Below are 144,179 nucleotides of genomic sequence, written 5' to 3'. Positions count from 1 at the left end.
CCGGACTCACACGTCTGAGTAGATCTTACCTGTGACACGACATATATAAATCCGGTATTTTCCCATTTGGTTTACACGCCTTTAAATTTATTTCGAATGGTTAATTTTTATTATTTATTTACGAGCTCGAATTTATTAAACTTCTATATTCTTGTTTTTGTCAATATTCAATAAAGTTTCTTATAAATTGTTGTCTGTCAGTGCCTTATATAAATAAGAGTTTTGATTGTTTCATATGATGTATTTCTGCTGTAATAGTAGCACTTACCCGCAACTTTGCAAGTGATTTAATATTGAATAACAGGTACATAACAACCATGTCCTTTGTAAAAGGTATCATAAACATGATTAAAAATAGTTAATGATGATGTAATATGATGAAGTCCTATGATATGAATGATATGTTATGAATCGGATTTATACACAATTAGTTGTTGTACAAAATCTTGCGGCTTTGCAAACTTTTTGTAAGCTTTTTCCTTATATGAGCACTTCTGGATAAAGAGAATTATATTTCCAATAACGATGTAGAGTTTATCTTGTTGCCACGATTAAGAAAATCTGTAAAAAGTGTATGTTTATGGTCATTGTCAACGTAAATGTATTTTAATATAAAGTGGTCTAACACTCAAGATTTAAATACAACCAGAAATGAATTTTAGAGAAAAACATACATCAGAAGATAGCTCCTTTAATAAGGGTTTGGCTATTTAATATATATATATAACTGTCTCGTAATTGCAGTTTACATTGTTCAGGCGCTTTTTACGTTTTGTAGCACCACCTTCAATCCTTTAAACGTAGTGGTATACTTTTTAACATATAACTATGGAAGTAAACAGAATAATATTATCTCTACACACTTCCATCGTTAATTATAAATTTTAAATAAAACATATATCATAAACTTCTCTTCAATCTTAGTTAGTTATGAAAGTTTATACTCATGAGTAGACAACATAATATGTTGCAATATCATTTTGATTAACAATTTTATTATTCTGTAGTATAAAATACATAGTTACAATATACATACATATACATAAAGAGTCTTAATGAATGAGTAAATAAATAACAGCGTGAGATAAGTTTTCATTTTACATTGTTCCTTGGTCACGCACTTTTCATTTACCATGTTTTCATTCTTAAAAGGCCTGAGGAGGGTCATACTTAGTGCTAATTAAATACTATTTATCTCTGTATAAACTGGTAAGGAAATAAATTAATAATAAATAACTAATAAATGGTAAATTTTTTATATTTTTAATTCCATTAAATAATTTTATTATAATATGTTAAAATATTAGTTTAAAAATCAGTTAAGCTAAATCATATAAACAATACTAATAGAATAGAAAACATATAATAAATCTCAGTTTCAGCGCGACTTACCATTTATGAGTTGTTGGTGTTATGATGGATGGATATTATTATACCAATATTTATATTATAAACCAAAGTTATTAAATTGTAGAGTATAACATAACGAACTAACAGACAGTAAAATGTATTTCACTAAAGAAAAATTTGACAGGCTTTACGGTTACTAAAAGTTGTCTTGTTACCAAGTTAAACGATCCTTTTTATGTCTTGAAATGTTTCTTAAGGAGAATAGTTAAAAACAAAAAAAGGAATTGATATTGCAATGGTTAAATTGCCCTACATATTTATAAAACAGCCAAAGTAATTAATATTTTTAGAGTCTTATACCAGGTTAAACTAAAAAAATTGCTAAATATAGTGAAGAATATTTAAAAAATTCGTAGTTTACTTCGTTGAAAGGTAGGTATGTTTTATTAAACACAATTAAGTGCACACTTAAACAATTACACCATCAATATTATTTATTGTCCTCGACGTATTTTTATCTGCATAGGAATTTCATGCAATTTAAAATAGTTTATAGATATTTATTTAGTTGTATTTTTTGCAATAACATATAATTCTCATGTATCATTCCTAAATCTGGCAGCACAATTATTACAGTACTTTTACCTGTTTTTATTAACAATGCAAAAGCCGACAATTTCCCCTACACAACTTACTCTGCTATATAAATACCAAATACATTCCTTATCATGGTTTTATGTACGAAGTTTCATCGTTATGGGATTATTCTTTTTCTTCCTTCAAAGAATAAATAAATACTTAATAATATTTTTAATATTTTAGTCTTAATATTTTTCTTTTTAATCTGCAGATTTACCGTGTCCAAAAAACTATTAAAGTATATTATTGCAAAAAAGCCTGAAATTATTGATCCATGCTAATCCCATTTTAAAATCTCCTTTTCTCTTAAATGATGTTATTTCTTAGCAAAAAATATTTATTTAAAATTAAAATTTCCTTATAGTTCTCTTCTTTATTTACAAATATTCTTGATAATTTAAACCTGATTACCTTATTTTTTTAACTTTATTTAATGTATACCTGTGCAACTTCCTATGTGGCACGAGTACACAATTTGATTATGTGATGTTGTTACGATAATGCATTCGTAATAATATTATATTTCTGATATCAAAATGCAAAAACAACAATGCAATTCAGATAATGGAGTACAATGGAATAATTTGTTAAATACGAAACCAATAATAATTTTATTCTACATCAATCTCTTTGTTGTTTGATGATACAGTTTCATTTGATTGTTGACATATTGAAAATAATTATTTATTAGACTTTTATTTCAACATATTTTTATAAAAAAAGTAACGAATTATTTTCACGTTTGCCTTAAAAGTTCTCATTATTAGTGTAATAAGAATTTTTTTCTTACACTATACTATTATATCCATATTTTTGGGACGAAAATATGATAATATGATATAGCTCAAGTATTATTTATGTAGTGTTTTTTACCTAATTTGTTGAAAAACAAGCTCGTTTTTTTAAAGATGAATTTAAAGAATGATATAATAGATGTTATAAACAATTTTTTAAAGTGAGAATTTTATCCATTAGCTGTATAATTAGCTGAGTATGATAACAATTGGAAAAAAAATATGTTTTATAATCTATCGAAGTTATTCAAACACAACTCCAATATTATAACCATACTGTTGAAGTATAAAGTACTGGCTATAAGCCTACAGTGGCCATAACCTAAAGTCCAATATTGATCACCGCGACAAATCATCTTTTCTTTCGTAACTTTTAGTCGCGAACAATTCTCCTATGAAAACTGTAATAAAGTCCTATTCTACTCACTGAAAGATTTGTATAAGATGTAACGACTACTTCTGTTATCTATTGTAGAATTTAGTGATTATTAATCTAATGGAGATTTATATTTTAATAATTGAAAACGAAAATAATATAAAGCTTAATGCATAATATACCTATATTTATTTTAAATTATCTTGTATCAGTGTTAGTATCATAGTGAAGGCAACAATAATTATTTATGCCGAGATGTCATACCATTCAACTAATAATCAACACATAAGCTCTTATTTTCATCTGGTTACTTTAATCAATTCCTTTTGGCATTGAAGTATCTATTCTGGAAAGATAATGCTTATACAGTATTTATTTACTGTATACAATTTAATATAAGTAAATATACTTATGATATACTACGATTAATAATAATATTTATTTATTAAATAAAAGCTTAATGGTGAATAATAAAATGTAGCACCCAGCGTAACTTAATAGTAAAGTAAAGTAATTGAAATATTAAGGCTTTTAGATTTTTAATATTTTGCTTGTTGCATAATTTACCAAATAAAAATTACAACTTTTTTTAATGTAACCATTTACATGAATCTTAATATTCTATTACATATTTCAAATATGCGATATATTAAAAGTACATAAAGCACACGATCATAAAATTTCGTTATGATCGTTTTCTTCTTTATTATTGTGTATGCGTAACAGATTTGTTAAAATAAAGCTACCAAAAACATTTTATGGTGTACACGACACATTAAAATTTTTAGTATGGTCGATTCAAGGATAGTATACCTAGTAGTGATATGAGTGATCTTCACAGCTACATTTCCAATAATAATCATAGCTCAAGTATTTTATAATTGTTTGAACAATCCCCACCAATTCATGCGTTGAAAAAAAAACACGGATATTTCTTACACTGATGTCGGATATAAGCTCATGGTGTTAGTGAGAGGTTTATCATCGGTACTACATTGAACAAAGGTTTATTAAAGTTAGTTATTATTTGGCTTTGACAGTTTTACTACACATGTAGTTAAATTTATTACAGGTGTTAACTTTCATCATTATAAAGATGCCATTAGAAGAAAATTCTTATGTTATATTACTTATAAACAGGAATTAATAACACATTATTAATTTAATTCAGGGCTCCTTGGCAAAATTCCATGGTTGAAGTTGTACAATAATAAAAATTATTCTTTTCTGTGTAGAAATGAGTTTAATTAAAAATTTAAAACCTAAAAATGTAACTATGTTACTATATAATACATTTATATTTTTGTTCTTTAAATAAGGCATGAAAAAGGAATTCCACGCATAAAATCAATGAAAACTAATGATGACGTAGTAAGGCCTTAAGCAAACAAATTTATGTATTTTGCTAACCACAAACTTTCAGTTACATCCCTTAAATTTATGTTTTCGAGATAACGAGATATAATACAGACAGTTAGATATAAATAATCTCCAGCCACTCAAGTGATAGATTTAGATTATTTACATTCATAATTGGAGATGGTACTCGGTAAGGCTTTTATATATCTGACGGATTAAAGAGAGCTGAACGCTTTTGGTACAAATACTTTTTATAGATTAAATTTCTTCTTTTTCATCTCTCCCCCATTAAGCACTAAGTCTAGATTATCTATCATTACTCTCCGAACCACACCTGCTCCTAGATTTTATTGCTGTTCTCCAATGAAAATGGAATGAGTTGTTATATCTGAGAGAGTACCAATAAAATTAAATAGTTCTTGTTATGCGTACAACGATCTTAGATCAATTACGTATTCACGTTTTATTGATCAGTGTAAATTGTAATAGAAAGAAAATAATATAAGTATAAAGATTACCTTCATTTTCACGTATTTCTTAAATGAACCCTTACTTACGTACGTTGGCTTATTGAGATATTAGATATGAAAGCTGAATGTACAATTTTACGTTTCTTGATTTAATCATAATTATTTTTTACATTTAAAAGCAAATACACAGTTAAAACAATTTTCACGTTAATATATTTGTTTCTTGTATTATTTCATTAACATGTAAGAATTTAGAAACGAATAAGAAAAAACGCACATCTGGAAATTATATTCTAATTTAATTTCGTAAAAGCACCTTTTACATTCTGTCAATACTTTCAATATATATATATATATATATATATATATTGAAAAAGTCTACTGAAAAATTTTGAAACAGATCTTTTGTGATAATTTTGTATACATAATCATTATACAATTAAAAGATTATACATAAAAGTGCAAAAGTTTTTACCTATTAACTTATATGTTTGATAAATAATAAATAAATAAAAGGGAGTGACGTAGTAACTTTAAAAAGGACAGATTGCATTACTTTTCTAAGCACGCAGAAAATTGGTTAAGAAGTTAGATTGAAGCCCCAGACTCTCTGACTTTACCTATTCTCGTCTCCACTGAATAGATTACTTCTTTGAAGATTTGACTTCAAGGCATAAATATACCGTAATTATCCTTAACATTCTTGCAGTGTTCTCAATCATAGAACTTCAAGTTTCCTTTCTGTCTCTCCTAAACATTATTTTCAGTTCTCTTCACAAATAAAGCTTCATCGATATACAATCGAAGAAGATCATTAATAAATTAAAAAACAATAAAAACTAACAATAATGGTTATTAACAACTAGTTCATTGTATTTTTGAGATGTTTGATAGTAGGAAATCAAGAATGGTTTAGAGTTTATTGTTCAATACATAACCCAGCAAGTAAAATGATTATCTCGTGCATATATTGCACAGAAACAGTGTTTAAATTATACATAACTAAAAAAATTATATCTTTTACCTGTATTATTTTATAAAAATTTTTAAGTACTGCAATGTTAGTAAATTAATATACGTGAGCTGAGAGAATTTCGATAGTTTAAGAATATTCTGTATTTTAAACCTCTAACAATCTTTATTGCCTGGATTTCCATACACTGTGAGCAAGATAATTTACAGTATAAGCTACAAATAAATTTAATTCAGGCACCCAACAGGTATACCTATAAGTTAACTATACAATTAAATGCACAGTTTTACATGTAACAAATTTAACATGCAGTTATTTTTTGTAATTTTGTATTAAAAGTGATGACTGGAAGAAAATCAGAGTCCTCACATGGCCATTGGACACAAGATACGCCTATAGTTTTATAAAAGCTATATATATATATATATATATATATATATATATATATATATATATATATAAAGAATTTAGATATTGGATGAAATATATAGTTCTGTATTGGAGAGAATAAAAATAATTCCGTTTTAAAGTAAGAATAAAGAATATAACAATCCTTGAATTCTTCAATCAGGAAAACTTAAAGTGGAGAGAATGGTTAAAATAATAACAGAATGTCAAGAGGTACTAGGTTATGCAATGTATTTCCAGTTGTGCAAATGAATATGTCTCCCACGGTAGTTCGCTGGCCTTCCACTAACTTTAGTTTCTTCATCTCTAACCATATTTACGTCTTTATGCACTGTCCTTACCTAGTTCCCAACTAAAAATTTAATATTCTATTTAACTAAATAACATTGTGTTTTAAAGCACTATACCTATATTATAGCGCGTTGAATTAATAAGTTAAGCCCTATTAAGTGTGAACAATATTTTAGCTTTAATTCCAGAAATTAAAATGTAATTTTGTATTTCAATACAACAAAAAACAAAATAAGTTAATTTTAATTTGCAAGCTAAAGTTACCTTCTTACGATGTAAATATCTGTATGCCACGATATACAGATTTTACTAGATTTCGTAATGCAACTCAGTAAGAGTTCATATATTTATTTGGTACACTTATGGATTTTACATTATTATTATTATATCAAAATAGTTTTCAGTAATAAAATATTTACTGAAATCAAATGTACTGTCAGTTTATATATTTACTGTCAGTTTATAAAATAACGATTTTTGAGAGTAATTATTCTATTGAGAAAACTATTGTAAGAAAGACATTTGTTCCAAGAAAAGGCAATTTCCATGTTGGATGATCTCACTATATTGCCCTGTTTTCCTAGGTGTATTGCAATACTAGACATACGGATTAGTGTGCTATATCAGAAAACTATTATATCTAGTGGACTCTAAGCAACGAGGACTTAATAATGCTGTCTGTCCGCTGCTCATCATTGTTAAGCTTAACTTTAACAATACTTTGGCTATCATTTGCAGTATTTCTCACAATTTAATCATGTTTTAAACATTCATTATTATTTTTATGTATTGCCAAAAACGTCCAATTTTTAAATCATTTTCACTCAATAACATAAGTTTGACCGATATAGGCCTAATTAGTTATAACTAAAACTTTTCATGGATGATCTAATTATATGTTATGAAATTAAAATACTTCCTTATAGTATATGTGTAAAGTAACACTAGATTTTAAAAAATTTACAAACGGACACAGGCTTTTTGAAAGAGAAAATTGACAGTGTCGACGATTGCAACAACAAGGATAGTAAAATTTTCTTGTTAAGTTACAGGCCCGTTCTATCTTAATGTTACCTGAGGATACTTGGAGAAAATGAATGGCTAAAAAATTTACACAAAAGAAACAGAAACTGTGAGGGTTGAACTGAGATACATCTTTAATTTGGAAGCCAATTAATTAATTCTGTTTCCATCACAAACCTCCAGTAAAACTTGAGGGACAGAACACCCACATTGTAAATAAACCAATTATTGTTTTTATTGATTATTTAATAAAACACGCTTAATATTTTTTCATATGTGGAGTTAATAAAATATGTAAATAAGTTTCTTTCTTTCACCATATATGTTGTGCTTTTTAAAACTATATATGTTTAAATAGGTAACGTATCATTTAAAAATATGTAATCAGTTTTTTTTTATGTTAATTAGAACTTTGGTAATTCCGTAAATATAATTAAATATTTAAACTCATCCTGAGTTTAAAATAAATAGTTACATTTTACAGAAGGTTAACAAACAGCGCCACACCGCGTATTAGGTTTCGTGAAGTCTGGGAGCAGAATGTCAAGTACCTCTTCATCTGATATTTTACACAATAATATGTCATATTACTCCACTGTTTCAAACTTATTTATTCTAAGATTTACTCGTTGCCATGATACCAAACTAATCGGACCTAAATAAAATATATCTAGCCCCTCAAGTGAAAGTCTTTTATAATGCAGAGGCAATAAATGTCAATATAAAATAATGTGCTCGTATACAGTTGTCATTATCACAATTAAAGTCATATAAAACCTTTTAATACGCAGTCCAAAGAAGCCGACGTAATGTAACTAAAGGATTATTGGATAAAAGACGGATGTTCCTCCGTTTCCTACCTTTGGAGCCCCAAAGTAAATAGCACTCTTCTCTAGACCAAAAGTATTATACGTACTATGATTCAAATCTCTAGTATATTTCTATCAAATGTTATTGGCACGTTTGTAGACCAAAGCTGGAATATCATAAACTGGTAGTGGACGCAAACAAGTTTGGAAAATGGTTGTATTGAAAATCCTTACGTGATCATTGTGAGAATTACCAAATTAACTTTTTTTGTTGGGTAAAGTTTATACATATAATGCAGTCTCCCTATAATTATACGTTTTATGTATTTCAGATATATATAATATTTTGGTAAAGCTTTTCAAGAAGCCATTTCATGACTGGGCTACTAATAATAGCTTGTTTTAACACTACAAACCATACTATAAATAAGAAACGTATTTCTAGTAAATTATTACAGTCATTCAAAGGCAGATATTAGATTTTTCCTAAATAACAAGATATATATATATATATACACACACACACATTTAATGAATGTTAATAATAGTCGTTTCACAGGTATTTGGTCTTCCGATCATATTTTCTGTTTGGTTATTTAAACACATATGTGACAGATACGACCAAATACTAAATAATTGAGTCGTGAAAAGTAAGGGATCTGTGGTGTAATAGTAGCACATTCACACGGCAAGTGAGAAATCCGGGTTCAATTCCCGGCGGAGCAAGTACTTTTTGTGATTCAACGTTTATTAAACTTATTATTACTATATACATATATATATATATATATATATATATATATATATATATCAGTTTAATATACACCAGAACAATACTTTCTTATAATCAATAAGGTGGTGGAGAACACAGTGTTCATAGAAGTTTAGAGGATTTTTAAAGAGCAATCACCATTTTTGTCCCATGAGATATTATGTAACAGTAATTAAATTATGTATTGCCTCTGCTTTTAATGTGTTATACCGTTGTTGATAAGAAATCCTGCATTGTGAGGAGTTTTACCATGTTTGAGCTCAACATGTTTAATCAGTTTAAAACTCAAGTTAGGCTTTTAAGGAAAAATAAGGTTCTTGTAGACAACTATGAAATATTTTTGGCAGAACAAGATCTTATCTTAGGATCGGTGATTAGGACCTGGCGAGTCAATATCTGTGAACTGACCTGCTACTAGGGTTAGCTGCAAGCCTAAATCACAAACCGCACATTTAACAGATTAATATCCAACTGTCATTACACATACAACTATCAAAGTCATACAACTTTTTTTAAATTTTCTAAACAGTACTTGGGTCCCTGTTTATGCAACCAATTCCTCTCCATAATGATAAATATTAATCGAAGTTAACAATTAGTCATGAAGTTTAACATGATTGATAACTTGAGCTCACTACGGACAACAGGCCGCCTTGATTACAATGCCGGCTACCTCGAGGTTGTTGTTATCCAGCATAACTAAGTTCTGATTGATTGTCACTGGTTCTAGTAACTTGATTACATATTTACCTCAGATTGTTTGACAATCAATTTCTAGAGAGTAATTAAAATTAATTATTGCAAGTAATTGTTACCCAATTTTATATCATTATTCATCAACAAAGTACATTGATATTAAAAGAAACTGGATTTAGTAAATAAAGAAAAATGTGCACAAAATGACCTAATACAACCAAATCTGAGCATACTGTAGCTTGTAACAGTTATACCCACTTTTCAAATTTTAACAATAAAAACAAATTCTTTGTAGTAATACAAAAGTTTTACTTCAAATCCAACGTGACACAATCTATAAAGACGTACATTAAGTTACAACAGTTCCAATGGATACATGTTAGTATAATTGTGGTCATTTTGATGTGACGTGTTGGAATTCTGTTTTTCACACGGTTTTATTTACATATAGGTAAAAAGTACATAGTTAAACATGACACATTAGTTAATATTTTTTGTAAAACATCTTTTATAATCTATAATAAATTTTTAATCAAAGCCCATCGTATGAAATAAGTACTATCTACTAGAACTATACCTTGTACATAAGTGCGTATTGTAACTTAAAACATTTCGTCATGATTTCAATTTTATTTAATAAAATTGATTTTATCTACTTTATCTATATAAGTGGTAAAATAGATATAATTTTAAAGATGCATGAAGAATGGTATTGAAGTTAAATAAAAATATAACGAAGCACAATCTGCAAGTTAGAAGACATTAGCTGGTAAATTTAGGTACGTTAAATATTATATCGATTTTTTTGGGTGAGTAAAAGTTAGAATATTTTCGTTTACGATTAAAGCATTCCATTCTACCACTAAGTATCAAAGTGGCGGCCAGCAGCGGTAGGTATCGTAGCGTGGGTTTCTAGCTTATAATTTAGGGTCTACTGTAAGGGATGTTAAGGGCAATTCTCTGTCTCAATCTGGGATATCTTTCCGGTAAAAATCTACGAGGATAAACCAACTAATCTATATACAATACTGTCATAGAAGAGGGAAATTGTGGTGAGATTATATTTTTCATTTCATTTTCTATAGTTAGATTCTTACGAGAACTAAATATATTCACTGTAATAATTAGAATTAAGAGAGTTAATTGTTTTTTTGTTTGTTTTTTTTGCTTGTTTTTCTACAATGAGCAGCAATAGCTGCTCAACGAATCCAGTTTCGTAGATATTATGAGGAAGACTTAAATTTAAAAATGAAAGTTACATTCAAATTGTATATTCTACTATATATACTCGCCATCGAGATATTTAAACATTTTTTACCGTTTATTATTCTATCCCAAAGAATCCGAATTACAGGTACTCAATTTAAAGAGATTCGTTACACAACGTAATTTGCGTATTCCATAGCTTAAATATAATTGTCTTCCTTAAAAGTCCTGTGTGTAAAAGCCATAAAGTGCAATATTAAATAGCGAGTTGGTAAGTAGGCAAAGTACCCAGAATGGCTTATTTATTACCATCGTAATAAATGTTTTCCGAACATACATATTTTTCCCACCACATAGAAACCTATAATAAATTGAATGATGGTTTACAGTTTGTATCTACTGACCGAAGCTGAAATTCCTTAAGTTTTAACAGACATTATAGAATAGACGATATGGGTTTAAGGGTAAATACGTGTACAAAATATAATTACTATGTGAACCCTTAATATCTATTATATTATATTAGTTATTTAGTTTAACAAAAATAATAACGCTACGGATATTTCCTAATAAATATTAAGGATACACATTGTACAAAACACAATAACTAATATACTATATTTATTAAAGTATATTATAATGTCACTGTCACAATCCTACGAGTGGCAGATCAGTACAATCATTCTTATGCGAGTAAAATGTCTATGTCGTCTAAAAACGTGATGATACTAATTGTAATTTATAACTTTAAGCAATTCAATAATAATATAAACGGAATTTCAGTACACTCTTATTTTTCAATTCGTAAATCGCATATCATTGTAAATTTTAAACATCAGACAATAAATATTAAGATAAAGATGTTTGTTAAATTTATAAAGTGTAAAAGAAATATCTTGGTTTATCTTCTTCCTGAAAATTCTTCAAGTACTGAATGAGACTCGTACATTTTAATAAATTTCGGTGAATCAAAATTATTTACTTTGTACATGTAGATTTGATAATCTAGGTCAATCGGTGAAAATTCGTAAAAATAAATGGGAATGGGTAGCGGTTTATTTTAGTTACGGACTAATCCATTTTGTTATATCACAAAATGTGGAGAAACACTTTTCGTCAAAAACTCTACAAACGAAGTATAGAATAAGAGTACTTCCTTTATAGCGCAACCTTATAAAAGAGCACGTTGATGGATCAGGAAGCACCCAAACGAAATAATCCCCAATCAAAATGAATAAATCTGATTAAAATTAATTTTAGGACTCTCTTTTACTTATTGACAGTTATAGTAGTATAAATTTGTGCTTTTTAGTACAACGCAAAGCAGTACCTAGGCTGCCTAAACCATTACGTTTTTAAGTGGACAAGAGCCTCGATAGTGAATGCTGACGCTGCATTAGTAATTTTTTTCTTCGGCCATTTCTGAAAGTATAGAAAAACTTAGACTTACAATTGAATAGTTTTTATAGTTAACATAGTTTTATTTTCTGATAATGTGTCAAGAATACAAATGTTACAACTGTGCTTTAACATAATGAGTGCTGTATACTTTGGCCGATATTAAGGAGAGAGGATTGTAGCTTACTATAACAAGTTTAACTTAGTGTCTTAAAAGGAATTCAGACTAAAGACTAATTAATCCAGTTATGACTAGTCAGAAACTAAAAATGAACTCAAGGTGTAAACTTCAAATATTGTATGTAGCATGTATTTTAGGTTTGACCAATTATACTGATTATACTGTAATAAAATAAAAATAATGTGTTTGGCATAGTAAATCATACTATACGCGTAGGGGTTACATTGTGAACAGTAATATAACCTAAGTCAAATATACTATCCTAAAACTCTAGGAAATGCATTATTATGAGAATAAATGACAGATAAGGATGTGATGTATACCACATAAGTTTATACCACTTTCACATCCATTGTTTAGTTTTTAAGTTATTAAAATCAAAGATATTATGAAGAACAAATGGTTACAACAGTTTTAGAGGATTAATATGATTAATTCTTCACCCTGTAGAACTAAAATATAATACATGTTAATAAAATATAATCGGGTAAAGTAGAGGATAGAACTCCATTTCACTATCTATTGAATTTAATCTTAAACGTAAACAAGAAGAGGATCTTATCAGTTATAACCTTCTATAAGAATATCCATTTTTTCCTTAATCATAAACATTATAAATATGTTGTTACTTATATCTTGATATATTTACTCTATACTTAATTGGTAAACTGTTAATAATTTCAACTGGGAGATTCAATGAGATGTGACAACCTGTTTACCCTATCTGTGAAGGTATGTTGACTGCAAGTGATTAGCCACAACGATATCCTCATGGGTTGATTACAATCAATCAATAAAATTCGAATCTGACATCCATGCATTGTAATACAGTATTTGAGTTACTCAAACGACATTCCCATGCTATATACACTAGTAACGAAATAAAACTAATGAAACGTCTGCTATAAACGCCAACGTTTTCCAAAAGAACAATGTGTTACGTATTCAGTTGTATAATACAAAAATTAATATACTCATAATAATTCATTTGTATAAAAAACAACAACATTTATATAGAATCAAATTTATTCCATATATCAAAACTTGTAATAAAAATCTTTGTTCAAACTTACAGTTTCTTTTCAGATATTGTGTTTCTTTCTAAAACTTTTATTCAAACTCTGAATATTTTACTCACATTTTTAAATTCAAGATATTCAAAGCATAAAGTTGTTCAATAATCTCGAGATTTAGATAATTAGTGATAAATAAATTAGAAATAAATAAAAATAAACTCTAAATTAATCTTCTCAAGTAATGTATTTTTATTTTCTTGTTAGACTATACACTGCGACAAATATACCACATTATTTAATATACTTGAACATTTAAAATGGTTATTTTGTATATGGAATGCTTTTAGCTCGTAGTGTTAAGTATATTCATGATCTTTAATTGTGCTCATACAAGAACTATGAAACTTTCACCAAAATGTACTGTTTAAAATTTTAGTCTGATAGTTTTGACAGTTTATTAAAAATTTAGTATAAATGTAGCATTTTGCAGTTGAAAAGTAGTGTTTTACACATCAGAAATATAAAAAGACCTTAAATTAATCTATCCTTAAATAAATATAGGATTATATTGCAATTGTAATTAGTTGAACATATATAGGCCTAAATATGAAAAAAATTTATTTTCATTTAAACACTGTTCCATCTATTTCTTAAAGGTATTTATAAAAAATAATATATTAAGGTTAGCATAGTATATTCCTGTGTCGAATACGTAGTTATATATAAAATCTATATTTTGAAGCTTTTAAAATACTTTAAAATGTATACAACACTACAATGATAACGAAAACAAACAAACTCTGCCTGTAAAAGATAACACCAAGGAAATTTATTGTGATAACTGAAAGAACAGCAAAGTTCATCCGCAGTATACAAGCAGATATTAGAGTTGTTCCAGCAACTGCCGTTAGTGGAACCTGGCTGTTGTCATACCGTGCTTCCTTCTACGCTACCATAGTTCTGACAATCTAATTACTTACCTCTTAATGAAACTCGCACATTTTTCAATTATTGGTTCGTCATATGGACACTATCCTCTTCAATTGTAAAAGCATGGAAGTCGCCACAGTAGTATTTTAATTGTAGTTTAAAAAAATAATAAATGAGCATAAATAAAACATTCTGAGATAGAAAAATTTAAGGTATATTAATAAAAATGCATTTTAACGCAGATTTTTCAAATATCAAAGTTAAAAGCGTTTTTATTGACTAAACATGACGTTACCCAGTTTCATTATATATTTTGTATTTTATGGATGCAGTTTAAACATTTTTGTATCTTCTAACTCAATTAGTAAAATTGTTATCTTGTTAAATTTTAAAATCATCCAAGAAGCTTCTATAGAACATCTTTAGTAAACTAAATCGGCTCACTTAACTGTTTACAGTGTACAATATTCACGTTTATGATACATATCACTTTATGATTATTGTTCAGAGATTCAAAAATAAAAAAAATATTATTCAAAATTTAGCACCTGTACCAGCATGTCTAGTTTAAATACAGTATATTTCTCATGTAAATTGTAATAGAACTAACTTAGTTGACGTGAAGAAAATAATACAATCATATTTAGCCTGAGAATCTGATTTCCATAAAAGAGTAACTTTTTTGGTCTTTTAATCTTCTTCTTAACTAAGCTATTCCCTGGTAACAGCGGATTTTTACATAACTCTCAAATTACAGTAAGTTATTCTTAAGATATTTAAGTTAAAAACACGCATATAAAAATGTCATCTTTATAGTAATGCGAGTAGCCAAACATATGTAGCTCGTATAATTTTATAATAAATTTTAATTTCTATAGATAATTTACTGTCGTCAAACATGTTAAATATTCCTATGTTAAATTGTTAACACACCTGTAACCCAAATTCACTTGTAATTGACGTTGATTCGACATTTGGCAGTTGTAAAGAATAATATAAAATTCTTTTCGAATTGCAATCTCATTTCAACTTCAATGGGCATTTAAACTTCATAAAATCCCTGTGTTTGTCTATATAAGTCAAAAGGCATGTGAATGTAAGTTGTCTTATTTTTAGAAAATTAATAAGATGGAAAAATGGAAGTTTGGTAATTCTATGTTCCATCTTCTATTTGTACATATTTTCAGTATTTGATCAAAAACTACATTTTCGATTCATCATCTTCATTTAAGTGTAAGAAACATTCAAATGATTGATTGTCTCTTACTAGAATTAACGAGGCTAAATCAATTATCACGGCTGAAGAGAGATGGGACTAACTTCTAACATTGGCTCTCCCCTTCCTTACCTATACTGTCATTCCACTACCAACAATTATAAATAGTTTATTTAGCTCTCAGTATAATCAATATTTTTACTTTACCCCATTCACTTTAATCCTCTGCAAGCAATCACTGAATATAAGATTTTACTCTGTTGGTTCCTTTTTCTTGTTGCTGGAAATATACTACTCTAGGTTTTATAACTTTTAATTATTCGGTTAGTGTGTCATTTGTATATAAATTAATTTACTTTGTGTGTGTGTGTGTGTGTGTGTGTGTGTGTGTGTGTGTGTGTGTGTGTGTGTGTGTGTGTGTGTGTGTGTGTGTGTGTGTGTGTGTGTGTGAGAGGGGAGCGTTTCGCAATATTTTATATGTAATAATGGGTGTAAGACTGATACTCACGAGTCAAGGCATCGCATTAAAGGTTGTTACCTGGGGCTTAATGAATTACATGTTATCTTAGCTGAATCTAATAAAATAATTGACGCTATCTATGCGTGATATTGGGTTATAATGTGAAGTAAAATTTTGCTTTTAGTATTTAAATTTTCTGTAAATTAAACTGTTACGTAGTCTTGGTGACATACCCTATATAAACAACACAGAATTATAATACCATTATTTGAAGCCTAATATTTCTATGTACATTGAATAGTGGCAAGTTTTGCAATTATTCTATTACCAAACAATGTTATAAATTACAAAAGCTATCTTCTTAGCTTAAAATAATTATAACCATTAATCGCAAATTATTAAAAAAGTCTTATTGAGTTAAAACAGCCTTTATTATGTTGGAGTACTTATTCTATTTTCCTAGCAATGAAATATACAAACAAGATATTTTATGTGCAGCATAAAACTATACTGAATCAAAATCCAACGCTGCAAATAAAACATTTTATAACGTAGCATTTTATGTAGCTATTTCATTTCGACATTTGAAATTTCAAATGTGATATATTTTGTGAAAATTCAAATACAGATTCAGAATTTCTCTGTCTATTTATAATTGTTCTAAAATATCTAAGAAAGGCTATTTTTTCATAGCTTAAATAAAAGTTTCTTTTAAATCTTCTATTAAAATTAAATCACAGTAAATTAGAAGTGAATGACTCTAAAACACCATAAACCCATGATTCATTACGTACTGTAATTCAATTACACATATTTGGAGCATAAAAACTCAAATTATTCTTTATACTTCAGTTCAGTCATGGAATAATAGGTCATTTAAGGTGAAAGTGTCCGAATGAAGTAGTCAATAGTTAATCAAAACACTACTATTTGATAATTTCATGTCAGATCTAGAATAATGAGCATATGCTAGTAATGTGGAGTATAATTCATAATATATGAGTCTTATAATTTATCTTAAAGATTAATGCTACATTCTTCTTATTAAAAGTGTACAAAATAACAAACCATGATATTTTAAATTTACAAATTTGTTTCCTAGTTTTTGGAAGAAAACAAATGAACGATTTGATTTTTAAATAAAAAAATTATATTGACTTATATACCCAATCTGTACTATCGCGTACTGAATTATCTGTCCATCCTAAATTGATGAGTTTATGTGATTGTCATAAAGAGGAAAGAAAGCTAACCCAACAAATGTTATTCAATTAACTTGATACGTTATCAGGAATTATGTATATAATTTTCCATGTTTAAAGTTTGTTTTTGACGATGGAAGGATTGTGAAGGAAATGCGATTTTTCCCGACGTTTGCAGTTGTTCGTTGATAAAAAACATTAGTAACACTACGTTTAGACTTCTGCAATGTAATCACTTCTTCAGGTAATGTCAGGAAACATCCTGTTTTCTTCACTATTTTATAATTCATTAATAAAGTAAAACTTACTTTTGTGGTTTTATAATGTATGCAGTATCTTCCAATTTGTGCCCAAAAAAAACTTATCCATGCTAAACCAATATGACACGTACTGGAGGGATCAAAAATTATAATAAGGGCATTTGGACGTATCTTCAATACAGCGGAAGCATTTAAATGTGGTACGTTATCAATGACATACATATAAATGTAAATTTTATGCAAATACATTATTCCAACTAAGAATATAATAGTCGTCCTGAATGGACTAAACAAATGTAATTAAACATACACATAATTGAATAATAAATTAACTATAAGTAGTTTACGATATTAGAAGAGTAAGGTATATCCTAAAAATAATTCCCCAATAAATCATAAGATGAGTTACAATTTAGAGATTAGTGTGTTTTACACATTTTTCCAATACACAGGACGCCTTACAAACTATTGTCACTTGGTGATAGATTTAAATAATTAAAAAAAGAGAGAAATGCCTCGTAATAAATTTAAACCACCCATAAGTAATATAGAAACCCTAGGAACACAGAGTTTACAAATTAACCACGTAGAATATTCTCCTAAAATGCTGAACTAATCACAAACCATTGCTTGACCAAACGGCGTGACTTGTGAGGCCAGAGGAGTCGTTTAATTTAAGCCTTACAGCTGAATTTAACTGTCATATTTATTAAATATAAATAAATGTATAGGATACGTAATATTGACGGGGAGAGGCTACGTATTAAAACGTGGTATTGTAATTATAGTTCACATTAGGGTATCACTATAATTTTCCTGATCAAAAATGAAAAATTAAGCCAATAGCTCCGTTTGAAAACAAGATAAATTGACCGTCATATTGAAAAGTGTCCTTATAACTCAAGTATTGTAACTTTATAAAACTCATTTCTTAAATATTTCAGACGAGTGTGAAACAAAAATTTATTATTTATCATAGAACTACTCGTATGCTTATCAAAATAATTGTTAACGCTTTTGGTGATTAAAAAGACTTTAGCTGCATTTAACTAGCTGCTGCTGACATACTACTAACAGTGTTACACCCCTTCCTTCACCTCGAGCGCTACATTCTTAATCAATGCTAAATTTAGCTCCTACTGTTCAACCTCCTTCAACACCTCTTACAATCTTGAAAACCAAGGATAACTTTCCAAATAGTTCTCCATTAGCATTTCTAATAAATGATAACACGTTTATGTTTATTTTAATAGAGAATACAATTGTTTTATCATGAATGAAAAAATCATTGCCGTATGAGGTATATTATAAAACAAATAGCTTGAATTTCAAACGTGAATTACTTTATAGATATTTAAATAATCAGCCAATACTTCTCATTTCTAGGTAAAAAATTTTACTTTATTAATGTTGAAAATAATGCACATAACCAGTACAAAAGTGCTGATGACATTTTTAATATCCACTAGATCATTTTTAATTGAAACTAAACCCCGTATACCGTTTCACCTGTTACCGACTGTAATAAACTCGATCATGTTATCAACAGGAAAACATGAATCATTAATCAATAAAACTGACTAATGGTAGATTGCTTATGGTTTTTGTATATATATTTCTTTCTATAATAACAATTGTTACGGTATGAAAATAATTTCATCTGTGCTTCAGAGATTAACACTCAGTTCTTGTCTGATATATTACAGCGACAATAAATGAAGTATACAATTCTTTATATGTGTTTTGAATTTTATGTCACACGTCTAGGTTCAAATAATAAGTAATTTATTATTGTTTAACATATTCTATGATAAAGGATGAAATATATCTTTCTCATATACTTTTTAATACAATTTTTAAAGTTATGTTCGAACCCTAAGTGGAATATTAATTCAACTATCATTCAGTTCCATGACACAATGTTTCTTTGTGATCATATTTGACTTATAAGTCTTGTGCTGAAAAAACTGGCGTAATAAAGCATTAAACTTTTTTTATTGCTACAGTTATTAATATTTTTATTATTATTGACACTTATTCACCTTGAATGAAGTTTTGTAGGTTACATCGTTGGAACAATTAATACTTTACAAGTACATTTATTTATATTTATAAAATACTTCAAGATATTCTCAGTAATGCTTAATCGCAAATTTATAAATAACCTGTTTCTATTCTTGAATTCAGTGTAAGGGTTCTACAACGTAGTATAAACATAAAATACTGTACTCATGCGAGTGTTTAGCTCCGTTTTACCTTCCACTTATTGCAAAGTTTGAAATATGAACATTTTATATACTTAACTTCTGGAATCTGAAGACCCGTCCGCCTAAAAATAATTAAAACAGCTAGGGTAAAAGTTATTCAAAACATACTTTCTGAATCGTCTCGACAATAGAAGCCAAACTAGACTATTAAGACGTATGTCTGGCTTACTCAACATTCATTTAGTGTAATTGAGAAGAGGAGGTGTTGTAATTTTCTCACCGGGTGCACAATAGAGTGCACGAAAATGCTTTATACACGAAGATAAGGACGGTGGAGCAACCTAATTCTCTACACATAACGAACAATTGTGGGGAGGGAACGTAACTTCAATGGGAATGTTGAGTTAAGCTTTAATTCACCTTTCACTCATTGCAGTGTATGGAATATGCCTCGGTCACAGATGAAATACAATCCAAAAAGTTTACGGCCTACTGCGTACACTTCAGTATTACCATTAGTTCTATAGGCTACCTTTCCGTTGAAAGCTATTTTAAACAGATTTCAATGTAGTTTAGAGTTAAAATTCTTTGTGATCATTGTGTACTATAACTAACAGAGAATATTTATTATGAATTTCGTATTAATAATTTTTATGATATTCTAAACTAAAACGTTTACGGCATATTAGGTATGTATAAAATTAAATTCTTATAAAATATGTTTGTTATGTTGGTGTGCTTCTATAGCTGCAATAAATTGTTTCTATACTCTAAAAAAATAATTCCATGAATATAAAAAAACTGGCCCAAAACACGATACCTACTTATATTCCAATTTCCTATGCGTATAGCATAGGTTTTCATTAAAATGGTTATTTCAACCAACTTCATGTGGCACAAGAGGGTGGTTTAGAATTCCTTGAAGAGTATACATATATCATATTGCCCTCTGATAGATACAACCCTTTAAAGTCTGATCACTCCGCGAACCACTTAGTGGTAAGATAAGAGAGAAAATTTTGAATCTCCGGAAAGACTAAAAATATAAAACCTATACCTCATATTTTTCGGTACACTGACGACGTTCCGCCAGATTGACCACACAAAGGGAAGCCTTTAATATATCCCGGTCTCTCACTGTATCAAAAAGTTAAAAGCGATGTCCGAGGACACGTACAGTATAAAGGAAATGGAAAAAGGGCGCTTAAGTGCATAAACAGTATATATATATATATATATATATATATATATATATATATATATATATATATATATATATATAATATATATATAATATATATATAATAATATAATAATATATAATATTTATAATTTCAATAAACATTGAATCGCAAAACGTACTTGCTCCGCCGGGAGTCGAACCCGGATCTCTCACTTGCCGGGTGAATGTGCTACCGGGTTGGTGGCATTCCGGTTTATAAGTTTATAACTTATAAACTATCTCGGAATTTATAGTTTAAGTTTTTTTAAGTTTCTTATTGACAATGGAAGGTTTGAAAGGATAACAGGGTTCTGAACATTTGCAAACGTTATAGGTTATAAAAAGTATAACATAACGTTTCGAGGTTTGGAATTTATCCTCTTTATCAGGTGGGGGATATATTATTACATACAAAAATAAAGAACAGAAGAAGCTTTTCTTTTACTTCTTTACATATTTTTGCTTAGGATGATAGTGTCAGAAAAAGCTGCATTATATACATCAATATATTTAAAAACTTAATTTACAAATTTTGTTGGCATCTCCCATCTGGTTATCCGCTTACAGAGGAAATGAAAAAAATTAGATTAGTGAAACAGGATTTTTCCAGACATTTGAATTCGTTAAGTAATACAAAAAAATCAATAACTCTAAAGTTTCAAGTTATTCTATCTAATCTCTTCATCAGGTAAATAACTAACATTACGCATAAATACAAACTAGGTTAAAATAAACAAATCATACCAGGCCGTAGTGACACGCATACATCAGGGATACAAACTACCATGTTAAGTGTTAACTTCAATACCTCTAAATCATAGGCGTAATAAGAAACAAAACATAACATTAATAATTAAAACTAAACTACATAATACAGGTCACAATGGGTCTGCATCCTCCCACAAATTATATACGATTGGCCAATAGCAAGATCTAGTTTATTTGCCACTTGTTAGTGGAATTTTATCAACTTAAAGAAGTAAAATCAGTTGAATTGAACTCTCAAATATCTCTTTTAAATTATCTGACAATTCATTATCTTTTACCAAAGCGTTATTATTGCTTCAATCTGAAAGTAATAATTCTTAACATTAAACTTTACTTCTGACAGCATAGGGCACCGTCTAAAACTGATCTCCTGTAACGCCCGTATCGAAAGATGATGCAATTTGGAGCACAATCATAACAAAGAGTATTGTATTGTAAAATTACCCTATGCACTCAAAAATTATAATTGTCATTATTTTACTTTGAAATAATTATTTAAAACTCCGTTAATATCAGAGTTCAATAGCTATAACGAATCCAAATAATAATAATCTTACTTCATGCGTATTTTTCTTTAAAAAGAAGAACTTTTGCCATGTTATATCAGAGTAAGTGCGAAATTAGTTATAAACCTCAGAATTTATGGAGTAATTATCACACATGAATGTCACAAAAACAATTTAAAAATTATTTGATACGTCAGTCCCAAATTATATATTATAAACTATTTAGAATACGATGTTGTTTTGATTAATATTTCACCACTACAAAAACTAACAGAAAAGCTAAAAATACGATAACTGCCAGTTACGTACATGAAACTCTATATTTTCAACAACATTTATATTATTCTTTGTGGTAGATATTTATGCTTGACTTAAATATCTTTATTTTTATGTGAAATTCGCATTACATGAACATTTTAGAATTATGTGATATACCCACGTGTAAAGCCATGAGGCGTTGCAAAGTTTCACTACACCGCTAATAATCTCTACTTCATATATCGGACCTGTGATTCTTCTAGGTTTAGGACATTATTTGTATTACTGTATATTTAATCAGTGATTTTATATAACTAGTACTATATTCATGTGTTAAGCCATGCGGCGTTGTAATGTTTTACTGTACCGCTGATAGTCTGTACTTAATGTATCGCACCTGTGATCCTGCCATATATTAGTCTACATGTTTTGGAGAAGATTTATTCCTCCTCCTAATATTCATTAGTTATTTATTTATTTCAAATGCTCTCACATGATTTCGATACATTCGTTCATTTAGTACGCAATACTATTAATAGAGTATAATACCTAACCACATCCCATGCATTCACTTGAGGGTGGATTACAGGATCCATCAATTAAATTTGGAGTATTAGCGTTGCAGTAAACCTTTACGACGTCCCATGCTCTCAGGCGTAGGTTTATTAGTGGATCGATACTCTTAGTACATAGTAATAGCGGTGCAGTAAACCTTTTTTGCCTTTTAAGTTAATACTCCTAGGTTGATCGAAGCAAACTATCAGATATATAGCAGCTGTATTGTTAGATCATACATGCAGTTAGATTTTATTATCGTAATACTTTATAATCTCAAACAAAGTTAGGTTTAATAAATAATTGTATATATTATAGGTATTCAATAAAGTTTGTTATCTATTGTGTTCTGTCAGTGCCTTATCTAAATGGGAGTTTATATAATTTGACACGATATACTTGGAATTTATATTTGGAATAAAGTAAGAAATAAACCTCAGACAAACATATCAGCACTTTAAAACACCAAGTGAATTGTAGTTGGGAAGTTGCATTGTAATAAAAAAAAACATTAAGTAAGCAAAATTCAGAAAACTGCAGGCCACTGTAAATTATCCTTCTTTTTCTAAAGTGTTAAAAAAATTGGAAGATGAAATATTATCTAATTTTAAACACAAAAATATATTTCAAATTGAGAAATATTGGCTTAGAGCTATTGCAGATCTTGTTTATAAATAGATGGAGGATCTAGGTAGGTCACCGGGCACAGCTGCTGTATTCTGCAACTTTTCCATGACCTTTGACTGTGTGATAAATGAAATTAATTAAGTACTTCAAGCATTCAGCAAGCCAAAAAAACTTTTGGTTATTGTATCTTCATCAATCAATGGAATGACTGGTAATCGGCGATTATCAGGAATTCAATGTAATGTCAGAATCTTTTTATCCGCTCACACCAAAGCTTAACATTAAGATACAATTATTTATTGTAATTTGTATTCTCTGATTGGCTCTTGAAACATCCGTACCTTTTCTCTCCATTCTGAAGTTGTATCATAAAAGGTATCCCTCAAGAATCAATTCTGGGTCCAGCACGATTTTAAATATAAGCTAATACAAATTATAGTTTATAATATCATATGCTTATGACAACAGTGGTTCTCAAATCCACTTTTGGTAATGGCCTTCATATATTGAAACACTCTCTTTGAGTTATCAATATAGTTTACAAAGAACTACATATTGATGCAATGATAATACTGTGGTAAAAGATATTAAACCGTCATATAATTTAAGAGAAATACTTGAGAGTTCGATTAAACTGGTTATATTCTTTAAGTTGATCCGATTCCACTGGCATATAATAAACTACTTGTTATTTCATAATCGTGCATAAATTGAGGTAACGATCGTTTTTTAATCAACATCGTATTTGCTTCTTTTGCAAATGTCATTCATAAAAAAAAATTTTGACTCAGAAACAAAAATTGTGATTTATCATGCTATGTTTGCTTCAATCATGCAATATGTGCATACAATAGATTCTAGTAGGCCGGTATACATTTTAAAAAGCCAATATAATTATATTAATTTTTATGTATATATTGTATGTATGGATTATAACATCTTGTAAAAGAATTACTACGTGCACAGGAATACATAAAGATTTAAATCTGTTAACTTGTCCATTGATTTATGTGCTGGGATATTTATTGTTTGTAAGGCAGAATTTCTAGCTGTTTTTGCAAATCACTGTAACCATAACTATAATACTAGAAATAACGATATGTTGCACTTTCCAATTCAAAGACTTTGTTTGTTTACTACATATCTTGAAAGATAATTATACAATAAGTTGCCTGCTAGAATTAAATCAATCCAAAAAAATACAATATATTCGAAATAATAGTGTCAAGTAAGGTCAAAGAAAAATATTAATACTTTTTTGAAGAATATATTCATGGTAGAATAATTTAATCATATTATGAATATAAACACATAATGTTATTAACATTATGTGGTTTTTATGAATGGATATTATTTTACTAATATTTACTTAATAATTACAAAAGTTATTGAACATATAGCAAAATTTCGAACAAACCGATACTAAAAATGATTTAACTAAAGAGAAATTTGACATGATCGATGGTCACTAAGAGTTATCTTGTTCCCAATTTTGATGAGGCTTGTTCTGTCTTGAAAGTCTTCTTTAAGGTGAAAGTTAAGAAATTTAACCAAAAACATTTATACAAAATAGTTAAATTGACCTACTTTTTTATATAACAACCAAGTAAATTATAATTTCAGAGCCTAATTTCAGGTAAAATCTAAAAACCAATAAATACTACAGCAAAAATTACAACATAAAAACTACAAAAATCTATTAATAAATAAAATTATGCCACTTTGTGTGTGATGCCAATCCCCCCTTTAACTTGTCCTTTTTTTAAAGAGTATGTTTCTGAGCAATATATATATATATATATATATATATATATATATATATATATATATATATATATATATATATATATTTTAAACTAAAATTATCTTCTGCTTCACTTATTAATTTACGAATATACAAATTGTTCTATACCTTATTAATTTAACTTTATTTAATGTATACCTCTTCATTAAGTTTTGTTTCCAATGTAACATTTGTGCACAATATGATTATTGTAATGTTATTATTATAATGTATTCATTAAAATATTGTATTTCAGATAAAAAACCAAAAAACAATGAAATTTAGATAATTGAGTTTAATGTAATCATGTGGTATTGACGAACCCAATAATAATTTGATTGTATGTCATACATTTTGTTGAATAATTACGTTTCGGTGTTATTTGCTTTTTGACTTACTAAAAGTAATGTATATATTAGAATTTTATTTAGAAATGTTTAAAAATCATTTTTCATACCACGTTCACGTACGTTTTAAAAATTATCTGTTGTAGATGATAAGTACATTTATATTAATTGTATACTATATTTCTATATCCATATTTCAGGTACTTGAAAGCATAGATAATATTTTACACCGCAATTTTATGTATCTAGTGGTTTTAAAAATAATATTGTAAAATAAGATATATTTTTCACCGTCACACTGTTGGTAATTAGCTTTATAGTTAGCTGCACCTGTTACAAAATCTTAATAACAAATCATATTTTGTAATCTATCAAAGTTATTCTACCACAACTGCAATGGTCTAATCAGACTCAAGAAGTATAAAGTATTGGCTATCAGCCAACAGTGGCCATAACGAAAAGTCCAAGATTAATCACCACGATGAACCATCTTTTGTATCTTTTAGTTGGGACTAATATCCTATGAAAGTTACATTAAAGTCATGAACACCTTGCAGATTGATTTGTAGGAGATGTAAACCTAGTTCTAGTATTAATGTAGAATTTAGTCATTATCAATCCAATGGACATAATTTATATTTCAATAATTGAAAATGAAGTAATTAATTTCTGTTTGTGTTAAACTGTCATGAACAGTAGACCTTTCCTAATTGCAAAATATGTTTTATCAGTCGAATTATCAACGTGAAGATGAGAATTTTGTAATTTTATCATTTTATCATGAAATAAACACTTCACCATAGATAAACTATTTTGGCACTCTGCTTAACATAATAGTAACTTATAGCAGTTGAATAATTAATGCTTTTAATCCATTAGAAGATTTAGTTTGTAGATATAATGCAATAAGCAATAATTACAACTGTTTAGTTAATAATCATCTGTTTGAATCTAAATATCATATTTCATTTCAAATATGTGATATCATACATGTCTTTAAGTCGTACTATCTTTCAATTTAGCGAACCGTAGTTACCGTCCCCCATTTTTTGTTGCGTCGTGTACAGTGCACATTTGACGTAATAAAACTTTCTAAAATACATTAGGCTATGTTATACATGATAAATTTAAATTTCTAGTATGGTAACCTAGAGGAGAAGTATGTGATCTTTTCCAGCTACATTTCCCGATAGTGTCAAAGCACAAGTGGTTTATCTATTTTGCACGTACTTAAAAACTTGCTGTTCTATCAAAAGATATATTAAACTGCTGTCAGATATAAGCCCATAATGTTATTGAGAGATTTATCGTCAGTATTACCTTATTCAAAGACTTATAAAAGCCAGCTATTATTAATCACTCAAAATAAGAGTACATATATAGTATAATTTATTAAAATATTAACTTTAACATTATGAGATGGTTTTAGAAGAAAATCCAGTTGTAGAAATACATATTCACTGGAAGTAATAAATAATTATTTTTATTACTATTCCGTGATGCTCAAGTAAATTTAATACTTGGTCGTGCCCTAATATATAAATTATTCTTGTCTATTTAGAAATTAGGTTCATGTAAAATTTTAATTTTTACACACGTGAACATATTACCACACTAAACATTTAAATTTGTTTTAAAAAAATTGGGTTTTATAAGCGTGTTTGCAAGGTTAATGTCTACACAGTAAGTCTGCAAACATAATTATGATGAAGTCAGGCTTCATTATGTTAATATGTCACATGTTGAAATCTCATATAGTAGTAATCAGTATGTTTAGGATATTCTGATATTCGCTCATTATCGGGCAAATCCCATGGAGTTATCGATTGTCGAAAACGTTGGGCGATAAAGACATATAGAAATAAAAGTTTTCTAGCCACTCAAGTTATAGGTTTTGCTATATACATCCAGAATTGGAGGTGATTCTTGGTAAATACTTGTGTACCTCTGGTGCATTTAAAAGACCTGAACGTTTTTAGTAGGAATACCAATCTTATATTTAAACTATTCTTCTTCATTTCTCCTAAATTAAAGACTATATCTATATGATCGTCACAATACGTCTATATGATCTATTATTGCGCACGGAAATACGCCTCGATTTTATAGCTAATCTCCAATGTAATGAGTTATTATGTTTGAGAAAGTACGAAGAGAATTAAATAACTGTTTTGCGTACAGACATCTTAGATTACATTTCCTTTTACGTTTTTTAATATTAGTTTGTACTGTGTTGAAAAAGTAAATAATCGTTTACATTTCTTATTCAATTAACTCCTAATATGATTGTAAAAACTTTACTAATTTGTCAAGTTATACATTAGAAGAATATACGTTGGCTTATTGATGCACGTTAGTTATGAATTCTGAAAGTTTAATTTTAGGTATATTGATTGTTCAGTAAAAGTGTTCTAATACTTTGGAATGTAAAATTGTTTTCCACATAACATTTGGAAAAAATTTCACATTATGGTATTTCCTAAAACTTTTAGTTTCCGTTATCCGTTATCCATTTTCCATATCTGTCGGTTTGTGTTTTTATAAAGAAATATATCTTTGTTAGCATTTTATTTGAAAAATGACTGACAAAGGTTAAAACCAACAATTACTAGCAAATATTCCAGTTTTCACTACTTTTACATATAATCAGTATCTAATCAGAAAACGAAGGTATTTTCCAAAGTATGTTTTTATTCTAAGAAAAAATAGAGAATTACGCAATGTATACCAAGATCCTGATATTGTGGCTTTGGTGAAGGCAAAGAGAATTAGCTGGCTAGGACATGTACATCGGAGACAGGAGGGCACAAGGTTAAAAGAGGTCTACCAGGCGGTAGGTACCGACAGGAAGGCGCCCTTTGGGGTAGGCCAAAGATAAGATGGTGTGATCAAGTGGTCGAAGATGTGACCCGGTGTGGAGGGTCTGTGGATCTGGCGGAAGACAGGGTGGCGTGGAAGAGGATCATAGACGAGGCAAAGAATCGACTGAGATTTGTTACGCCCCGGCAGTAAAGTAAAGTAAAGTAACGTTTTTTATTCACGTAAGCCATCCGGGATAAAATCGAATTTTCTGCCCCCGAAAGTGGGACAGTGTCTCACGCTGGCATTTCTTTAACCTTAAAATTTCTACTATTATATTGGCGTATGTGAAAAAATGTTTGTTTTTTGCAAGGTGATCAAATATATTAGGCACGATATCTTTACACTGTGATAAATATATTCTAACTCATAATTACTTATAAAACTAAATGATCTTCAGCTATTCTTTTAGAGGAGTGTTCTCAATGTAAACCAGACCTACTAGGTCTACTAATTTTAGAAAACAGTGTCTCATTTTATAATAAGAATTTATAATATCTGTATTGAGAATAAATTAAAACGAAAATAGCCTATTATACAAAAATACTAGTCCAAACTAGACCTTTACTCGGCTTTATTTTAGCAGTTCACAATCTCAAGCTAAAATGTTACATACTAATTTCTCGTTTCTTAACACCTCAAAGCATCACTACCGGAGTAAAAGGACTTCAGGGACTAAAATACCGTCGCATTGATCTGGGTTTGAAGTTTTAGGAAGTTTAAATGGTCAATTAAACAACTCCGTGTTTTAAAGGTTTATCTTGAAGGCTTTTTTGTGATTTTAGTAGATCACCCCTGCTATTAGACAAAAGCATTGAGACCACAGGGGGAAAGTATGATATACAATGAAAATGAAGTATATTGCTTAACAGATAATTCTCTCGGATTATCAGCCCTAATAAATAGTAGGAGATCTAATGTTATATATAACAAGCACCAACATTTGTCTAACAGAGTATAATTTTTTTCTGTTGTAAAATATTTTCAAAGATGGTGATATAATTATATGGTGGAAGATCTGACGAAGATAGTGTTGCTACTGAAAATCCTCACAAAACTAAAAGTGTTAGATATTGGTTTATGTGTTTGAATGTAAATATGTATTATTTCTTGCATTTCTTTGTAGGGGAAAACTAGAAAAACGAAAAAACTAAATAAATATATTTAAAATAAACTTACTAAAACCAAATAAGATTTTAAAACATTTCGCTTTATTCTAGATTATATGCAAAACCGGGGGATAAGTCTACCGAGACAGTAGCGGCAAGTTTTTGACATACAAACAGCTGTATAGTAGTTGTGTCACGCGCGTCAGGCCAGTAACACTACTCACCTGTCAGGTCCGCTTATACCATGAAAGTACTAGACACAATCTTTAAAAAACGCTGAAATATGCGTTCTTTCACAACATGGGCTAACTGTTTAACCAAAATGCATTTATGAGTTTATATAAATGAGGAAGCTTTTTATTTTCTTAATAATGTATCTGTACAGTTAGCATAGAGGACTCAGGAAGTACTTTATATAAACAACTTTTCGAAAGTTGTCCTGGGATACTTCATAAGTAGAAACAAGGTAATATTTAACATTCATAATCCAAATGTAACTGAGAGTAAACGGCTGTTGGTTCAGCTGAGGTTTTCCATAGATGCAATAAATATTCCATGATATTGATATTTTAGAAAGCATTAAAATAAAGTCCTAAATCATTACTTTCGTGCAGGTTTTAAAGAAGATGTTGTTATTTACTGATCACTTCATATTTTATCGTGACAAATACAAACAATTAAAGCATTGGCAATAATATTGCAATATATGCTAATAATAAGGTGTCAGTTAAAACACTATTCAAACTATCACATGAAATGGAGAACAATCAGGTTTAGTTGCTTAGTATCAGTTACAGAAATGATCGTGCAACAATCCGGAAAATTGATAGCTTCACTCCAAACTGAGTTGATGGCATACCGCAGGACTGCCCAGGTGGTGTATTTATTGAGCTTTTTATAAATGTGTTTTCCAATAAAGAAACCTGAGCACCTTAAACCGGTCTTAAATAAATAGAATATCTGTTTTTGTTTAGCGTCAAATGGAACTGCATCTATGAAAAATTAAATTATATGCTGGTGATTTATATCTAACAATATTTTAAGTGATGTTTGATCTTTAGGCAAGACGACTTTATCTGACTGTACAACATTAGAGAGCTTTATTTGTCCCTGAAGTGTAAACGCATTAAACATATGCTGCATGCTTTAACTAATACTAGGCCGGTTTTTCTGTAACAGAGACATACACACATACCCAATAGTATAATAATAACGCCATGCTAAAACCGATGGACGTACAGAAAAGTTTATCCCCTAAGATAAAATATCAAATTGACATCCAATTACTGTGTAATATTAATATTCATAGTCAAATTAAGAAATGTATTAGAAGTGGTTGGTGTAATAGCTTTCTCTTTTCCCTGAGATACACTTATTATCAAAATACAATAAATTAACTACTATAACTAATATCTTAATAGGTTTTGTTTTATTATAATAAGTAATTAAAATGGTAGCCTACCTAGTCTTTTTCAAATAATCGTTATACGGAAATAAAACAAGTATTTGTCAGTTTATCATTCTATTGTCAAGAGTGAAGACACACACTTTACAAAGTACACAGTTCTGAGAAGCTCAATAGATTAAACTGGGATTTACTTTAAATGGATTTAGGCACTCGACCACAACATTTCCCAAGTCGAAGTAACCATTTCTAACGTCTGATGTAATCTTGTATTTCATATTGGATTTTGTTACAGATGTTCCAGCAATATAAAAATTAATTTCAGTTGAATCTATGCATTCAAAATGGAAGAATTTAATTTTATGAAGCAAAAATTGAGAAAAGGTATGTAATTGACTAAAACCACGCTTGCTTTTGCAATGATAAATTAATAAAAATTAGAATACAATATATTAGCAAAATGGTAATTGCATTTTAAAACTTACTGTAGGCTACCATTTTACTGCAACAACTGTAAATGTTTACGCATGCGTATGATTATGAAATTTAGACTTTTTCAGATTTTCAACACTATGTTACTTCTAAAAATCTCTGCAGGTTTGGTAATATCATATTACATGACTATTATTTTTGTATAAAATTATTTGGATCTTATGTTATAATAAACTTTGGCTACATAGTATCCAGAGACGCAACTGAATCTAACTTAAATTACACCGCCCAGATTGATAGACATAGGGAAAGACTGTCCTTTCATTTTAGACGTCACAATCAAAGTAGTGCTCACTTAACAAAGAGAAACCTATTACCATACTATTCAATCTACTACGTCTGACATTTTACTAAAATGTATATTTTAAGGGTATTTTTATCGTCTATTTAACTTGAAAACTTAATTCAATATATGGTGTGTAAGTCCGTTTGTACATAGTTTAAATCTCTTTATGTATATTTAACAATTAATGGATCCCATTGGGATGCGTCTATAAAAGATATAGTGACCGTTTAAAGAGAGGTTGGCTCACCTCAAAATCTGGGCATTAGTTTGTCCTCCGCATGTCACATTTTGTGATTAGAATCATATGTTATTAAAAATCATGATTTATAGTTATATTATGTACGCGCATTTATGATAATTAGTTAGATAGAAATTTTTAAAACGATTCATACAATTTAAAGTCAACACGCTTCATTGAAACGAAAGATAGTTAGGATAGAGGAGACACAGACTAAAAGTATAAACTATGAATTTTGCTTTGATAATCGCAATTGCCCCAAAAATTATAGGTTATACTTAAAAATTTGAAATATATTTTCCAAAATTTACCTTAGATAGTATATCAATTATATATAATGGCATATTTTAATGAATTAAAAATATATAAAATGACAAATAACTTACTAAAATTATTAATTACATATTTGTTATATTTTACTGTAATCAACCAATAAAATGCAAAAAGACCACTACAGAATTTTGGTTCATGTTACAATAACTCAAAAATTACAACTACAACTTAAAAAAATATAAAATTGCGTTTAAAAATAAGGCATGTTTAAATTTCATTAATTTCAACCTTACAAAAACCTAGGAAATATGCAGGTAATACTTTCATTAACATTTTTTAGAATCTATAAAAAGAAGAATTAACCGGTAAGTAAAAAGAGCAAGGCACTTAGTATGTAATATTCGTTGATAACACAAAATTGCCTAGCGAGCAGATGTGTAAATTAATACCAGAGTAGCCATCTATCTCACTGTGGAGGAAATATATCGGGTTACTTCTAGTATTTTATGACAATTCACAAAGTACATACATATAAATTTTATCCTGAATATAGAAATGTATTTGTCCTTTACAAAACTATTGGGATATTTATTATTTAAAGTTATTTTATAATGTAATGGAATAAACTGGGGAAAAATCTTAGTGAAGTCGAATATCCGAGACTGAACACGTAGTATTCAACAAAAATATTCTAAATCGTCATCATTTTTATAAGAATTACGTAAACACATGATGGTTTTTTCGATATATGACCTCTAAAGCCAGATATATGGCTCAATATGACGTGAGTAAGTTCGTAAAATGAAGAATTTGATGCTCTATTGTGAGTTTTATTGAGGTACCTAACGGTAGATTCAGTACTAGTTTGATCGATACATAATCTATTTTTTTTATTTAACTTTATATTTAGGCAATACAAATTTTGATACCAATAAATCAAAACAAAATTGAACAAGTTACATGCACCGCGTAAAAAACGATTATAGAATAAATTGAATGTTTAAGTATATAAAAACAACAACCACAGATAATACAAACATACATCAAAAATTTCAATACATCTATATTGACCGCATTGAAATTAATTATTAATTCAGTAATCGTTGCGGGGCGTAAAGGCTACAGTAAAATTTAAGATCAACAAAAACTCATTACCATAATAAGGTTGAACATTGACTAGACCCAGTGTATTTTGATATATTTACATAATTTCCAGAAGTACGCGATATTTGTAATACATAACCTATAAACGGTATAAGTACAAAAGGTATAGTTTTTCTTAAAATATCTGTGTGCTCTTTGTAGTTCGTAGGTAACTAAAAGTTGCAGTTTAGATTAAGGATACTGAAAACCATGCAGAACCTATGAGTGACGTTTACCTAATTTTTCATTATTTTTTCCTACACGATTGTATTCATCCGATACTATGAAAACATATATTTGTGAAATACAATATAAATTTGAAATTTGTTTCTACAGCCAATATGAGGGGAGTTAATTTTTTTACATTTATTATCTACATAAGCAATCTACAAATATGTTAAATATTTATAATATTATTATTAAATATTATACAAAAATATTTAAATTTATATTAGTCTTCCATCAAAATCTCCTTTCTTTGTTTTCATGGGCATAATAGGACTGTAGTAAAACATTGCTAAATTTCTCTTCACAACGTCTAAAATAAGATTCATTTACGTTGTAAGAAAGCCAAAATATTAACTTAAAAGCATGGATAAAGCAACTTTAAAACATCTAATTCCATTAGTTTTCCAAGCACACAGAAAACTGGCTAAGAAGTTAGTTTGGAGCCTAAGGCTCTTTCCTTTAGCTATCCTCGCCTCCACTGAATAGGTTACTTCTTTGCAGACTTGGCTTTAAGGCATAATTATACAGTAATTATCCTTAGCTTTCTTGCTGTGTTCTCAGACATAGAACTTCAAGTTTCCAATCCGGCTCTCCTAAACATTACTTTCGATTCTCTCCGCTTGTAAAGATTCACTGATATACCAACACATTTTTTTTATGTATACTCCAACTACGTAAGGAAATACAGTTGTAAATTTTAATGTCCATAAAAAATTAAAAAAATTAATATATGGAAAGCGATGTTTGATAAATATTGCTATATAACCATATAAACCTTTACTGGTCCATATTGGGCGAATGGAAACAAATTGCAGTAGGTATTTATGCAATAAAATAATTGCTATACACATAGCTTCGTTATAAATTGATCACAGCTACATATTTACAGACTTAGTGGTTAACCCGTTACTAATTAATTATAATACTTTTTAGAGTTGTATCTTATGCAATTCCAAAACTTTAAAGAAGCAAGTACATACCACAATAAAAGTTTACGACAGTTAAAAAATATGACAAAAGTGATAGTAATAACTTCATTTGAAATAGATTTGAGCTCAATAACCGGTTATCATTTCTATATTTTATGACTAAAATAACTAAATAGGCAGGACATATATATTCTTTGCATTAATACTTAGCCTTATATAGCATAATCAGAAACATGACATAGTTATACTAGTATATAGTTTATCAAATGTATAAATGTTACTAAATGTTAATATAAACACTACTTTCTCAAAATTGTTTATTTTTTGGACGAGGCCTTTCGAAACCAAAGGTTTCATCATTAACACTACAATATAAATTATATTTTATTTTTATTTCAAATTTTTTGAATTAGAAATAAATTTCCTTGGGTTGTTTGTAAAATTTCAGTTCAACAGTAAATACTATAACTCATTTTATTTTCTGTTCAAATCATTAAGGTAAATAGGAGTTCATTATAGCTTTGAAAGGAGACTTATTCACGACCTAAAGTTTTGAGGAAGGATGGCTCGTCGTGGTGATCAATCATAGGTTTTGCGTTATGGCCACTTTAGGCTTATACCCAGTACTTTATACTTCGTCAGTAAAAATAGTCCACTCCAGCTTTGTTCTGTAATCAATTAACACTTAAGTTTTTTGATGTGTTAGCACTAATTTTAGCGTATAAACAAGAACAACAAATACCATAATTATTCTATTCTTAGTTACAGAATTATATTATTACTTATTATATCTACTAAATGCAATATTCGTTAGCATAGTGAAAATCAGGAATTAGTTCATCGTCGTAGTTTTAAGCACAACCAATAAAGCAAAATTTAAACTGATATTAGACTTTAGAACATGATTTAACAAACAGTCTTTAAACGATTTATTTCAAAAAATTACTCATTCTTCTATGATTTGACTTGGATGTCTTACCTTCTGCATATATATATATATATATATATATATATATATATATATATATATATATATATATATATATAGTATTCTCTAAAATGATTAAAAAAAGTTTAAATCTTCTTTGAAAGAGAAACTTTTAGGAAATTAATATTGTTTAGCCTTGTTGTTTTAGTAATTTTGGGATCTCTATTACCTTTTCCTCTACTTATTACTTCCTCGCCTTTTGGCCATAGTGGTCGGAAATGGCTGTGTTGACCATATAGACTGCGAAACTTTTTGAAGTTTAATAATTATGTTATCAATTTGCTGTCTGTGATGTTGCCGTCACGCGCATTGGTGAAAAAACTTCATTTCCGCTGGTTTACCCGTTAGTCCAATAGGACTGTTCACAAACCTTCACACAACAGTCTAATGTGTAAGTAGTGAATTGCGCATTTTTTTGAACCAGTCGCAATGAATTTTCATTGATAAATTTTGAGGTTTTATTTTTTTGTTGAGTTATGAAATTGAATTGCCTTTTTCTGGTAAGTGGGGTCCCTAAAACAGACTTATTTTGGTGATGGTCAGTTTTTCGTGAATTGATTTGTATTAGCCTAGCCCTTGGCTTACAAATACCTTGGCTTACACTTATTCTCGTTTTAACCACTTACCCTCGATGTTGAACCAAGTTGAACAACTCAGCGAGGAGTCAAACGTGGCTATCCCTCACGATGTCAATCACTTTGAATTACAGTTGGCGAGTGTAACTGTGTCAAGTTTGTCGGCCGAGGGAGTTGCTGAGGATGTTTCATTCATTTTTGTGGTAGGACATGGATTTTTTGTATTATTATTTTATTTGTGGGCATTTTTTAATGATTTCGATATAGGTGTTGAATTGAGGAAATTTAATTTGTTGGAACAGTGTTTTTGTTTAGTTATTTTTTCCTTCATTATCTTCCATATCCTCCTTACTCGTATCCCTATCACTAACCCCCTTTGGCTTTCTCTCCACATTCCTGAAACTTTTCAGTTCAGCTCCAAGAACAGGTGTCAACAGGTAGTGCATGGAGACAGAAGTGGGTCACATTAAGGTCATGGGAGCAGTAGGTTGCACCGGCAGAACACACTGGACAGAAACGTCAGCAATGGTGGAAGCAGAATTATATGGTGGGCAGAGGGTCAACTATATACCACAGGGGATCCGTTTGTCACAAGATGGTATATTCATGCCGAATATCTCGTATGTGTACTGGAGCAAGAGAGTATCTGACTCAATTGTGTGGTTCAGCAGCTTTTCCTACTCAATAGGTGTTGCATTTTTCTGCTTTAGTCGTTTAATAATCGTTACTAAGTCTACCGATGCTATTGACAGGGTTGATGGAAAAGCGTCGGCCAGGGAAGGATTCATGATTGGCGTGGAGCTGGCGCAGGATGTGTTGGGTGCAAGTGATGCATGCGTTGCAGGCGCTGTTCGATGTTTAGGCGCCGCGAGTGAGGAGGCTCTCCCAGGTATAACCAGCGGTGATTAGCCGCAGAGTCCTGAATACCATCACCGTAGCTGTAGAGAGGAAGCACCACTCCACTTCGGTCCTGATAGACGTGAGCAAAGCCTTCGACAAGGTGAGGCACGAAGGACTGCTCTTCAAACCCACTGAGTCCTCGTTGCCTGGCAAGTTCTTCAAGCTGCTCCGCAGCTACCTCCACCGCCGGACCTTCTCCGTAAGCGTTGCCCGATCCGTCTCATCGACCCGTCCAGTGTCATCTGGTGTGCCACAGGGGTCGGTCCTTGGCCCGATCCTGTACCTGTGGTACACTGACGACTGCCCAGTCACTCCGAGAGTGTAGCTGTCCCTGTACGTGGACGATATACTCCTGACGGCTACGTTTGCCAACCTGAGGATGGCCGAATTCTACAGCCAGCGGTAGCTGCATCTACTGGAGCCCTGGTTGACCAAGTGGCGGATCAAGGTTAACGTTTACAAATGTGAGGCGATCAACTTTACAATGACAAGGAGGTAAGCTGATGGCCGACACCTATCACTCAACGGGGACAACATCCCTTGGAAGACGAACGTCAAGTAGCTGGGGATACTCGTGGACACCCGACTGATCATAGGCTCCCCATGTGAAGAGGATTTTCGGTCTAGCGAGGAAGGGCTTCCCCAGCATCGGCCCCCTGCACAACTTGACGAAGCTACCGACCAGGACAAAGGTCCTGCTCTACACGGCTTTGATACGGCAAGTGTTAACCTACGCGGCCCCAGCATGGTGCCATCTCACCTGCCAGTCCGCCCGGAGAGAACTGCTCGCAGTCCAGAGCGTGTGTCGCAACTGGGTCGCCCTGGTTCGTGAGGAACACTATCGTCAGGAGCTTCGTAGATGGACTGCCATCAACTCTTGAAGAGTTCGCAGAGTCCTCGCCGTGGGAACATATATTACAACTTCGTGCCCAGGAGGTCCCCCAACTTCGTCTTCCAATGGAAGACTAGATTACTTCAACACTACCACTAAACTACACTACACCACTGACAGGTATCAAAAGCACACTTGTCACAGACACTTACAGACACAAGGCAAAAGCCTAATCGGCAGAGGCCTTGAAATATGTGGGGGTACCCCCCCACCCCACAGTAACAGACTGACTGACTGACGGTGACTTGAACAAGCGCATTGCAACCAGGTGCTGCTCTCCATTGCTTTTCGTTGCACACTGTCACAGTTGTTATGTTTAAATCAGTTTTGATTGACGCATCGCAGTTTCTTCCCAGGCCACTTTTCCATTTAAAAGCCTTTTTTTATTTTAAATTATTAAACATTATAAAGGATTGTTTTCTGTACAGCGAACATGATAAAAAATACACAATAAGTTATGTTCATAACATTTTAACTAACACTGTAGTGATGTACAATCTCAACAACAAATAGCATTCAATAAACTACGAAGGATAAAATATACTATAAGATTTCAATTGATAATTTTATTATGAGGGTAAAGTGGACGTGAAACGACCTGATGACCTCGTGTTATTGGTCATCATCATATACAGCGATTACTTACAAAGTAATAAATAAGTTGAGTGTAACGTGTCTATAGTAAGGTTATCGTCTATAAACCAATTACAACTAATTTTGTTTTAGTATAAGAGCGATCAATTGTGTTCTGAACTAATAACCCTTTATTTTAAAAATGCACAAGTTCCAATGGAATTCAATAATTATACTCAGTATAAAATAATAGTAATTTTAATAAAATTTAAAATCAATAATACAGCAACGCCAAGCTATCTTTCTTACTTTGAATTTATTCTCAATTATTTCATATTTTTAACCCATCAAAAGTTCACAAGTCCAGTCTTAAAATTAACAATCAATCAATCATTCAATAATTGTGTCCTTCAAGTTCTCAGTGCTAATGTTTTCAACACAAACTCAAAATAAAAATCTTCATTAAACTTCAAAATAAAATAATCTTCTTCAAATATAAAATGAAACAAATAATAAAATAAGACTTCTTCTCAAAATAAAAATCAAAAAAATTAAGGTAACATTAATATTTAATATATGAACAAAGACAATGTCCAACCAGTTAAACTCAAAATTGTATCAATTTCAAACTACTTATTTTTGTAAATTTCCAATTTACAAATTATTGAATTATGCAGAATTATCCGCTTGGCTTTGAATGTTAAATTTAGGAACTTGTTAAAATATATATATATATATATATATATATATATATATATATATATATAGAATCTAAGAACATAAAATAAATTTTCTTTTTCAGTAGGCTATTCCTGATTTAACCAAATTGTACAGGAAAATATCATCAAGTAATTTTCTATTTAAATGTTAAATTCTAACCTTCACAGTACCTCACACATCTGCTGAAGACTTCACCAACTAACAAAAATAACTATTATACATTAATCAATTAAAAAAACAAACTTTAAATTTTGAAAAGAATTTTAATCTTAATACTCAACCTTCCTACCGAAAAATCAATACGGCAAGAGTAGGCTATCACTTTACACGAACTTCTCTCTCTGAGCACACAGCAAAGAATCTCCCTGAAAACGTAGTTGAATCCACCGGAAGGATCTAGAAGTCCCTCCCACCATCTAATCAACCTAACATTGGCCAATCAAATTTAAGCAAACACAACGTCTGAATTGGATGGTACCTATCCAACCCAGACCTGTAACCTATGCTCAATACCTAGATACAAAAGGAAGCTTCTAGGCATTCCTCGAACCCGACTCAACAAGAAATTCAGCACTGCTCAAAGGATAACAATTCTTACAATTTAATTATTATATAAGTTTACAATTCTCTTAATTAAAAAATAAAGATTCCTATAAATAAATAAATAATATAGGAAGCATCCTATATCGAGCTAGTCAATTTTAAATTTGCACTAATTTAAAATCACTTAGTATTTCCTATAGCGAAAGAGTTCGTATTGTTCCAATAGTAATTAAATTAAAAACCTGGAGCATCGAAGATATCCTGCTTAAAGTGTAGGAGCAGGGCTACCAACCATCAGAAATAGTCGAACAGTGCATTATTTCACCACGAAGTGCTCACTGTTATGAATTTATATAAGAAGCTTTTATGATCTTAATAATAATTTGTTATGTTGGAATAGGATATCCACGCTCTCACTTTCGTAACTTTGCAGCGTTAATCATGGTTTTGTCTTATTACTTTGTTACTTATAATCGATAAAACTTTATATTAAAAACAAGGCTTCAATAAAAATAAGTATTGTAAGTTATTATTTTTAAATGTGCAATAAACATATTTTTCATATAATATAATCTAGTAATTGTGTTCATCTGCTACATTGCTTCAACTGAGAACTGTAGTGATAACTTAAGTTTACTGTCTATTTGTACTTCATGAGACGAAACAACGTCAAAAGAATATGTTCTAGCGGAAGAGGTTTTTTGACATTTTTTATCTTTACATGTGGATATACTTTTACAGTTGGGGCATTAGGAGACATTAGGAGACATAACTGACTTCAGAAATGTAATTAGTTCGAAAAATAAATGTATATTGCTACCCGAGCAAACATAAACAGATAAAAAATATTATTTGACTGTTGAATCTCCTCGAAATTGTGTGATACATTTTGGGGAAATTATACTTTATTAATAATTAGGTGTCAAGGAAAACATTATTATATCAGATAATACTTAAAAACAAATTATCGGTATCACATTAAGTTGAGAAGAAACAGGTTAGATTGATAGGATAAATTGTACAAATGATCATGCAATAAATTGGGATAAGTAATATATTCACTCCAAATGGTTATTTAATAGTTACTATTTAACTAATTTTATGGCATAATGAAGGATTTAATGGTCTTATCCCACATTTCAATAATTATTTTTTTACGATCTCTTCCTACTATAAAACACGAACACATACACACATATGTATATCGAAATAAGTACATAAAAATATTAAATTTTATAATTAAATATTTATATATTTTGTGTTACAATACTATTAATTTACAGACAAGACTCGAAGGATGGAAGAAGTTTTCTATGGAACATATTTTTCTTCTCTCTGAGAAAGATTAGTTGGAAGTAACACCTAATGTACTGTTTTATGAAATCGAATCAAGTCCCTCATTAGCATTTCATTATAACGAACACAGTGCAAATAAAATAAAATAACAGATATTTAAAAGACATCAGGACCACTTAAAAAGTTACAAGCAAAAAAATATTACTATACGGATATGAGAAACTCAACAGTATAGGCATAAAATAGATGATAACGAAATATACTCCAATACTGATAATAATAGGTAGTCTATTGTGAGGAGTGGAGCCAGTCAAGTTAGCCCCAGTCAGGCAAGGTCGGAATCTCAGGATCATTCTTAAAATGGAACTGCTAATCAGTGATCCTAATCTTATACATTGAAATCAATGGGGAAATTTGATGAAGAATTAAAGGAAATAGAACGGAGATTAGTATAGAGAGCATAAAAATATAAAACAGTAGTTGATAATATTGTTAGTTAAAAAGCGGCAGGAAATATATATAATTATTACATAAATAGTCTTATTATTAGTACGTTTGATATCTTTTAATAGTCTAAATGATATCTAGCATTATATCCAATTTTCGCTATTAGGAAAATAAAACACGTATTGCACAACCACAGCTATTTTGCAGTTTATCATCCCATTGTCACGAGCGAAGACACACACTTTACAAAGTACACAGCTCTGGGAAGCTCAACAGATTAAACTGGGAATAACTTTAAGTAGATTTAGCTCTCGACCATGACATTTCCCATGTCGAGCTGTTTATTCCTAACATCTGATGTAATCTTGTATTCCGTTTTTTGATTTTGTTATAGAAGTTGAAGCAACCTTTTGCCCCCAAACATACTTCTCCTTGTGTAAACAATTGTTTACTAAGGACAATCTTGTCTGAAAAATTTAAATGGAACCCATTTGGAACAATTACCATAATCTAAGCAGTTGATCGCAACACCAAATGAGTTATAAACTATTGCACGTTAATTTATGGAAGAATAATTACTACAGTAGACTATGAAATGTCAAATAATCTTAATTAATATCTTTGCTGATTTCTACCATGTTAAAAGTGTACTGAAATATACGTCTCGAAATATTTATTTCGCGGCTCGGTAGCATTTTCCACCCCAGCCTTCGCCTCGAATGGGAATGCAATTTCACCTCGCAATAGCTCACTTAGGGGACTAGTAATGGACCTTAGTAAATCCGACACAAAATGTGTAGGTTTGGAAGAATGTAGGCAAGAATATTTCGAGCATGACACATTATCCTCAAAACTGTGCAAGACTACGATAAATTCAACACATCTTTCTTTATGACAAAATCAAAGAGTAATTGAAACGTTTTACAAAAAAATCGGAGAGTTATAATAATCACACACAAACACAAACAAACACACTTAAATCACGACAAACAACACACATTATTGAGCAAGATTTTGAAGAAGAATTATCCTTAATTATAAATTCTTGTCACATTACCTTTTAGAAATAAATAACTGATTGTATTAATCAAAATAAAATATAGCTTTTTTAATGCAATTTTGAAAATAGTTTTAAATGTTTAGATTAATTTTTTAGTAATACAATAATCGCTATTCACCATTCAAAGGTAATTCCAAACCAATAAAATAGTAAATTTAGCGTGATAATACAGGGTTATCATAAAAGAATGGTGCGGTTTCGATCATGGTTTAAAAAAAGCTGAATTACTGTTATTGTTAATGTTATTTATTCATCTAATTTGTCATCTCAAACAGTTTTTTTTCACACAATTAATAAATTTCAAAACGTGCGCCCTTAGTCACTCGACAAATGTCCAAACGATACTAAATTTTGTTAAGATACAACCTTCGATTATGGTTGTTATTACATCATCAATCCTGTGTTTTAAGTGGTTCAGGTCACGAATTTTTTGTTAATAAACAATGCTTTTGATGTACCCCCACAAGACAAAATCACAAGTTGTCAGGTCTGGACTCCTTGGAGGCCATAGCATAGGTCCTTGCCAGCCTATCCATCAATCTCAACATTTTTCAAAGTGTCCATGACCAATAAACTGAATTGTGGGGAGCACCATTTTGTTGGAAATTAAGTTGATGAATGTATTCGAGTCCATTTAGCTGAGGAAAGCAATAATTTGTTAACATGTCAAGATACACAACTCCATTAATTTTTTTCAGCAGAGAAGGAAGGCCCGATTACACGATTTTTCGTCACACCAGACCAAACGTTAACCTTAAGGGAATCATTGTTTCCCAACAATTACGTGTAGGTTTTTCAGGGCCTCATATTCATGAATTGTGTCTGTTAACACAACCAATCACATGGAAAGTAGCTTCATCTGTAAAAATTATATCATATAAAAATGATTTGTTTTCACTTATTCTGTCCAACATTTTAACAGCGAAATTGTAACGGTTTACACAACCATTGGTTTTCAATTCCTGCAGTATCTAAATTTTATAAGCGTTTAATTTGAGTTTTTTATGTAAAACTTAGTGAACTGTTGTTTTTGGAATACTTAATTCAAACTTCGATGAGGGATGGACTTCCCAGGACTTCTAATTGCCAATTGTTTAATTAGTTCAACCGTTTCGTCTGGTACACCTGGTCTGCCGCTTAATTTGTTTCTTAACTGATTCAGTTTATTTAAATTGTTTAAACCAACGTGTTATGTTATTTGTGTGTGATGGATCTCTACCAAATTTACGTCGGAACGCAGGTTGAACTAAAAATGCGGATTTTGATTCAGCCAATAATAAAACACACTTTGCTTTATCTTTATCTGAGAACATTATAACTCACTAAACCTACCACAATAACAGTACAAGAACTGATTTTGAGGTTAGAACAGCTTATAAACAAACTTTTGGGTTGGAAGCTTTGAGAGATAACAATTTAACATCTAGAAATTTCCCTACTATCTTCCTACGAATCACTGAAACCGCAACATTCTTTTATGATAACCCTGTATTGTTATTATAAACTTTATTATAGTTATTATATAAAGTCCTATAAGTTTACAGTTTAGCTAATGTTGAAATAATTTTAAAATGACTAAAACTAATTGAACGAAACCAAATTATATATAAAGCTAATATATAGTATTTATATATAGTTATAAACTCCAGAAAGTGTACACTTACTACTTTCTTTATAAATTTATTAATACTTAAAAAAGAGAAGAAGTAAGAGAGAAGTAAAAAAGCGCTAAGGACTTCAGTTATAAATATTTTTGTAAAGAAAGAGGACATACATGGCTTAGTGGGCAGAGGAATGCCGTAATACCAGAGTATCCAGCTATATTAACATGATAAACAAATTTGAAAAAATTTACATTTTGTTTAGTATTTTCATTTAGTTCTTCTAAGTACGAGAATATTTATACAAATCAACTTTTGTATGTAGAGATATTGGATATGTTTTTTTTTCCAAAATTAAGAAAAGTGTTGTTTGAAAATTGTGATGAAATTAAATAGTAGAAACAAACTGAACTGAAGTAGGGTGTTTGAGACTAACACGTGTGATTTGGTAAACAAAATGCGAAAATGTATAACTACGTGTTTTATATATGTGTACAGCGTTAGTAATGTACTGAGTATATAACTGTAAAAAGAATAGAACAATGCTATTTTTGTCGTATCTACTAGCTCCGCATTTCTTTATTTTATAGAATCTACAACATTACATGCAAATCCAAATGCTCAGTAAAAAAAGTTATAATTGTTCATATTTCTTATATACAGAATGAGTTATTTCCATAAATAACAATTCTCTTTGTACATAATAAATATTTTATAGAATAACATAAACATAAACAGAATACTTGTTTAATGTTTAATGTTATATGTATATAGTTGAGGTATATTCAAGATAGTTTCATCATCATATTATGAAAATAGCTTGATTAAAACTAAACTATCAGTCTTTTTTAATTCTAAATTTAGGTTTTAATATAAATTTTACCGATCATTCTACGTTAATATAGGGTTATAGTAATACTAAAATCTATAAAATCTAGTAGTCTTATATTGATTTTATGTTAAAACATAGGCAACTGTAAGGATTAGATTATATAGACAAAAAAGCAAAAACTACCTTGGGGAAAGACTTCTTTTAGTAAACCTATTTCTCACATTTAGAAGAGGCTTCAGAGAAAAACCTCAGTAGCTGTATTGGTATATGTTTCGTCTATTTATTCAATCATTAACCAAACCTATTACTTCAGTAATGTTAATACTATCTGTCTGTCTTTCTATTTGTTTGTATAGCGACAAGATATTATAAATAAATAAATAAAAATGCCTTTATTGCAAGCGTTTCTCAGTATAACAACTGCTTTACAGAACAACTATTGTCATATCTTACACTATTTATAATACTGGGAAATAAAAATAAAAACTAAAACCTATAGACTAAAGAAAACACCCAAACAAGACAAATAAATTACTGTACAATCATTTTTCTTCATTTACTTTTAAAAACAGTAACAGAGGTCTGTTTAAGTTCTGGGGGAGGTCATTGTACAACTTTGGGCCAAAGTAAGAAAAGCCCCTCCTCCCAAACTCATGCTTGACTCTGGGAAAGTTGAGCAGGTCACCATCGCGGACACTGCGTTGAGAGACCTCCTCCCGAAATTGGAGCTTCTCGCTCAGGTACCGCGGCTCACCCAGCGGAAGCACCTTGTGGATCATGCCACATGTCAGGATCCTGCATAAATTTTCCATTGGGGGACAAACTGACAGCATCTCGGAAGGGTGACACATGATCAAAGCGCCTCAAATTAAAAATGAATCGAACTGCAGAGTTTTGCAGTCTTTGAATCCGATCTATGTCTCCCCTAGAGATACTGTTGCCGTATGCAGGATAGCAGTAATAAAATACAGATAGAACAAGAGAACTCATAAGCCGGAGCTTAGCGGATTCTGGCAGCAGACTTCTAAATCTGTACAGACCCCTCAGCCTACCAAGGGCTGGATAGCATGAGTGACATGATCAGAAAAGGTGAGCTCACTGTCAAGTACAACTCCGAGAGTCTTGACTGACTCACAGACAGACAGGCTCTCCCCACTGAGCCTTACTCTCACTCCTCTCTGACCAAGGGCCTGCGCCAGATTGTGTGGGGCAAGATGAAGGACAATGCACTTACCTATATTGAGTTTAAGGCCATTGTTAACCGACCAAGTGTTAATGTTCACTAGGTCAGAATTTATTTTCTCTCAATAGCCTCATCAATGGAGCCAGGCTCGTATGACAAGCGCAACTGACAATTATCTGCGTACAGGTGAGCTGCACAGCTTTGAACACAACTGGGGAAGTCAGATGTATATACTGTAAGTTGAACAATATAGGTCCAAGACAACTTCCTTGAGGAACACCTCGCCTTTTGACAAGTGAAGTTGACGTCCCACTTCCCATCTTTGTAACCTGACATCTGTCTCCTAGGTATGATTTTACCCACTCGATTGAATTTTTGCAAAAGCTATAAAAATGCATCTTAGCGTACAAAAGTTCATGGTTAAGGGAATCAAATGCTTGTGAGTAGTCCAGTATCACTAGTGAACTACACATCCCTTTATCTTTCGCATCAATTAAGTCACTGAACAGACTTACCAGGGCAGTGCATGTGCTATGATTTTTTCTAAATCCAGATTGTGTTTTTGGCAATATGTTTACTTCGTTCATATACTGTGCTATTTGACGTGTTACTATCTTTTCCATAATCTTTGATATTGCTGGTAAAATCGAGATGGGTCTCAGTTGTTGGACACTTTTAGGGGACGTTACTTTTGGCAATGGATGAACAATACTCATTTTCCATCTCTGCGGGAACACACTGCTCATCAATGATTTGTTAATGAGATGAGTAATTGCACCCAAAGCATACGGACTCACGGCCTTAATCATTTGGATGGATATTTCATCACTACCAACAGCTCTAGATTTGATTTCATTTATTGCTTTTTTTACATCATCTTCAGTGACAGCAGAAAAGCTAAAATCATTCATCGATTCAGTTCTCTTACTAGTTCTGAAGAAATCAATTTCTTTAACTCTGGCTTCATTTCCATTCCCCATATTGACAAAATACTGATTGATGTCATCAAGCTTCAGTTGGTGTGGAATGTTTTCATTTCTGTTTTTCATACTATATTACACTGTTTCAAACAAGTCCAAAAATCTTTGGGATCCTTGTTAGTGGATAATTTCTCAGTGAAAAATCTCTCTTTGCTCTCCACACCATCCCATTCAATTCATTGCGTGTTCTTTTATACATCTCCCAATCTTTACTGTCTCTGGTTTTCAAATATATTTTACGGAGTTTGTTTTTTAGTTTAGTCTGCTTGTTTATGACATCGTTCCTCCACGGGGCTTTCTTTTTGTTACTCTCTTGCATACAATTGGAGCATGTGAATCAAATACACTTGCAATATGGGTAGTGATGAAGTGCTCAATATTGTCAATGTGCATTGCTCTCTCCCAGTCAATCTCCGCGACTGCTTTGACAGCACTTTCTGGGTTGAATTTTGAAAAATCTCTGTAGGTTATCATTTTTGGCCCTTTTGTCACTTTCTTAACTTTTACGCTACAATATATCAACTTGTGGTCCGTTCTCTTCACCCCTCTATGGTCCCTAATGCCTGCTGCATCGATGACGCCGCGCCGGTCCTCTCGACCTCGACCGACCTGTCCACTATTATGTGGTCTAACAAGGTGGAAGAGGTTGCTGTCACTCTTGTTGGCTTATTTACAAATTGTACTGCATTGTATTCTTTCAAGAGTCGGCGTAAGTACTTGGCTTCATTACAACTATTTGACAATAAATCTATGTTGTTGTCGCCCAAGTACATAATGGAGTTCGATCAGATAGCCAAGTTAACAAAGATATTGCAGATATTGGTTTATGTGGGCCTGTATACCACACATAAACCAAGCCTTACTCCCCTTATCCTCAGGACAACACAAAGAGACTCGATACCAGGGCCCACATCCTCAGTAAGTGTGCGCTGCTCGAAGGAGATTCCCTCCTTAATATACAAGGCAACGCCACCACATGTCACCGCGCCGGCAATGCAGTGTAAGTCAGCACGCCGATCACATCGCAGAAGTGTGTACCCAGTCATCTGATAATTGTCTGATGGGGTGCCGGGGTGAAGCCAGGCCCAATTGCATCAAAGTCAAAGTCACGCACAAATGAGCACAATTCCTCAAACCCTGTATTGAGGGATCTAATGTTGAGGTGCGCGACTTTGAGACGCCCCGTGCCCCCCATCCGATAGTTTCCCGGGACCCGAGAAACATCGCAGCTCCCAGAGGGGTCATGGTCACCGCTGATGGTATTCCCAGGCCCGGGACTCAAGCCGAGACTAGACATGTCCTCACCCAGGTCATTGGCTGGTGCTGCATCCAGATACCGCAAACCCGCAGTAATAGCGTTCACAAATAGAGATCCCAAGCGACTAACACCTCTTCTGGGGAAGTGCACACCATCCCGGGTGAGGTCCCGCCTGCTAACACAAGTGTTAGCTTCGACGAATTCAACGTCGAATTAGTACACTGTCCAAGAAAATTTTAGAATTTGGAAAATTGGTTTTGACAGTGAACAGCAGATCCGCCATGCTGTGGAGGGCCTCCCACTTACCATGCCCTCCGTTGTACCCAGGACCCCTCCGATACCCTTTCCTCAAGTTGTTGGCACCAACATGAATATAAATTACAGATAAACTTAAACCTACATAATTTAACAATCTATTCTTAATATCTACTATTTTCCCCCAGGACAGCACTCAAGATAGGTCCCTTTAAAAACGCACTTACTACTAGCGTGTCTCAAGTGTGAGTCACCTATCAACAAAACATTTTTAAAACTGCAGTCCTGGCGGTCTGCTGAGGGTGTGGGGGTGACAGCATGAGGCACCGGAAGACTAGAGAGGCTGGTATGTTGGTCGATGCTGTTGCGGGCTGATGTGGGGCTCTGATGAGCCGCCGTCAATGTAGCAGGGGGAGGAGGGCAGCTAGCCTCAATCAAGGTCATCTCGGCCAGCAGGCTGTCGTCTGCTGAGGTCCGCCGCTGTCTCGCCCGTGACTCCGCCTGTCTCAACTCCGCCCGAAGAGCCCTCACGTCGGCCTCCAGTACCTCAATACTTGTCACCAGACACTGGCGCTCCGCTGTCAGTACGGCAATTTTTTCGCGGCTCTCTACAAGCAGCATGTCATTGTCTATGTTAACCCGCCGGTTCACTGCCTCTTGTAATAGAGCGTTGTCTTCTCTGCACTTGACTAGCTGAGCATTAAGTTTGTTTATGTCAGCGTCATATTGTCCCTCTAGCTCACCACACGCCATAGACTTATCCTTATAACTATTATTTAAGTCCATGCAACGATGTTCCATAGACGCTAGATTGCTAGTTATGGATTCAACCTCATGTTCACTATTCTCCTTTGATAAGTCATTTAATTTGCTCATCAGGGAGCTAATATGAGGAAGTAGTTGTTTAATTGCACCTTCACCAAACGTAGCCATAACAGATTTTAGTTCGTTATATAAGATAGATGCAAGAACAATAACATCTTGGTCAATAAAAAATAGACCGTCAATAACATTCAGCAGTTCGCTTGATCTCGTTACTGGAGGCATTTTAGTCAAACAATTAAGAACTATTAAAATAATAAATAACAATAATAAGTTAATGAAGGATAAAATACTACGACTACGAACTAATAACTAAATATAAAAACGAGTCAACAATTACGAGCCATACAACAACAATAACAACAAAGGATAACAACAGTTTATTAAAACTCTGAAGTAAATAAATAAGTAGGTTTCTGCTATACAACAGAGCTATATTGTCATTTTGTTGCGCCGTATCTCCGATTTCCGGAGTTGGCAGTACATCACTGTGTTGCAGTAGTGTAGTTAAAATTGAAGGCGCTGCGCTGTGCCGGTCGTAACGAAGTGTCTGCAAGCCGAGTGTCGGGGCGGGGCGGGGCGGTGATTAGTGGGACAGTTGTCGCTGCACAGTTGGTAGCGCCGGTGAATCAGTGCCGGTGCGCACTGGTTTGCGAATGCTGTTCCCCCGTTATCAATGTCCGCTTACAATCAGCTCGCCTTGTTGGTTAGTCACGTTATCTCCAACATATACTACTTACAGTTAATTAATGTCTGTAATGGCTTCGTAAAATGTTCCGTCATACTGTGAACGTTGTACTAAGAGTCAGTAGACCCGCACAAAATGACTATGTTGGGCCAATTTAAATATTAAATTGAGATCGAAATAAACTTCAACCTAATTCTGCAGATCAGGCCTGCCAACCTGACATCTTTGTGGTTATAAGGATCAACTAACCTGTAGTCGTTGCATGAAGTTACATTTATATGTAGCAACACTGAGATTTATGATCGTACATGTTTGCATTTGTCTTTAGCAGCATAAATGTGGTCCACTAACTAAAATTAGAGAACATATTTACATTTAACGTAGTAAGCTATGTATTCTAACTTTTGAAACAAAAATGTTAGGGAATACAATTTAAGGAAACACTTTTTAATGTATCACATGGAAATATACAAAAATAAATATTTTGTTTATACTGATATATTATATTTCGATTTCTAACAAACTGATATATATATATATATATATATATATATATATATATATATATACTTAGTCAAAAATTAGCTTTTTGATAGTTTATGTTTACATGAGAAATGACTGATCACTATATTTAATGTAATGCTGTTATTTAATCATTCATTAACCTACTACAATTTATATTTTTTTAATAGGATGGTGTAGAAATTTAAAATTTATTTTCCTAAAGATTTCTTGTCTTTTTTCAGTCTATATGCTAATAAATAAATCTGAACAGTTGCAACTTCACCGATGTCTGTTAGTATAGAGTAATTTATTAATTGTGTTTTTGGGGCCCATATTAATATGGTCTTGCCTGAGATGTGCTGATTTCATGGATTATAATAATATTTTTAACACCATTTACATTATACTAACTATTAATTGAATAATAGAAAAGTTTTAATTAAAGACAAAGAAAATGAATGGTAGATTTATAACATTAATAATGACAGTATTCCTTGAAAGCCAACACTCCAAAATCAATGGAACAACGTAAGTCAATAAACCCCTCAGATAATAATACTTCAAACTTTGATTAACCCGTCTTTTCCTTTGAAATGCGTAACCAAGTGGTCCCTAAAACAATTTTCAAACATGCGTTGGGTGCAATTACGTTGTATTGAATATTAATGGTCTCACACTTGATACAGAATAATATCCATGCCTTTTAATTCTAATTACCATATTATTTATCAGATTTAATAGGAGTGAGCAAATATATTAAAATTAAGATATATTCACTACATTTACATCGAAATTATACATTTTTCCAACTAAAGTAAATATCGATGCAAATGATTTTTCGGAAAGACGAGGAATAATTGTAATAAACAATTATACATAACAAATAATGAAAAATATTAAAGTTACCTGTTAAGAGTAATGTTTCTATAAAATTAATTGTCATATGACATTGAACTATTTAAAAACAAAATATAGTATCTCAAAGGATTGTTTGACACCATACTGACCAATATGAATGTTTATGATCAATATAATAATTTCTTAATTTTTATATTTAATTCTTGAGATATAAGTGTGCCCAATTCTAACTTTGTTATATATTGGAAGTTGGAAAATTAGTAACAGGGAATGAGTGAGGGAGGGCTGTGTCTTTTATACGAGTATATTAATATCACACACAAACAATCACATGTTTTATGTTATACGTTTCATTTCGTTCCAAATACACAAATGTATTCATAGATTTTTGAAAATATTTAATATGACATATAATTAATGAAGATTTTAAATAAAAATACGAGTGATAATCAATTACTACTCGTATATTAGTGATAATCAATTACTACGCCAATTGGTATTACGTACACTAAAACACAAGAATCTAATTTATTGGTATTGCAGCTGTATTTAATTAACTGGATGAAATAGGTATATAAATAAATGAAAGAGACAGTTATTGGCTTGACTTGGGGCAATCAAGACGATGAACGCGACAAAGTTAGACTAAAGCCGGAGAAATTAACGGCCCTCCTAATCATTATATGAACCATTTAGCTTGGTTCATCACTTCGTTTAACTAACCAACTATATATTATTTTATTCGTACTATTTTACTACTTATTTTATAAATTACCTAAATAGTAGATTAACTTTGTCGTGTTTTCAGCAGTCTCGACCACGACAGCTAATCAACACTTTATACTTTATACTGTTGTTAAATACTGTATAATTGTACACAATGTATACATAAAGGAGTAAAAGGTAGTGTTTTTGTTACGATGTAAAGTGAAGTTTATCTCAATCCTAATAAGACCTACCAAACATAACATTGCAGCCAACGTTAAGGCTATATAAATGAACGATTAGATCGGATTAAAACAATTGCACAAAGCCTTATCTAGTTCTCAAAGCATCAGCACAAATTATTGATTAGTATTTATTCGGTCTTCTAGGATAAAACATAGCATTTGTCCATCTATAAATACTTCGATCAACTTTTCAACCCTTTAACAATGTCCTTATATGGAAGAGTATCAAATGCCGTTTCAGTATCAAGTAATGAGCATAATGGAATCTATTTAGCAGCCAACCTTTTCTGAATGTACTCAGTAGCTGATGCGGTGATAAGTGATGTGAAAGGACTTGCCAGGCTGGTAAGCATATCAACTTCGATGTGCAAGAATATCTGAGAGCAATATTATTCGTAATCATGTCTCCTTCAACGTTTTCTCTAGAATATATAAGAGAAACTGTCCACACAACCCCCTCCCCTCTGTCTCTCTTCAAAAACAAAAGCTGTTTAACTGAGACAGATTTAATGCAATTCAGTATGATCCATGCTGCACGCGGTTTCTCATTTCAACAGGTTGGTAAAGGAATATCATCATTTTATACTCAAAAAGTAAAAGTAAATAGTATTATTTCACTTCTAATCTAAAATAATTATAAGCGCAAAGCTAATTTTTACACATATATGGTATTTTAGGGATTTATGACTACATAGGACAGAAGAAAATCGTAAATTCTGTTAACCGCAATCGATCCTCTTTAATCTCAATGTTAACCCAGCAGGGATCACTTCTGGCTATTTTATACCTTCCGGTTGAACCTACAATTGGGAACAGCAAAAATCGATGAGTCACTTAAATCTTGGAAACCCCACGTATGTCCAGGAGCGGCACATCACTAACCGCAAATGTCGAGATTCTGGGGTGCAAGGACATTTCGATAGGTCAAGTCTACTGCGGGTGATGACTGTTGGAGTTTTGGTGGGATTCTTTCTGCCAGAGGATCTTGCTAGCCTCAACAAGAGTGTGCCACTCCATGCCTGCTTTGACTGAAGTGGCTAGTTTAGAGCTGGCCTCCCCTGGTTCCAAGGAACATGCCTTTGAGATTAGTGCCCTAATTCTTCCTCAAAGAAAAAATCAATGTTCATGGAATCCAGCATAAGCTATTACTGTATACTATGACTATATGTTTATTCTTTCCAATACTATCTCTAAGACATAGTTAGGCATTCTGTCAAAATTCCATTCGTGCCTATTAAATACTTCAGATTATAAGCTATATATGCCTTATTATCTGTCTAGGAAAGTTTCGGTCTTTTACATTTTATTAAATTTAACTTAAAAATAATTGCTATTTTTTAACTCGCTGAACTATATACATGCACCTTCTTAAATTTAGAGCACAACATTTGATTGTATTTTCTACAAAAAAGTCCACCAATATTTATGGTCCAATAAAATCCACCTTTATCCCATCAGAATGTTATTACAGTTGTTAATGCTCCTATAACGAGTACAGCAGTGTGGCGAGGTGAGAGGGATGAGGTGAGATATTGTTTTTGCTACCCGGTATTCCTATTCCCTTTGTGTGATAATACGTTTACTGGTGTAATCCCATTCTGAATATGTTATAATTCCGTTATATTTATAATTTGTATGTTCTGCGGGCTTTAGATAAAACTTTAGATACTAGAGGGCCTGGGAAAATTACATTTTCGTCTGTCTACGTGCAATTTTGCGAATAAAGTGGCTTATAACTATAAATTTATAAAAATCTTTATTTTTATTCAGACAGTATTGTAATGTAGCGTTCTATCTTAAAATTTAGTGTTGAACAGCTATCCTCTTTTACGCAGGTTGATGTTTCCGAATGTTTTGCAAGATGACCAGATGTGGCAACATTGCAATTAATATATATATATGGATGAGCCTTGGAAACAAAATTCTATATGGATGAGCCTGGTAGTTTTGAAATTAGCATACATAGAATTTGTATAATTAGCATTTAAGAACTTTGAATAAAGATGTACAAAAATGTAAAATTCTTTTATTTCAATAAATATATTATTGATAATAATGTATTTATGATATATTGTATGATACAATATATAATATGAACAATTATTTCTAATTACTTTGGGAAGTATGGGCTCTATTAATATATTGTTATTAATGGTAGAATTTTATCCGTACAATTATAATTTATTGCATTAAGTAAAATAACTGTATAAAGTCACTTCTTTTAATAACACAGTTAAAGGTCAAAAATTTAAATTAAACACAATTAAAATGTCAACACTGAAATGAAGCTAATCACGAAAGGTTTTCAAATGTTATTAGGACATAACTTTTCTCCTTAGCACCGAAATAAAATGACCTTTTCTGAAGAAACAATATTATTATTTAACAGTAATAATGGACAATATATTAAAATAAAATGTACAGGTTAATAGATAACAGTAGTTTATAATCCTACTATTTGAAACATAGGCACACGCTTTGCAAAGTACACAGACACAGCTTAGAGAGGCGCTACAGATTAAACTGTGGTTAAATTTAAGTAGATTTAGTAGTTGACCATAGCATTGACGTTTTTTAATTGACTAAATGTTTACCGTAATATTCTACTTTACTCACAATATTGAACGATGAGTTTTACACTATGTTCAATTTACTGTTTTCCTTTCAATATATAATTAGACCTTTTACAAAAACTGCGGCTGTAAGCAACACAAACTTCACACTCTAGTATCAATTAAATACGTAAACCCAACAGGCAGGTGAAATAACTCCCTTTCATTTTTGCCAGAGACATTACGGTAATTATTTTCCACTCTTTTGACAAAAGAATCTGCTTTATTTTCGTTCAACACACATACGTTAAAATGAAATATTCTCATGGTCATATTTTTGCTTTTAATTTTGAGGAATTTACACCTGTGGAAATTACAAATTCTAATGTAAAATTCATACAGTTTTTATCGATGAACCTAACTAATTCTTATCATTATATAAGTTTTGACTAGTAATAAACATTACATACATTACAAAACTAATCTCTTATATATATCCAAGTAATAGTTTATAAATCATAACCAATCTTATAAACCACACCTTATATTTCTTACCGGCTTTTATGTGTATTCTGCGGCTATTTGTTGTTACAATTCAGGAGTGCCTTTGAGGTTCCCATGTCGGAGTTCTACCCCATCTGTTGCTAACCAACAACATATGATCCATTCTCAAGTGTGATTTATTTTAACAGAACTTATCTGTTTATCACAAAAGCTAAAGACAATCTAGCTCTGCAGTCAGTGATTCTTCGGCCAGGTTGGCTAAAAACTATCACAAGTGTTAGTAAAACAGTTTAAAAAGTTTTGTAAAACTTGTCCCTCTATCTTTTATAAGGGATTATGTTCTTCAGATCAAGAGAAATTTTGTAGTGTACGAAAAAATTTTTTTATATTGATTCGAAAGAGGTAATGAATGTAAATTTTCATTTTATTGTTAAAACTGGGTTATTTTATCACTCCTAATAAACAAATAATATCTTAAGTATTTTAATTTACACACAAGAAGGGCAATAAAAACTCTCCTACCGCTTCAGCTTAAACCGCTTGCCTCCAAAACTCATTGAATATTTAAAATGGGTTACAATTTATTAAAAAGAACGTCCATATTTATTATTCAAGACAATGTGCAGAAACTGCGGAAGCTCATACTACGTGCAAAAATAAAAACAAAGTACATGAAACAAACAGAGAAAGATTTCGATATTACATGTATATCGACGTCTTTCTTAAATTATTTTCAGGTAACTCAAGGGATGAATTCAATAGTTTCTTATCGCTTTTGTTCTTAAAATATTAATAAAATTGGTCCTAGAACTGTAAGTTGAGGAGTTGTGAGAAAATCTGTGAAAATAAAAAATGAAGAGGAAAAACACATTTCTTCATTTTAGGCTAATAATAGCTTTTTTATATAAATAAGAAACAGTTCTGAATTCTAACTAAAACATGTATCATATTTCATGTAAAAATAAATTTCACAGAAAGTAAATATATGTCGGATTTGTAAAGTGTTATTAATAACTGCGTGAAGTAAAATTAACCGGAAATATGAATAAAATATTTAACTTATTTAAGCTAATTACAGCAATTTTAATAATTTTCTCCGTCAACCCTATACATTTGTCTGCTTGTTGATTAAATGACACACACACACACACACACACACACACACACACAAACACACAATTTAATTTTCCATACTAAAAGTAACTATTTAAATATTTGTAGCCAATTATCAAAGAGCATCCTTACCTTCTTTCAACATAAGCTCCAACGTGAAAATTTAATAAAAACGGAATACGATATTGTTGCCTGGCTTACAGTTTTTATCACGCAAAATATTTAAAACAAGCCAATAACAAATTTCCAATTTTGAGTTAAGCATGCTAATACATCTAATAGAATTTTGTTACTAATTTAATTCCTATGAAATTACCCATTGAAAACTACATGTATAGAACTAGTATGTCTTTGCACTACGCACTTATTTGCAGTTACATAAAATTGTAATGAATACATCGAACCACCATTGCCTACAACTCTTGAACCACATTTATATTTTGCAATTGTAGTGTCACACAGATTTCCCGTAATCTGCTAGAACAAGAAATTAGTCCATTCAGCAGTTAATTAAACCCACTTCTTAACCGAGTAGATAGCGCTGAACAAGATTTATTGCGAGTCTTTTGTTGTCATTTTGATTCAGCCTTTTTGTATGAAGTTAATTATCCAATAAAGAAAGTTGATCAATCTGAAAACTCGCTGAATGAATTAAAAGTCGTGTTGTGTCAAGCGCTCAAATGATCCTTCTCCTTAAGAGTTGAGTTTGTTGTAATTACAACATCTGACAGTTAATGGCCTGTACCATTCAATATTTATCATCGTCAAGTAAATATTGTGCATATTGTTTCAAAATCTTATAAAGCTAGTACAGGTATATATATATATATATATATATATATATATATATATATATATATATATATATATATATATATATATATATATATATACCTGTACTAGCTTTATAAAATGTTGAAACAATATGCACAATATTTACTTGACGATGATAAATATATATTATATATATATATATATATATATATATATACGTGTGGAAATGGCGAAAGTTATGATTTCGCAAGATGTAAGATTACACTGACCTTAAAAATACAATGAACATTTAAAAAAGTGGAATTTTACAGAAAATCCTATAGATTTCCTAAACCACCTAAATTTATGCCATAAAATTATTAGTTTTGCTTTCTTTCTTTCATGTCCTTTCTCTGAAAAAATTTGCCGACCATGTTTTGCTAGTCGTAGTTCACAGTCAAAGCGTTACGGATACATGTTTATATGATATACATTTATTTAGTTTTGATGGGAGTTGACGTCAAATTGTCTGAACGTAATTCCGTATTTCATGTACTATATAAGAGTTCATGAACGTTTAAACAAGACACCCAAGAGGAAGAAAAGGTTTAAATAGGAACAAAATGTCAAGGGATGTAGGGTGAAGCCATGTATTTCCAGTTGTGGAGATGAATGTGTCACCCACAGTAGTTCGCTGGCCTGACACTAACTTTAGTGTCTTTTATTCTAGCCAGTTTTACGTCTTAATTGTGTTTCCTTACGTTATTCCTAACATAAAATTAACAATCTCGTTCATTAAATTGTGATTTAATGTATAAAAACTATGGTATAGTATATTGAGTTGATAATTATAGCCCAATGTAACGCAAATAATATTTTAGTTTTGTTTTTTCAACAAGAGTCAAGTTTTATTTACTATACAAAAAATAATTATTAATTAATGTAACTACCGCAATTTTTATATTATTTCTATATTGAAACTTACAAAACATTTGAATTGTTCCTCAGTATATTTATAATATTTCAAGTTATTGTTACGTTAATATGGTGTATTAGATGTATTAGATTAGTGTAAAGATTAAAATAAAACCTTTATTCTGTTGAAGTTTAGTCAAAGTATCCATGATCAAAAAATATCCGACACGCAATAATTATATTTTCTTTACATAAATAAGATTTGACAATGTATACTAAAAAGATAACAAATTATGTTGTGAAAATGTTTCCAAAATATGTTTTGATAAAAAACTTAACGGTAATAGACTAATTTTAACATGAAAAAGGCAGAATTAAATTATAATTAAATAACAGATAAATGTAAAATATTACCTTATTTTTAAAGAATATTAAATGATTATGTAACTATACAAGATTTACAAAAATGAAAATAATTTTTTAGAAACTACTAATAAGTTGAATAAGCATATACAAGGTTTTGCAAATCTTAGTAATGAACAAAACCAGACAGTTTAAAATGTTTGTAGTAAACGTACTATACACACTTATGGACTGAACACAGTGTACAGTGTAGGTATACAAGTGTATTTAGTTAGTTAGTACTCTTGGATGTAAGGGCAATAGCCTCTAGCATTACGATCAAAGTTCACAGAACAGAAACTATTTGTGAGAGAGACATTTTCCAAATAAAAGCTAAATGGATATGAGATTAGGTAAACGGTTTATCGGAAAACACTTTTGCGTGTAATAATAAACTCAGGTTTGAATCTAATTCATGTTTCAAATCGCCTGGCTACGCGATATCATTCACTCCAAGGTTCAGGATTTATTTGATTATATATCAAGAACGATTTCTGTGTAATTGCTGTCAGTTTCATAATGGGCTTAGAGCAAATAATGAAGTGTTATGTTACATACAAAAATAATTTCCAGAATCATCACAATATCATTAAAGTTAAAGAATCAGAATAATAGTTTGGTAATTACTATTATTTAATATTATAATAGTTATTATAATATTATTATATACTATTACTATATTTATTATTATATAACAGTTATTATATTATTTTATTATTATAAAAGTTTTTTTCTATTGACTAACAATTTCTTGCACAGATTCAAAACACTATACTTCCCTTTTTTTCTTTAACTTTTAATAGTCTTAGTTCCTTGTAGAATCTAGTTACATGGTCATCTAATCGCAAATTATTACATATACCTAATACACGCATTTTGTGCTCTTTGTAGCTTAGTTGTTAAGGTTTCATTTAAGTCACAATAGGCTATATTAGCGTAATCAAAATAAGGAAAAATTAAAGTAGTAACTAACATTTTTTTAATCATAAAAGTTGGTTTAAAATTCAATCGTCTTAACTGGTACAAACATTGATAAACTTTCCTATGTATGTAATCCACTTGTTCCGACCACGATAAATTTTGAGTAATTCTTATCCCTAAGTTAACATCAGATTTTTCAAATTCTAAAACTGTACTATTTATTTTTATAGGTAAACACAGTATGATGCTCTATGCCAGAAAGTAAGCGAGAAGTGCCCACAATCATAGGTTTGCATTTCAATACATTTAAGCCTAATCCATGGTTTGTGCACCACTTAACAAGGTTTTCCAAGTCAGCATTTAAATTAGTGATATAGCTATGTTAATATTCCATTATACTAGTCTGCAAATATAACTGTACATACATCATCAGCATATATATGGATTTCACTAAATGTACTTGATTCTATTATTCTGTTAATATACAATGAAAACAACAACGCAGACAGAGTGGGGGGGTGGGGGGGGGGGGGGGTGGGGGGGGGGGGGGGTGGGGGGGGGGGGGGGTGGGGGGGGGGGGGGGTGGGGGGGGGGGGGGGTGGGGGGGGGGGGCCTCAAGGCTATACTGAATACCCCATTTATGCCAGCATTTGTGAGGAATATATCTAGCCAAATACATAATTCTACAGATTTAGGTACATTTATAATATTACGTGTTTGCATTATGTAACTGAAAAGTGCTAACAATTCTTTTTTCTAGTTATCATTAAGATTAAAGCTTTAGCTCTTAACGCATGACTTCAGATGCGTTCTAAAAATTTATGTATGGCAATTTCAAGTTCAATGCTGAGTTCAAAGGAACCGTAGGGTGCGGAGGTCGAGTTTTCAAAAACTTTTGCTACTTTGTATGAACAAAAAAGATAGACCTCCTTATAGTTGGTTGGTTTTCAACTAAGAGATATTAATGTTTACCAAAACATATAATTATCCAAGATTAGCTTTTAACCGGACTAGGGGCTGAGGAATATGGAGCACCAGAGTCCATGTGTAATGTCCGTGAGTAGTCCACCAGTAGCCGGTAACTACAACAATCCGGGGACCCGCAAAGATTGGGTGCTGGTAGGGGCAAGCGGAGTTGCCAGAATGCCGAGAGCTCTCAAAGTCTAGAAATTGACACGCCTGCGAGAGGCCAAAATCTATAAAAGTCCGAGGGCTGCCAACAAACTGTGACTTAACTGAGGCTGGAACTACCAACAGTAGGGGATTTGCAAGAGGCCAGGAACTCATGAACGCTGGAACCTAGTAAAGGTGGGGAGTTCCTTTGGGATAGGAAACGCCACAGACCATAAGCTGCGAGAAGCTGAGATTGGCCAAAAGCTAACAGATCCTACAGGCAGGAATATCAAAACAGCAAAGGCAGAGAATCCTTAGAGGCCAATTATGAAGCTTTCCGGAAGCCAGGAGCTGCCAGAGAGCAAGAACATCAAGACAGGATGTTGATCAATACAGCGAGTTCTTAAACTGAAAACTTATTATATTATTGTGGCTTTAAGGAATTAAATGTAATAACCAGATTTCTAGTAATCTACAACGCAGTATAACTTTAAACATTTGGTCGGTGAGCCATGAGATTCTTAGTAATTGAACACATTGTTTTTAAACTGGGTTTCTTATACTCTTTGGTCCGATTGTCTCTAAAACCAGTAGACCGCCAATGCAAGATTTTCTATACTAAGTTTCGAGTTATGTTATAACCATGATAATATATAGATGCATATAATAATATAATCTTGATTCAACCACATTGAAATACGTAGAATCATAATTCATTAATAATAATACATCAACATACAAACTAAAGAAGGCTATTTTCATGTAAACTATAATCATGTTTCATTAGTGATTAAACATTACGTTTATTAATTATCGTTATAAATTAATATGCACCATTTTTGCATTGATTAGTGGTATTCTTTAAAGTAATATGTTTGAAATGGTTACCTTATTCCCAGAGCTAACATTATCTGGTACGTCGTCTGTTGGATGTTAGTCCTTTTCAGCCCAATAGGAGTGCACTGCACGTCTTAGTAGTTATCGGTAGACGTGAACTTCATATTAGATTTTTCTTCTTTATTGACAGTGCTTCCTTTATCTTGACCTTTAAAGACGTAGTTGGATTATTACTGAACACTTGCAGTATTCTAAACAGTTTGAAATAATAAAATTATTGACTAAACCAATGTTTGTCCTGATATCCCCTTTTATATATATATTTATATATTCTAACATAAAGATAACCTATACAGGGTGTTTGAAAAGTATGGTACGGCTAATATTTTAAAAAACCATAGGAGATAACATCTATAAACTTTGCACAGTGTCATATGGCTATGTAAAATATTTTTCCTTGCTATTACCATTACATGCCAACCATGGGGGGACGGCCCACAGAGGAAAACATGGAAATCTTAAATTGAAGCATTTGTCGAGTGATACTTTCATTTGAAAGGGCTCACTTAGTAGAGTTGAATTCCGCAAACCGCATCTAAAAAAGGTTTATCCAATCAGAAATGGCGGCTTGTGTTTTAGGTACACATTGTGAAGTACATTATTCGCTGCCATTTCTGACTGGATCGTCGTATTCTGATGCGGTAGGCGGCGTTTCACTCTACTAACCATTGGTTTCACCTGACTTTTTTTAATTAGCCAAATTATGTCATAATTTATAACACAATAAATAAAACTAAAAAACATTGGTATTTATTCGATATATATATCGAATAAAAGAAACGTAAAAAATCAGTTAGCTAAGAATGTATTCATTGTTAAAACCCTGCTACATGAATCACATGTTCTTTAACATGAACCACAAAATTTAAGGTACCTGTAAATTCCGCATGTTAAACTTTACGGTAGCTGTTAAGAAAATTACATTTTTAGCAATGCACTATAGTTGAAATATGTTTATCGGAATACGTTTAGTTTTAAATTATTGATATTAAATAATTATTTAATATTTAGATGTAAAGTGTATAAAAAACTTAAATGAATTTTATCAACGAGTTTTTTATGCCTGAAGACATCTATTTTTATGACGTAATTTGAAATTGTAGAGGGACCGTCTAATAAATAATTGAGGTCTAACATAAAACAGTTAGATATAAAAAGGAAAGAATCAATGAAAGGAAGAAGGTGAATATAAATAGGACTCGTTACAGGAGGTAGGCAGGTTTACGAAACTCTTCAATCTGAATGACAAAGCCTCGGATACGGTGTGTCAATGAACACTGCATGAACACATAAGTTACTCTTCTTTGTCAAATACTTTCAGTCTCTCTTTCGTTTTTTTTTCTAAAGTGTGCACACAAATATGAAGCAATGCTGGAAACAACCAGCTTAAGGATAGTTTTTATATATGATAGTTTTAGTCTTCGATTGATAGTATAAACATGGGATTTTAAAAACTTCACAGATTAAAAGACTTAATTAAGGTCATAGGATATCTTCCTAATATTGGAACATATATTGTAAAGGAATTAATATTCCATTGGTCATACACACTTTCAGCATTACAGTCTTAGGTTGTTATATAGTTTAAAATTATCATATTTAAACTCTCGGACTAAGTTTGGAAGTCTATAGCTAGCTGTGTATTTTTTAGCTTACAGCTGTCAGTTTTAAAGGTATCTAATGTAATCAAATTATTTAAATCAATTTGGTAATTTTAAGAGTTGAATATTTGTAAACACCTTACAAAATTTTGTATATTGATAATCACAAAGTTATTAAAGTCTTGAATGAGTTCTAAAATGTGAATTCGATATATTTAGTTTTTAATATGAAATTAGTTTAGTATATGTTGATATGACTAAATGTTATATAATACATTAATCACGAAGATTGATTATTAATTTTGTAATTAATTCCTAATTTAAAATAACTGATTAAAGTAGAAGAATTTGGAATTAACTACTTATTATTACTAATTTATTAATAATTTCGACAATACATTTTATACCTCAGTAGAATATTACATATCTTTCACTTAGAATATCATATGTGTGTATAGTTGTCAGTCAATAACCGTTTCAATTATTTATCATGTAGGAAGGTCAATATATTTATACCTCAGTAGAATATTACATATCTTTCACCTAGAATATCACATGTGTGTATAGTTGTCAGTCAATAACCGTTTCAATATTTATCATGTAGGAAGGACAATACATTTATACCTCAGTAGAATATTACATATCTTTCACTTAGAATATCACATGTGTGTATAGTTGTCAGTCAATAACCGTTTCAATATTTATCATGTAGGAAGGACAATACATTTATACCTCAGTAGAATATTACATATCTTTCACTTAGAATATCACATGTGTGTATAGTTGTTAGTCAATAACCGTTTCAATATTTATCATGTAGGAAGGACAATATATTTACTGTGACACTACTCAAATTTATGGGTAATATTACAGTGTTTTTGAGTAAATTATTAATAATTTAGTATTAAGAATGGATGCAAAAACTTTGTGAGTCATATGGGAACATACTCTTATATTGGAAACAGAACTATTAAATAGAAGTGTTCAACAGTAATCTCAGTCGAAATTGTAGTTGGGACTCATGTTGGATGTCACATACATTCCTTCATCTAACACTTAAAAAGATGTAGTTTCAAAAACTCCGTACCAATAATACAGGAGCCGAGAGCTACTCTGGTTTTGATGGAGGGAGAAATGGAAGTGTATCAAGGTCTAAACAAATTAACCAACAATATTTTTCTAGAATCGTAATTGTCCTAGCTTTATACTCTTAGAACCAGCAGATAAAAAAAGTTATATTGGCGTATAACAACTCTAGATAAGCAGATTTCTTGTAATTGCTTCAAGGATTTGTATATTAGCTGCTGCTGATCTCACAACGAGTTACGTGTTCAATTTAAAAGTATGTTGAAATAACACATATGTTAAAAGAAAAAAAATTTATATTCCATTTTGTAAAGTTTTACATACCCTATTGCAAAATCTAGATAAAATAGTGTGGCTGAGAATTCATCCATTCCTAGGGGAACATTTCTCTAACGTATTCAGTAACAAGGAGATTGCGTACTTATATAAAGCAAATTGACTTGGCCGCTGGACTGTAATTTCTGTCCGCTTAACGAGAGCCATAATTTGATAGCATATATGTTTGAGATTTCTAATGCCACCAACGCAAACAAAAACTGAAGTTAGTAGGGTATAGATATGTGTTTATTTTGTTGTGATTTTAATTAATTAAATGAACAATATTGACATGTTTAGAAATTTAATTAAGTATGATAGTTAGGAAAACTTGTTTATAAAGTTGCCATAAGTGTAAATAAAAAAACTTAACGTTAACATTTAGTTTAGGTTTTCGAGTGAAAAATATGTTTAATTTAAGTTCTATATAATATTGGAGGGAGCTATGCTTCAAGCCTCAATTTATAGGAATGTCTAGTATGACGCATGGTTTGTTACTTGCAGATATTCTGGCATAACGTATTTCAATTAAAGGAATTAATGCATTTATGTTCGAAAATTAAATATGTTTTGTCAGATATTGCAATAATACATAATAAAAATGGGACGTATCCAGTTTATCCTGTTCACAGGGATTAAATTGTGGATATTCAGGGAATTTTGCTAATGTTAGAATGGACTGCAAGTAGCAGGGAGCGTGTGATATATTAGCAGCCATATCAACCTACAACCATCACCACTGTTCCACATTTACAATATGTTGGCATAACGTTTAGAAGCATTTACATATAGTGCTTGAGAATTTTTAACTTTACAAATCATATCATATTTATCGGTCTTGTAACACTCCATTTGTTATGTTCCTCAATATTTAATTATGCACTAATTGTTTAAACATGGTAATATTATAATTATGTAAATTAAATAAAGATATTAAAATATTTATATTCCTAAAATAAACCGATTATCCTCAGAATCAACAACTTGTTTATCTGGATTTAATTGTAATGTACATTTACTTTCATTCTGTTTACATTTAAAAAATTTTTTATTTATATAGCAAAATCAAATATATGCTTTTATTTTTGACGCTAGAAAGATTTGAAGAAAATGAGATTTTGTTGGACATTTACCTCGTTTACTGATACAATAAATCAATAACACTACTTTTAAGATATATGATCTAAACTCTTCCTCAGGATACTAACTTAACACATAACTACAGTCAAGGGTTAAATTAACACACTATATAACTGCATTAAGACACGTATAAGTCATGACTTTATTAATTGCTTAGTAAAAAATTAAATCCTAATTTTTACCTAAAACAAAACATTCTTGTGCCATAAAATATTGAATAACTAAAACATGTTTATAAAATAATCAGACAATTCAAAATTTAATATGTTAATTAATTGGGAATTCAAATCTGGATTTGTTAATCAAGTATACAATTTGAATTAATATTAAATAGTAAACTAATCATATATCATACTAGCTAAAGTATTTAAATTTTTCTCCTAAATTTCCAAAATATCAAAAACGGGTTTCAACCTTAAAATACTATTTAGACAAACTAAGTTTAAGTTTTCAGCATTATTAACCTATACGATCTACACATTTTGGCAGTGGCAAGTTAAGTAAATATAAAAGTAAGTGTTTTATGTGAGTGGAAATCTATGTGTATAATGAGGTTATGGATATATTTTCGGTGTACTGTACAATATCAGAATGTTGTACGGGCAGATACACAGCGCTTTTGTAATAAACATGATCATTATTATTGCTTATTTCATACGTTGTAGGCTATAATTAATGTCTTTTATCAGTAGAGTAAGCAATAGAATTTCAATTCAACCATAGTTATTAAAAACAATAATTTAATTTAATTCTCACTATCTAAAAAGCTATTAATATATTTCCGGTCGAAAATATGTTTAACTTTTAATGTCATTCATGGTTATTTAATCGTTGGCTATTCAAGGATAAGTAAATATAAATCTTGATTATATGAAAATATCTTCCATTCTACGTTTTTAATGCTGTACATAACTGTGGAAAGATTCTGAAGTGAATCAATTTCAGAGTAATAATAAAAAATAATTAAACATTACAATATATATATATATATATATATATTATATATATATATATATATATATATATATATATATATATATATATATATATATATATATTATAAATATATATATAAATTAAAGTATTTATTTATTTTCAAATAATTAAATTTTTGCATGATTGTGGAACATGTTGTTTTTGTTATTCTATTGCAGCCTTACATTATAGTGTAAATAGCTATGAAACTATATATAATTTTATTATATATATCTAATACTATGAAACTGCTATTTAGCAATAGTTAAAATTGTTTGTTTGAATTTCAATACTTGACATAAGCACAGCGTTAGTCTTGGTATAAGAGCGGTTTTGTGGTGTTTACTACGCATTTTCTTATCTATTTTTATATTTTCAATTATTATAGTTTGATAAAAGAATTGCTTTAGTTTAAATTAAAAGTAAAAACCAGGTCTCTCATAAAAATCTATATCGTGTGCACAACAAAGACAAAATAAATATGGATACTGAGCTCTATTATAGGGGTGTATAATCAATTTAAGATTACGTCGGTGGATCTACAATAAATTTCAAAATTGTTTTACAACCACCTAATGTTTTTAGTTATATCTTGTAATTTATATTATGTATTAGTTCAATAAAGGCTGCTTACATATTTATAACGAAAAAGGGAGAGAGAACTAGTGATGACAGCACAGAAGCATAATAAAGGACTGTTAATGACATTTTTTACACACAGCTGGGATTAGGAAGTACTCTTTGTCTCTTATATCAGGCTCGATATATTCTTTCGTACTAACATTTACTGTTCTTAATTATTTGTTTAAACAACTTAAAACAAATATAATGTAGTATTATATTCTTAATGTATTGGAATTTAAATATTATTTATAAAATTTATTTAGTTTTTGTATTTGTTACGCTGTAAGGAATTACTTTTGGATAGAAGTCAAGTTTGAAAGAATACTTTCCAAAAAATATTTAAAACCTCGTTATGTTTTTTTGGACGCTTTATTTAATGAAATAACATAGGAAAGTTCTAATATATAATTAATAAATAAAAAGAAAAATTTTTTAGAATAGCTATTTTTCATACGGTTTAGTAAATATTAGGCACTAACACAGGTAGGTATAATTAAGTAATCGTTTCAAAAACAATCTATTAATTCACAATATGTTAATGTTTTAAATCTTATACGATACTAAAAATTTTACTTCAATTGAGTGGTTTTATTTACACCAAAAATTTTAGAAAATAAAACTCATGGACAAGGTATACACTCCCAGACAAATAATGCAAAATTATTTTTCTTAGTACATTGCATATAATTTGATTAAATACGTTTTAAAATATTGCAAGACCATCACGCATTTGTGGTTGATTTTTCTGTGGTTTATGTTAATTTATAACTAGTTACTATAACAACTAATTTATACAACAGTTGCACTTATACTATCATATAGCGTTGTTTTAAATAGTTAAAAGTGTTTTTCAAATTAATATCATAATCAAAGATGCCAAGGGCGATCAACGTTTTATTCTACACCTCAATCGTTCCATAACATAAAACATTACTAACGTATTGAATTTAATATAAATAAATAACAAATAACATAATTAATATTTAAAAAAATAACAATCCTGCATTCAGGAATCCATTCAATCCAAAAAACGCTAAATAATTTCCATACATAATGTAATCACTGTCGTTTCCCTTTTATGACCTTACTTGTGACAAATAATTTACAACTCTATCGCAATGAACAATGTTTTTTATTCAATTTCTATATAATAAATATGAAATTCTAATTGATAAAAAGCTTAGAATGTTTAATTGTAATACATTGTTTAATAAACTGTGTATGATTAGTTTTACTATAAACAGTTTTATGTTAGAAACAGTTATTTATTTATTATTTCCTTTTTATGGTTTCATATTATATTATCCACACAACTCCATTCCAGTTATTTTAACAACCTTTGATTATATTTTAAAGATATAGCGGTTGTATTCTGTAGAATATGTTTATTGTTAGTTAATACAATATAAATATCAATAGATTCGAATCAAATGTAGAACTGAAAAGTAGTATTTTGTTTGCTTGTTTCATACCAAACACAATAAAAAACTAGAAGTTTTTACTGAAGTGTGTACTAGGACCACGTAACATATTTTTTTTAGTATTATGCTTTATGCACTCAACGGACGGTAGTTGTTAGGACTAGCGTAGAATGGCGTTGTGATATGTCATTCTATAGGTTTTTTGTTTTCTTCCGTTGGAACTAGGTTCATTTATGTGTACATATTTAAACTTTGTGGTTTTTATGTTCTTAAACTCGTAAATAAAAGGAAGAAAATAGAATAGCCATTTCGTAAAATGGCTATTCTATTTTCTTCCTTTTTATTTACGAGTGTAAGACATAAAAACCAAAAAGTTTATAATATGTACACATAAACGAACCTAGTTCCAACGGAAGAAAACAGAAAAAACCTATAGAATGACATATCACAACGGGAATCGAATACTCCACAAATAAAATATTGCCCTGTCCAAAAACATTCGAGTGGGAGAAATATTAACGAAATGAATCACGAGGATCGTGGAAAATAGTTAGTTCAAGTTACATTATCACTCCATTTTAGATGTACTATTATTGTGTACAACAATTTATTATATAGAGGCACGTGTTCAATGATAATTTAATATTTTTACAATCCAATCTAATAAGATAAAATAACGTGACACATTTTTTTTATATCTGTTATGTTTTATTTCTCTTGGGGTTTCTAGTTTGCTTTCATTACTACGTTGATAACAGACATAATCCAAATCTAAATATTAAATTATTATTAGCACAAAGATCAGTAAACAGATATAACTAAAATTGAGCTTTACTATTAAATACTAGTCTCTAGATCTGGCCTTTATTCAGTGCTGTAATATTTGGCTGATGCTACATAAAATTTATTCGTATGTATTCAAATAGTTTGGTCGACTGTGAGTTAACAGTACCTCTTTAAATGTGTATTGAATCAACTACAAAAAATAGAATGAACTATGCTATATAAATACCTATTCTTCGAAACCTAATAGAAAGGGAATACAGTCTGTATCGTCCTTATTCCAAGAATATATAACGTCCATTCCAACTATTTACAATCTCGATTTACAAAAATATACAATAGCAATGGTTTCCGCCTACAATACGTTCCCTAGTTACTGTTTAATAGTATTTAATTTCGTAATAGCCTTGTATAATTATAATAGTAATGTGGAACTTTCCATTTATAATTTTTAGAGAAGTAATGATGAATAAAAAAATACATAGTTTAACATGAGAGAATCAGATAGCGAATAGATCAGTATACTTGCAGACGTACAGGCTATATACGCAGGATCAGTAGCAGAGGTAACGCCTAGTGTAAGCTTTTACAGAGAGTCAATATAACTCGATTTCATGAGATAATCCACAATCGTATTACATGACAATAACCTGTGTCAATCTTATTACAGTCAGCCGAGATATACATGCTGTGCTTTCATTGTTGTGCCGCGTGATTTATATAGTAAACAATTTTAATTTCATTTAGCTATATAATGTAACACTAGTGTATCCTATTTATTGGAGAATTGTATAAATGGATATAAACTACTGGATAACTTAGGTTTACAGAAAAACTTTAATAGAACCTCTTGCATTGTTAATACTATGATTTTTAGTTAAGAATAATACGTAATACCATAGTCATGAAACTATTTCTTGAATAACTTTGCCGAAATAATAATTCTACCTAAAATACGTTAAAATAGGAACAACATATATATTATGTATATATTTTATATATATATATTATATATATAATATATATATATATATATATATATATATATATATATATATATCGTACACATTTTACCTAAGTAAATTATTCATAGTACTAATTTTGGTAATATTCCTAATAATGAGGTAAGAAATCCCTATTGTCTGATTTTGCAAATATTAAACTAAGAGTCTATGGTACTCCAGGTTTTTGTATGCAAGTGCAATAACCCTTGATAAGATGATGCTAGAGATTTGAATCTTAGTACATAGGTTTATTTTGGTTTAGATAAGAGTCCTATTTACTTCGGGCTCGAAATAGACAAGGAGGGAAGTCTGTTATTACATCCAATAACGCTTACCATACCTTCTTTTTGCTTCTTCGTACTGCATCGGAACGGTTTAATACGATTTTAATTATTATAAAATAAAACCCTATTCGAGTACATATTATACTGATATTTGTGGGCTTTGTAGTTGCAATTCCTATTAGTTCTCAGATAATATAGATAACTTTTATGTCTGCCTGTCTACACAATACTCAACAATAATCTTGTTGAGCGTCAGATAAGAGTTCTATATTAGTAAATATCATGTAAACGAATACGTTTTAGAATGAATAAGTTTAGATAATTGGAACAATATGAAATTTTATCGTGTAACGCAACACTTGCAACTAAAGACTTAAAATGCTGCACACAGCCTTGGCGAACTCTGTTTTGCAACACACGGTTGTCCCTAATTGTTAAAATTCATTTCCATTCATTAAAATTTACCATTCATTTCCATTATATGTTAATTTTTTTAATTTAAACTCAACATACAGTATTTTGTATATTTAATTATATTTCCTGTATTGCCAAAGTTATAATTAACAGCAGAAACACTGTTTTATTGAAATATATATTTTTACATTATATGTTATCTATTTGAACACATCTTATTAGTCGTGGAATAACAGAATTTGAGTTGAAAGATGAAAATTTTTTACTTATTTTATTAGGATTGAAAACTCATCATATAAGATGTGATTTAATAATGAATTAATAAAACAATAGATGCTCTTTTTACTATTATTTAGCGTTGTTTTAAAGTTTTACTTGAAGTTAGTCTCTGAAAAATAATTAATTATTTGGCTTATAAATTAAAAATATATCTCGTTTCAACCCTCCCTCAGCCAACATCAAGATAAAAGAAGTCTCGTGAAACATGTAACAAGAAAACTTTGACTAACCTTGTTGAAAGGGTAGAGCCTGTCAATTTCATCTTTGATCAAACTAATGTTCTTATACGAGTATGTATTTTCGAAACAAAAAAATCTGTAATATTACATATACTTACATATAAAACAAATAAATAGATTAAATGTTTTATAGTTGACATCATATTTAATGTTATATACTCGCATTTTAAATGGATCAATTAGATAATATAATATAATTAGATCCTTATCCTTAAACTAGTTTCATTGGGTTTCATTCTAAATTACAGAATATTATTTTAAAATCCAACAGTCTTGGAAAACGTTTATGAATAAAAATAACATTGCAAGATTAGTTCTGAACAATTACTACAAAGAATAGCCAAAGTAGAGCTAATGCCAAAGCTATGCTTAAGAAAGCTGGTCAGCAGACAGACAGAGGGCATTTTCAAGTGCACGTTGCAAAGATTCCACCTGATAGGAAACAACTTTTTCCATATATTAATAACATTTTGTGAAAATGTTTTATAAAAAAGATTTAGACTTGTAAACTTTATCGAGATATTGAGGAAATGTAACACCCACGGAAATAAGTGTATACAATAAAAACTTGCTTTTACTTGTAAAATGTCTCTCTTACAATATTTTTTTCTTTTCTGAGGAATTATAAAGGCTTTTATCATTACACAAGAATATTACTTGAACAAATACTGTAGCGCTGCAATGTACAATAAATGTGTTTAATTCATACAGAAGTGTAGAACCTACTGCTTACGTTTATAATAAAAATTTATTAAAACCTCATAGTCATGCACTTATACTGTAAATGTAAAAATTATTTAGGTTTTCAATTTCCTTTAAATATAGTACGTTTTGTCGCATAAATACTAAAGAATCGTTAAGAATATTTTATATGTTTCTGATATTTAATAATGTTAAATTTCTACCTCTCTTCAATCAAGAGTTTTGTGTTACAGTTAGCTTCTTTGTCAACACATATAAAAATTACGTATGTAAAAAATTATATATCCAAATTTTTATTTAAAGAGAAAATATTTAAAAATTTGTTTATTTAAGAAAAAAGAATTATGGTGAGGAGAATCTAATTTTTTCAGCTTTTTTGTTGTATAGCAATCAAAACTTAAAAACTAATTCTGTAAAAATAAAATTAAAATATTGTTCATTATTAGTAGGCCTATGATAATAAAGTCGCACTGATCAACATAGATCTGATAATTTTAAACCAAATTTAATACACTATAACGTGAAAATTTAAAGTTACGATAAGGTAAGGAGATTGCATGAAAACGTAAATCTGGTCAGAGTTAAAATACACTAAAGTTAGTAGAAGACCAGCGAACTCTCGTAGGAGACACATTCATTTTTCTCAACTGGAAAGACATGACATCACCTTACATCACCATATTCCGTGTTTACAATTTTAACCATTCTCTCCCACTTTGCTTTCTTTTTTATATGTTCAAGGGCCATTATATACTACTTAAATAACCGAAATATTTTTGAATTCTCTCCAAAAAATATATATTTTTTTAATTTAATAACTAAATTCTTTTTATTATATATATATATATATATATATATATATATATATATATATATATATATATATATATATATACCGGAATTAAGTTAAAATGCTGATATAATTATTATATATCGCCATTTTACTTTATTTCGATTTAAGGCATCTCTGATATTCCAGTCGATGCTGTGTAAAAGACCTAATCCAATCCAATTCAAGTATTGATAATTAAATATTTACACAAAGTTAGATAGTAGCTTTTTCTTTTATGTCTGCGTTACAATAATGATATCATCGTTATACTTAGTATTTGGTAAGATTGTCAGTTTATTTTAATATAGGTTCCTATTCTATTTTCTGAATATTCTTTAGTAGTCTCTGTGCTCATTGCAAAGAGGGATTAAAGAAAAAGTATTATTACTTTAAATCTTATTCTGTGCTCACAATACTGTCAAATTAAAGAAAGTAAGTAACTTACTTAAACTAACTAAACTTAATATTGTGTTATGTGATTACGAATGGATTGTGTTAATATTCGATAGAGTTAAATAAACCCTCTTAGCATTCCATTTTTTTAACACTCCTGGTTTGGCGTTTTCTTGCAATAAAATTGCTCATAATTTAAAAGTATAAATTACCTTAAATGGCGTATAAAATTAGTGTATATATATATATATATTATATATATATATATATATATATATTTCTTGTGTGCGTTGTCGTGTGTATGGTACTGAACTCCTCCTAAAAGGGTGGACCGATTTTAATGAAACATTTTTGTGTCTTCAGTTGGATCCGAGAATGGTTTTAGATTCATAATTCGGTCCAATTTTAATAGTTTATTTAATTAATTTTTTAATAATAAATTGTTGTTGATGGTGGGAGTGTTTTACATTGGATCCGCCAGACTGCGCCACGACACTTAATACAAAGTGAACTGTTACTTAACAACTGTGAATATTTTCAGCTGAAGTTCATCAAAGAGGCAGATGAAATACATTTTGTTCACATAAAAAAATTTTAGAACGTTTCATATTTTAAATTTGTAAAGTGCTTGATCAGTAGTGTAATGCAGATTGCAAAGATGAAGTTTCACCAATTGTTCTACGTAAACATTATAAATATTACAAACACAGCCATAATGTTTTTCTATTTTATTTCCAGGTTTTCCCGACAGCTTGTGCTGCTATCAAAATTTGTGCGTTGTTTTGTAACATTCTGTAATTATTGTGTGTGAGTGCTAATTGTTATCATACATTAATAGAGATTTGAAAGATGTTTAAAAAAGTGCATAAAAAACTATAGTTATTTATTAAAGTTATTGAACTCATTTTGCAAATTTATTGAAGTGAGTATATTGGTCGCATACCTCAAATAACCTAAGTAGCATACAAATCAAAAAGGTTGTGTTTCTATGTGTGAATATTGTTAACAGTTTAGATAATGAAGTTTTAAAACTAATTGGATTTAAAATAATTTGTTGTAAATTTACATTTTTTAATCTGCAGTCAGAATTGGTCACTAAGTTCAAATTAAGTAGCATACAAATCACATGTGTGAATAACTACTTATTGTTAATAGTGTAGGAATTGGTTTTAAAATAAATTCTATTGGCCAGTTCCGATATTATACTGTAATTTTAAATTACTAATTTTTATAACAAGTATATTTTTTTGAATTTACAACTTAATTTATCGTAATGCTATTGATATGTACAATATTTTTTGTTAATCCTTCAGGAGTGTACATAAACAAATTAGATGGTTTTCCGATAAGGCTGAAGTATAATAAGTGGCCTCCATCACAATCGAATTATTGATATTTCTGAATAGCCTATCCAAACTACTATCCAAATTGGATTATAGTTATTTAATGGCTTGAAGTATAATAAGCAGCCACCATAACAATCGAATTATTGATATTTCTGAATAGCCTATCCAAACTACCGAATTTCATTATTAGTTATTTAATCGGTCAAAGTTTAATTAAATTTTTAATTATAAATTGTTGTTGGTGTTGGAGTGTTTTATATTGGAGCCGACAGACTGCGCTACGACACGTAATACAAAGTGAACTGATACTTAACAGCTGTGAATATTTTCAGCTGAAGTTCACCAAAGAGGTAGAAACATTTGTTTACATTTAGATTACATTATTATAAAGTGCTTGATCAGTAGTCTAATGCAGATTGCAAAGTTAAATTTTCACCAATTGTTCTATGTAAACATTATAATATTAAAACACAGCCATACGTTTAATCAATAATAGTCTTGAAAGCATAGAGTAAGCATAAATCATATAAAAATAACACCACTTCTTATTTCAATATATTCTGTACTCACTTTGGAGGATAGAGATTATCCAGATATAAAATTGGAAGTTTTAGCTTTTAACTAAAATTGACGGTTTGTGCTGCTATCAATGTATGTGTGTTGTTTTGTAAGGTTCATGTTTCAAAAGTAAATACGGCAAATAACATTAAAATATAATAGAATGAAGTTATAAAAAGTGTACTACGTGGCCGCGTTATAAGTTTATAAAAGCCAACAGGCAAAAAGAAGAAAATAAAAAATAAAACATCGTTGTAGTTATTGTGTGAGTGCTAAAATTGTAATAGTACATGAATAGAGATTATTGGTCGCATTACCTCAAATAACCTAAGTAGCATACAAATCAAAAGGTTGTGTTTCTATGTGTAAATAAATACTTGTTAACATTTTAGATAATCAAGTTTTAAACTAATGGATTTTAAAATAATTTGTTGTAATTTACATTTTTAATGTGCAGTCAAAATTGGTCAGATAAGTTCAAATTAAGTAGCATAAAAATCACATGTGTGAATAACTATTTTTAATAGTGTAGGAATTGGTTTTAAATTAAATTCTGTTGGCCAGTTCTGATACTATACTGTAATTTTAAATATCTATTATGAAATTCGGTAGTTTAGATAGGCTAATCAGGAATATCAATAGAGGTTATCCAGATATAAAATTGGCAGTTTTAGTAAAATACACTTTTAACTGAAATTCCTAAATATTAAGTGTGCAGCGATTGATCAGATAATTTTTTGTTTATAAATAAATTGTTTTTTATCTAGGTATGTTTTAAATTGGATCCAGCAGAATGCGCTACGATCGCAAGTTTCAAATGTTTTTCTATTTTAATTCCAGGTTTTCCCGACAGTTTGTGCTGCTATCAAATTTGTGTGTTGTTTTGTATCATCGTGTAATTATTGTGTGGAAGCTAATTGTAATATTAAATTAATAGAGAATCACATGTGTCATTAACTATTGTTAATATTGTATGAATTGGTTTTAAATCTAAAAATTCTGTTGGCCAGTTCTTGTTACTATTACTGTAAATTTTTAAATAAACTATAATGAAATTCAGTAGTTTTGAAAGGCTTTATCAGAAACTATCAAAATTTTTTAAAACAGGTATATTTTTACAATATAAACTTAATTTATCGTAAATGCCATTAAATGTACAGTATTTTGTTAATCCTTCAGGAGTATACCCAAACAAATTAGATGATTTTCCGATAAGGCTGAAGTATAATAAGTGTCCTCCATCACAATGAGTTATTGATCGATCTGAATAGTCTATCAAAGATTACCGAATTTCATTATAATTTATTTAAAATTACAGCTATAGTATAGGAAACTGGACAACAGAATTTTATTTATGTAAAATACTAAAGAATATTGCGTATTGGGCTAAAGTATAAAAGTGGCCACCACTCCACAATTCCGAATTATAGATATCTTCCGCATAGCACATCCCTAAACTACTAAAATGACGAACTGAATTAGATTATAGTAATTTAAAGGGCTGAATTATAATAAGCGCCAACATCCGCAATCAAATATTGATATTTCTATTAGCTATCTTAAATCTAACGAATTTCATTATCTTTATATATTTATTTCTTTTGCTGCGTGTTGTATGGAGCTGAACTCCTCCTAAATAGGTGGACCATCTTGGAATGTTTTTATTGTAACAGCTGGGAATGCGCTACGATCACCGTTTTCAAATGTTTTCTTGTAAATACACGGTTTTTTATTCTCCTAAACAGTTTTGCTGCTATCTACTCAAAATGGTGTGTTGTTTTGTAAATCGTTGTAATTATTGTGTGAGTGCTATTTGTATATCCATTAATAGAAGATTAAAGATGTTTGAAAGTACATAAAGAAAAACTATAAGATATTTATTTATTGAAGTTATTGAAAACTAATTTTAAAAATTTATTGAACGAAGTGAGTATGGTTGCATAAACCTACTACTAAACAAACTCAAATAAGGTCTCTGAGTGATGTGTGAATAACTATTGTTAACAGTTTCGGTCACATAAGTTCAAATTAAGTAGCATATAAATCACATTATGAATAACATATTCGTCCTTCTTCCACGAAGAAGTGCGTGGCATTTTTTTTTAATAAAATCTGGTATAATAGTTACACAATGGAAATATGAGCTAATTATTGAATATGTAATTTTAACTTAATTAACTTCTAGATAAAAATGTTATAAACTAACATTGACTACGGTATCTTTAAAGATATAGGTCTAAGTTTTACCATATAGGTCTGAGTACATAAGTGGCCTACCACCAACAATTTAATCTATTAATATATCTGAATAGCCTATCTACAACTACTACAAATTATGTTCCGGAATTAATTTGATTATAGTTATTAAAAGCTGACAAGTATAATAAGCGGCCCACCATCACATATCAACTTATTTGTATTTCTGATTTGTCTATCTAAAACCCCCACTGAACTTACATTATAGTTTGTTTACAATTACAGAATAGTTATCGAACTGGCAACAGAAATTTAATTTATCTAATATATCTAAATAAGTATTCCTTTAGGTCTGAAGTACAATAAGTGGCCACCATCACAATCAAAATTATAGATATATTGTATAACCTATCTAAACTACTTTATGACCCGATCCCAAATTATATTTATTTACAGGCTGAAGTATAATAAGCACCACCATCTCAATCGAATTATTGATATTTCTGATTAGCCTATCTAAACTACTGAGATTTCATTATAGTCAACTGGCCATTACAGATGTAAGTAACAGAACTGGGCAACAGAATTTAATTTAATACAATTTCCTACATTATTAAAAATAGTTATTTGACAATGTGATTCTCTATTTAATTTTATATTATGATTAGCTTCCACACATAATTACACGATGATACAAAACAACACACAAAATTGATAACAGCACAAAACTGTGTGGAAGAAAACATGTAATTAAAATAGAAAAAACATTTTTGAAAACTGCGATGTAGCGCACCCTGCTGGATATCCAATTTAAAACATTACCAACGATACAAAAAACATTTATTTATAAACAAAAAATTAATGATCAAATCGTCTGCACCACTTTATATTTAGGAATTTCAGTTAAAAGTGTATTTTTACTAAAACTGCCAATTTTATATTGGATAACTCTATTGATTATTCCGGTTTAGCCTATCTAAACTACCGAAATTTCATAATTGTTTTTTAAAATTACAGTTTATGGTATCAGAACTGGCCAAACAGTATTGGAATTTAAAACCAATCCTACACTATTAACAATAGTTATTCACACACTGTGATTTTATGCTACTTAATTTGAACTTATCATGACAATTTTTGACGGCACATTAAAAATGTTTTTTACAACAAAATTATTTTTAAATCCATAGTTTAAAACTTGATTATTCTAAAATGTTAAACAATATTTTATTTTACATAGTAAACGCAAACTTTTGATTTGTATGACTACTTAGGTTATTTGAGGTAATGCGACCAATAATCTCTCATTAATGTGTACTAAATACAATGTTAGCACTCACCACAATAAACTACACGATGTTTTATTTTTTGCCTTCTTCCTTTTTGCTGTTGGTCTCTAACGCGCGGCCACGTTAACGCGGCCACGTAGTACACTTTTTTTTATAACTCATTTAATTATTTTGTATCGTTTTATTTGCGTATTGTACCTTGAAAACAGAACCTTACAAGAACAAAACACATACATTGATGCCGCACAAACTGTCCCAATTTTAGTTAAAAGCTAAAACTTCCAATTTTTATCTGGATAATCTCTTATCCTCCAAAAGTGAGTACCAGAATTTATTGAAATAAGAAGTGGTGTTATCTTTTTATATGTTATGCTTACTCTATGCTTTCAAGACTATTATTGATTAAACGTTGGCTGTGTTGTAAATTATATGTTTACATAGAACAATTGGTTGAAAATGTAACTTTGCATCTGCATTAGACTACTGATCAAGCACTTTATTAATAATGTAATCTAAATGTAAATACAAATGTTTTTCTACCTCTTTGGTGAACTTCTGCTGAAATATATTCACAGCTGTTAAGTATGTCAGTTCACTTTGTATTACGTGTCGTATAGCGCAGTCTGGTTCGGCTCCCAATATAAAATCACTCCCAACACAACAACAATTTAATAATTAATATTTCAATAATTTAATTTGACGATTAAATTACTCTAATGTAATTACAGTAGTTTGGATAGGCTATTCAAGAAATATCATAATTCGATTGCTGATGGTGCGGATGCTTTTATCACTTCACGCCATTAAATAAGATAATCCAATTTGGATAGTAGATTTGGATAGGCTATTCAGGGAAATAGTCAAATAATTCATAATTAGTGGATGGAGGCCCACTTATTATACTTCAAGCCCTATCGGAAAACCTATCCTAATTTGTTTATGTTAACAACTCCTGAAGGATTAACAAAAAAATATTTGTTACGCATTTCAATAGCATTACCGATAATTAAGTTTGTAAATTAAAAAAAATTATACTTTGTTTCATAAAATTAGTAATTTAATAAATTACGAGTATAATATCTCGGAAACTGGCAATAGAAAAATTTATTTTAAAACCAAATTTCCATACACTATTAACAATAATGTGAGTTATTCACACATGTTTGATTTGTATTGCTACTTAATTTGAAACTTAGTGACCAATTCTGACTGCAGTATTAAAATAAATGTACATTACAACAAATTATTTTAAAATCTCAATTAGTTTTTAAAAACTTGATTTATCTAAACTGTTAACAAACATATTCCACACATAGAATACACAACCTTTTGAAAATTTTTTTTGTGTATGCTTACTCTTAGGTTATTTGCAGGTATGCGACCAATTATACTACTACTTCAATAAAATTTGCCAAAATTGAGTTTTTTATGCACTTCCCAAAACATCTTTTAATCTCTATTTAATGTATTTATTAACAATCCTAGCACACAACACACCAAATTATCAGGATATGTTACAAAACAACGCTCACAAAATTTGATTAGACAGCACAAACTGTCGGGGAAAACCTGGAATTAAAATAGAAAAACATTTACTGGCTGTGTTGTAATATTATAATGTTTACGTTAGGAACATATTAGTGAAACTTTCATACTTTGCCAATCTGGCATTAACACTACTGATCAAAGCCACTTTACAAATTTAAAATATGAACTTTCTAATATTATTAAAATGGTGAAACAAATGTTTTTTGCCTCTTTGATGGACTCCAGGCTGAAAATATTCCACAGCTTGATTTAAGTAAACGCAGTTTCACTTTGTATTTACGTGTTTTGTCGTGGCGCCAGTCTGGCGGGATTCAAATGTAAAAAACACTCCACCATCAACAAACAATTTTATTATTAAAAAATTTAATTAAATAAACTATTAAAAATTGGGACCGAACCGGAACTTATGGAATCTAAACCATCCGGATATCCAACTGAAGACACACAAAAAAAGTTTCATTAAAATCGGTCCAACCGTTTAGGAGGATGTTTCAGTTACCCATACACACGCACACAAAGAAATATATATATTTGAAATTATAATTATGAACACGTTTCATTTTTACAGCCTCCCGAAAAAGGGACTTGTTAGAAGTTTTGTACAGTTGGATCCTTTACTAACCTTAGTTAATCATAGATGTTTTTTCGGACTTTTTAAACGTCCGAAGAAAAACTTCAGAAAAGATATGTGGGACTATCAATAAATTTCTCAACGTATTTCTATGTTTTAATTAAATTTTATGCTACAGTGTATTTACATTATACTTTAAATAGTTTCATTAAGTAAGAGTTAACCAGGCGGAATATATTTTTTTTCTTATTTATGGGCATTATCATTATGCATTACGGGTTACTTTTTTAACTGTGGTGATATACGTTAATTTATGTTCTAATATCACATTCGTCATTGGGTTTGCCGAAAAATTATATACAAAACTATCTTGAAGCACATCTCCTTAAAGTTTAAATATTTGTTTTAGGGGAAGGTTTCTTGAGACGTATAACACTTTACAGATTTGATTGAGAATCATAAAATAAAATAGGAATTCGCGTCTCTCAAGTACCAACGTGACGCATTCTGCGTTTCGGCCTTCCAATACTTATTGGGAAGAGCACTACTGTCATGATATTTGCGTCATGCCTGACAAAACAGGCGTTTTACAGCTTCAATGACTCGTCAATTATTTTGAATGGTAATGTTAGTCAATAAGGTAATGACTATATATACCACGCACGGTTACAGGAAATAATAAGGGGAAAATACCATTGAATGTGTCATTAACATATTTCAAGGAGAATTTGTATTTGTAACTTTATAACAAAGTGACGGTTACTATAAGTTTCTAATAATTTTAAATTGAATTATCTTTAACGAAAATATACTTAAATGTTATTGTCAAAATCCATAAAAACGTCTTTACATTTATAGATTACTATTCTACCCGTAACCTTACCAATGTTTCGTTATAAAGTTAATTTTCAGGGCCAATTACGTTACGTTCATAATAAACAATACATTTTTCTAATTATAGGTGCAGGACACTAGGTGAATGTAAAATAAAGCGATGATTATTTTTGCTTTTGGTATCAGTTTAATTAATGCAGTACAATGTTACATAAACTTTTGTAGTGTCCCACTCGCATTATTTAGTCGGGTATAGAATAATGTGGTTTTTTTTTTTTGGAATATACGTGTCATAACGTAAAACGGTTGTAAACGTTTTAATCGGCTATAATTTAATCCATACATAGGAACTTTTGAACTATATTTAAAAATCTACAGAAAAAGAATGAAATTCGCAGTTCAAAATTCAACTTTCGTTTAAAAAGAGTTATTAATTGTTATTTAAATATGGTGACTAACAAGATAGTGAAAATTATGCCACGTTTTTATGTTATGTTTTTTCTCTATAGAGTTTAAATATTATAAAACCATCATTAATTAGGCATTGGAATAGAAATTCCAAATCCGTAGATATTAATTCATTATCCCAATGTGGAGCACATTAATATTTCAAGACAGACGTAATTGCCACTACCGGCCATGTTTCGAACACACTTGGTTACGCCAATTGACAAAGGAAAAATACGCATGTTAATCACAAGGCTCTTCAGTGATTACTTAACTGAGGGCTTTTATTGACTTTACGCTGTTCCAGGAAACACGTTTGAATTCTGAGCGACGTGGATCTTTTTACTATCCACCACTACATTCTTCCTTGTCATTATAAAAAAACTTGTTTTTATTATTCAGTTGTGAATTTTTGCCATTTGATATGAATAGCTTTACAAATTTATTAGTTATAGACTTAATATGGAAAATGGAACTTTCAGACGCTGACAACATTACTAATTAAAAATTAGGTAAGGAATAGAAATTGCCACCCGTTTTACGCAATGTCTCGTTGAAACAGCGCATCGCTGAAAACTACACGATAAAACTGTAAGCTTACTACAATTCTTAAACATAACCCTGCATTACTGACTGACAGGACAGTTGTACAATCTTAAGGGAACTGTGAAATATATACACCTCCTAACCAGGGCGGACATGCTGTCATCGTTCATGGCTGTTTATTCATGTAATGTTGTTTTATGTGTTGGGGGGGTACTTTGACCTACAATTGTCACATGTTAAACTTCCATATAAGTTTACTGAAAATTCAAATACGTTTGCTAAACGGCCTGTCAGCCAAATGCCATGATGTATCATACAAGATAATGAAAACTGATGTTTCCTATATAGAAATGAAAATTCTTGCAAAGTGTAGAGTCCTTAAATTTAGTTCATTGAGAATATCATGTTGGTCATACAGAAAGGTAGACGAAAAAGGGACGGATAATAAATTCCATCTTCCTGGCCCTTCTAGTGCCAATTCAACTTTAGAGGTTTTTTTCCTGTAGTCCAATTCATAAAATTTTAACGTACTTTTAATAATAATAAAAAATCCTTTTTTAAATGATTGAATTTCGTTTTCTTAACTGATCTATTTATCTAGGCCCTTCATCTTTCAAACAATTTTCTTAGGCATACAAACCCCAATCAGACCAATCACCCCTCTGTGGTTTTTACGATCTCCTTTAAACCTACCGATAATGGTTCAATTTAGGAATTACAACCTGAAGGTTTTTTTTTTTATGTTATGTCAATAACTAGTTCATCGGCAGATACTAAAAATTTTATACTAAGACGTTAAATCCTGCTCCCCTGTAAACTAACCTCCGGATTTTGTTGGACAGCAATAACTAGTGGGATAAATATATGGAAGGCATTCCACCCTATGATTTCTTGGAGCTTACAGAAAATACCAAAATTGCCAATTTTTCTAAAAACCTACTTCAACAAACATTATGTAATATATTGGGTGGGGGGGGGGGGGGGTGGGGGGGGGGGGGGGTGGGGGGGGGGGGGGGTGGGGGGGGGGGGGGGTGGGGGGGGGGGGGGGTGGGGGGGGGGGGGGGTTTATTTTGTACATTCTAAATCTTATCATAACAGCAAATTTAATAATTGCATCGCTTCTTAAATTAGTAACAAACACTGCTTAAAACTTAAATACTGAGTCAAGATTAATCTCTGGACTGTAGTGCTGGTTACAGAGTCGAACTATCGCTACTTTCCACCCAAAATTTATTATATTATTACTGAAGTCTGTGTACTACTACATTAAAATCCAATATTTTTAAAAACCTCTGTTATCTTATATTAGACAAAAATGTTATGTACAAATTATACCTATGATAAGAAAAAATGCAATGATATTTCAAGTTACTATAATATATAACTTTTATAAGGCCCCTAAAAAACCCGAACTAAATAATATAGTAACAAGTGTCATACCTAAAAATGTGTACAAGAGCTGAGCGTTGTCTTACATGCATACGAGTTATCATTTGTGTAAAAGTTCAGCGATGATGTTGCCTATTTGCAGATATCCTCCATGAACGAGATTGTTTTCACCTGTGAAGTAAAATCTTCACATGAATATTACTACAATTACCGCAGTTTGGTTAAGTCTGCAATAGGCAGTTAGGCAAACTCTGTTCTAGGGTTTTCAGTAACGTCACCTGTCAGTACGGATAGTACCATATGGACGGTTGTACCATTAGCCAGTCTCATTGGTTTGGTGTGCCTGTTACAAATTACGCCCATTTGGATTAAATGCTCTGCTATTTTCATTTCGAACATTTTCGCCATCGACCCTCTTTCCAGGCGCGATGTGATATATTGTTCCCACCAATACTTCCAGACTATAAGGTCGTATACCCTCGGTCAAACCCACGGAGTTCTTCATTGTCGCGAAACTGTGGAATCCTAAGAGGCAGTGGCTTTAATATAGGATATAGAAATTACTATTATGAACCTTGACTGTAATCTAAATCGATATTACCGATTTATAAATCTAGGTACAGAGAGACAAACATACAAAGACTTTCCCACAGTCTGAGTCATAGGCTTCACTAACTATCGATAAATTAACTATGCATAAATAATAATAGTAATAATATACATAATCCTAATAAATTTCTAAAATAATGCGCCTTTTATTTCTTGAAAGATACAAACAAGTCTAAGAAAACAATTTACTAAATGTTCAAAAGTTAAAATTTTTATAAATTTACACTGCTATTTTTTCCAACAAATTCAAGGCAATATACATACATGTATAACGATAAAGGGTATCAAGGAGAACAATATATGTCAGCAAAGAAGCATAATAATGGGCAGTTAATGGCATTTCACACACAGCTGTGGGATGGAAAGACCCTTTGTCCCCTATCCCTGAAACACTTTTTACTGAACTATTTAGCTGTTATATGTGTTTTTTTTAATTACCTAGAATAAAATGTACGGTACCGTAATAGCTGAAATCTTAAAATTCAAAAGCATTGACGTATACAAATCCATTAGTTTTGTACTATATGGAAATTTAACACGTATTGAAGATTCATGTAACTAGTGAATAATACAAACTTTTAGATCAAACTTTTGAATCACAGTACTTGAAGGTTTTATAATCTACACATTATTATTTACATTTTAATTCATACAGGAATAATATTTAGGTAGGAATATTGAAAATTGTTCAATTATAAACGTAATAACGTTTAACCTGTTCAACTTAGGTTAAATTTAATATATATTTTAAAATAAAAGAAGCTAATTAGTAAGAACATGAAAAACTAGTAGTTAACTGCCGCTTCGCGTGAAATTTCTTAGGCCCTGTACTTGTTTACACACTTCTGGATTGTGTTAACTAATTATTTACGACGCCGATGTTGAGTTCGCCTTGTCACCAAGAAAATATCAGTTAAAGTATACATTTATAGCCATTGTCCATTCTATTTTGATCAGGATATATATACATTCACAGATCCAAGAAACCTACTAATGTTAAAACACAGCTAAGATAGGTTTTTCACAGTTTTAAAATTTATTGTAAAAACTAGATGGCAATTTTGTCCTTTATATCTCCATTATAGTATTGACTGAGCACTACATATTAATTATTTGATGAACATACAGATACAGGAATTTTTAATACATTAGGTATGTTATTAGGTATGTATTAGCATTGGTAGATCCGACGTGAAGCCAAGAAAATTGCTTGCCTACGACAAGATGAGAGTTTAGAAATGAGTCATCCTCTTGGCAAAATTGAACCTGCTTTCCTCCAAATAAATCTTTTTCTTCATCTCTCGGATTTATTTAAAACGTGCTATGAACTGTGTTAATTAAATTACTTATAACGTTTTGTAGAATATGGACACATGTAAAGTTAAGTATATTAATCTCAAAAAAACTATCATTCTCTCATTTTTTTTGTATACCTTTATATGGTACTAAATGTATCTTCATTAGCGGTGAGAAAATTTTGACGTATTTTCTCTTTCATAAAATTCTTTACTTTTTTAATTCTTAACCCTAATCTGTGTGTAAAAGACTTGAAGGTTTATTATATATTTTGATGGCATCTTTTATATATCTATAAACGCTTTTAAAACATCTCTTAAATTTTTCTTTTAATTCCCTTTGACCGATTATATTTTGAGAAACTAACCATAACATTTAAGCAAATACTTAAGTCCATCATACTGCACTGGATGTTTTACCATTATTAGTAAATTTGCCACACACAAATTATCAATTCCCAGAGTTATAATTTTTCTCTTTTAAAACTGTTTTTCCTGGTGGTACATGAATTTATCTAGCTACAATCACTATTCTTCCTTATTCGTAAAAAAAGTTATTGGTTTTGCATCTTTTTATAAATTTCCTTTTATTTGTCATTATAAACCATTGGGAGGAATGTCAGCATTAAAAAAATGTGTTTTAAGCAAAAACAATTTTAGCATCAACATTTTTAGTTTTTCTTCTCACATTTTTGGCAGTGACTTAAAGCATATTCCATTTATATTAATTTATATAAAATTTTAACAGATAACGATATTTTCTTTTCATTGATTCTTTTAAAATTTTACGGAAATATTCATAAATACTGGACAGATTTTTTACTGATTTTCAAGGCTTCCAATTTGGTACAGATAATTATATATATATATATATATATATATATATATATATATATATATATATATATATATATATATATATGTTTTATATGTAATGGTAACATTCATAGTATATTTTATACTTAAAGCAAACATTAATACATAATTTATGCACTTAAACGCTTAAAAAATTGTCTTTGTGCAATACGCGTCCACGGATACGCTTTTAACTTTTTGATACAGAGAGAGGCCAGGGTATATTGAAGGCTTCCTTTGTGTGGTAAATCTCGCGGAAGATCGTCAGTGTACCAAAAGAGATGTGGCATAGGTTTGATATTTTTGGGGTTTTCAGATGTTTCCATCTCTTTCTAAAATTTTGCCCCTAAGTTAAGTTATTAGCTCTGAAAGGCTTGTATATATCAAGAAGTAATTGAATATATTATTACTGTACTCTCCGTAAAAGTATTTATGAACCACCCTCTTGTGCCACATAAAGTAAATATTTTAATGAAAACATATTGTATACATGTAAGAAATTATAATATAAGTAAATATCCTAATTTAGGGCAATTTGTTATTTCCATAGAATAATATATTTCGAATAGTTCATTTAATTCTATATTACTATTTAAGTACTTTATTATAATGTTAGTTTACGCATATATATATATATATATATATATATATATTGAGAGTTTAATCTTTACATACCTAATATACCGTACGGATTTTAACCTCACATTTGTATTTATATTATTAATAAATCTGTTAGTTATGATATACGATGAGCACAGACATTTTAAATGCTAAAGTCTGTTTGCTATTTTACGTATTCAACTGCAAGGCACATAACTGTTGGGAGTACTGAAGTATACTCAGAAGGCAGTCAAATTGGATTCTATTTAATTTGCAATAAAGGCAGATTCCAGACACTGTACTGAGCGAACGGTGAATGGTAGCTCAAAATTCGCACTTAGGTTACCACAATAGCTACGTTATGTGCAGAAAATTAGGTTGCTCCAGCATTTCTATGGTGTCTAAAACGTTTTTGTGAACTCAACTATGCACTCGATGTGAAAATTACAACTCCTCTTCTTCTCAACTACAATGAATGACTGTTGAGTAAGTCAGACATAATTCTTCTTGTAGTCTAGGTAGCTTCTAGTGTGAGAACGATGCAACCGGTACTTTATGAACACTTTCGTCTCAAGCTATTTTAATTCTCTTCATACTGATGCAAGCTTTAGGTTCCAAGAGTTAAGTCTTTAACATTTTCATTTTTTAGACGCTGTACTAAATGGAAGGTAAAATGGAGCCAAGCATTGGCATTGGTACAGTTTCTTATGTTTATACTACAGTTTTAGTAGCCATTACAGTAACTACAGAAAAAACAACGTGAACAGAGAACGAACTTAGAAAACTATTTTCTACATTCGGTTTTCCTCATCTTAGTTTTGGACCATGGCACACAATTTGCTTCTCATAAATTTAAGGAATTTGTAAACGCTTGTTACATTATATACAAAAAAAAAAAAAAAAAAAAAAACAAAAACAGCACAATACCTTCTCGACTTAAATGGACGAGTGGAAAGGTGCATCCAGACATTAAAGAAGTGCATACTCACTTTGGCAGGGGAGAAGGGAACTTTACAGTTTAAAATAAGTCAATATCTTGTGCAATTTCTACAAAGTCCAAACGCGACTGGCACTTCATCATACCTCCTAATGTTTGGAACAAAAAGTGATAACAAATCTTTTTTACTTAAACTAGAGTTAAACACAATTCAGAATTACGAAGATAGTACAGTTGGAATTCGGAGAGTTCTAATGTTTAGAGATACAGTCTGATTGACTATATGGATGGAAATGGTAAGTGGAACTCCAGACCAAGAAAATCTGAGGAAGGGCTTTTTTCATCTACAGAGTAAGAATGGATGTAGACAGTCATAGAGTAAACAAATTTTCCAGGTAAACAAATGCAAGGTACAACACAAAAATTAGAAAGGGTGGTGTTACCAGATGTTTTTAAAATGTATTGCTATCATAATCACATGTTTATTTTGTTTTGATTTTGGTAATTTACTCAGAGTATATTTAACCATAAATATGTGACATTCACATTATAAGTGATCTATTTTTACACTAGGTAATAAAACGCTTTAAATGATGACGTAGGAAACCATTACTGATCAAGAGTGCTATGAAAGAACTTTTAATAATAGGACTCAATTGGGATTACGTATACGAAGAATTGTCAGCTATTAATAGATTATTTGAAGTTTTAGACTTTAAAGAAAAGCATTAGTAATATTTATATTATTGAAAACCAGGAATGTAAACATGGGATTATCGTATATGTAATAATTCTTTTATAATGGGTTATGATTTCAGTTTTAACTAAGGATAAAAAAAACTTTAATTTCTGATTTGAGACGAGAGGTTTGTTAGGTATTTAAACAAAATCATTGACATAAAGATATATATTGAACCTATATTTAAATTTTCAGTAAAATATACAACATTCGATATTTCAAATTGCCCAAATGAAAGCAACATAAAATACTACGCTATGAAATATTTTATTGGCAGCGTTGAATCTTGTTTTAATACAGTTTTATTTTACAGATAAAATCTGTTATGTACATATTTCGTAGCCGTAAATATAATCATTTTATTTACATCATAATCCAAGTAATGCCTCTTAAGATAACATGTAAATCATTAACTAATTGACCAAGTAACAGTCTTATATGGGATGCCTTGCCCCGTGTACTTTGGTTTTCCTGGTTTCAAAAATGACTAGATAGTGGTATTTTTAGATTGGTTGCGAGGAAAGTTCAAAATATTGTGAAGTACATAGTTTCTAAAACCAAAATAGACGCTGCAGTGCGATCATATCAACCATTGAGATGATTGATTATCAAACCTCTAGGTAGATGGATTGATAAATGTGTGTTCTACCAAACAAGAATGCTGTCACTTTTAACAATTTCTGTTTTGGTACTGTTCCGTTATGCAGTCTTTTAAAAACATTAATTATTTAAAATTTAAAAAATTTGTTTCCTCAATTGAATCGTCTCAATAGCGAACACTGTAGAGCAGGGTGATTACCAACCGTATACACACCTGTTGCAGCCCTTGTGATATTATAGGTTATTATAAAGGTACAGAATCTAAAATAATGAATGTAAGTCTGATTTATGACCTAGATCTGAATGGAAGAATTTGTATGTGGTGAATTGTTCAATGTTCAATAAATACAATGTTGAAACTATTATTCTTTATTCTATCATAGTATTGTTTGGCAAACTGCAAATGATAAACAAAAAAAAACATATACATTCTTGAAAACATTTTCTTGAGTTGTTAATTTACTAGTTTTCCGCTTCTCGCAAAGTTAACATATACTACTTAGAATAAAGTATGTCAGGCACAGTTTAATCATTCATAAGCAGTAGAAATGTAAAATATACATAAACGCGAAACAAAAGCACTCGTGTGGCAAACCTCTGTCAAACTTTACAAACTTGTTTCCAACCCTCGGATTAAACTGCCACTCAGGATATATTATAGTGGCAATGATGCGAACGCCTCAGAGGTAGTTGAACTTATTATCCACGACTAGTTTGTTATTCAGCTTTAAACTTAACATGAAGACTAGAAACAGGTGTTCCACATATACACGCTCACGTGCCCTCAAGTGTGCTTAGTATAAAATACAAGAATAGAGTTCCAGATCTAAATTCGTGCTTCAATCTGTTTTAATTATGAATGAAAAATGGATTTAAAAACTAATCAACACATTATCACAGAATATTTTAACATGATGTACAAGTCTTTTTAAAGCGTAACCATATAGAGATTCCAATGTCTAGCTTAATACTGCGTTTAGATAAAACCATGTATGAATACATGCGTGTACCTATAATTTTCATATCTATGTATGACGTTTGATCCTTGATTGGAGCAACAATTCAAGTGCTAATAGAATAGCATTACCTCAAACCGAAAGAATATTACAAGAGCCGAAAAGATTTACTATTCCGTTATACAAGTCGGCTTCTTAGACCAAATGTGTATGCATTATTTTTATCATGCCAACAAAGTTTATTCTATTACAATGTGAAATATTCTGTATCCGGACCAGACGTGCTGGTACTCGTGCTAAACGTAGAATAAGAATTTTGTTTAATTTTTAACCTTTTAGCAATGAACTTTAGTGATATGTACCATATATATGTTTGTTTTATATTTTTAATAGTTAATTGACTTAACGTACACTACTAAATATGTTTTGCAGCAGTATCTAAAAAGAAGATAAGAGTATCTTTTCCAATGTAATACATAAAACTATACAGGAAGCCCGGTAAGTTTTGTGATATATTGTTGTGGACGTCAACAATGCCGGTTAAAGTGTCAATGAACAATGGCTTCCTCACTCGGAAGGCTCCCTCGTTATCTTTCAGCTCGTGATGTAAGACAATTTATCACCTTGACAAATTATCCGAAAATTTAGTTATTTATTAATTTACTTCGTGGCAGTTGATTCAAAACAGAAAGTCCTAAGTATGTCCTGAAAACAACTTGTTTCTTATTTCCGAAGTAGATGAAAGAATACATTACAAATATTTAACGCAGATCCGTAAAAGTATAGTGGACATTTCCATTGTTTATAATTGCAGTCTAACAATAGTTTACGCTTGCCAATATTGATAGCAATCAATATTTTTGTATTTTATGTTTATGGATATATATTTGACATTGAATCAAAAGAAGTATTTGCACCAAAACTACCGGGACCATACATTTAATTGTATTTTTTTATAAGACGTATAATTTTCTTATCTGGGTGCGATTAGATTTTAAGATTTCTAAGTGAGTGCGTGTAAAATTACCAATTAATTATCACAGTTACGTAACTCACATGCCCCTAAACTTATTAAACTCTTGAGGAATAACCTATGAAATGGCTAATTAAGGCTCATTGCAAAATTGAATAAGGTTAAATGTTTTGATTAATGGTATATAATAAAAAATTTACTATTTATACTATAGATCTAGTTAAGCATGACGTTGTAATATTTGAAAAATCGTACGAGGGCATGACTTGAAACACACTGTTAACTGAACTCTACACGTATTATTCAGTTACACATAAACATAAGAATACTCTATGAATCTGAAACTGTAATGTAGTATTTCTGATCTCTAATCTGTTTCCGATACATATATATTATTGAAATTCTCAATCAATGAAAGGTAGTAATTAAAATTTCTATAATGACGGTACTCAATTTACGTTAACGTAGGTTCCCTGTAATCTATAGCTTCATAGGAACTGAGAATTTTCATTTCATTTTTGATACAATATTTTATATGACTGAAGTAACCGGTTAAATTTTTGCTGTGTTTATTACAACTAATGCCACTAGTACTCTTAGCACGGCCACCTACCACTATATATTCTTCAGTCACTTTTATTGTACGAATACACATTCAAAATTTTCATTATGACGTTAGAAGTTACATCCCTAATGTACGAAATAGGTAAAGATACTGGGTGACATCATGTTTAGTCAATGATAATGCTTTTTAAAATTTATATTTAAAAAAACGGTATTAGTGTGTATTTTAAATTTTTCTATTACGTAATATTTTATTTATGATCATTTGGTATTTATTTAAACTATAGTTACAATATTACTGTGTCGAACAGCATGGATTCCACAATTCAAAACGATAGTTTTTATAATCCGAACCAATAATTAAAAAGAATTGCGCGAGTTTCATTAAGAGATAAGTAATTAGATTTTCAGAACTATGATAGCGTAGAAGGAAGCACGGTATGGCAACAGCCAGGTTCTACTAATGGCAGTTGCTGGAACAACTCTAATATCTGCTTGTATACTGCTGATGAACTCTGCTGTTCTTTCAGTTATCACAATAATTTTGCACGGTGTTATCTTTTGCATACATAGATTGCTTGTTTTCCTTACTACGTACTAGTAGTTTATATGTCACCGCTTTTTTCAGTTATTCAAGAAAATGGTTTTAAGTATATGTGCATGTTGGATAAAGTCATAAACTATAATACTCTTAATATTTGATTTTTGTATAAACAGAATAAGATTGCAGCTATTAATAATTGAAACAGTTTTTGAGTTAAAATTTAGATTTTTTATTTAGGCATGTTTACGTTTACTTTTTACTTAAAAATATTCTTATATATAAGTTAGCAATGACTGATTTTAGCAAGTTTTTTATTTCTTAACGTAATTATGTAAGATACCATCTTTTCCTCTTAATTCTCGTAAAGTAACAAAAACAAGTGTTAAAGCATAGCATTTATTCTTGTTCAGTTCTTGACACCTTCTCGAACTATAAAATTATATTCCCCTAATTTATGAGGATTCTTAGTTTTTATACATTAATTTTGTCTATAACAAGTCTATTAATGCAGCATTATCATTCACAGTAGAGGATATTGTCCAAGTTAATACTTCAACGCTTAGGCATTCTAGGGATTTCTTTGCGTTATGCCAAGAAGCATATACATATAATACTCTAACAATTGATGAAAATAGAAAGTCCTAAGACGAATAGTAATAAGATTTATTCATTTTGGAATGGTCAAGATTGATGTAATATTGCCATTCTTTTACTCTCTTACTTATCAACACGCTCTATTTTAAAGTTGCTCCATACGGAGAGTATATGTATTCAATATGTACGACATCTTGTCTGTAAATTTTTTGACAAAGAGTGTTTCTACGCTTTAATCGATTCAACAGAATTGATGAGTACGTAACGGAAATAAATTGCTAGTTATTTCGGTTCGTGTTTACCAATTTAACAATCCACATTGATATGCGATTTACGACGTGAAACACAAGAGTATTAAAAATTTTCATTACGATTCTATTCCATCGTCTAAGCATGGTTAATCATGAAGACACATAGTAAAAATTCTTTATTTTGATTTTCTTACTTTGGCAGAAATCTCAAGTGAGCTACCTTTAAAAATCCAATAATTGGTGCAATCAACGCAAGAGGAATAAAATAATTAAACAAATTATATTCCTCCAAACTTTATCTGGCTGTGATAGAATAATAATAATCTTCCTCTTTTCAGCCTCCACTTCTCATTAACCCCCTGCCTCCTGCTAGTTTTTATATGAGTTTAATGCTTCTCTATCTATCATTTCTCGCTAAACATTGTAACTATTAAATTTTACTTATATTATAAATATCAAAGTATTGACGCATAAATAATCAATTAACTTAGGTATTATAGAAAATGTTTAAATATATGTGATGTATCAATACTAATATATAGTAAATACACATTAAAACGCTCTTTGGTTTATGGTTACGATATCAGCCACAGGATATAAGGAAATTCATCCTCAATTTCAAATAAACACTAATCTTTTAACGCGTTTTAAGAAAGCTAACTAAGTATTAATTCATCACGTAAAATAATTATAAACTTGTATTCTTGACAGTTATTTTACCGTAGTTTATCGTGTTGATTGTGGCAGACGCCCTAGTGAAGTAGCTGTTAACTAGACTACCATCTTTAGCCAGCACAGACCAGTATTGAAGGTGTTAAATACTGTTATTATAATTAGACATCCATTTTAGACATCCCTTCCACAGAAAAATTCTCTGAAATAACCATCGTGTAATAATAATCCTACAAGGTTGAGATTTACTGCTACTGGCGAGGTAGGGGGAATATTATGATCTAGCAATTATCTGTAACTAATGGATGTGGTTTCTATCAGTGCAATGCATTATTATAACCTTGATACACCATAAAACTATATGTACAAGTGTAAAACTTTAAATAAAGTAAAACAATATAGTATAAGACATGCCTTATGATCTTCATATTAACTATATCTTTTATTTTTTGCGATGTTTTATTACACAAAATATTTAAATATGTATTTCGCAAAATTGTTCACACTTTTATTATAAATTTAATAAACACATTTATCTATAAACTAACGAGGTGTATAATCAAGTAATAATTGAAATATTATTTTACCACACATTTCCATGCTTTAAAAAATTATATAAGGGCTCTTTCACATTTAGATGACTGGTTTTATGTAAGTGCAGTTTCTTATAGTACACTTATTGAAGTAAGTTTTGTTGAGTTCTTACCTTAACTCCAATGAGAGTTTTAAGTACTGTTTTCTTACGAGCACTTAATTAGTGCACACGCACTTTTACTTTTAGGTCACAATTTAATTTAGCCATTCATGATAATGGTATAGGGATTTTAGCTGTGGTCTCTCTTTTCTGAATCTTTGGTAATATCCAACTTTACGTAAAGTTGAACTTTCGTTGTACGCACACGCTTTACTGATTGCATTTAGCTATTAATTTGATATATTAGTAATCGGAAAAAATTATAACAAAACAAAATACGGAATGTTGTAGTTCTAATGTTAGGCATACTAGATGGAAACATAGTTCTGGATCGTTCTGCTAGTTCTGGATAGGTTTTTATTGAGCGTTCTATACAGACTTTCTGATAGTTAAACTTTGCTACCTAGTGGCTAGATTGAGGGAATTGTTTTGCATGACGCTCTGAAGGATATAATTAGTTACTTGTTGGTTAAATAGGAATCCTAAGCTTCTGTACATTATGAACATAATCCGGAAATTAATATAAACATAATATTTCTTTAGCAGCATAATAACGTATTCAAGATTTTTTTCTATTTTCGATTTTCCAAAGACCACTAAGTGTTATTTCTCTTGGTTTCTAATTTTTCTTATTGATTATCCGATAATAAATATTTAATCCATGTTTTAATACTCCACTTGTATCGCAAAATTGCAAGAAGCAAGAGATTTATATATATATATATATAAGTTGCTTATATATATAAGCAACTTCTCTATTGATCGCACGGAAGCGTGTTATAGAGTAAGAATGCAAAAACTTTCAAACAGTAATTGTTTTTTCATATATTAAGGGCCACATATACTTGCATTACCACGAGTTTAATATAATATGTTGCTATATAAAACACATTTTAATATGCATGTGACTTAAAACACACTTTACAAATTACAGCATCTAAAAATTATAACGTAAAAATTATTATATACTATTTTAATAAAGCATCTAAAAACGTAAAAATCTCCAAATTAAAAATGTTAATAGCTATCATAATTGCCAATGGGATCAGAGGACATAATTTAATTTTTTTTTTGCGTAATGAGTGTAGCATCGTAGACAGTTCAATATGTTACTAGTACCCCAGTTCTAGCCTATTGATCAACCCATGTACAACCTCTATAAGACTGTGTAGCTCTGACTGATTGATTGTTTAACATCAAATAGTCCACTTTCTTCTAAAACTAATAAACAATAGTTGTTATAAAAAGCTAGAAATAAGCAGTTTGGTGATATTTTAAATAGTAATTTGAGCTATCTACTGAGAACGTACACTAGACATAGTATCAATGAAGTGACGACCAAAGTCATTTACTACTCCTTGTAATGACTCCGTGTATTTTATTGAGTTCGTTCAAACAACTATGTATTACTAAAATCGTGTAAAATTGCATTAAATATAGAAATAAAAATGTTGTGAAAATATATGCTTAATATTTTTTATTTGAATCATATTATTCTGTTAAAATTTGAAACCAACCACTTTTCTACAAGCATCAGATCGTGTAAAGACTTACTAATTACACAGATATCTGCCCAGGGCACTTTATGAAATAAGTGTACCTTCAGTATTTCAGTAAATTTCATAAACAATCATTGATATATGTAAAAATAATATTGGACCAAGACATCTATATTGTATTATTCGAAAGCCTTCATTAGTCATATTTATTTTTATTTTCTTGTTGTTACAGGAAAATGGGAAAATATGTATGAGAATTGCTTATAAATACTACGTGTTCTACTTTATTTAATACTTTGTTCCAATAATGAAATAAAAAAGCATTTATAACGTATAAACAACCTAATGCAAGGTAATGTTAAGATAAAGTGTTATTAAACTCTTTATTTAAACCAGATAACCTATTAAATATATTTTTTTCTATTCCAAAACCACGTTTAAAATCATCATGAATGTTATCGTTTTTTAGATTGATTAAATATTTAGATATTTAACCTTAAACACAAGTTTTAAAGGTCTAATTAGACGAACGTATTTTGACATACGTTCTTCTAACAGATATCTTTTATATCTGTAACGGAAATACTTTGAAAGATCCTATATAATTATTTTGGCTTATAAAATAACATTTCATTAACATTAGCTTAACGCACCACATTTGCACGTATTTCCTTAACCCTGATTTTTCAATTATAAAATATTTCTTAAACATACAATACCTTTAGAAGTAAAAAACAATATTCAAAATTTTCAAATTATAAAATTAAATAGGTAACTTGTTATAGTTATGTAAAATTTAAATACTACATGCGTCCAAGACACAACTGGGTCAAACCAGCAACTAGGGAAACAAGACATAAACCGCAAACCGCAGGTCTCTAGATTACGTGTGGGCAGATGGGACCATCCTTACGTATTATCTCCTACACCACTATAGTCCTCTATGTACTGGCCTCAACATAATAAAGTATCATCCTCAGTAGCTATGGGGTTAATGTTTTAAAAGGGGTCAAGGAGCAATCTGTATTTGAAGATGGAGTTTAATCATATAAAATCATGTTATAATTTTGTTCTTTACATAACGTAAGGGAAGGGTTGAGTCAATTGAATTTTGTGTTTAGCTCTTGTTTATCTTCCTTTTATTGCAGTATCTGGTATCTGACACTGTCTCAGACTTTATTCCTGGAATGTGGAATCATTTTAGTTAAAATAGATCCAATGAAAAATCGACAGCAAAGAAGCTCAAAACGAAACATTTACATCGTTTCGACATCAGACACAGCTGGAGAACACACACAATTGGAGAATTGGATCTACACTCAAAATTAAATTGAATCAACTCTTCCTACCATAGCTACGTTGTGTGTAAAATCCTCATTAAGATTCAGGAGAAGAGAGTTTTGTGTGGGATTTCTGCGTACTTCTTTATGAAATTACTCTAATTTGTCTTTGCCCAAGTTGAACCAGCCCTTCGTTGCAAACCACATAAATTGTATGTTAACTTGCATATTATGCCCTACGGTAATATTTTTAAGGTTTTCCGTTACGTTTATAATGTACCTTTAATCTTTTTACTGTTTTATCCTGCGTAGAGAAAAATATATAATCAATTTAGTAATAACATCATCTTTATGACGAATATGCTTAAGCTACAGCACGAAATTGTGTACAAGATATCGTGTCGAAGTGGTGCTTTTTATAAAAATTATATTCAACTGGAGCTACAAATTTATTTTCCATGAAAAATATATGGTATATGTGACAAATAAGGCAGATTTGCAGAACAGTATTTGAACAATTAATACGATACTTTTGTTCAGAGGTATCATTTTACGTTTAATAACTAATCATACGTAGTTATTAGTAGAAAGCGGGTCTGACAGATATCAGATGTTGTATGGTCAGAATTGGAAATATTAATCCACTAATAAACAGTTTTCTTTATACAATGAATCAATGTTTTTTAGCGTGATTTTCTTATTATTTAACGATATGAATTTGGGTAAAACTTGCTAATAGGCTAATAATTCATTTTTATATAAAGCTGTGTAATTGATTCTAACATTCTGAGGTAAATATTAATCAAGTTGCTCGAATCAGTGATAATCAACCATAACTTAGTTATGCCGGATAACAACAGCCTCGAGGAAGTTGATACTGTAACAAGCCGGCCTACTGTCCGTTACGTGAAGTCGAACATGATTGATAACTTCAATTAATTAATACATCAATGTGGAATGGAATTGGTAAGCAAGGAAAAAGTTTAAAGTACGGTTTAGATGTATTACAAGGGGGAGGGGATGACAATTTGCTATTAATCCGTTTAATACAAATGAAGTTATTGAGATCAGCAGCTAACCCCAGTAGCAGACGAGTTCACAGATACTGACTAGTCAGGTCCTCATCACCGATCCTAAGATTTTATATTGTTACATCAATAAAAGTTCATTGTATACTACAGAGGAATCTTATTATTGTTCCCTTTTGGGCCAAAAATGAGCTTTAAAGATGGCCGAATTTCGCCATAATGAAGAACATTACAATACATCATCGAAAATATTATGCGTTTCAAACAGGCCATGTGAATCAATGTTTCAATGTTGTACCTAAATGATGTTACACAACATATCCAGAAATTAACGGAATTAATGATTAGCCTTTAAAAGCCTGTAAACCTCTATGATTTGGCATTTGTCCTATTTCTTTATTTAATTTTACAGTAAAAAATATGGTATAACCACATTTATAAAGCGCAATTATCTCTTTTAAATTCCTTGATTGTTTTAGAACAATGGTGAAACCAAATAACATAAACATGTGGTTATAAAATCATGTCAGAAATGTAAAAGCAATCTAGAATGAACTACAAAGGTGTTGACCAAATTGAACTCAATGTGATAAATTAAAGCATCCTAATATCTAATTCTCCCTATTTTCACTGCCATCCAAATGTCCTAGATTCTTCTTCTTAAGATTTCAATATTGTTTTATGGTAGAAATTCAGGAAATAAATCCAACCAATTTATTTTCCCTATAATATTAAAATATTATATTTAATACCTTATATATTAAATATTATCCTTTATATTCGATGCTTAAAACCAGTATGTACGAGTAGTTCAAATTAAAAATCATGTAATAAAGGGGCAAATTTCTGTTGGAAATGATTTGGTTTTCCTCATTTAACACTTCAATACTATATTATCTTCAGTGTCACATATCTTAGAATTCAAACCTGCATTTTTATGAATTGAAATTACCGATGTAAATTAAACTAATATAGTTTTGCAATAATACAGAATCAACTATAAAGTTGTTTACGTTATAAAACATATAGTGTTTAACACTCTAATTTTCAACAACTAATAGAGCAAAACAACCTAAGTATATCCACGTGGGATAGCATTAGAGGGCGTTGTTAAAATAAACCACAAACTATCGAATTTCCGTGATGGAAAAACTCTTTACAATTCTTCTCCTACGCTTGTAAAGCCTGACAGGTTTACAAATCAATCGTTTTAGTACATACTAATAACTATGTAATAAACATTCACGACTCCCTATGGTCTTGCACTTGGGTGTATCACAGGTTCAATATATTTATTTATTTATGATACGATAATGCAAGTAGAACCCAGGTACATTAGGACGGCTTCACTTTGTACAGACTCATAAATATTTTGAGATTGGTACGGGAGCTTGCGCAATAGATAAAGGCCTAGTAAGGACGGGTGATAATCACACTTACGAGAGCAAGGAGAGGGATAAAGTAACGTTCGAAATATTTTCAAGTGAGGATGTTACTATACGAAAAAAATTTTGACTTTAGTTTTTTCATACAACATTTGTATTTAATTACATAGTGATAGGTGATAGGAACACATTGGTTCATATTTACCCAATACGTTTTTTATTTTTGTATACAAAATTCTAACATAGATAAATAATGTTTCACAAAATGTGGGTATTACAATTTGTATAGTCAATATACGATGATATTTCCTGTATATTTTGGTTTAGAGTACTGTTTATGTAAATTGTACTCTATTCGTAAAAATATGTAAGATTACTTTGTGTTTTATATAACAACTAGTAAAATTATGTTCCTAACAAAAGTATTCATATAGTTTGTAATGTCTAAATGAAAAAGCTATGTTTGTTAAGTTAAGTTTGTTATCCCAACTTTAAAGACCTTAAAGCTAAAAAAATTCGATGCGTTAAGTGTATTACATTATGTGAAATGTACTGTATATTTTGCAACTTTAAATTTTAGCCTTAAAGGGCTTAAACAATTTATAGGTTTTTAAACATATTTTCGGGTAGCTTCAAAATAATCTACTGGCTTTAACTGATGTTAAAAACCACTTCTGCAAAACTTATACGTTGCAAAGCATAATTCTACTTTATCTCTCGTTGGCTAACAGAATAAAGAGATAAAGTATGCGCATATTTACGGATTAGAGGAAAGGCGCTACGGCAAGTCTCTCAATCTGTTCTCGTCAAAATTAACCACAATATACAAGAATTGGCAATTAGTTCTGTTACAGTACTGTGTTTATCATTCATTATTGTTTACAACTAAACATTTTATTATAAGAGCAAATAATTGTAATACTTATTACTAAATATTTCGCAACAATAATCAACAATTAAAAACAATTCGTTTTTATTGATTTATGTTGTATTTCGCAGGAGGTTATAAAACTTTGACAAACTTATGTTGAATAAAAGTAAAAATTCCACATATATAAATACCTATCTTATTTAGCTTAGAATATATCTGTTCTTAGGTATACGTGTTCTTAATAAAACCAGAGAAATGGCAAATGAGAATACTTAAAATTTGCATTTACTTTTATCCAATCAAAAAGATATTACAGTAACAAATCAATAATACCGTTTTGCAAATATGGTAGATAAAGTTAATTCTAAAAACCATCATATATTAAAATGATAAAATAATATTGTTTCAATGGAAAGTTTTAACTAATTCAGTGATAGAACCGTTGCGGCTTGTATTGTACAAGCATGAGTATTTCTTTATCCTATTTTTGCGTTATTAACATATTTACATTTGAAATATAACATATCCACCTACAATGCAACTAAATGTTTAAATATAAGCAACGACTAAAATGATCTTATCTAATATTATTTTAGATATCGGTGATATAACTGGCAAATTAAGTATATAAAATCCCTTATAAACACCATATTTATGAAATGGTAATATCCTTAGCATTTATTAATTTTATATTTATGCATGAAATACAAATAATACAAAACAATTTTTAATATGAATACGTAAGAGACTAAGACCTTTACTACTATTACCATATATCTACTAAAAATTTATTTCTTACTAAGGTTACATGTTATGGAATTTATAGTACTTATGCCATTGTCATGTACAATCCAAAACGAGAACTGGAGAATTTCAAGGTGAGCCGGGATCATAAGTTATTGAAACTCTAAATAATCTTAAGGTCTATCTAGGATTGCAAATGGACTGAAAATGTCTTTAAAGGAAGTTCTGAACACAACAATATATATATATATATATATATATATATATATATATATATATATTTACGATTAACAGGCCTTGCTGTTTGTTATTACTTTATTATAAATGCTACCAGACAGATTTATGTTTTATATTTAAAATATTATCATACACTTTTAAGGGTCTAAATATATAAGGCTTCCACCAAAACACTCTATAATTTTTATAGAAACTTTTTAGAATTACCCTAACATACTATATTTTCAAACACATCCTGTTACTGGACATAGTTGTAGCAAAATGTACATTTTACTGAGGATAAATTACGATAGAAAGAAAATAATATTAAATTTTATCATAAAATAAAAATGTATAAGGCTCAAGACAGCCTGTTCTAAATATGTTAGTAAAGACTTGCGTATTCAATAATTTGACTTCAGCTCTTTCAATGCATTATCGGTTTCGATCACGGTGTAATCATGAAGGGATACCAAACAACATGTAGGAACCAGTGCATACTGCTTGTGCAAAGTCTATACTTGGGCAAGCAAGAGGGTAGCCACGCGAGTATTAATAACGAAATCTTAGTGTTTGCTTTCTGCATATTGCTTTTAATTGCTTCCTTTTTATAAATAAAACCTATTTATTGAAATATTTGACTAAATAATACATTACGCTAATGAGGATGACTTTCCTTGCGTGTCCAATATTATGATTTGTTACACAATAGAAGGCGCAAACTCTATGACTCAAGATTCATGGTAGTACAGTAATCTTTGTCATCTGACACTTTATGGCAAACCGCATTGTTGTCACCTTGTTTTCCTTATTGCAGGAATAAATACAAAGTATGCAATAACTCTTCCTTTCACAACCAACTACCACCTATGATGTTATAGATCATAGTTATTCATCTAAAAATCACCTTGCTGTGTTGAAACAATTACAGAAAAGATCAAGTTAAGGCCTATAACCATCATAAAATCTTGAAAATTAAACTAATTGATTAAATACGTTAAGAAAGTAAAGGAAATAAAAACTACCTACCTTAAATGCCGTTAGCATCTAATTTCCATTTTCTTAATTTAAAGTATTAAAAGTAAGAGGAAAGAAAAATATAGATTTAAATTCCTTGTGTTTTTCATCATAGTAATACATTTAATTCACTCAACTAGTTTATAAAACAAGAAGGAAATTCTTTACTCATAGAAGAAGTAAATTATTCATAAAAGCATAGAACACAATAAAAGAATAACCACCATTTAAACTGCAATTGGTGAGGATTTGAATGATGAATAATGCTAAGCCGACGATTATCTTTCCTACTGGTAACCAATATGGAAGTACTCACCTTTCCGATTGTTCATTAAATTGTACTCCACCGACTCTCAAGTGGACTGATCATAACAAAAACTTCATTAATTTGAATTTGTATTGAAGATGTGAGAGCTTCATTAGTGTTCACTTAGTTGTCGAAAGTAATACATTTTAAAATTAAATAGTCATAGTGTACTGATATTGCAAATGGTATGACAGAATGACTACAATATTGTTAAATAAGTAAATAGCTACTCAATTAGATAAATTAAGTTAATATAACTTTTAAATTTAATTGTGTAAATTAAATATTACATTACTCATTTGGGGCTGTAGTAGTTCTAAATGTGTACCATAGTTCTAATTATTTATGCTGAATCGCGGTAGGAAGTAGGCTCTTGTTAACTAGACGCGGTGCGTGGACATTGTTTGTTCAGTTAGACCGGTCAATCAGCTGATCGAGCTACGGTGATACGTTCCGACCCGGCTCGCTGGAGAGAGGGAGGGAGTCAGTCGAGTCTTGGAGTTTCCACGAGAAGGTGTACCAGCCCAGTTAAGAAGCTGAAGTTCTTTCTCTAACCCTATAGTTGGGATTTAGAGTAATTATTTTATCGCGTGTAAATTCAATTTCAAGTATTTAATTTCTTTAGTGCGTTTTAGTTTCCGATCTGCCTCCGTAATCTTCAAAGTAGTAAGTCCCGTACCAGCGTATAGTTAATATCTTTTATTTTTATAATACTGTAATTAAAATTTCTAAAGTTTCCCATATTTCAGAGTCTGAAAATTTAATTCAATTTTTTTTTAAGTATTGTGAATTAAATTTTGGTGATAAAGTAAATATGAAGTTTTGTGTTATATTAATTTTGAGTATTTTGAGAAGAGAACTTTTTATTTTGTTTTGTTAATTTAAACCATTTTTGGAGAAGTATACATTTTTAGTTTTTAGACTCTTAATTAGATTTGTTCGATTGAGTGACATTTTGAAGAAAATCGTATCACAAGTTTGTAAACTTTGTTAACTTTTTGGTGAACTTAAATTTCGGAATAAATCAAGTATTATCGAAAAGTTGTTCTAATTTATAAAGTATTAGCTCCATACAAATTCAATATATGTACTATAAGAACGGTACAAATGAATGAAACTGTGAAAATGCCATTTCGCAATGTCAAGACGTTAACCATGTTCAATTATCTTTTATTTACAAGTGTACCATGGTTTAACGGCATGATTTATCACTACACTAATCTATAGTCAGTTTTTAATCATATATTTCATGGGAATTTGTTAGGGTTACCATCTAATTTTATGCTATATAATAAAAAGTTTAGCAATATAACAACGAAAAATAAATGTACCGAAAATTGCTCGTATATCTTCTGATCCATTAGCAGTGATCAAATAACACCCCATGTTTGGATGAGATGTATTTGTTTTTATATGGAAATTACGAGTTATATATTAGTGGGCTCATAAGTAGAGGACCTCGATTAGTTTGAAAAAAATAGTACCTTTAGAGGTTTCATGCCTATTTTATTCCACATGTGTGTTTCATTATAAATACAGTACATTATTTTCTGTTATTAGCATAAAACACGAATATTTAAAATTTAGTACTTTTAGGCCATCCAGAAGTCCAAACAAAAACTAAATATACTTCTTCTAAAAGATACAACTCCATTAAAAATACTATCTGTGGTTAAAATTTTTGAAAATTCATACCTAGTTTTATGATGACGCACATGAGTGTCAAATTTCGTCTTTCAAGGATATTAAAGAGTTTCAAGTCAAAATGTAAAAATGGGTTTGCAACTCATACGGATGTTTTATATAATAATAATATAAAAAATAATTATAATAATAGTAGTAATAATGATAATAATAATATATAATTATATATATATATATATATATACGTATATAATTCTTTATATATATATAAATAAGAAGTAGTTAAATTTAAACTTCCTAAGTCAGCGTGAATTTGGAGTATTAGTGAATGGGTAAAGGTCTGGTCTTTTTAATGTGTCATAAGATCTAAAGGAAGAACATATAAAAAATAATAAAAACATCAAAACTTTTCTGTCTTTTAAGTCTTTGTCGATGAGACCGGATCAAGTGACTCATTTTCTAACAACTGCTAACCTGTTTTCCTATATTAACCGTATGCAGGATGCTTACTATAGCATGATCCACAAAGATCGAAAACTAAAAGACCCCCGTACATTAGTAAGAAATCCCTATACCGCGAGGTACCTCAGCGTAGCAACCGCCATTGTAAAATGCTGCAATTCACTGAAAAATAGTTGAAGCTGGTAGAAAAGTTGTTAAAATTTGACGTTTTCTCGTTCAACGCCCTTCTTGATAGATCGACACATTAATTATTTTCTTTTATTTAACTAAATCAGTCTTTTCAATGCGATAGCTTACTGTTAATCGGCAAATAGTATGACGAATTTATCATATTATACTTCAGTGGTTTTAATATGTTTTATCTACTTATTATTTTGATATTTACTTAAAAATTTGTGGATTTTATTAAAAAACGTTATCATAATATAGTAGTAAAATATAAATTTTTGTACCTGTACGCTAAGAAATCCGTACTATAATAAACTTTATTGGTGTGTCTCTGTGTGTATGTGTATATTTTAATTAATCACGTAACATACACTAACAGCCACTATTGAACATATTAAACTCTTTAAAATATTACATGGACATTATTAGGTAAGAGCCCTAGTGAACAGATTGGCATATTCCTATTTCGAAAATTCCTCCAAGCTACGTCATACTCGTCTTAAAATATTCCATTTTGGTTCAACCAACACATATTTGTTGTTTTTTAAAGACCTATTAAATTTAATATTGATAAATATGAAGATTTATAGACATTTAAACAAGAGATATTCAATGTTTGTTGTTATTCATGTGACAAAATCAGTTACAATTTACAAATGCCATGTTACGTGCAGGAGCTTTTTCCTAAGATTTTTGTTGGTGCGATATTACAATAAAAAGCCATATTTTATTACATCTAAGTGTATTAAAAAAAAACTGTAACGATTTCTAATTTAGTGTTCCTTTATAGTTACGATTTGTGTCAAGACAGGGATAAAACTGTTTAATTGATACGGAAAACAGTGGAGCTATATTGTGAAATATTACAGAGAAATTTTTAAAATTTCAGGTATTTATAATAATTATTTTCATTCACCTAATATGAAGAAAAGTGAACTATTTTTTTCGTGTATGCTAGTCATGTGTTTTACTGCAAATTATGTTTTGAAAGAACACCAATAAATCAAGAAAGCAATTTCGAGTGTGACAAGCTCCCTTGTTATTCGCCATGGATTCTTGTTAGCGATATTCTAAAATTATTGTAGTTTCCATCTATTTTTTCTACATTTTGTCTTTACCCCTTCATTAGATACTGTATTGATTTCTTCTTACTATTTTAAAATAGTTATATCACTCTTATTTGTACAAAGTTTTAGTTAATAAAACAAGAACCAATTTCCAATGAATAAACACGTAAACTAGTTAGTTACATCAAGAAATCGAAAGAGAATTTTCTTTAAATAAACGCGGTCGATCGTCAGCTATGATGATAATTGTGGCATCCTAATAAAAAATGGGTTAAAGTTTGAAATAAAAAATTTTAAGAATAAAAACTTTGTATATCTACTTAAATCCAATTCCCAGAGTTATATCCTCATCTGCTAGTTTTGTGGTACAGATACTCAAACTAATATCTATCAGCTCAACTATATATTCTGATGATTAAATTCTTATTTATATGACATGATATTTTGGGTGTATTTGAGTGTAAATGTGTAAATAAGACTTATTCAATATTTATAGTTTTATTCCTAACAGCAGACACTCTGAGCATCTGTTTTCAAATTCCTAGGAAAGATACTATAAACGCATCAACCAGGGTCTACTTTAGGTCGCCGTTTCCATCTATAACATTAAAAAGTCCTTTAAAAACCTTAGAAACCAAATTTAATTTGACAAAAAAGTAATAATTTGGAGTGGTTGGTGATGTGACAGGTGAATAAAAAATAAAATATCTTTGAGATAGTCACTATATATATATATATATATATATATATATATATATATATATATATATATATATATATATATATACAAACATGACATGTGTAAGCTTACGAGTAAAAGTTCTATAATGTTTTGTTTGTAAAAATAATATATAGTTTCGTCTTAAAAAACTTTTTTTGATTAAACTGCTGATTCAAATTACACGCAATTTAATAACAGCCTAATTAATAATAGGCTAAATAATGATAACAATTAATAAAAATAACTAAGATTTTGAAATGACCTATTTTAAGATTTATTTTATTAATATTCACAACAAAACAGGAGTTAAGTATATTTGGCGCATAGGTTGGGAGATGGAGAATATGTACATGGTAAAGCTTCTTATGAGATGAGGTTTGAATCCAGGGCACGTCTTTTCCATAATCTGGTCTTTCACTGGTCAGCGTATGCACTACTTCGTTTTGGATGTGTAAGAAATATATTACTAACATCACCAGTTGTTTTCTAGTTTACTCTGGAATTAGAGTGTACCTTATAGAAAATCATAAAGAATACATCTGAAAAAGAGTTTTATAAAATATTGTCTCACGATTCAAATTTTTTTCATTAAGATATTTTGTGGGCAGGGGCATAAGAGCTTAAAATATGTTAACATATAAGATTTCTAATCTGGAAATTTCCAATTTAACTGGCTGAATAGACCATATACTCGCATGAGGTTGATTTTATTCTGCTACTCATATTGTGGATTGTGACAGTAGGTTGATTGAATGCAAATATTGCTTATCTCTTTGCACCTTTAACAAATACGAAGAATTTATAACGTGTTTTGAAAGTTAATCCTACCTAAATGCGTATTCTCTTAACTGTAACCTATACGTTATAATCACACCAGATTAATTAATAGTATTAAGTATTAAGAAATGAAAATTAAAACTAATTTTTCTAAACGACTATTTGTATTAATTAAAACAAATATATGACCATACTAACTATGACTATTTTGTGAAGTGATAATTAGTTTATAGGAAGGTTTAATTAGTTATAAATAATCGCTCAATATCTTCAAAATTTGCAGAAATCTTAAGAGGATTATTAACCTGAAACTAAATAATTATTGTAACCAAAAATATCAAGGAAATAAAAATATTATGAAACGAAATTTTAACGAACGTTATCCGGCTTTGACAGAATAATAGGCCTCCCCTTTTCATTTTCACTTCTAATTATCACTGTTTCCTGCTAATATTTCTACAAGTTTATTGCTTCTCTGCCTAACGTTTCCCACTGAATATTATAATTGATATATTTACCAATATTATAAATTTCAATGTTTCGATGCCTGAATAGACATGTAACATAGGAATTATTGAGAATGTTGAATTATAAATGTATAGATTGAGCTAGATCATTAATAAGTATCTAAACACTTTTTGGTTTGTACTTAAGTTACTATTTATCACACTATGAAAATAGATATGATTGAGTTTTAAAATTAATTACTTATTCTCAGTTGGCGATAAAACAGTACTACCCGAGAAAGCAGTAAAATTAATTAGTCGCTCAATTAAAGTATATAATACGTACGCCAAAAATTTTATCAAATTGCTTATGATTTTTAAATATTTTTATGATAATATTTTTAATAAGTTTTTCACAAAAAATTCAAAGCATGTCAAATCAAATCAAATTACTCTTTATTTTCAATTATACAATAATTAGAATTTCAAGATTATTATTATGAAAATACCGTCACATGGACCGAGGCCTGTGCGTAATGGCGAGCTCTTATTTAAAACAATTTTAATAGAACATACTTTTTAAATCCATACAATAAGCAAAATTCAGCTAACACAATCAGTCCTACCACAAAATAATATAAAATAAAAGTTACGAAATAAATATCTAAGGATATTTGAACATCTAAGCTGTTGAACATTTTGTATATGCTGACACGACGGCAAAGCAACTGGAAGTAGTTATAGTAAATCTAGATAATAACAGTGAGGAGAGACTCGGCGTTATCAGAGCAGACCATCCGCAGCCAGGTAATAATTATTCGTTTGAACAGACCCGTTGGTTCGGCCCGCAAGTCCCTTATCACTGGAGGCAAGCGTCTGTACAATGTACTCGCCACGTAATATGCGTTGTAATGAGAAAGAGTAGTGGACCAAGTGTACTTCCTTGAACGACGCCGTAATTTACTTCCAATGGACTACTATTTCAATTATTTATTGTTACAAATTGCTTCCGATCAGTTAAATAACTTTCGAAACATTGTCATGCAATTCCTCTTACACCAAAATAATGTAATTTATTAATCAACAAACTTCTGTCAATTGAATCGAAGGCTTTAGCTAAGTCCACGAAAACTAAGAGAATTTTAAAATGTTCATTTAGTAAATGCATTATTTGCTTATTAATTTTGAAAAAGGTGTCTGAAGTATTTTTTCCCTGTCTAAAACCAAATTGTAATTCCGATATTAAGTTATAAAGATTCTAAATAATTTTTAAAAGTTTTTTTACACATTTCTCAAGCACTTTACCGATTACACTAAGCAAGGAAATTGGTCTATAGTTGTTCATGTCTTGATTTGCTGTTTCTCTTTGTGTAACGGAATAACTTTAGCCAGTTTAAATCTTTCGGGGAAAATACCGAAAGTTAGACTAAGAGTAATTAAATGTCTGAGAGAAGGAAAAAATGTACAATGTTATTTTTTAAGGTATTAGAAGGAAAACCGTCACATCCAGGAGCAGAGCCACCGCGCATCACAGCCACGCACTTCTCCACCTGGCTGTCGGTGACCGGCTCCAACTGAAACACATGGTCAGTTCGATACACTGCGTCATCCACAAGGGGTGGGCCGATAGGCCGCGGCAACTTACTCGCCAAACTCTGCCATACTTGTGAAAAAAAATCATTGAAAGAGTTAGCCTAGGCTACGGTCCTCCCAACCCCGGTGTCAGCCACAGTGGCGAAATTTTGAACAGGAAAAGCAACTTTTGCTTGTAAAGCCCCACTTATCTCGCTAATTATTTTCTAGAACATTTTTGGATATTTCGATTATTTTAAAACTTTTTCTTTGTAATAATTATTTTTTTGTTAATGTTATACTTTATTGTTTATAGATATAGCTATACAACATTAAAATATGTTTCAATGCGCGTTAATCATATCTTTGGAATTAAACCTCTTGCATATGGTTAGGTATTTTACATTTTTCTTACAAATTAATTGATTTGGGGATAATGGTTTTCGTTATTAATAATTTATTTAATAGATAACATTATGATTTATTTTTAATTTTTGTTTAGCTCTAGTTTACCTCTTTTTTATTGAGCATCTGGTATCTGACGCTGTCTCAGACTTCCCTCCTGGAATCTGGAGTCATGTCCGTCTAAAGAGATCCATATAAAGTCAAGGACGAAAACGCTGAAAACGAAATATTTACATCAATTTTGCATTCTAGACACCTATGAATAGTGTACCCATACAATTGTGTACAATATGAGGCAAGGAGACTACCACTTCACCTATTTGGATGCAATAAAAGGAAGGTGAACTGTAGCTACCTTTTTTTTGCTTTGATTAATTTTAAAATATTATGTACAAATTTGTTTAATCAAAGGTAACTTATTTTTAATCTATCCTCAACATATGCTTTAGTTTGACTTTTATTTTAAAGTAATGTATCATCCTAATTATGAGTCAAATGAGCTTAATGTCTTAGGATTACTGATTTAGGATCACTCAGTAAATTATTTTAATAAATGCATTGTCATCGTATGAGAAAAGATGAAGCATTCTTGAAAATAACCATCGTCTAATGATAACTCCTCAAGATTGAAGTGGACAAAATTCTTTCAATGCAATGAAAGAAATTTGAAGATTTAATGTAATTGAAATCTAACTGTAATATTATAAAATCTTTTGGAATATAAAACAACTATATACCTATTTTAGGACAATTTACTACATTATTTAAGTTGAATAAATCAAGTATGTACTGTACAAAACTACATACACTTTTTTATGAAAATATTTATTTATTTTAATTTACTGGAGAATAACGAGTTGTATATCTAAGCTTTAATGTAAAATGTGTTTACCTTTTCATGCTTGGAAACAAAAATATGCTAGAAATATGACGTTCCCTTGTACGTCACAGGTTTTATTTCAATACAGTCTTTTAGTACACTTGTTAAAGTAAGTTTTTAGAGAGCTCTTACCGCAACTTCTATAAGAGTTTTAAGTACTGTTTTCCCAGAGAACTTTCTTAACACTAACGCACTCTTACTTTTAATTTGCAATTAAATTATAGTCTCATGATGATCGTATAGCAATTTTCTTAGTTTGTTTCTCTTTGCTTAATGGTATGCAATTTTTAATTATGCACATAATTCTATATATACACTTTTATGATTGAATCTAAAAGTTTATTTGATATAGTAGTAACTGATCAAAATAAAAATTGCTTGTAAAATTCTACTTACGCGCATACTAGATGAAAACATAAACTATTCAATCTCAGGTTTTGACGAATAGTTTTATAAAGGCCTTCTAAACCTTTTAGCTATTAGCTCGTACTGGTCGAGAGAACTGTTTAGCATTAAATGTAGAAGATTGTTAGTGGAGTGGTAGATCCTTTTTTCTAAAACAAATCCCGAGTTTCGATCCATGATTCTGATCTTCTAAAAAGGAATATTTCTTTTGCTGCACAATATCCTACTTATTAATTTTTAATTATGTACCACCCATTGTCCTGGCAAAAGATATTTTTCTTATTATCTCATGTCGTTCATGGATATGTAGACTTTTGTCATTAATAAATGTTGAGGAGTTAAAATTAAACGTTCCAAAACATGTCTTTTCTCAATATCTAAGATGTATAAAAAGTTATGGTTAAACCGAAAGTTGTCAATGAACAATACTTTGTTAATTTTTTCGAATATTTAGTTTGTTTTTCCAGAGACTAAAAGTTAAGTATTCAAAGATAACAAAGAAATCGTTAACTATTTATAATATCAAAGATAATAAATGCAGAAAGGAAAAATTCCTGTGCTTTTACTTGAGTTAAAAATAATTTTTTGCTGTAAACCAAACAATTCTTAATACTTATGACCTCATAAACTAATATTAAAACATCTACAACTGTTAAGATAATTTACTAAGAAAATATTTGGCAGTTATTTATTTTTTGTTCAATTCGATTAAAGGAGACATAAGAGAACGTTCTGCGGTAAATGCAAGATCTTTATTGTGGTTGGAAGAGGAGGAGAGTATCCTAGACAAGTCAATGTGTTACTCGTTTCGCAGTCTCAGACGGTCAACCCCCTTAGAACGTCGATAAGACTCTGTCCGACTGATTGATAGTTGCAACATCCAACGGTCCCTTTTTTCTATAACAAATAAATATAACTTATTATGAAAAGCTAGAATGAGTAAACAGTTTGCTGATACTTATAAACGGTATATTACTTAGATACAGAGAAATATTTATAGAAAAATTAAAAAAAGAATTTAAAAAATGTAGTTTTAGTACTTTTAAAATAAAGTATGTTTTGAGAGTGCCGAATTTGCTTGAAAACTTTAGCCTAAGATTTTCAACATATAAAATATAAGAAACTTTATAAGCAACCACCTTAACGTGTCTATTGTAGTATATTTAAATACCATTGAATTTTTCCAATTTTGGAACTCCTTTATATGATTTTTTTTAATAGCAAACAGTGAATAAAGTTTTGCGCTGAATGCATCTCCCGAAGAAATAATAAAAATTTCCAAACCTGATAGGGGATAATAAGTTAATTTCAGTATTATTTAAAAATACAATTAAACCATTTTTTTTATTTCAAGTAATTTTAGTTGAGGAAAATGCATATAATCAGGATGGTATCCGAGTCCTTTAAAGGAAAAACAAGTATTGAAACATTTTCTGAATTACATAATGTTATTAAGGTGGTTCCCGCAATGATTTAGTATTAAATTCTTGTTTAAAAAATCACGATCTGATCGAATTGTGAACCAATTTTTATCAAGCATTAAGATTCTGTGTAGTATTTCTCTTTAAAAGAATATCTGCCCTTGATTACCATAAATGTTGTTTCGGTATTTCAATAGATGTAGAATTTGTTCTAATGTTGATACAAGATGAAAGTAATATTGGACAAAGTATTCTACGTAGAATAATTTCATAATTTAAATTCTTAAAATAGTATATAATTTTAATGTTTATTAGTAAAATATGAGAACACATTCAACTATGTCTAGGCATTGCTTTTAATCCCTACGTGTTTGTTTATTAAAAAAAGTCATATTAATACAATGAAAGAAGTTTTTACGTATAAAATAACAGTAATGATATCTTTTAAGAGATATGAGCAGGATATATTGCAATGTTATTCTCAATTCCTATCGGACAGCGCAAAATATATAAATTATTCTGTCTTTAAACCATATTTATAATAATAATAATAATATAACTTTATTGCGGTAACAATAATAAAATTGCATACAAACGTCATAGTGATCATTTAAAATCAGTTTATTATTTTTAATTAGATATGTGATCAAAGTGAGCTAAAAGTAATATTACACGAAGTTAGTATGATATGTGATTTGTTTGATTAATGAACTGGATTTATTTTGTCTCATACAAGGACCTTTCCTAACAACATTAGTTTCACATATGGTCATTAAATGTATTTCAGGAACGCTACATTTATTTTCAGTTTTTTTTCAAAATACAAAAACATACAAATATAAAAATTGCTAATATTTATAAATCTATAAAATGTGAGTACGTATAAGCACCCAAGAAGCGACTAGGTCAAATCGGCAACTAGGGAACCACGACATAAACCGCAAACCCCCGTCTCAAGATTACGTGTTGGGAGTGGAACTAACCTTACCTATTATCTTCTATAGTACTATTTTAATTCATGTACTGGCATTACTTAAAGACAGTACTATCCCTATTATCTGAGTGACTAGTGATTTCCAAAGGGATACGAGTTTGAATCTCGGTTTGCACATAATGTAATGTTATCGATGGTTTTGGGTTTTAAATTAAGATGAATAAAAACAATAATGGTTCGGAAGCAATACAAATCAATTATGGAAAGAGCTGGAAAAGAAAGAAATAACGTAATGGAAAAACCCGACTAAGGTCCAATCATATCCATTATTATAGCATTTTCAAATATTTTATTTATTTTAAAATTTTTAATTCTGTATACTTATAGACAATATTTACTTTTATGGGCTGTCACAAGATATACTAGAAGTTCCCGCTCTTTGTATCCAATTTTCTGTTAAAACAGGGAGACCATAATCATAATCTAATTAAAAAAATCCAAACATTTCTGAAATAATGCATGGCTGCTGAAATATAATGCACACTACCAATTTTAAATTTAAATGTTTTGGGATTCTCAATTCTGTTAATGAAACAATTTTTTTTAATATTCGTGAAGTCTCAAACTTCTTCTCTACATTCCGTGATATTTGATAGAAAACATAACTTTCTTGCAATACATAAATACGTTGGTACACGTTGGGCTGATAGTCTTTAACGTAAATACAATACAGGTTAAGCGAAAGGCAGACCTCATATTATTGTAGTTTATAGCTAAATTTTGCAGCATTGTAAAGAAACTAGGATAAATAAAGATTTCGTTTTCTCCTACAAGCGATATGCTTCGCTTCGTTCACACAACCTATTGATATTAGCGCATATTAAAATTCAAGAAGTCAACGGGCATTAGAACCTAACTTGTTATGTTTATAATTATATTTTTTAAAACTATAGATTTAATCATAGATTTTTCTGGAAAATAATGCTGTATAAACGTAATTTGAACTAATGCAGAGAATAAGTCAATTGTACTGCCTTAGGTTGTTGAATTACATTATCCATCAGGAAAAGAGAATATTGTGTTGGATTTCTTGGTATTCGTTAATACCGATGTCTCATGTATTACATTATCTAATTGTTTCTCGCCCAAATACCTTCATGGATTTGCCAGTTATTATGTAATTTAACAAATTGAATGTTGTTTTTCATATCAGCGTATGTTAGTTATTGAATAACGTTATAATTTTCGGTAATATTTACCAGCAATAATATATTTTGTATTTTCTCTCTGGAAATTGTTAAACAATCTGAAGTAAATGTGTAACCAAGTTACTAGAACCAGTGACAATCATCAGAACTTAGTTATGCTGGATAACAACAGCCTCGAGGTAGCCGGCACTGTAATCAAGCCGGCCGGCCTGCTGTCCGTAGTGAGCTCAAGTTATCAATCATGATCAACTTCATAATTGTTTACTCCGATTAATACATCATTATGAAAAAGCATTGATTATATGAGCGGGAACCAAAGTGTAAATTACAGTTTGTATATATTTTAATTAAAAGATATAACTTTCATCAGTGTATTGGGTATAATGACAACTGACTATTAATGTTTTGAATACACGTGAAGTGATTGTGGTCAGCAGCTAACTCCAGTAGCAAGAGTGTTCACAGATACTGACTTGTCAGATCTTCATCACTGATCTGAAGCTTATAGCTTGTTTACCTAGAAAAATTCATAGGTACCTACAACAAATCTTAGCTGTCCACTTAAAGGCTAAACTTCAGTTTTTAGTAAACTTAGAAGGTTTCGCTCACAGATTGGCGGGACACCAAAGAAATAAATTGCAGCCAAAGAAACTCTAGCAAGCACAATAATGAAAGTTGTATGTAAATAAAAAGTGAGTTAAAAGTATCTTATTTCCCACCTTTCAATATAACCATGTCCATACTATGTCATTTATCTTTGTAGTGCTGTACAGTGAGCATGGCAAGAGATGCTCCAAATGGAATTTTCGATTTATTATCGCACTTATTATTATGGTTTGTGCATCACGTAAAGCATACGATAACATGTATTGTGCCTATGTACTTATGCCTTCTAGAACGTTTACTATTAGGTTTTTTCCTTTCCCTGTGAATTTTACAGTTTCATATTTTCATACAATGCGTATATGGTGTAATATTTATCATCACATTTTGTTCATTTGCAAATTTTCGTGCATAATTGCCACGCGTTAGGTTTTGATTCAATATAAAGTATGTAACAGTTCTTTAAACGTAATATTTGTATTTTATACCATATGATGAAGTTATTTGTCTGAAACTGCGATCCGTAGTCTACGTAAGTACCTGCGATATTTGAATTTGGAATTGTCTATAGATTGAGATATAAAATTTCTATGTCACATTTTATTTCACTTACTTTGTATTAGTTACAAGATTTGTGAGTTAATTTTTAATTATATCATTTGATCACATGCGACAAATAACATAATTAATCTAATCGTAATCATATATATTTTAAAACATTTTAAATACTCCTGATCTCCGATATATATATATATATATATATATATATATATATATATATATATATATATTTAATAACGAGAAATATATAAAATAAAATCCTAACACTGTTCTTTAAATTCCTTAACTATTATAAAAATACTTAAAATGATCTACGGATAAATAGCTAGGCATACAATAATACAGAAAATAATTGTTTAAGTCCACCAAACATACAAAATGAATTTGTGTCAGCCTCCTGGATGATAGTCTACAATAACGCTTAGCTTCAGCTAATTCATCCCATGGTCAAGCATCCACTGTTGTACAATTCTTGCTTGTCTATATAGAAATTTAATGCAAAATTACAAGTTTACAGATTGTTTTTAAGATATATAAAAACAATTTATTTATATTATTAACATTACAAAATGTATGCCAATTGTAATTTACTTATGCCTTTGTGTTTTTGTGTCATGTATGATTTTGCCTTATTTCCTTGAAAAAGGAAAAAAAACTATATATATATAGTATATATATATATATATATATATATATATATATATATATATATATATATATATATATATATATATATATATATATATATATATTATAGCTTTTGCAGTTTACCGCACATAAATGCAAACCAACATTAAATAGCTGGGTTAGAATGTTATTACAGAGTATCTGTGGATTTCAAAATAAGCATAAATAATTAAAAGTCTGGTGTAGGAGTGAGAGAGTCGGTTATAGATAATACAAGATGTCCCGCAGCTGTGTGTACACTAGTGAACGTATGCGTACCGTGAGTTTGCTGTTTAATGTGAAACACTCCCTCATAACAACGGTGCTTCCTCAATATTGACAGACAATGTGCTATTACAATAGTAATAATAAACATATATTACGAAAACATCATGTATATTGTAGTCCATAATACAACTCGTGCAGTATTTAAAACATTGTAGGAAAATATTACGTGTGCCAATAATAAATATAATAATGTACAATTAAACAAATTATGAAAACTGCACAAAGTTTTGTTCAATGCCATATATTATTACATACACTCTTATGTTTTAAAAACCCTTGGTGCTGTATTATTTTCTACGAAATCCTTGTTTGTGATGAATATTTCAACCCAAGCAAGGAAAATTTGTAGAGAGAAATATGAAAAATATTTAAATAGAGAAATAGAAAAATATGTAAATCGAATTTATCGATTTGCTGTATGATATTGTGTCTCCTAGTGTATAAAATGGACCAAAGAACATTTATTTTACATAACTTCATAATAATTAGGCATTTTACAATTTTTTTAAGTAAATATAAATTACTAATCTTAATAAAAAAAATATGTATAAAATAGTTCCAAGACATAAAAAAACTATTAACCTACTAATTATTTTCGTAGCAGATCTGGATCAACAGGTATAAACATTGCTCTCTATTACAACAATAGCCGTTCAGCTGAATCGCCATAATACATAATATTATCTGAAGTTCAGCGAAGCATGTTACACATGTAATGGAAACAAATTAATATCTGTCTTTCTATCTGCAAAATGTATAGCACGAACTGACCTATAGATTTAGAGTTTTGTTTCAGGAATTAGGTCTATGACAATCTATGGTAATTCATGAAATGTAGCTCACTCAGTAAATTGAAACAATGTCTCCTGAGACAGTTAACATTTCTTTTCTGAATTATTGTGTATTTCTCTATCTGTTTACAGGAGATTTTCTTCAGAAATGTGTTGTTTATCGTTGTATAAAAGGAAAATAAATTATTTATATTATTTCTTGATTAGTAGTAATAAGTAAATCAAGACTGTATGTGTTTATTTTATTATGATAATTATGTATATTTTAGACTCAATTACACTACATGAATATAAGAATGGAATATTAAAAATGAATTGGGTTAAGTTTTATCTCATGTATTTGTGGAATTGGAATATATTTGAAATATTTTGCTAATTGTCTATTGATGCCGATTTCACTACAATTTTAGTATAATACTCGATAATAAATCTTAGATGCAGTTTTGTAAATAGGAGAGTTTTACTCCTTACAGGAGAAATACTTTGGAATACTCGGAGTAAAATCCTCGCTAATGCGAGTTCCTGATATGCTATCTCATTTTAAATATATTGTATATTATTCTTAATACGAAAATGTTAATTCGATACAAAATAGAATAAAAACCCATTCGAATTTTATGGATCTCGAAATATCCAAGTACGGATCGATCATACGGGAAATTAAATTACAAACAAAGCTGTAAAACTCAGGATATGATGAGAAATAATAGAAATTAGTACTGAAATTCGTAGCTACTTCTGTTTTCTATTATTTGAAACCAAATAGTCGCATAAGAATTCATTAGAAATTTTAAATTTAATTAAAAGATTGTATAATTTTAATAGTAAAGATAAAATTACTGTTTATTAATTCAAATTATAAATTAAATAAAAACATATTCATACTTAGCACAAAGATATTCTTAAAAATGTTTATTAACTTTCAATTTAAAATGTAATATCTCACTTTATTAATTGATATAACGAGTGGAAACTAAGCAAATGTTATATTGAGTAAATCGGAGGCCTGTTGTATGAACTTTAAATATCACACAAAATGATAATGTTGTATTATGAAGCACCTGCATTTTATATTACTTTTATTAAGAACTAAGGTGCATTTGTGAAAAATAATTATATATAACTTGTTCAATGAATCAATTTGTAGTAAAATTTGCGTAAGATGAAAATGTTTTATTCAGACAGACAAGCGGTATTACAATGGCTTAATACAGCATTAAGCAGAGGAGATCAGAGCCAAGAGTACAAGATGCATTCAAATGCAGCGGCTTATACAGTGGCAGGTGACTATAATCTGGGAGCTTCCCATACTCTCGAGCGTGAGAGTAATCTTTAACAACATTATTAAGTATAGCGTTATCGAACAATCTAGAACATGTTGTTGACATTAAGCGGATAATTTACCTTAGTTCAGTATAAGTGAACGTTTTTCTATACACAAATATTTGAGCCGCTATTTTTGGCTTAATTATTTTATTCTAGTGAAATAAATTTAAATATTAAGTAATGTATTCAAAATCTGACAACTAGTGTCTCATGCAAGTGTCCCAATAGCTTATTAAATAATGCACTTAATAGGACAGAACCAATGTAAACTTATTTAATGATAATACTTTAAATTAATAAACAACAATATGAAAACGATAAAATTAATAACAATTAATAATACTTCTTTAAACAGGATATTAATAATTTTATAAACATCAGTCTTAAAAACTACGCTTACAGATCCTGTGTTCGAACCTGGCAGGATTTTGGGATTGACACTACTAACTTGGTTACAACTGTTTTATAAGCGTTTGTTTTAAAATACTAAATGCCAATTAAAATACATTTCAAATGACGGAATGAAGAATGTACCAGTAACCAGTACTAATATAATCTCACAAAGTGGGCCAACATACCGCGCAGCTAAAACAATGGTTTACCTCATCACTGCCCACAAATCCGTCATCACCCCTTCCACCACTCACCCAATGGTCTTTGCCACCGTTACAAAGGAACATTTACATTCGAAATAACATTCTCTTGATTGAAAGCTAAGAAGAATGAGTGTAATACTATTATAAGTGGTCATCTGTCTTCCACTTGGGTTTATGTTTTAAAATATATGACCACTTATCACAAAACAGATGACCACTTATAATAGTATCAATAGTATATATTAGGAATTTATTTTTATTGGCATTTTTGATTTTTTACAAACGCTTATAACACCAGTTGTAACAAAGTCAGCAAACTCAATCTCCAAAATTCTTTTACCTGGATAGGATCACCTCCTGTGTGGTAGTGCTTGTCATTACTTGTTTAACTACAAAAGGTTCATTATTGAATAAAAAGTTCAGAGCTTCACGCTATCTTTTGGTTTTTACAGTGTGAGTTTCCTTGGAACTTCTCAAGTTCTAAAAGCTCAGCCCCCAACAACCATGTAGTCACTAAGGCAGATGGTAGCTACGCTTTGCTATGCAATATGGCTTGCTGGCGAAAACCAGTTTGAGCAAAGTAGGAGACACTCCAAAAATAGTGAAGCTGGTTAGACGTTGTTTCGTCTCTTCAGGCAAAGATATACTCAGATTTCAGTTACCACTGTGTTACATCGTACTCAGATGAAGATCGAGAGCTTGCTCTCTTTTCGAATACATTCTCAGCCAGTGTTGGAGCCTAAACTCAACTACTATTACTTAAGTGGATAAGAAGATCTTGATAGACAACATGTTCTATCTCTTTGACAAGTGATTGTCTCTTATAACGAGCTGTAAATGCATATATTAAAAATTACGGATATCTATTAATAAATGGTTATTTTTATATTTTGAAATAATACGAGAAAAGGTATTCTTCAACATAGGAACTTTTTATATATTCTATTAATATGTATTCAAATATTTTACTGTGCAATTCTTTTTTTAAATTTAATGTAATGTTGGTTCGAATGTAAATGAGTAAATTTTATAATTATAATCAAATGAAAGACTAATTTTTTTCCAGGATTAAATTACACACGGCATTGTTAGGTACAACAGATATAATCAATTTATTTTTAATCCTTTCCAGTCGGGACGAAACTAGTAGAGAACTGGAATATGAATTAATATTAACCGTACTTAAATTTCAATTTAGAATGAAGTGAGCTTTATATACTGCTATTAAATTAATAAATTCAGATTCCTTGATAAATAAATTAGTAGTTGGTATGTATATTCAAACCAACATTTTACCATATATTTTTGGGTCTTTGATACCATTGTTTTGGGTTTGAAGATTTTATTGTGTTAAAGTAAATTTAGCTACTAATAGCAGAGTATGAAATTGATTTGTTACATTATGACAGCTTTAAATTGGAACTTAAGTAACTTAACATGAAAAATTCTGTAACCAATTAAAGTCCCCAGAATCAGGGATACATCAAGAAGATACAATATTTTAGATCAATAATAATTTGAGTAAACTAATCGAATAATTAGACAACTAATCATTGTAAATTACTGTTGGATTATAGTAACGTGTAGTTATTTCTCATATCGTATATAATGATACATGTTATTGTAATTTATTTTTCACTTTTAATCTTCCGCAATAGATTTTTAACTAATGTCAACTTTTTTGAGTTTTAATCACATGTTTACATAACGGTCTCTTTACGTTTATGTAAAGCTTTGAATCAAATTTGAAAGCTTTGCTGCAAAAATCATTCTTCACGTTCCGTGACGCAAAACGAAAATGTTTTCCCTGAGCAAAACATACATCCATAGCCCAAACAAACTAGTATTAACTTCATCAAGGTGTAACAGCAACCTCTTAATAACACGTGCTGGATAGCTACTTAACAAAGAAACAACTCACTGACATCAAAATGGCCGCAATAGATCCGACCCTAGCGGCTGCAGAGCGAATATGCGTGATGAGTGATGTTCAGAGACGCAAAACGAAGTTTATTCCTCGTGTAAAACTTACATCTATACCAATTTTAAAATATATGTTTACATTCTCCTTCAGAACCAATTAAAATTGTGTCAGTCTACTGAGTGCCACCCTTTGACTTTAAGAACGCTCAGTGGAATACCCTGGATGGATATGCGTACACTTAGATTTCATTTTTTACTATTAGGGGTGATGAAGATTTGCGAAAAATTGAAATTTCATACAGTGATGCTACTTGTGCTACTATCTCATAAGAAATATCATATGATTGTACTCCGTGTTTTAAACAGTTATATATTCAGTTATTTTCTTTTTGGAATCATGGTTACTTACAAGAAAAGTGTTTAAGTATATGTTAATGCTCAGGAAAATATCATACATTTTGACCGTCGAATTTTACGTTGCTCATATAGAAGTGAAGCTTAGTACTAAGTTTGTAACTTCAAGTACACAAGTCAGTTCGTTCTTGAGTTCGTGTGGCAGACATATGTACAAAGCTGAATTGTGTTCAGCCTCTCGAGTGATAGACGTTGATAACGATAAGTCTATAATAATTAAAAATAATTAATGTAATAGAAACATAATTAATGGAAACAATATGCAACAATAAATGTAATATGTTTGTGTAACTTATTACGAAAATACTTTCCAAGCGACTCGAACAAAAGTTTAGTTTTCATCCATAGGTGATATGAAAAACTTAGTATACTTTTGTAGTAATCCTTTAAAATATAATTACGTACATTATAAGATTTCTACCTTAGTGTTTTTGTGGTGTTGACGAAAATAGCGTCGCAGATATAAGTTTCCAATGAACAATGGCTTCGTCGCTCCTTCATTATCCGCGTTCTTCAGGTAAGTCAATTTATCACCTTGATAAATTATCCCTATGCCCTGCTTGCTTCGACAAAATATATTCTAGCATAATGGGCTAAGAGTGGAAGTAATTGCGGTGAAGTAATATGATCATAATATTATCCTGTTTTACAATATATATTTTACAAAGATATTTTAAAAACTTTAATAGTATGTGACTTTTATAACGGATGGATACCTTGGAAAATATTAGGCATATTTAGAAATTTTAAGTTTTTTATAGCATTTATTAGCTAAAGACTCCTAGCAAAACATAAAAATATGTTTTGCATAATCACAGGATTATTTAATATTCATTTAACTAATTGTTAAATCACATGATATCCGTGTGATTAGATATAAAATACCGGGGTTACACTGGAATATGTTTTTGAAAACATAGAAATTTATGTTTTACATTACATTTTAAGTCATTTTTTTCAAATTAGTGGCAGTTGCCTTTCTCGTAATTCAGATATATGTAAAATTAATTAACATTTTCACCTTAAATGTAAAATTATTTGATATAAAACCAGTGTTAGTCCCCTTTAGACCTCAGATTTGTGAACACAGAAACGTCCAACCATAATTCCTATAAACCATAAAAAAATTAAAAGTACAAATTTATTGAGTCTTAAAACTTTTAGCAACCTTGCTAATACTCCTGTTGATACTACCGTTGGACCTGTACTCACTTTAATTGTTTCCTTAATTATATATTAGCAAACATATGTTATGCAGTAATTATTACACCTAAAATGTATATTTTTGTGAGGTTGTCAATCTGAATTCCTGATATCAAATCACTATGAGACTGTTTCAGTTATTATAGTGAAGTTTGAATTTTTATTCTTAATTAGATTATGCTTTTACATATGAGATGAGAATCTTTGTCTAGTGAAAATGTTACTTATATTTGGAAATTAAATAAAGCAAGTTGTTATCAAAATGCTATTTTTGTAGCAGGACTGGTATGTGTATTTTTAAAAAGTGACTAGAGTTTTATCCTGTATTCACATGAGCTCTACGTTAGCCCGTAAATGAAAATGATAAACTGAACTAATTAACGTTCGATCTATCTGCATGAGTGTACTTTGGAAACAGCTCCCGTGAAATTAGATTAATAGGCAATTATTCAGATGATAGGTCACGTAATTGATTGGCTTTCAAACTAATAGTTCTTCAACACTTCGTTTGTAAATGAAACAACCAAATTTATTTGGACAAATTAGTATGTTTTATTTACAAACGTTAGGTAAATTTCTAATAAACCCTTTGCAATGTGTATGAGTAAACAAACTGGCATACCTATATATATATATATATATATATATATATATATATATATATAATTTCAATAAACATTGAATCGCAAAAAGTACTTGCCTCCCGCCGGGAGTCGAACCCGGATCTCTCACTTGCCGGGGTGAATGTGCTACCATTACACCACAGTGTATATACAGGGTGATTCATGAAGTTCTCCCCCCACTTCTACAGCACATTGTACTAGTAAAAATAATGAAAACATGTTATATAAACATAGGTCCGAAAACGCTTCGTTAGCGAGTTACAGCTAGCGAAAGATTTCGCCTGAATTCCTGGGTAAAGAGTAAAATAATAGCCATACTGAACTTTTGGAAAGGTTAATTAAGTAATAAATATCGTGGATTCTTATGTATTTTTACCTGATAAAAGCTAATAAAATAGGTTTTAGAACTGTACCTGTAGTATTTTTTGAGGGATTCAGGGTTAAATGCAAAACATTGGGGCACGAAACAATGTTTTTTTAAGTTTGATGTACAATAACTTTGTTAAATTGGTAATAAATACATAAAATCAACAAACACATTAACTGTAGAGAATTTAATTCTGAGAAAATTGATTATAATCAAAGTCTAAAATAAAACAGAAATAACTAGAAAAAAATCGATTTTATTCAGTATAATACATTACTAGCTGTAAAGAAATACCGTACGGTATTTAGTTAAAATAAAACAATAACAAAATGTTTGTTCCTTAATGATGAGATAAATTGAGAAAACAAGATTAACTGTTAAATAAATTTGTTTTGTAAATAAAAATATCATGTTTTATTACGTTGTATTTTTTTTTTAATAAAAATTTACATCAAATGTTTGAAAATAAATGAAGCAAACATTTTCCCATTGTTGTTTACTAATCATCGAAATGCAGTTTTTTGTTTTATTAATTTCTAAGTTGGTAACGCACGAATAACAGCTGATCAACAATGGTATTCTGTACTGTTTACGTTAGAACTGTGTATCTAGTGGTGTTTTGCAAGCTACAGCAGGAGATCGGTTCTGTGAATCGTGTTATTAAATGCAATTTTTTCTGTGAGTTATAATTCGATTGCTTATTCAGCGAAAAAATGCCTTACTTATTTACATCAGAGGAATACGGCTGATATGGTTTTTATTTTGGGTTTACTGTAATGGTAATGCTAGAGCTGCTGTAGAAGAATATGAACTACGTTACCCTAATAGGAGGATTCCAGATACCAAAACAATTTCAGGAACTTTTCGTACTCTTCGGGAAACAGGATCACTACCAAGTACTAGAACCAATTATGAACGAGCTGTCCAAACTTGATGATGATATTGTTATTAATGCTGTTCATCGCAGTCCAGGTGTAAGTACACGACGTATATCTAGGCGGATAGGAGTTTCGCAGTCAACAGTGTGGAGGTCACTTAATCGAAACAAATTTTATCCGTTTCATAAACAAAAGGTTCAACATCTACAGCTAGGGGATGGTCCGCTTCGCTTGGAGTTTTGCAACTTTTTGAATATTAATAATCAACTCTACAAGCGTATTTTGTTTACGGATGAGGCACAATTCACTCGGGATGGTGTCAATAACTTGCAACAATGAACACTCATGGGCAGAAGAAAATCCCACATGAGGTAGTGGAAACAGAACTTTCAACACCGATTTAGCGTCAATGTCTGGTGTGGCCTTTTGCACAATCGGCTGATTGGACCTTTCATATTACCTGGACGCCTAAATGCTGAGTTCTATTCGCATTTCCTTCAAGAAGAGTTGCCGCAGCTGTTAGAGAATGTTCCTTTAAATCTCAGGACAAAATTTGTACTTCCAACATGACGGAGCACCTCCCCACTTTTCACGTGCCGTTTCTGCTTACTTAAATCATCAATTTCCTGGACACTGGATTGGTCGTGGAGGGCCTCACCCTTGGCCAACAAGATCACCAGATCTATCTCCATTGGATTATTGCATCTGGGGATGGATGAAAGACATTGTATACAAGACAAAAGTGAATTCTCGTGATGAATTAATTGCCCGTATTATGGATTCGGCTGTGCAGATACAGGGAAGTCCTGAAAAATTAAGAAACGCAACAAAAGCAATACACAAACGTGCTGCAAAATGTATTGATAATGATGGCCTCATTTTCGAACATCTATTATAAAAAGGTGCGTACGGTTGGCCCCAACCTGATTAAGTTTGCTTAAAACAAGTAATGTACGATTTTTTTGGTACTTATTTCTGTTTTATTTTAGACTTTGATTATATCAATTTTCTCAGAATTCAATTCTCTACAATTAATGTTTGTTGATTTTATGTATTTATTACCAATTTAACAAAGTTATTGTACATCAAACTTAAAAAAACATTGTTTCGTGTGCCCCAATTTTTTGCATTTAACCCTGAATCCCTCAAAAACTACTACAGGTACAGTTCTGAAACCTATTTGATTAGCTTTATCAGGTAAAAATACATATGAATCCACGATATTTATTACTTAATTAACCTTTCCAAAAGTTCAGTATGGCTTTATTTTACTCTTTACCCAGAAATTCAGGCGAAATCTTTCGCTAGCTGTAACTCGCTAACGAAGCGTTTTTTGGACCTATGTTTATATAATATTTTTTCATTATTTTTACTAGTACAATGTGCTGTAGAAGTGGGGGGAGAAACTTCATGAATCACCCTGTATATATATAATATATATATAAATATATATATATATATATATATATATATATATATATATCACCACAGTTCAGGACGTAAATATTGGTTAATGCATCTCTAATAAAAACGGATATCGATGATTACGTAGCTATTTTAGGAAGGTTTAATTGAATTTCAGTGTTAAATTTAGCTTCCTATTGCAGCGTCTGGTATCTGACGCAGTCTCAGACTTGACTCCTGGGACCTGACTGGAGTTATGATCGTCTGAAGACATCCAAAAAAATTCGGCTCAAAACGAACTTTTACATCGTTTTCACATCAGAGACACCTAAATATAAAGAGGTAAAGTGGCAGTCTCTATGTCAAACCCGTGATTTTTGGACTGATGAGACAGGACGCTGCAAAATGGAAGTTGAACTGAAGCTTAATTCAACATTCAAAATTAATAGTGCTTTTTGAACTTATTGAACATATATTTTCGTGAAATAGTCTTAAACTTATGAAACTTGAAAAAATAATAATGACTTATGTCTCTAAAAAAATAATACTGACTGTGTCTATATATTATGATGTAACTTATCGAAACTTTTAAACAATGTATTTAGACAACAAAACTCATGCCAAAAGATAATTATATCTCAGGTGCTGTTATCTAATTGAAGGCTTGGTGAATGATTGTTTGTAAGAAAACTGGAAATTTGGTTGAATGGAGACATCATATTACATGTACAAAGTAACATTTTTTTAAACCCCAAAGAAGTTTCAAAAATTCTTCGTGTATATTTTATTAATATATCTATAAAACTTTAAAGTGACTCAAGATCTTAAAGTTGACTTTTTGAATCCAACAAATTTTCTAAATAAATCATTGAAATTCCTTTATCCAACTGATCCACACAAGAGCATCATACAATTAGTAAATTGATAAATGCAAATTAGCTAGCTGTAATGAAATTAAAATAAGAGCCGTAAAACTTTTAGCTTTAATAACTGCGCAACCATTAGCTTCTTTAATAATTTTTTTTATTGAAGCATAACATTTTCCAGATAAGTAAATTAAAGAAATAGGCCTATAAAACCGCTCATTACACTTATAAAATGTTGGATGTAACAAACTATCGCCCAGTCTCCCTGTTTTCCTGTAACATATAACAAATATCAAAAGGTTTTCCTTTCTATAAATCTAAATTATCCCGATAGAAACAAATGTCCTAATTATTGGCAATTCGTTTTTTTATAAATCATAAACGTCAGCTGCTGTATTTTCTTGAACAGATATTACACTTTTATGTTTAAACTACAAGGAATGCACAACTTCAATGCCATGAAACTTTAAAATATGTAAATGTATTGACGACAGTTTAGTTTAAAAACGTTTCGCTGTATTGTAGTTAAATAATTCTACTGTTTATCTGAAGAGCAGGGAGCATACCGATGTATAATCCAACAAGTTTTGCGTTAATCACTGTTTGCCATTGGATTATTGCAAATATGTAAGGTACCACAAGCCTCTGTTCTGTGACTACTACATTTCTCTGTTTTAGGGTTATGACCTCCCTCATGCCTTCATCAGAGCCAGAACAACCCTTATTGTGATGTAACCGCACTTATTGTAAGGAGTAAAATTAGAATTGAGAATTATTGGATGTGACCACAAAAGGATGAACCATTAGTTTTTTAAGAATGGACTCATTCTACACACAAGCAAAATTCAAGTTGTCCACTTTACAACCACATACTTAAACGGACATGTCATATTTGGAAATATGGAAAATGTGTCGTAGGTGTGGTGCTCGATGATGGTCTAAAATGGAAAGACCTTTACTCTTATTTTGCTAGCAAATTAAGTTTGCTTGTTTTGTTCTTAAAATAATATCAGCACCAGCCAAATACGAGATTGTTACTACTGTGTAGTATGCATTTAAAGTTTGGGAGTGGTGAATTCTTAGGCATTTCACTTGATTAAAAACACATATTTTAATTAATAAGATAATCATAGAAGAACTATGTAATTTGAAAGAAAGGTAGTAATGAAAACAATATTATGTAAAGGACCAATGAGTATATTTTTGAAAAGCAAACTTCTTATTGGACTAGATACGATTATTTCCAATACCCAATTCTTCGACTAAATTTATATGAAGAGGTAACATATTATCTAAGTTTGAAGCTCTAATTCGCTGCCAAATGAGCTAAGACACTCCTTCATTAATTTTTTTTTCAAATCCATAAAAGCCACCTCATTTGTAAGGCCTATTGTAGATAAGTATTTAAACAGTCAAGAGTTAAGAAAGTTGCTTTATTCCATTTCTTGCATTTTAAGGTAAATTAGCCTTATTTATTAGTTATTCTATTTAAATATAATATGAATTGTATTTAATTCAACAGCTGTAAAGCATAATAACAAATCTAACTTTTACTCTGAAATTGTTTATGTTTAGTAATTTTAACTGTATATGAATTCCTGAATTCCTGAACCAATTAAAATTGAAGCTAATAGAAAGTATATAAAACGGGCGCAATGGTAAAGGGTCCGAAAGGGGTCTCTGAGCAAAGAAGAACCCATGATGATGAAAAACATATAAAAAACAAACAGCTTTTCAGGGAAACCTCCAGAGCAAAGTACGGCATAAATAAAAGGGGGCTGTACATTCTGATACCGTATTCCACTTTGTAGGAAAAATGTCTACAAGTGCAGGGCTCCGAATCCCAAGTTAATGTCAAACCGATGCACAGATAGGACTCCTGGGTAGTCTGCGTGGCAAGATATGAATCTACTCCAATTCTCTGCAATTATATTTTTATAAGGAGTTTTCCTAGGCCCAGATAAAGTATCTATGTACAGCTTCATTTGCGATATCCACAAAGTAATATATAAACAGGTCTTGGGCTGTGGATTACTAGAAGATTTATATTTAGCTGTGAATTCTTGGTTAATGTAGCTACGCTGGAAATTATTCGTTTAATAAAAGAAAAGAAACTTAAGTGAAATGCGTAATGACCTTTGGGCTTTTGTTCGATATGAGTGAATGGTTCATTACATGTATATTATTTAAAAAAAAAATTATGGTTGCCTGTAAAGTCGGTTTTACGGGCGAAGATTTTACGTGACAACGTCTTTTTCTCGGTAGAATATTTATTGATATGAATATTATTAAATTGCACAATAGGAACAAGGAATTGAATGAAAATAAGAATTGCACAAATTTTAACTATAGAAATGTATTTTGTTTACTAAAACATTGTACATAATTTGAAATCAATTAAAATTTGTTATTGTAAATGGTAAAGTTGAATAAAAAATTTACTAAAATTGGTATTTGAAATTCTTGCTAAACACAGTTAAATTCTAACTCCGCGCGTGGTGATTGGTCGGTTTAGTTCGTTTGTTTGGTCGCACTGTTATGACAGGTTAGAGGTTTGTTATTTTAAATTTGTTATTTTTATTTTATTTTATATTTTTTATTTGTTATTTTACATTTGTTATTTTAAATGTTTGACTAGCAATACGCGCTGTTTTCTTCTCAATCGACTGAATTACGATTGATTGCAGAGTGATTTAAGCTAATAATTTACTTAACACTATCAACATTTGTCAATAGTATGACATAACCTATAAACTCAGTTTCTCAACTTTGGTGTCAATCTAACAATTAGTCAATCAATCATAGTTTACGATAATGAAATATCAGTGTACAATTATTTACCTTTATTGTTGTAGTTGTTGTAAATGACGAATCTAAGCACTCCACATTTTCACGAATAAACATAGTTATCTGCTTTATCCCATGCGGCGGACCCACAGTTATCTGCTTTATCCCGTGCGGATCCCGTGCGGCGGACCCACTGGACGGGCATCGTAACGTTACCGGGCGTTACACTTTTTCATGAGTGACTCCGAGCCGCAACCTAATTTAAGACGTTGTCACGTCAAAAAAAAAAAAAAAAAAAAAAAAAAAAAATATATATATATATATAATACAGCAACTTAGAGGTATTTAATATTCAAACCAAAACTGGTGTGATATTGTATATTTTCGATACGTAATAATCTGTAATAAAAATTAAATACATTTTCGTGATATAGTATGTTTATTATTGAAGACCTGGTGTTAAAACGACAATAGCTACTATTCTTAATAAGGTATTATTCTTATGATAAACATTAAGGATTGTTAACTTAACAATCCTTCCAATAAGTTAAGATCTAACGTGCTGGAGAGGTAAATTTGGCTAAAAAACTATTAGATTTAATAGATACACGATTACAAGAACAGGTAACTTTGTTTTAGTTACTCGTTATGAAAATAATGTCAGTGTCATTTGCAAATATACGTGTCAACAGGCAAATATACGTTAAAATATAAAATCACAATGAAGCGTATACTCAATCACGTTGACACTAATAACTAATCAGCTCAAGTGACGAGAGGCGTACATTTATGTGATTAGAATCCTCGTTAAGGTTTAATCAACACCTCTTAAGCTTGCGCTGCAGGTGCAGTAATTATAGTATCGAGTAAACTGCTTAGTTGATGAGAGTTTGCTTGTGATGTATCTAGGAAAATTATCTGTTACAAATTTGTATTGTAAATATTTTCCTATATCATTTTAATTTTGTTAAGATGTACGTTGTTCTATTAGACAATTGGCGTCTATTTGTATTTGGTATTCATTATAAAATAGTATTCACATTTACAACGGAAAAATAAGTTAAACTAAATGTTTTAATGAGTTTAATAAGTTATTTATTTTGTTTCGTACGATTCAAGTTATCAAATTCTGGGATGAGTGATTATCCTAACAGGTGCTAGTTACTGTTGGACTGATTCAATCTACGCTCTGTTCATGAACAATATCGACTTCAGTTAGCAAGGGCCGAGTTCAAAGCTGCCAGTCCGAACATGCTGCCTCTGTCTATTGTTCACTTATAGTAAAAAACGTTGAATAAAAATGGCTCTTTGCTGTCACAATCACATTTGAGACAAAGTTTTTTAAACGTCATATATCTTAAAACAATTACTATCATGTGTACATAATAATATTTCACTTAATTATAATTATGCAATACAAAAAATATAAAAAATGTTTCCGAGAGTTTAAATTTATCTTTTTTTCCTCAGTTTTAATCTCAGACTAACCTCCACCTACCCGGGTGGATATACGTGTGTTCTTTGTTGCTCGGTTCCGGGGAATTATATCACTTGGATTCGGCTTAAAAATTCTGGACTGCTGCTTAAAAAAATGTTGTTTGTTTTTTCCGAATAATATATTATGTTGCTACTTAGTTTTGGACTTATTAGTTTAAATGTATTGATTATCTTTGTGTCTTAAGGTTTGCGTATACCTCTGAAGAAGACTTACTTTTGTATAATTTGTGGGTACACATTACGATAGTGTCTGAAATTATTTGAAATTTTTAATCAGTAAATACAAACTTAAAAAAAAACAATAAAATGTTTGCTTGTTAAAATTTGTTAATAAATCCTGTATTACATTTAAATCGTATTGCATTTTATAATTAGAAATATTATGGCCTAATTTGCTTTTAAAATGTATTTTCATACTAAATATGAACTATTCATCCCAAAAGAATCAGAATCGGGTAACCCTTGTAATAATACCAAAGAATAAGATGGTGAAAAGCGAACCTGTATTTGGCTCTGAATCTACTGTTAATTTACGTAAAAAATAAAATTAAATCAAATTAAAATTAATAACACCCCTACGAACTTGAAATGCAAATTTACTTATTAAGTCTTTAATTTAAATTAAGACTAATGCATTTGTTAATAAATAGAGAAAAAGGGGAAAAACATCCCATATCCAATTTGTAATTTGCACAATAGGGGTATTTTGAAAAATACTTTCATCAGGCTATAATAAATAGAAACAATCATCTTATAAACACACAGTTGACCTAGTAGACAGTGCACATAAACATTTTGGCGCTTAAATACACCATTTTCACGGTTAAAATGGTAACTATTATTCAACATATACTACCCTTTTACGTGTTATTACTTATAAGCTACTTATTACTTGTAAGCTCTTAGGATGTATGAATAAATCAAATAATATATATTGAAGTCCAGAAACTATGTAAAAATATTTAAAGACATACATACATAAATACAATACTTATAATAAGTATTTGTCATTATATTATACAAAATGTACGAGGAATAATTTTTGATCTGATATATTAGTCAATATTTTGTAATTTATAGTATTTTAGTAAATTTATAAAAGGTAGGTACTATAAAAGGAGTATATAATATCATGTTTCAAAAAACGACGAAACTAGACCTTCTTGGCTGAAATTTCCTGAGTTTATTTTGTTGTTTTATTTTGTTTATTTTATATTTGGGAGTTCGAATAATAATAGTGGTTAGTGGCAATTGTGAAAATATCCAACAGCTCTCTTGAATACTTAATGTAACATTCGAACGTACAACACCTTGTACGAAATATAATATTGAGGCGGAAAGTTTGTTAGAACGAAATACATGTCTACTAAAAGTGAAAGTGGATCGGCCAATTATGATTATCACGACTCTCTTGTACTCCGGGAAAGCTCTTACTGTATGAGAGACTCTACATCATAATTTAAGCCTTTAAGATGTAGATCATTATGTTAAGTGGTTCTGAAAAAGTTTTGTCTAGTAGTGGGTGCAAAATAAAAAGAGAAAAATTAATCGACCTACTTTTACTTAGCCTACAAATAATATGAATGCCATAGTAGGCAAGAGTCAAGTGTCATTTCCAAAACCTGTATTTAGAAAAGGGATTAAAAGAAAAATTAAGTAGGGATAAAGGAATAAGTGGAGCGGCTTCATATTTTTATAAAAACATTTATTTACCTGCGTTGCAAAAACAATGTATATTTGATGGCTATTACGAGATTCCATAACGTTTTCAGACATCTTGGTTTGTGTGTTATCCTTTAAAATAAAAAAATACGTATTAGCTGCATAGAAATGGTGGTTTGAATGATGAAACACTTAACCAAACAGTGATTGATTTGGATGACAATTATTTCTCTTTCCAAGTGATGACCCTCACCTAACCAACACGTTGAATTAACGCCAGATGGTTCTAAGTAGAATTATCCCTCTGGTATGATTACAGGCAATTTCATTATTACTTTTCAGTATTAGTTATTTCAAGGTACTTTTACGGAACAAAGTAATCCTATTAGGAGACAACGGTTCGTCGATAAAACACAAATGGTCTTGAACACAGAGTGTCCCGTAAACTCTCTGGGACAAAGGTATGCGACGCTATTGCTCAGGTAAAGACTAATATATTTCACCAGATGAACATGATGCTTAGTATCCCGTCCGTCTGTCTGTATTTGTTTTTTATACGCTAAAGCAGTTTATAGTTTAAAAAATAATTAATTAAAATATACCAATTATCGCTCAAATTGGGGGGGGGGGTGGGGGGGGGGGGGGGTGGGGGGGGGGGGGGGTGGGGGGGGGGGGGGGTGGGGGGGGGGGGGGGTGGGGGGGGGGGGGGGTGGGGGGGGGGGACGTCCCGCAAGGAGTCAGAAGGAAATCTTAAATAGGAGCTTAGGTTTAATATGCACATCATTTTAAAGGTCTTATCTAGCAGAGTTTAATGCCGCAAAACCGCACTCAAAAGGATTGATCCATTACAAAATGGCGGCTGTTCAAAAGGTTTTACTTGGTTTCATTTTATTAGTAGCCATAACCCCAGTAAAGCAAAACTGCAGCCAAACGAATACTGCAGCTAAATACTACATTATGCTTGTCAGTTGTTCAGAAGTGAATTATGACGTTAGTTATCCTCAAGAGTTACAAATTTAGTCCTAATATATTGATAACGGGGAAAACCTGATAACAGAAACAATTGGAAAGCTCTTATCTTTGGGTCGCAGTTATGGGACTTTCCTATTAGCCAGTCTATTCATAGTAGGCTAATTCTAGTTTTCTTGTTTAGTAGTGCTGTCCAACCTTTCTATCAGTGCGCTTTAGTACAAAAGAGTTTGTCGTATTGCTTGTAGTTCTTCAACTACACTATGTCGCTTGACGAACGTGAACGTATAACACTTCTTATGATGGGTGGTTGGGGAAACAACAGACGATCACACGAGGAAGCATATCACTACTTAATGACTACTTTCAAGAGACGCAGTCAATTTCTAGAAACAACTGTAGGGAGAACTGTTCAGCGCTTTATGGAAAAAGGAAGTGTTTCCGATCGTCATAGGTCAGGAAGGCCCGCTACTGCGACAACCGAAGACAACTCTTTAGATGTATTGCAGTCATTTATTAAGAACCCGCAAGAGTCCCTACGCTCAGCAGCACACTCATGACATCTCTGTTACGTCTGTTAAAAAAATTCTGAAAGTTCAAATTTTAAGCCCTATAAAGTTCATTTGGTGCACGAACTCAACGAAGATGATTTCGATCGACGTATAGAATTTTTGTAAAACTATGTTAGCCAAAATAGATCACAATGAAATTGATTGTGTTTTCAGACGAGTGTTCATTTATGCTGAATAGAAGCGTAAACAGGCACAATTGCCGTTACTGGAGTAGCGAAAATCCTCACTGGATGCGGGAGGCACATACGCAGTATCCACTAAAAGTGAATGTCTGGCTTGGTGTGATAGATACCCAGTTGGTAGGTCCTTTATTTATTGAAGGGAAATTTAAATGCAATATCATACCGTTTGCTGGAAAATGAAATTACACCAGCACTTCGAAACATGGTTTGGAGAACATTTCCAGAATATCTGGTTTCAAACAGGACGGAGCACCCCCACACTACGTAATCGACGTGAGAGCCTATTTAAACACTGTTTTTTGGCAACGGTGGATCAGAAGGCGGGGACTGTAGAATGGCCAGCACGTTCACCAGATCTGTCTCCATTAGACTATTTTGTTTGGGGTTACCTTAAGGACAATGTCTACAATACAAAGCCTCAAAACTTAAATGAACTGAGACAAAGAATACTTCTAGAATGTCAGACGGATTCCTCAAATTGCCCTGTTCAATTCTGTTTTTTATGAGCGTCTTTCCAACTGTCAAATAACCGAAGGTGAACAATTTGAACATTTACTCTGAAAACATTTGGTAAGTAAACATCTTTTTTAAATAAAACCTTTGAACAGCCGCCATTTTTGTACTGGATCAATCTTTTTGAGTGTGGTTTGTGGCATTAAACTCTGCTAGATAAGCCCTTTAAAATTGATGTGCATATTGACCTAGGCTCCTATTTAAGATTTCCTTCTGACTCCTTGCGGGACGTCCCCATGATATTACAGAAAACTGATAGTTCCTTCAAAAAGTAGATTTTTAGGTGTAGTGTTGATGTACCAAATCTTGCTGATTTATCTGTTATCGTTCAGATAATATTATAACCGTGCAGGACTTTATGTACACCCTGTATAATATATAATCCATATATTATATGGCTGAGCCTTGGGAACAAAATTCTATATGGATGAGCCTGGTAGTTTTGAAATTAGCGTACATAGAATTTGTTTAAGAACTTTGAATAAAGATTTACAAAAATGTAAATGATTCATTATTTCAATAAATATATTATTGATAATAATGTATTTATGATATATTGTATGATACAATATATAATATGAACAATTATTTCTAATTACTTTGGGAAGTATGGGCTCTATTAATATATTGTTATTAATGGTAGAAATTTTATCCGTACAATTATAATTTATTGCATTAAGTAAAATAACTGTATAAAGTCACTTCTTTTAATAACACAGTTTAAAGGTCAAAAATTTAAATTAAACACAATTAAAATGTCAACACTGAAATGAAGCTAATCACGAAAGGTTTTCAAATGTTATTAGGGACATAACTTTTCTCCTTAGCACCAAAATAAAATGACCTTTCTGAAGAAACAATATTATTATTTAACAGTAATAATGGACAATATATTAAAATAAAATGTACAGGTTAATAGATAACAGTAGTTTATAATCCTACGATTTGAAACATAGGCAAAGGAAACGCTTTGCAAAGTACACAGAAAAAGCTTAGAGAGGCGCTACAGATTAAACTGTGGTTAAATTTAAGTAAATTTAGTAGTTGACCATAGCATTGACGTTTTTTAATTGACTAAATGTTTACCGTAATATTCTACTTTACTCACAATATTGAACGATGATATTTTACACTATGTTCAATTTACTGTTTTCCTTTAATATAATAATTAGACCTTTTACAAAAACTGCGGCTGTAAGCAACACAAACTTCACACTCTAGTATCAATTAAATACGTAAACCCAACAGGCAGGTGAAATAACTCCCTTTCATTTTTGCCAGAGACATTACGGTAATTATTTTCCACTCTTTTGACAAAAGAATCTGCTTTATTTTCGTTCAACACACATACGTTAAAATGAAATATTTCTCATGGTCATATTTTTGCTTTTAATATTGAGGAATTTACACCTGTGGAAATTACAAATTCTAATGTAAAATTCATACAGTTTTTATCGATGAACCTAATTCTTATCATTATATAAGTTTTGACTAGTAATAAACATTACATACATTACAAAACTAATCTCTTATATACATCCAAGTAATAGTTTATAAATCATAACCAATCTTATAAACCACACCTTATATTTCTTACCGCCTTTTATGTGTATTCTGCGGCTATTTGTTGTTACAATTCAGGAGTGCCTTTGAGGTTCCCATGTCGGAGTTTTACCCCATCTGTTGCTAACCAACAACATATGATCCATTCTCAAGTGTGATTTATTTTAACAGAACTTATCTGTTTATCACAAAAGCTAAAGACAATCTAGCTCTGCAGTCAGTGATTCTTCGGCCAGGTTGGCTAAAAACTATCACAAGTGTTAGTAAAACAGTTTAACAAGTTTTGTAAAACTTGTCCCTCTCTATCTTTTATAAGGGATTATGTTCTTCAGATCAAGAGAAATTTTTGTAGTGTACGAAAAAATTTTTTATATTGATTCGAAAGAGGTAATGAATGTAAATTTTCATTTTATTGTTAAAAATGGGTTATTTTATCACTCCTAATAAACAAATAATATCTTAGGTATTTTAATTTACACACAAGAAGGGCAATAAAAACTCTCCTAGCGCTTCAGCTTAAACCGCTTGCCTCAAAACTCATTGAATATTTAAAATGGGTTACAATTTATTAAAAAGAACGTCCATATTTATTATTCAAGACAATGTGCAGAAACTGCGGAAGCTCATACTACGTGCAAAAATAAAAACAAAGTACATGAAACAAACAGAGAAAGATTTCGATATTACATGTATATCGACGTCTTCCTTAAATTATTTTCAGGTAACTCAAGGGATGAATTCAATAGTTTCTTATCTCTTTTGTTCTTAAAATATTAATAAAATTGGTCCTAGAACTGTAAGTTGAGGAGTTTTGAGAAAATCTGTGAAAATAAAAAATGAAGAGGAAAAACACATTTCTTCATTTTTTGGCTAATAATAGCTTTTTTATATAAATAAGAAACAGTTCTGAATTCTAACTAAAACATGTATCATATTTCATGTAAAAATAAATTTCACAGAAAGTAAATATATGTCGGATTTGTAAAGTGTTATTAATAACTGCGTGAAGTAAAATTAACCGGAAATATGAATAAAATATTTAACTTATTTAAGCTAATTACTGCAATTTTAATAATTTTCTCCGTCAACCCTATACATTTGTCTGCTTGTTGATTAAATGTCACACACACACACACACACACACACACACACAACACACAATTTAATTTTCCATACTAAAAGTAACTATTTAAATATTTGTAGCCAATTATCAAAGAGCATCCTTACCTTCTTTCAACATAAGCTCCAACGTGAAAATTTAATAAAAACGGAATACGATATTGTTGCCTGGCTTACAGTTTTTATCACGCAAAATATTTAAAAACAAGCCAATAACAAATTTCCAATTTTGAGTTAAGCATGCTAATACATCTAATAGAATTTTGTTACTAATTTAATTCCTATGAAATTACCCATTGAAAACTACATGTATAGAACTAGTATGCTTTTGCACTACGCACTTAGTTGCAGTTACATAAAATTGTAATAAATACATCGAACCACCATTGCCTACAACTCTTGAACCACATTTATATTTTGCAATTGTAGTGTCACACAGATTTCCCGTAATCTGCTAGAACAAGAAATTATTCCATTCAGCAGTTAATTAAACCGACTTCTTAACCGAGTAGATAGCGCTGAACAAGATTTATTGCGAGTCTTTTGTTGTCATTTTGATTCAGCCTTTTTGTATGAAGTTAATTATCCAATAAAGAAAGTTGATCAATCTGAAAACTCGCTGAATGAATTAAAAGTCGTGTTGTGTCAAGCGCTCAAATGATCCTTCTCCTTAAGAGTTGAGTTTGTTGTAATTACAAAATCTGACAGTTAATGGTCTGTACCATTCAATATTTATCATCGTCAAGTAAATATTGTGCATATTGTTTTAAAATCTTATAAAGCTAGTACAGGTATATATATATATATATATATATATATATATATATATATATATATATATATATATATATATATATATATATATATATTGAATTGAATTGAATTGCATTGGTTTATTTCCAAAAGCTTACATTTCAATGGCCCCGCTAAGTACAACACTTATCAGCGGAGTCTAAAATTAAACTATCTTAACTAAACCATACAATGTATTTATTAAATTACGTATCAAAATTGGCATTCATTACTTTGTTAAAGTTTACAAGCAAGAGTAACAGCATACAGGTTTGTTTTATTTTATCTTTACATTTCAAATTATTAACACTGATAAAACCGGTCTCTTAACTCTTAAAATTAAGTTCATGTTCCTAACTAACAAATTTGCACTGGTCATATAGTGTGATTGGATTGTATGATTTATATTCAGAAGCAGTCGATGTCCTTACCCAATTCCAATCGGTAAGAGACAAGAATAAATACCCCCTCCCATCAGGCGTTTCCTTTTTCCGCCACTACCAGTGTTTATGTTTATGTGTCGTAGTTCACAGTCAAAGCGTTACGGATACATGTTTATATGATATACATTTATTTAGTTTGATGGGAGTTGACGTCAAATTGTCTGAACGTAATTCCGTATTTCATGTACTATATAAGAGTTCATGAACGTTTAAACAAGACACCCAAGAGGAAGAAAAGGTTTAAATAGGAACAAAATGTCAAGGGATGTAGGGTGAAGCCATGTATTTCCAGTTGTGGAGATGAATGTGTCACCCACAGTAGTTCGCTGGCCTGACACTAACTTTAGTGTCTTTTATTCTGGCCAGTTTTTACGTCTTAATTGTGTTTCCTTACGTTATTCCTAACATCAAATTAACAATCTCGTTCATTGAATTGTGATTTAATGTATAAAAAACTATGGTATAGTATATTGAGTTGATAAGTATAGCCCAATTTAACGCAAATAATATTTTAGTTTAGTTTTTTTTAACAAGAGTCAAGTTTTATTTATTATACAAAAAATAATTACTAATAAATGTAACTACCGCAATTTTTATATATTGAAACTCACAAAACATTTGAATTGTTCCTCAGTATATTTATAATATTTCAAGTTATTGTTACGTTAATATGGTGTATTAGATTAGTGTAAAGATTAAAATAAAAACCTTTATTCTGTTGAAGTTTAGTCAAAGTATCCATGATCAAAAATATCCGACACGCAATAATTATATTTTCTTTACATAAATAAGATTTGACAATGTATACTAAAGAATATAACAAATTATGTTGTAGAAAATGTTTCCAAAATATGTTTTGATAAAAAATTAACAGTAATAGACTAATTTTTCATGAAAAAGGCAGAACTAAATTATAATTAAATAACAGATAAATTTAAAATATTACCTTATTTTTAAAGAATATTAAATGATTATGTAACAGTATACAAGATTTACAAAAATTAAAATAATTTTTTAGAAACTACTAATAAGTTGAATAAGCATATACAAGGTTTTGCAAATCTTCGTAATGAACGAAACCAGACAGTTTAAAATGTTTGTACCAAACGTACTATACACACTTATGGACTGAACACAGTGTACAGTGTAGGTATACAAGTGTATTTAGTTAGTTAGTACTCTTGGATGTAAGGGCAATAGCCTCTAGCATTACGATCAAAGTTCACAGAACAGAAACTATTTGTGAGAGAGACATTTTCCAAATAAAAGCTAAATGGATATGAGATTAGGTAAACGGTTTATCGGAAAACACTTTTGCGTGTAATAATAACTCAGGTTTGAATCTAATTCATGTTTCAAATCGCCTGGCTACGCGATATCATTCACTCCAAGGTTCTGGATTTATTTGATTATATATCAAGAACGATTTCTGTGTAATTGCTGTCAGTTTCATAATGGGCTTAGAGCAAATAATGAAGTGTTATGTTACATACAAAAATTAATTTCCAGAATCATAACAATATCATTAAAGTTAAAGAATCAGAATAATGGTTTGGTAATTACTATGATTTAATATTATAATAGTTATTATAATATTATTATATATTATTATAATATTTATTATTATATAACAGTTATTATATTATTTTATTATTATAAAAGTTTTCATTACTATTATCTTAACGAAGTCACTAATTGAAAAAAATAGAGTGTTTGTATTTTAATAAATCTAAAGATGAACTAGTTAATAAGACAACGTTTTGAAGAAAACCCAATCAAAAGAGGTGATTTAACCTGTTGATTCGTAGCTGAAAATTGTTCCAAATGAATACTGACGGTTATAGCCGTTAAAAGATTAATAACTGTTATAACCACCCATCACAGGCTTGTTCAAATAATCAATATTGCGACTATTTTCATGCTTACGTAGCATTTCGTGAAATGTTTAAAAGTAGTTTTTCCTGTAAGGTGCTGGCTCACATATAATCACATATTTTACGCTTTATTAAATGTCTTTTGGCTAGTCCATGTATAGGTTACTTTCGGAGAGAGAGAGAGAGAGAGAGAGAGAGAGAGAGAGAGAGAGAGAGAGAGAGAGAGAGAGAGAGGGAGAGAGAGAGAGAGAGAGAGAGAGAGAGAGAGAGAGAGAGAGAGAGAGAGAGAGAATCTCGTAATAATGAATCTTCAAAATACTATCATTTTCCTCTTGCAATCACTTTACTTATGTTTAGGCAATCATAATCGATGTTTATAAACTAGCAATGACTGTGAGATTTAGTTGGTTGACACACTGTTGCAGTTAACTGTGTCAACTCCGTAATCAAGCGTAAACTACACGGGAAGGCACTCTCGACTTGACGCATCGTTGATGGATTATACCTGTCACTCCTCTCGCTATGTTTTGTCATTTGTCAAAAATCTACCGAAAACACAATTTTTTATTGCTTTTTCTCCAATTTAATTTCTTTGCAAGGCAATAATTCTTGTGGAGCTATGTGTTTTATTGCAGTTTTTAATTTAATATGTCTATATCACCGAATGAACTTAACTAACTACACGCTAACCGAACTGTCAATAGTTTACTGTTTGTCTCGTTGTTTATTTTGCAAAAATATTTTTATCAAATTTATTGAATTTACGGGTATAGTGAAAATGAATTAGCATTTTACTTGAAGTATTTGTTCAATAATGAAAATTGTAAATACCTCCATACCACTTTAAATCAAGTCAAATATTAAATTCCTATACAACATCAATATGCAAAACATTTGAACTGTACTGTTCGACATTTTGAAAGATAAAAATGTTTCACTTCACGTCTTCAGGTTCCAGTGAAGACTAAGCATTAGTAGTATGTTAGTAATGCATAATTTAAGTACTTATTTCGACATTGATTTTAGCAACTCTAATGTTATACAAGACTTAAAAATAATTCTCAATCCACTAAGATATTCAAGTAGAGTAATACATCTATCATAACTCTATTAGCACAACTGTAGGGCCGGCCTATGGTTTTACGCATATAAGATGCAGCTAAAATTTAAACACGAGCTAAATTAAAATGATGAATTATATATTATACAGGACCATATAAAAATAAGTAAATCTATTTAGTCTCTATTCACATACTATATATGGAATATACTATACAGTATACAAAACACAAAACTAAAGCTAGGTTAGATGGAAGCTCGGTAACTCCTCGACCACTTGGGATCTAGACGTATGTGGGTTGCGGTCTGTGTCTTGGCCTCAT

This window comes from Homalodisca vitripennis, chromosome 4, assembly GCF_021130785.1.
Source record: "Homalodisca vitripennis isolate AUS2020 chromosome 4, UT_GWSS_2.1, whole genome shotgun sequence".
NCBI classification, from domain to species: Eukaryota; Metazoa; Arthropoda; class Insecta; order Hemiptera; family Cicadellidae; genus Homalodisca; species Homalodisca vitripennis.
Note: the sequence above shows the minus strand (reverse complement) of the source record.